We start from the raw sequence: 140,802 nt of genomic DNA, 5'->3' as shown, positions 1-140,802 counted from the left end.
AGACTAGGGAAAACACAGGGCTTAAATACAGGGACAGGTAACGAGACACAGGTGGTTAACAAGAGGGTAACAGGTGAAAACAAATCAAGGGCAGGGTCTGGAAACAAGGGGGCAAGACCGGGAAGGAATCAAAGCAAAAGCACATGGCGGACTGGGAGGGGCCAATTGTGACACCATGGACCAAAGACGTCTCTTGCTCTCTCGTCATGGCTTATCAGCGATAGCTTAGCAAAACATGGATCATTCTACAGAAATAAATAACCGAAATAAATAAATAAATAAATAATAAAAAAGTAAAATATGTATACACTCTCACCAGCGACTTTATTAGGTGCATCTGTTCAGTTGCTTGTTGAAACAAATAGCTAATCAGCCAATCACACGGCTGCAACTCAGTGCATTTAGGCCTGTAGAGGTGGTCAAGACAACTTGCTGAAGTGCAGAACGAGCATCAGAACGGGGAAGAAAGGGGATTTAAGTGGCTTTGAACGTGGCGCGGTTGTTGGTGCCAGACGGGCTGGTCTGAGTATTTCAGAAACTACTGATCTACTGGGATTTTCACACACAACCATCTCCAGGGTTTACAGAGAACGGTCAGAAAAAGAGGAAACATCCAGTGAGCGGTCAGTTGTGTGGACGAAAATGCCTTGTTGATGTGAGAGGTCAGAGGAGAATGGGCAGACTGGTTCCAGATGATAGAAAGACAACAGTAACTCAAATAACCAACCAGAATCTCTGAGGAATTTTTCCAACACCTTGTTGAAAGTATGACATGAAGAATTAAGGCAGTTCTGAAGGCAAAAGGGGGTCCAACCTTTTACTAGCAAGGTGTACCTAATAAAGTGGCCGGTGAGTGTATATATATATATATATATATATATATATATATATATATATATATATGTGTGTGTGTGTGTGTGTGTATGTATGTATTCAGACCGTAGATAGGCATGAACTGAAGTAGTAATGATCTAAATATGTACAAAATTATGATTTGCAGGGTACTTTTTTATTGGGAGGTGTCTGTCCCAAACCCTAACTCCTACATTTACACTTGCTTGGATTTTCTACACAATATTTGATTTTTGGAGGTTTGAAAAGCTGGAACAGACCTATAGCACCAGTTGTGTCACATTAAAAAACAAATTTTCAATTGATAGTATAATGTTATACATAACGTATACATAACGTTGCTGTGCCATGTGTACCTGAGAAGCGCTGTGTCCGTTCAGCTCCTGGACTGCTTTATTTTTGCTCACACCTCTCACTTTGGAGCTTTAACGTTCCAACTAAAAGGATCCAAAAACAGAAAAACTTCAGTTCCTGTGCTGATAAATGGTGGATATAATGAGAAGTTCCACTGCAGTTCTGTGAGTTACTCAGTACTTTTTTTTATCATTTTTGAGCTGATATGTTTCAGAGACTTCTACTCTATGTGTACTATGTGTTTTGGTACTGCTTCAGCATCAGCATTCAAACGTTCCTAAAGATCAGTGAGGATTTGTTCCATGTATTTCATACACCTGATAGAAAATGAAAACCAATTATGTCTTATGCCAAACATTATTGAATCATTTAAAGGTAGGTAAAGCAGCTTAAACTCATACTCAAGGAAAAGTATTGATACCTGGGTAAACTAATAACTTAAGTAAAAGTAAAAGTGTCTTCCAGCAGAAGTACAAGAGTATCAGACAAATACTTTTGTACTTGTACTCAAGTGGAGGTCTAAAGGGAGGAACTTCTACTTTTGCTGGATTAATATTTTACCTTGGGTATCTCTACTTCAACTCAAGTACATGAAATTTGTACTTTGTCCAGCACTGGTACCTAAATGTGAATGGCAAACATGTAACTGAGTAAAAAAAGTAGATTCCTTTACTCACGACTATCAAAAGTATGATGATTTGAAAATATTCCTGACAACACAAATCCATCAGTAATTCTACGTTATTAATGTAGTACCTCATGTGTTGATGTTAACAAATGCATCACTTAATATTAGTTAATAAACACAGACTGTTAAGTGTTTGCTGCATTTGACTTGATCCGTCAAGAGCAGATCAAGTGGAGTGAACAAACAGATCTGGTAACTTGCACATTCTCCACTTCCAGAACATTCCCGCTCAGAAGTGTGTCCGTGCCTATGGGTCCCGTTTATAAATAGGAGAGACATGAACGGGTCACTGAGTGGTTGAAGGGGTCTGCAGCGCGTCTGGCTCCAGGCCGCCAGCCGATCCTATACTCAGCTGTTTACTCACAGCTTGGGATCTTCCTGTGAACCTTCCCCCGCCCAAGGCTCCACTCACTGAGGGTCTCATACCATAGTTCCTCTTGCCCTCTGGACCCGCTTGGCCACACCGGAGCCATTTACATGCATCATTCACTCCCTGCTCCACTGCTAAGCCTCAGTTGGACATTTCAGGAGTCTTAATGAATAGTCTGTCATCACATCCCTCTGAAACTTCTGTACTGATTTGCAGTTTGTTTCATGACTGTCAGCACCTGCATGAGCTTATACATGCATTCATCTTTAACTTCTTACCCATCATGTTCTCACAAACAGCATCCCCTACATTTCCACTAGATTCCACATTTACACTAGATTCTTCTCAGTGGTTCTTCCTCATGTTCTTAGAGTCTTTTTCCTTTAATTCCTGTTTAATCACAGGGGTTCTTCCTCATGTTTTTAGGGAGTTTCTTCTTTGGAGTCTTGGTTCCTCTCAGTGGTTCTTCTTCATGTTCTAATGGGATTTCTCTTTGGAGTCTTGATTCTTTTAATTGGTTATTCCTCATGTTCTTATGGAGTTTCTACTTTAGAGTCTTGGTTCCTTTCATCTTTTTTGAAAGATGGTTTGGGACCACGTCTGCTTTAAAAATCATAATATAAATAATGTTGAACTTTCATAATTCAGCATGGCCAAGTCCTCTGAGGGGCACAAGCAGGATTTCATTATCTATGGCACAAAATTCTGCCCACAAAAACACATTTGGTGTGAACATTACTTGTGTTTTCCTTTGATTGTGCGCTTAGAAATGCTTGACGTTCACTTTAGATGATAGAAAAAGTCTTTTCTCAAAAACTGCAGCATATCTGGATAAGCTAGATCACCCGCCTAGTATTCTATTCAGGAATCAGGCGATGCCCTTTGACTGCCATAAAACCTTGACAAACACAAACAGAAAGCACCAATAAAGAAAATAAACAGTGCTAAAGTCCTTAGAGGGCAAACACTGATATTGCTTCTGAACAATAGAAGGTCTAGGTTTACTACATTGCGCCACAGTAAAGCCAATGCATTGTCCACGTAACCAGGTGAGTTATCTTCTGCCATTGTGACTCTATGAATGGAAATAGCCGGGACACCCAATCCAGGTCACGTCCAATGCGTAGAGTGCAAAGGGTCAGTGATAACATCTCCTGAGTGCTAAGGACCAAACAGCCGGCAGACAATAGGTTAACCCTCAAAGGTTGAGGTCCAGCAACTCTGACGGGACAGGTTTAGACTTAGTGCGCATTTTTGCACGTCTTCGCGTGACACTGTTGACTTACAGACAATGGATTCTCTTGTGTCTGGGTGGTCGACAGTTAAGGCAATGCTGGACACTTAGAGTAATTATCTGAATAAACAGACACAATTGGTGTGCTTGGAGGGTAGTAGATGGAAGAGTGTCTACTTCAGAGGAATTCTTTAACAAATCACCAGTAAGAGAGCGAGAGTGAGTAATACCTCAGCTTCCTGAACCTTCCTGCCAAATGGAGTGAAAATAAGTGAACACATCCTCTGCAGTGAACACACTCCTACATATTTAAATGCACAATCATTGTTTATTTACTGAATTTAACATATTAAGGGGGAAATGAAACGAAATGCTCTGACCTGTGTAAAAGATATGGCACGTTTTAGATATATACTCAGTACAGTCGTCTCTTGTAGAGGCTAACTTACTTTTTTACTTACCTACTGTTAACTTACTTCCATTTATATCATATTTCATATCACTGCTGTCAGAAGAAAACCTCATATCTCCATTTTTGTCGTTTTTCACTTTATGGTATAATTTGAAAATGCCTGTTGTCCTTTATATTGGATGCAAATTTCATGAGGAACGGACCAAAGGAGATGAACCAAAATGGCTTGGAAAATATCTGGTTCCATTGACTTACATTAAAAGTAGAGAACATTTTTTCCTTCTCCTGTAAAGTTATCATTCTGGAGATACGAGGTTTTGATCTGACAACAGTGACATATAGATGTAACCCAAACTGAAATCTTAGTAGTTAAGAACATCTTTGTCTTATCCTGTTTAGTTAACTAGTTAGCTATTTAGTGGCAATTTTCTGCAAATTGTTGTGCATAAGTTATGTTTAATTGCTAAATTTAACAAGTTGGAAAAAAATCTACATAAAATATAAAATGTGCCATACCTTTCTCACAGGCCATGTTTTATTGTCCAGTATGTTAAATACAGCAAAAACACAGTAATCACGCATTAACATGTGCAGAGCTGTGTCCTCTGTACACATTTTCATTTAGAAAACCAATAAAACGAGTCATTTGAGAAAGTGCTGTGCCCCATACCACTACATAGTGATAGCATTCAAGTCTAGTCTTGGTCTCCTTCTTACTCCAAGACTTCCTTTATTTGTGAGTTTTCCATGAGAGCGCATCCATGTAAAGACCATTTTAAAACTTAAGCAGCTACCATGCACTGTGGATGTCAAATTTCGGTCTTTAAATGTAGGTTTATTTTGTGCCGTTCGCCTCTAAAAGCAAGTACAACCTACACAAACCTGCACTCTCACCATGTTTCACTCACTAATGACTGGTGTATAAAAGAGAAGCAGGAACCATCTGGTTTACTGCTGAGTTGCGTGGTTTCTGGTATAAAACAAGATTGCATAAGCCTCATATGTGAAGTCAATATATTGCATTCAGTGAGAGACTATATGGAGTAAGCTGGTTAAAGTTGGCACAATGCTAATCTTCAACTTTAATCCAACCCTAAAACCTAAGCTTAACCCTGATCCCTAAACGTTGCCCCAAAACCTAAACTTGGACCTAATGCAACTTCTTTTTAAACTTGAGGTGTTACACCAACATCACTAATACCAATATATTAAAGGGCTGCATTTTTCTGTTTACCTCAGAGGTTCACTTATGAGGTTTATGTGGGTTTATATACCAAAGCAGTCATAATTCATTGTTACGTGACTATTTTCTAACCTCACTTTTTCACTCAGAATTAAACAGGCTGTTTTTTGTTACTGTGTTTTTTTTGACTGATGTATGTAAATGAGCCCTGTCCTGATTGGCTGATCAAGTATGGCCTCATTCAGAAAGCAGTCCAGACTAAAACACTCCTTATAACTGCAGCGTGAGTGGGCAGCGCTAAAGAGCTGTTGGTCGAATAGGTAGATATATGTAAATGTTTTTTGTGACATCACAAAAACAAGGAATTCAAAACTGGCAGTTTTTCCACATATGGGCTGTACGGACTAAGGAGTAAACCTGTTCGTCTTGATACTTTACCAGAGTTTACATACTACAGCTCTTTGATTTAAAAAAGTAAGGACAGGTCAGTTTTCCGTGATAACAGCTCTTTAACAGCAAATATCAACACCTACATGACTGAAATGAAATCTGCTTTGGCTGCCAGGAGGTAAACAGATCAGTGGTTTCCTCATTCAATATTAAATCAATGGATATGTTTGATTTATCCTCACCCACTCCTGGATTTCCTTACTCAGTCTCAAAGCACTCAAGTCTCGATCTTGACTCAGTCTGGCCTCCAGTGGTCTCAACACTACTTTACAACTTCATATCTGTCAATAATGTCTGCGCCCAGGTCTCTTGACCTTTCTGGGGTCAAATGCATCCCCTTAACCTCTTCTCTAGAGTCTTAATCCTGCCATTATTGTGTTTGTGGTAGCAGTGATGTGTGAAAGAGTGAAACAGAGAAATTGTGAAGGGAGGTGTTTCCCACTGTTGAGCAACAGGCTCTTGGTGATGGACAATGTTCAGAGTAGAGCTGCTGATTTGTTGATTTCACTGTTCTGGCCTTGTTTTTCAGTAATATCAATGCACTTGACCCCACTTGAAATTATGTATTGCTGTCAGTAAGACTCTCTCCCTTAGGGCTCCTAATTTACCATTATTGCTGTAAATGCATTAGGTGTTAAAGGAGAACTCCACCAATTTTTCAAAATTCCGGACTATTTTGGGTGTTGAGGCATGAATAGTCCTTCTGAGTGGTTCGATATGAAGTGGTTCATTTAGAGAAATTCACCAACTCTGCGTTCTTTACAGTGGTGGTGATAGAAAACCAGGTATTGCCATGTCTACAATTAAAAAAAAAAACACCAATTAACCTACACATGTCATCTGAGATTTAATATGTAATTTGGTGAGGGTAAAATTGTTGAAAATCTCCAAAAATAATAATAATAATAATAATAAAAAAACTTTTTAGATCACAATCTGATCACAAAAGTATCATAAAACAATATCATAAAACAGACAGCATATTCATAACCATTTCATGTAATAACTTTCAGTGAGGGAGCTTTTATAGACCTTAAAGTCTTGAGATGTCTGGTTCCTATCGCCAGCACTGTGAACAGTTTGACTCTGTAAGGTTCTTTAGAATTAAGCCTTTCACACCAAACCACTCTGAATGACTTGGGTACACCTTAGTCATGTAATGATGCGGACACTTTAAAAAAAATCGGTGGAATTCCCCTTTAAAATGCATATCGGTCACTGGAGGGGTGACGTCTTTGTGCAGGTGTACTGATGTGTTCATGAAGAATTACCATGTGAATATTAAGGTGCACAAGAGAGCATTTAATGTTGGGACGTGCACAGCTTTGGGTTTTAGACCCTGTGTTTAACACCACAGAGACGGAATGAGTTAAGAATTACTTTGAATAATCATGATGAAACGAAAACATCGGGGTATAGTCTAGTCCCTAAGAACAGTTGCAGTTAATTGAGGCTGACATCACTGACCCCTGTGTTATTGCTCTCTTAAGGGTTTGTAGAACAGACAATCTGAGAGTAGCGCATAATGTCAAATCCCCCACGGACGAAGGCCAAATCAGCTACAGCTGCGTGCAGGACGACAGGGTCACAGATAGAGGGCTAGAGTTCAGCATCGTGATGGGGTCTCATTCAAACTGCACTGAACTGTCATTACACACACAAACACATATTCTCTCTAAAAGGATGTGTAATTGTGTTGATCTAAAGGGGAATTCCACCAATATTTTTAAAAATTCTGCATAATTCAATCTGTAAAATTGAGATAAAAGAATTCAAAGTGGTTTGATGTGAAATGTTCATTGCTGAGAAACTAAACAGCCCTTTTTTCCTTTACAGTGGTGGGGATAGGAACCAGGCATCACACTGTCAACTCTGCAAATGGCATTTTATTTACTATCCAAAATGACCAGTGAATCTACACATTGGAGTACACACACACACACACACACACACACAAAATCTTTTTGTTTTAGTGTCCAAAACTATTGGAAAACAATGTCTCAGACATCAGGCAATGCATTCATAGTCAATTTGAGCTATAATTTACAGGACGTAGCTGTTAAAGACTCCTCAGACGTCTGGTTCCCATCACCACCATTGTGAACAATTTACAGTGAGATTTAATTATGCAGAAATTTTAAAAAATGGTGGAATTCCCCTTTAACACGTTATATATTAAAACTGCACTCATGGAAGTACTTGCTTCGAAATAGCTTTTGGCTTGAATGTAGGGTTCTAGGGTTGTCAATTGTTTCCTTAACTGGACACAGACTTGTCCAGTCATAAAAGTGTCTATTTAAAGGGGAATTATAAGGGATTTTTCAAACATTCTCTATCATTCACTCATCATTCACTCATTCACATAATATTCAGAAAACAGCATCATTCAGAGTGGTTTGGTATGAAATGCTCCATTCTAGAGAAACTTACTGAGTCAGAAGTGCTCACAGTGATGGTGATAGGAACCAGGCGTCTGAAGAGTTTAATGCCTCTAAAAGCTCCTTCACAGAAAGTTATATGAATACACTGCCTGATCCATGACTTGACGTGTTTTATGATAGTTCTGGGAAGTAGTTTAGCCTAAAACATGTGTTTAATACAGTCATGGTGGACAGCATGCAGGGCATTATGAGGCAAAATGGTAAACAAATAAAATGTATTTGTTTAAATAAATCACAATTTTACCATCATTACTATTACACATAAAACTCAGAAGACATGCGTAGTTCACTGCCTGATTTGGATTGGAAATAAATTGGCTATATTTGTATTGTAGACATGGTTCCCATCACCACCACTGTAAAGAAATCATAGCCGGACATTTCTTTACAACTAATTCACATCAAAACTCTCTGAATTACTTTGTTTACTCTGCAACCACAGATTTTTGCAGAAAGTTTCTCATTAAACTTTATTCATTTTGCATATATTATTAAATCAGTAGGATATGAATGATTGTGTAATTACTTACACAAGCATATATATCACTGTTTTCGGAAGAAAAACTTGTATCTCCGAAATGGTAACTTTACAGAAGAAGGAAAAAACCTACTCTACTTTTAATGTAAGTCAATGGAACCAGACTTTTTTCCAAGTCATTTTGGGCTGTTTCTTGAAGTCCATTCATCATGAAATTTATATACAGTGTAAAGGACAACAGGCAATTTTAAATTATGTCCAAAACTGAAAAACGGCAGAAATGGAGATGCAAGGTTTTCTTCCAACTGTAGCAATTTATAAGCTGTAACTAATATACTGTGTGGATTGAAACATGCATGAGTTCATAAGTCCAGTTTACTGTAGCCACAAAGTGAGCTCTCACAAAGATTTTCTCAAATGAGTTCTTGTGCATCCTGTAGACTCGAGCTAAAATGTTCATGTATATGCAAGTAACTACAGTAATACATTGATCTAGCAGTTTCCCCGCGGAAGGGAACGTTTTCATATAGAACTGTGTGGACTGTGGAGGCCTTGTTGCATAAGGATGCTGAACATACACTCGCTGTACAGCAAGACTGAAACCAGCCGGCTGTACAGGGACGCTCATTGACTGCACTGTGAGCTTTTCGCTGCTCTCCAGCAGGACTCTCAGAGGAAATCTGGGATTCCTGTTGGTTTGGAAGAGCAAACAGGCCTTTAACCACCAGGAGCTGGCAGTAGGCCTGAAGCACCACTGTCAATGCACATAGTGGTCCTTTCACTGCAAGGCCTGCACACCACAACCTCTCCACCCACCAAAACCCAGCACCACTCAGGTGGTTTAGGTGGGACATGTAGTATATATATGTATATTGTATGTATGTATAAATATAGTGTTTCTGGACTGTTTAATGAATTCAGCCTAAATATCACCATATTAAAGGTGGATACAGTCATTTTATGCATTTTTGTGATCATTTTGATGCTAATTTTAATGATTTTATTTTCAGTTAAAGTACAAATCCCTTCACTTTGTTCAGAAATAAAGAAACAGAACAACAACAATTACTTTATGCCTTTAAAAATGGTACCAGGATGTACACATTCACGTATGCCACAATGTCCCGTTAAACAGGATCTAAAATTCTCAACTATTTTACTACACAATTACAATCTATTGTCAAAAACTTGCTTGTTCTACACTTTTCGTGACCTCTGCATCTTGACTTTGACCCACTTTTATACTGGAGCTGTATAAAGTACAAGACTTCAGACTTGATTTTGACTTGACTACAACATTGTCTTGTGTTTATTTGCTACTTTATGAAGTCCAGCTATGTAATTGGATCACTTACACTGCAGAAAATTCACTGTAGCAAGGGTGTAAATCTAATTTGGAAAATCAGTGTTTCATTATTTGCAGCATATATACAGTGAAACGGGAGCTTTCCTCAGAGAGGTTTTTCGAGCTTCCACATTGCTAAGTGGGACAATGCTTGCATATTTCTAGCTTCGAGCTTGGATCAGTATTCTTGGTCAGAGTGCTGGAACCACACAATCCCATTTGAAATCACTGAAGCCAAAAGCTCTGTGTTGAGCAGCTGACTTGGTTTCTTTACTTCCTCTGGACTGCACTCTCATCTGCAGGTGATTCCTCATCTTTTCCAGAGAGGTAAATGAGCTCTGCATGTGCTTGGCCAGGCTGCTCAGCTCCATTCAGCTCCATTCCCCTCTGCATTAATAATGTGCTATCATTAGGGGCTCTAGACGCAGCCATCAATCCGTTCCCTCCTGCAGATGTCCAGCAGGACCCCCTCCTCACTGACCTCACTGCTGATGAATTAGTAATGATGCCCGACTGCTCAGAGATTAGCCTGAGACAGAGCGAGAGAGAGAGAGAGAGAGAGAGAGAGGCCTCAAACATTTAATAGAAGAAATGAGACAAGGTACATGTCAAATAAACAAATTGATGGATTAACTTAATTTAAACTTGATTATTTATGCTACACACTTCTGTTCCATTCCAGTTTTATCTGCATATTTTCTCTAACCCTCCTTTTTTGCCTTTTTTTATTAAAAATATCTGCTGCCCTCATTGTGTTAAAATTTCTCTATGAATGGAACAAAATAAACGCTCCAAAATGAAAAAAAAAATCTTCTATTGGCTTCTTTACAAAGTTTTCCTTAAAAAGTTTTTTTCCCTCAATGTTTTCTCCTTTTCTTTGAAAGTTACCATTTTGGAGATACAAGGTTTTGTCATGTCACACGTTCAGTTTGTAAGTCAAACTTTGCTTCATTTTTTTGTGCGTGGACATTGACGTCAATGCCTCAACTTTCTATCACTATCAAAGTGCATTTGAAAATTTGCTGGTCAAAATGTGACACCTTTACATCAAGATACAGAGGCTGCTGCACAGCTGTCAGAGTAATTATGGAAGAATCTAGAATATTTTCAAAGGAGCTTTGATAGAAAATTGACCAAAATAATGTTCATGACCATAATTTAAAAATAATCCAAGGGAACTGCTTGATTTAAATTAAAATACATTGCGACAAAAGCTTGTAATCTCTACTGTGGTAGATTACATCTCTAATTATGCGTAGCATGATTAAATCAAGTCCATCCAGAAGTTTATTTTATTTGAGTGTATATGCACTACAGCCTCTCTCTCTCTCTCTCTCTCTCTCCCTCTCTCTTTCCCTCTCTCTCTCACTCTCTCTCTCTTTCCCTCTCTCTCTCTCTCTCTCTCTCCCTCTCTCTCTCCTTCCCTCTCTCTCTCTCTCTCCCTTTCTCTTTCCCCCTCTCTCTCTCTCTCGCACTAATCTCCAATTTTGTCTTTAAATTGACTTCATTGGAACACATTTTTGTCAGTCTGGGGGATTACTCAGAGAACTTTTCTTTAAGACTACTTTCTTTTTCATTTTTCATAATTAGGCGGTGCTACTAGTTACAAACACCAAGTAAAAATAAGGAATATCCCAAACAACACAGCTCAGAAAGGTATAGCAAGCTGGATAACATCCAGAATGCCTCGCGTTTGGAAGCAGTAGATAAATCTTGTTGGTCAATTAGCTATTCATTTTTGTTTGATGTCAAAATTACTGTGCATAAATAATAAATATTATGAGGTTTTTCATATGACAAGATCATTCATATGACAACATTTCACATTTCTGAATGGTAGTGTACACAAAGCCCTTACGTTTTGGAAAGGTCTGTGTTTGAGTTCTGTACAATAATTAACTGTGTATATCAGGGTGTGGCCTGTACACCAAAGCTGGCCATCAGGAACATTTGATTTGGCCCATCAGAAAGTGGCCTTATCCCTCCCAGCCCTTACCCAATGACAAAACAAGCGTCATTTTATGCTTTTTTTTTAAATCAAATAATTATCATTCAGTGCACTTCAGATGCTTCAGTGCACTTCAGATGTCCTGAAGGAAACAGGCTTAACGTTCATTATAGAAAAACTATGAATAAATATCACGTACTAATAACTGTCTTGGCTTTATGGCCCTCAGCTCATGACATATGTTACACTTTGACCCTCCAAGACAAAAAGATTTCATACCCCTGGTATATACATCATGGGCGTAAACATTATGCCTAAAATGATGTCACCAAAACAGCTGTGAACTCTACAGTGTTTCTGAAGGTGTCTTTTGGAATCAGGTGCCAAGATGTTTGCAGTAGGTCCCACTATGGATCAGAATTGTTGTTTCAGCACATTCTCCAGATTCTTGATTGGACTGAGGCCAGAACAACACCTTGAACACTGTGTGCAGTACAGTAGGGTGCATTATTCTGTGTAAAGGCTACTGCCATGAGGGAATACTCTTGCCATGAAGTGGCATGCCTGGTTGGCAATAATTTTAAGGTTGGTGGCACATGTTAAATTGATGGGCCAGATCTGGGTTTTCCATCAGGAGATTGCCCAGAGCATCACACTCCCTCCACCAGCTTATCTGCTTCATACAGTGCATCCTGGTGCCATCACTTCCACAGGTAAATGGCACACGTACCCAGCCGTCCACATGCTGTAAAAGGAAATGAGACTCGTTGAATCAGGCAACCTTTTTCCATTGTTACAAGGTCCGGTTCTGATGCTTGTATGCCCATTGTTGGCATGGACAGGAGTTAGCAAGTGCACTTTAATTGGTCTGACTCGGCATTGTGGGTTAGGATGCATTCCAGCCGTACACCAAAATTTTGGTGACACTTTATTTTGAGTAGTCACAGACTCTCAGTAACATGTGAAAGAACATATTAGTGGGTTAAATTAGGTTTTGGGTTGTGGTTAAGGTTAAGGTTAGGATTAGGGCCAGGGTGAGGGTTAGGTGTTGGGTAAGGATGGTAATGTTAGATTTTGCATAATGGAAATAACATAATAACAACACATCTACATAATGTAAGTAATGTATCAACAGAACATCTACACGATATTTACTTCAGTGTATTCAGATGCTTCACTACTGCTACTTCACTGATATGCTGTTGATGAGTTACTGATGATCTGTTAAGAGTTTATTAACCATCTACAATGGATGACTCCAAATAAAGTGTTACCAAAATTTCTGTAAGCTGTGCCAACGTAGCCCTTCTATTGCTTTTAGACCAGATGGGATTTGTTGCCTCTGTGCATTAATAAGTCTTGGACACCCAACACACTGTGACTGCTTTGTGGTTTGTCCATCCTCAGACCACTGTCGGTAGGTTATCTCCATTGTTGAAGGGGGCAACCCAAAGGTCTTGCTATTTTGGAAATGCCCATAACATTATGCCACTTGTGAAGACTCAGGTCCTCATGCCTGCACTTATTGTTCATATATCCCAGACACTGACATGCACTGTTGTTACAAGATAGTCAGTGTTATTCCCTTCATCTTTGAGTGCTCATGATATTTTGGATCAAAGGTGTATGATTTTTGTGTGGTGTGAAGTAAAACATTCCTGCACAGGTTGCCTGTTGTAGCTGGATCTGGAAGGTGTCCAGCATTTGCGAGGAATAAATTATATCAGTTCTGGGAAGTGGCTGTAGTGCAAACAAACAGAAATGTGCTAATGGCTGGATTTTTTCACACCCAGCAAACTTCTCTTGTGCGTGGTGCAGGAGCGAGCTTTGATTAACAGTCGGTGGTCTTTTAGTGCCAAGCCCACATTAGCACAAGAGCAGTCTTGTGTTAAAAGTAGTAGACCACAGAAAACTCTGCGCTGTAACCGAATAGCAATTACAACAGGGCTGTATCAAAGTGTCATGTGTCAGGATGCATTGTCTGTCTGCACCGTCAAAAGAACAGTCTGTCCCGTAACGTGTAAAAGTATGATTTGAGGGGAGAGTAAAAGATAACAGAGAGGATATGGTGTTTGTCTGAGACGTGATGTTATGAAGACGCATTGTGAGAGGAAAGGCAGAGGGGCTGGCGATGGAGGCCGAAGCGAGCCAAAGTTTTGGGCTTTGATCTCGGCTCATCACGGCCCATTCCACCAGCCCCCATCTGGACTCACTTTTCCCAGGTCTGTTTTGCATCTCCCTCTCTCTTATTTATAGCCCCAAGAGCGGTTGTAAAACAAGTCTTTCTCAAACGCTGTTCCTGCCTGCAGTGACGGAGGGCAAGCATGCTTTCTGCCTGCCATTCAGCAGAGTTTCAGCGCAGTTTACAGCGCTGTTTTTGAACACTGCCACAAACACAATCATAAACCTGAAAGTTTCACAGCTACAAACGCTGCAGTTGTCACAAACAACGCAGAGCAACAAGACTTAGTCCTTTGATATGTAGAACGAAAACAGATGAGAGGAGCACCGTGCCAGATACATACCGAGAATGATCTAATAGAATCTGTAATAAAATGTGTTCTTTCAAATGTACACAATTTTCCATTTACCTTAATTGTAGCCAGTCTGCCAAGACATGTTTGCGATAAAAATTGAAACAAGTATGAAATTTCATCTCCTATACAATGTTAAACATATTTTATGTTAGAGTTTTTATCACAAAGGGTCAATAAATATAACAACAAAAAGATGGAATTAAATAATTCATTTAAAAAAATGGATAAAAATGGATATAAAAAAATGGCCAAACCCCTAAATTCCCTGTTTATGACATCCTAAGGCTCGTTATTCATTTATCACTTTGACTACAAAGCTAGTTAGTCTTAACTTTTGTCCACTTTTATTGATAACAGTTCATCATAAGAGAGCTCATTTGAGTTTACATAAGATATTTCAAGGCAAGGGTGTGTTGATGTAGGTTTGCAGCTTCACTCTTAAAGAAGCGGGTTCTTCAAGGGTTCTTTAGTAAGGATAATGGTTCTATATAGAACCATGAACACTGAAAGAACTCCATAAATTGCCCGGACCCACTGGCAGGCCCAAGGTTTTATTACTATAACTTCTATAACCTAAGAATAGCCTAGCCAGTTTACATTGAAGTTCCTTACTGAATAATAAGCCTTGGTATGTGTAACATTAGTGGGCGATGAGGAGGCGGATGCATGTGTGGAGACAAGCAAGATTTATTATGGGCAAATCCAAACTCAGGGTCAACACAGTCCAGGGTCATAGAGCCAACACGGATTAAACGGGGTAAAGACATGACGAAAAATGAACACAGGGAAAAACAAACACCAAACAATCCAAACACTACAAACAGCACAAACAATGCAAAGGCCAACAAACAACTAGGGAAAAACACAGGGCTTAAATACAACAGGGATAATGAGGATTCACAAGACACAGGTGGTAAACAAAGGTGGTTACAATCAGGGGCAGAGTCTGAAAACAAGGGGGCCAGACTGGGTAGATAAACAAAAGCACATGGACAAGTAAACAAAAGCACATGGAAGACTGAAACCAAAACATGGATAACTGGCCAACGGTCCATCCATCCATCCATTTTCTAAGCCGCTTCTCCCTCAGGGTCGCGGGGGGGTGCTGGAGCCAGTCATCGGGCAGAAGGCAGGATACACCCTGGTCAGGTCGCCAGTCCATCGCAGGGCAGACAGACACAGACAGTCACACCCAGGGGCATTTTAGCATATCCAATTGGCCTGACTGCATGTCTTTGGACTGTGGGAGGAAACTGGAGAACCTGGAGGAAACCCACGCAGACACGGGGAGAACATGCACACTCCACACAGAGAGGACCCCAGTCACCCGGCTGGGGAATCGAATCCAGGCCCTCCTCGCTGTGAGGCGACAGTGTGTAATAAGCCCTGAGCTTTTAAGAGGTTAGATGGTTCTTTGCATGGTTCTTTAGATTGCTGGAGAACATGCTGTGTAGTGTTCTATATACAACCTTTTTGATTAGGGCTTTTTATAGCACCAAAACTGGTTCTTCTATTATTACAAGCCTGACATGGTAACAGTACCAGAACCCTTTTTAGTGCTATACAGAACCATTTTCAAAAAGGTTCTATGTGATACATTCTCAGAAGAACCATTACATCATACAAATGGTTATTTGGGTATTCATGATTCTCGATAGAACCACTGTTTTATTCTAAATAACCCTCTAAGGACCACATTTGTTCAATAGTACTAACTGGCTACATTAGCCTCATAGCTCGAAAACTAGAGAATCAAACTTCAGACCAAACATGTTTTGCTTGATTAAATTTAGAGTGAGGATACTGGATTATACCAATTTTCCCTGAACTATTGCTTTGAAGAAGAATTTTGCCAACTTTTTTAAATTTCATAATTATAAATACGTAAGATGTAAACTGTTTGATGGGAACTTTTGCAGTGGTGGTGGTAGGAAAGAGATGTGTGAAGAGTTTCCCTTACAGAAAATTATTACACAACACGGTCATTACTACTCTGCCTGATCCAAGAGATATTTTACGATACAATTGAGAAACTATAAGCCCCATAAGTCCCAATGTTTTTTCATTACATACAGTGTCAAGTCAAGTCAAATCAAGTCAAGAGGCTTTTATTGTCATTCCATCTATGTACAAGTACACAGTGGAGTGAAATTACGTTCCTCCAGGAACAAGATGGTGCAACAAGGAACAAACTGTACAAAGTGCGAACGTGCAGACACAGTGGGCAAACAAAAAATTAAGCTAGAAACAATAAATACGATAAATTAAACAGACATTAGACACAGTAAACAGACAGGACAGTGCAGCACCGACACAGCACTCATTTCTGGACATGAGGCAGTGGAATAAGGTGCAGAGATATTAACATGCTGTGATCTGTGAGTTACGCAGTTTGTTGTAGAGCAGTCAAAAAGTGTTGTAGGTTTCAGTTTATTACTATTTTAACATCATCGTTGCACATAAACACTCTAAACCACCACGTGTTCACTGGTGGTTTTGGATCGTAAATTAAAATGGCTATATATGTGTTGTAGACATTGAGACCCCTGGTTCCCATCACCACCACTGTAAACAAATCTGAGATGATAAGTTTCTCTAAAAAGGTACATTTTACATTAAAACACTCTGAAAGACTTTGCTAACCTCTCAATGACTGAATTACTCAGAAATTAAAATAAAATTGGTGGAATTTCCCTTTAAGGTCAATCTTTAAACTCAGACAGTTATATACTAATGGGATACAGCTTGCTTGTATTTGCTCGAAACGGAGAAATAGAGAAGAATATAAATGTTGAAGCCATAGATTTGATTGATATTGCATGTGCACAGTATTACCAGCCTCTGCCCTACTAATGCACTAACAATGTTCTGCACGGTCTATTAAGCAGAAATATGCTCCAATGGAGACTTTATAATCATTCATAATATATGAGAGAGTGCAAAGGGCACATACATAAATGAAACAAGCATACACATAATGAATTTGGCGGTCCCTCTCTCCGGAGCCTGGCCTTTATGTTTGACCAATGTCCTGTAACCGTTTCCCCATTCATTTATTTTTGTTTCCTCCCCTGGCTGCAGACAAAGGGCAGGCGGCCCTCCCCTGGCCTCCACAGCCTTTCTGGGGGGGGGGGCTGTTTTCAGTGCAAACAGAAGCACATACAGGTGGAGTTATCTTTGTCTGAAGCCCTGCTCTGTCCCCTCTAACCCCCAACAATCAGGCAAGGCCTGGTGGTCAGCATGGGAGCCATGAAAGACTGACCTACAATAAATATCCCCCTTTAGCTCTGCAGCCAATGCAGTTCCTCCTTGTTATTGCCACTGATAGGAAAGCAACATCACGGTGGGAGGTGCAGGCAATCCGGAGGGTGGCACTGACTTCAAAGGGCAGATAAACACAGCTTTGTTATTATTATTATTAGAATGAAAAAATATTGTACATTCAATAAAACACAAGATATTTCCACTGGGTAACAGCATGTGGTGATTTATTGCTTTTTCAGATATTAAATATATTGCATGCTTTGAAGGCACTTTTTCACAACACCTCCCTTGGATCTGCAAGAAAACTTTACGGCTCTTAGAGATTTTACAACACGAGGATGCATCTCAAACACATGTAACATATTGTTACTGTTGTGACAAAACCTTGTAGGTACAAAATTATGAAAAATGTAAAGGTAAATCATTCATAACTTTATTGCAAGTTAAAGGGCCCATATCTCCTTGTAGTTTTCCCTTGTCGTCCAGTTATATTTTTGTGTACCAAAAATTATTCATGTTTTTTTTTCAACTTACTGTGCCTTTAACTGCTGTAGGCTGAATGTGTGGGGCTAAACTGCTGTAGCATGAATAGGTGGGGCTAAACTGCTGAAGGCTGAATGGGCGGGGCTAAACTGTTATTGACTTATTGGGTAGGGCTAAACTGTTATAGGCTGAATGGGTGGAGTTGAACTGCTGTAGGTTGTGTGGGTGGGGCTAAACTGCTGTAGACCGAATGGGTGGGGTTAAACTGCTGTAGTATGAATAGATAGGGCTAAACTGCTATGGCTGTGTGGGTGGGGTTAAACTGCTGTAGTATGAATAGATAGGGCTAAACTGCTGTAGGCTGAATGGGTGGGGCTAAACTGTTGTAGGCTGAATGGGTGGGGCTAAACTGCTGTAGGCTGAATAGGCTTATATGCAAATAAGTTGGTTTTCATCACATCACTAAAACAGTGAATTGAAAATGGGCTGCTTAGTTTCCACATATGGACTGAATGGACTGGAGAGTGAAAAATACGCTTTGAATGTTTAACACTGTTTACATCTATTTACAACATTTCAATTTCAAAAAGTGAGGAGATCAAATACAAACATCTGGAGTAAAGTTGAATAATCTTATCCTTACAACAATCAACAACATGGGAATTAGATATATTGACTATATTTAAGATATTTTTACTTGCCAAAACATTTTTTACTTTGCAAATGATGTAAAAAATATTTAAAAAGAAAAAAAAAAGTTTTTGCTATGAGAGCAATGAGCAGTATACAGCACAAATATATAAAGTAAGATGCCCACTTAGTGAAATAGAATACTTTAAAAATGTTTCAAGCTTTTATTGCACACATTTTGTATCTGGGTTTTGTTTCCTACTGCCATCAAAAACAAAGACCGTTAACTGCAGTACTATCAAACAAAGGCATCAGCCGTGCCTCAGAAGCCCTCAGCTTGACCTTGTAGTGACCGCAGCATTGTCGGTTAGGCTTTTGAAGTTGAATAACCATTATGAAGGAAGAGAAAAAGAGCAGCAGCCACTCAGGTCACATAAAATATAAGCAAGTGTCTCAAGTCGGAGCCAGTTGGACGGACCTCACTGAACTATTGAGGAAATGTATTAACCGCCACAGCGGGAGAGAGACAGAGAGAGAGAGAGAGAGAGAAAGGTTACTGACCTCCCCAGCAGCACCTGACTTGGACTTGAGTCAGGTTGTGTCCTGGCTGAGGCATTCAGGCAGTGCTTAATGTGGAGGCAATTAGATTATTAGTGCACCAGATGGCGGTTACATAGCTAGATAGCTATTCAGTGATAAGCTTTGTAAGCCCCATGAGGACTAGCTCTCCCCTTCTCTCTTCCTCTCCAGTAACCCAATCTCAGTGCCACTACAAGGCCATGGTTTTTGGCTCTCTTGATTGTTATAGACAACATGTCATTTGTTTTTGTCAGTGTCTCCTGCCAGTGTCAGTCTATATTGACTCCAATCAATGCCCATTTTTTCGAATATTTGTGGAGACAGATTACTTACAGCTTTTAGATGGATTATAACTAACTACTGCATTAATAATACAGCCTAATACACTGTAGAATTTACTATGCTAATAGTATAGTGTAAAACTGTAGAGTATACTGTACTAATAGGACAGTATAACACAATACTACAGTGGAAACCTTCAGAGAAGGCCTGATGATTTCTGGGAACTACAAATGCATGTTTAGTACATAGAATCATCAGAATGTTTGTTGTATTTAAATCCTTAAATTCAAAGTATTACGGTAACACTCTGATTTCATTATTAGGTTTTGGTTGGGAAAAAGAATAAATTATTGAACCATTTCAAGATCTCATCGGTTAGGCCTTCAAGGAGCTGAACTGAAGCCTAATGCATTATATTAACCACCAAACTAATTAGGAAGTGACTTAATTTCACATATTTGATAAATAGATGTAACCAATATAATAATAATAATAATGATAATGTCTATTATAATATACAATGTGAACAAATAGTAATTGTATACCACTGTACATCAATAGCATAGTGTAACACCATAGAGTATACTATTCTAATAGTAAAGTATAAAACAGAATACTATATTAATGTTAATAGTATGGTATGCTTTATAGTATTATACTAGTATAACACTGTACAGTATACCATACTAATTGCATAGTATAACACCGTAGAGTATACCTTACTAATAGTATGGTACATAGTAATATATATATAGTAAATAGTAATAACACTACAGTGAAATATTCTAACAGTACAGTATATCATACTAATAAGTTTAAAAAATAGTGTCTTTCTGATTTATTGTAATAGATCATAGAATATAATTTTAAAATCCTATTTAGATGAATACTTTGCTATTTTATGTGAACTTTACACTTGAAAACAAACATCTGCCTACACCTACTGTAGAGCATCCTGTAAACTGGACTATAGAAATGATAATGTAGAAACATCGACTCCTGAAGAAAAGAGAATTGTAACTAAATTAAATTGAACTCATTCCTGATAATGGTTGATGCATATGATCTAAACATGTTAGAGTAACTCCCAGAAATACAGGAGGTCATTCTATTTGCATCACGCTCATTGGCTGTGTGTGTGTGTGTGTGTTGAACCTTCTCCACCGCTTTGCCTTTCACGCAAAGGGATCACACACGAAGGTGCGTGCTTTTTCAATTACCCCCGCTCAGTAACACTTCAGAGTCTGTGAGCTTTAAATAGTGACTAAAGGACACTTTAAACAACGACACATGTTCGCATGAACTGTCAACATTACATTTATTATATTTATGACAGAGCTCTTGTTACAAAGGAGATGACAACTGGTAAAAAAATACATATATGACTGAAGTAGCATGGTGTGTGGCACGGCATGAACACATTCCCTTTTTCACAAGGCAGGAACAGAGCGTCTTTCTCAGCTTTATATAGTGCATCTTATGGATCATGGACAATAAATACTGTACAATAATAAATCTAATAACAGACATGACATGCCAGACACTTTACATTACATAAGAAAACGCTTTAAGAATGCAGCATTTGTGTAATTCTTCCCTTTACAATAATGACACAAATTATTATTTTTTTTAAAAAATGTCTGTAAATTGTACATTACAGATATTATTCAATATATGATAGTATATACAGAGATATATCCACTTATTTCTCTTAAATAAAGTGCCTTTCTTTCAGAAGTTTCTTAAAAGTGACACACAATCTTATCAAATATTCCTGAAAGACCATGAAGACGTAAACTTTTCACCAAACGATCTGTAGTGGAGAGCGAGATACGAGTCCGTCCGTCTCATTGTCCATGGATCCTCACTCTTCAGCGCTCTTTTCTCCTCCCAGCCTGATGATTAGATCTGAAGGCTCACGTCCAACATTCTAGAGAATCCATGCGTTCTAGCTTTAGTTGTTTCAGCACGTTTGGTACTGCTGGCAATGGTAGCGTAATACAGAGTCTTTATTGTAATATAAAGCAATGAAAACCTGCTCTAGTCTACATTCTCTATCCAAGTCTTGTGCTAAAATGAAACAGGAGTGTAAGGCTGGCACTGCTTCAAAGAAAGCCCCCACACTCAGGCCAAAGTCAGTACCCAGTGGAGTAGATAGTGGGCTTTGCCCCCTTTACGCTGGCCGCACCCACGCCTCCTGGCCAGGGCACATACCGCACAGCTCCTGGATTCCAGGGTGCTGAAACGAGAGGCAAACATGCCATAACAGAGTGCAGAGGGTGCTCACGAAGAGAGATTAAAGCTCTTTCACAGCTGCACTGTATGAGATTGTGTAGGGCTGGAATGCACCGTTAACTCACAGAAGATGCACTCGTGGCTTAAAGGAATACTTCGCCCAAGCGTGCTAATTTGCCTAGTGGTAAATGTCAGCTAGTAGCCTCCAACTGACTTATCCATGTTCTGCCTACAAATGCCTTATATCATAGCAACTGTTGCTAGGTTGGACAAGCTATGCAGAACACTGATAAAAGCAGCATTCAAACTGTAGAGAAACTGGAGCGCACAAATAACTACATTTAAGTGTTGCACATTACAAATTATCTTCATATTGTATGTGTGTGAAAGGTCATCACACTGTTAGGGTAGAGATGTTTTTACCGTTGTGCAAGGTTGCTAGTGGTGGCAAATCTATCATTGTTATTTCTGACCTGCCTAGTACAGACTGGTCACAAGTAGGGGTGGGCAATATAACCAAAATAATGTCACAATACTTCAAGACATTTTCTCACAACTTGCATCACGATATTACTTTTTTCTGAGGTTTGCTATGTTAAAACAACAAACAGCTATGAATACAATGATTTTTATTTGTCTAAATCCTATCAAACAGGACTAATTATGCTCCTTTTGTAATTAAACAGACAGTGGTTTAGTGTCAAATAAGCACTAATAGTATGTTTAAAAATGTACTGTGACTAAAGGCTGCACTATGTCAGTTTTGGGGATTTGGAGACCTCTCTGGTAGAGATGTGTAATTACACGCAACATGTGGAAGAACATTTTATGATGTAGGTTTTACTTCAGACCCCTTCCCGGAGTGGATGAATTTGATTGTGAGCATGTTGAAAGAGAATTCAAGGAGAACTATAAGTGAATATCATCCTATGACTATCATCATATCTTCATTAGAATAATGCTGATTTAGGATCAACACTGAGCCAGGGCTTCTTTTTGAGCTTGTGTATGCGATTTAATTCGTAGAGACATGTGCTGTTGATGGTTTTTTGAAAAAAATCTACACATAGCACCAAAAAGGTTTTATTGTGATGATATCAAGCGTGTAACAATAGAAGAACCCTTTTGGGTGCTACATAAATCCCTTTTCAAAAAGGTTCTGTATCGAACCATATCCAACATATCTCCATCAATCTGAAGAACCCTTTCATGATGCAAAGAACGCTTTAATCATGCAAAAGGTTCTTTGAGTGTTCATGATTCTATATAGAACCATTTCCTTCACTAAAGAACCCTTGAAGAACCATCATTTTTAAGTGTGTACAATGTCAGCTTGGTAGTGCAGCTACGTTATGTACAGTTTAAACAAGCACACTACAATTTCTAATTGGGTTGGGTTGAATGGGATTTTGGCTAATGTTCTGTAAAGCTTGTCCAACCTAACAACAGTTCCTACAAAAGACAAAGAGTTGTGTGTAGAGCCTGGATTAAATTAGCATGATATCACTGGCATAATGCTCATTGATGGCTATAATATTTTGTGCACTGCTGGTAACATTAGCATTTCTGACTGCACAATTTTTTGACTCATCACAGAAACCATTTACCAATGATGCGCTGAGTCTGTAAGGCTGTCAGACATCTCTACAGACAGAATATTACTAGAGACTAAATCTGAATAAAACACACTGTCTATCTTAGACAGCGTATGTGCTGGAAGAAAAAAACCAGCTGTTCCAGTGTAGCCCAGATAGGACATTCTGCACTGTAAGATTTTTGGGGTGGGGCAACACTGTGTCTGAATTCACTCATTAAGATGTCACTTCACCAAAGGTGGATGTTTTTACTGCGGTATGGAATAGGCCTCTGTCAACACGGCTTTGTGCGGCAAATCCCCGGCATTCTGTTTCAACATCTCACAAAGAGACAGATCATGATAAACGCCCAGTCTGAAAGGAGAAGGTTTAGCTGTAAAAACAACATCCCATACAAGTAGGCTTTGATTGGAGCTCACTGATCAGCAAGGGCCTGCAAAGCACGCTTTGTTTATATAGATGTAAAAAAGTTGCTCCACAAGAGCCCCTCCCACCTTAAGACAAAGCCCCCATCCATCAGCTAGGCAAAGACACCCTCCACTGAATGGTCAAAATCACTGTCTCAGACTGCGGTTAGCACAAAAAGTTGTCAAATCAATCCAATGTGTCCTTAAAGGGGAATTTCACAGCTTTATCTCAAAAAATGAGATGTAACTCATTCATAGTGGTCTGACGTGAAATGATTTATTGTAAAGAACTAGCTGAGTTCGATTTCTTTACAATGTCTACAAGACAAATATAGCCATTATAGTGCCTGCTGTCCAAAATGACCAGTTTTTCAGTGAAATGTTGATAAATGTTGGTGAAATAGTGGTGCATTTGAAAAAGACTGTTTATCTTGCTTTATAACGCCCCACATATACCTCTCCATCTTTTTAACAAGAGCATCAGGCTGTATATTTGTTAGTATTTCACATAATAACTTTCCAAGATGTAACTTTTAGAGGCACTATACACTTCAAATGATGTCTGGTTCCTCTCACCACCCCGTAAACAACACTGCCTTGGTAAGTTTCTCTAGAGCATCACATTTCACATCAATCCATTCTGAATGACTTTGTTTACATCTTTATGAAAAAAATAAAAATCTGTTAAATTCCCCTCGAAAGGAAAAATAACAATTAAGTTTTGAGAATTGAGTTTATGCTTCTCTCAAGTCGTTGCGCTTTGATGGACATAAGACATTGTCTGATAACCTAATTATGTTCCAGTGTCATCTTCCCTAAAAGCATATCAAAAATCGAATCACTCAGTCTAAATATCTCAGCCTATGACACCACATGTGAATGCATCTGGGGTAACAATATACAGGCTCCAAAGAGTGGAACTATTCCATGAAATATGTTGAAGCCGATGCGCACGCGGCTCTGGGGCTCGTGTTTGATTTGTTTGGATTGATCTCGCCTGGGCTGGAGGGGGGCCAGGACCGAGCTCTGAGTCTAAGACAACAAACGAGCATTCTGCTTGGATTCACTGCAAGTTTAGCAGCTTGAGTGGAATTCCTTTCATGACACATCTGAGTCTTTCAGCACACAGTAGAGAAAAAAAGAGCCATACGAATCCAATAAATGCAGTGAACTTATTCCAGAGGATGCCGTGTTTGAACCCCCACAGAGCCTTTTAGCATGATTCTGAACCGGGGTGTATAGAGAAGAGTCTGCAGACAGTCGTTACATCACTTTCTTCCCTCTCAGTGTGCTGGAGCAACTTAATCCGATGTTATTTAGTATAGCTGTATATAAACAGTAGGTTCTCTGATCAGGCATCCAGGTGTGAGTTCATCTCCATAAACCCACATTCAGTTATGGACAGCTTTACAAAAAGTGGGACAGTTTGAGATCATGTGGCTTTGCGCTAATTCCACTCATGTCCTTTCAGTTTGGCTGCACACGGTCCTCATCCCTTTGACTTTTCATGCAACGAAGTTCCATCAAATACTGAATTTCTGTCACTCCATTATTCCTATAGCTCCATATTCAGATGTAGCCGGACTTGACCTCCATAAAAGTGGCCCAGTCTGTAAGTAGACACTTATGCTGCAACAAAATTTCTATAGCTCCATATGCAGTTGCTACCAGCCCAGTCAAAGTAGACAGCCTTATTTCCATAAAACCAACTGTAAAACACTCCAAGATCAATCCCACCCTTCGCTTCCATTATAGATACTGCAGCTTAGTGTGGCTTTCAATACTCTCTGGCCTCCTCCAGCTCATTCATATAGACATCCTCCTGAGGGTTTTCCGCACACTGCAGACCGTTGTTAGGAGGTCGAACAGAATGGAAGCGGCTCCAGTCCCCCTTGCACAGAATCCAAGGCAAAACGTCCACCTTATAGTGCAGCTCTGGCGAGAACTCTGTGCTGATGAGGTTGGGCGCTCCGGCCCCTTTGCCCCGCGTGATGAGCTTCATGTGGTCGTCATAGCAACAGTGCTGAGCGGCCAGAGTAGTGCTGTCAAAGGACAGCATGGAGCGCACGCAGAACTTGGCCGACGGCTTGTAGATGTCCAGGCGCTCTTTGGGGCCACTGGCATCTCGCCACCGGTAGGTCTTGCGAAGTTTCTCATCAAAAATGTTGACGGCGCTGTACACCACCTCAGAGGGGTAGACGCAAGGGCAGCTGGGTAATTCGGTCAGGACCTGGTGGAGGTACTTCTGTAGGAAGTCATTCTTACAGTTCAGCCACTTCTCACAGCTGTCCATATCTGTGGAGAGGAAACAGAAACAGAACCAATACTGATACCAATACTGAAGCCATATTTTTAAAAACTCAATATTTAAAGATATGTTTTGAATGCCATAAAGAAAAAAGTGCTTAAGCCTTTACTTTATTAGCACCCTGGGTTTGTCAAAAACACTTGTGGCTATAATGTATAATATATAATAATGCATAATTTCTGCTGGCTTGCATATGATATTTTCCACAATGTGTTACCATCAAGCTGAAAATGATGGGCTGGGATTAATACTACACAGCTCTACACATGGACTTGTAACAAGGCTACTTACATCCAGGTAGATATACAGTAAATAATTTGAATATTACTAAATTCAAAACAAAACTGGGTTTTTAAATAAGGTTAACTTCAGTCTTCTTTAGTGAGTTTTACTTCGTACACACACTTGTGTGACTGCAAACTTCCCCATATTTTTAAGACTGAGCGATTTGTGAGTTTTCACTTTGTTTGATCGAGGAAAAAGTTCTGGGACCTCTCTTTGTCATGCTGTGGCTGGCTGTATGCTCTGTATTTGTTTACCTGCATCTCTCATCCAGAGACCATATCATTTGACCAGCGCATGACGGCATAGTAAGACCTTGTGAAAGAAAAGCTGCTCTGGTCTCAAAATCTCTGGCACAACTGCAGCTTGTCTGACTAAAATGCAGTCATGGTATTTCAAAGGTTCTCTGGGCCAACAAAGAAAAGGGCCATCCAGATTGTTACCAACATAAAGTTGAAAAGCTAAGGTCTCTCCTGGTACAGGGGGCTATATTAGTGCCCTTGGCATGTGAAACTTGCAAATCTATGAAGACACCATTAACACAAAGACATCTACACATTTTGGAGTAACATGCTGCCTTCTAGATGACGTCTTTCTCAGGGATGTCCATGCTTATTTCTACACAACACGAACCACATTCTGTAGGCGTTACAAAAGAATGACGTGTAATCAGAGAGTGTGGGAGTTAGACTGGCCTGCCTGCCAACCATATCTGTCCCATTGAAAACGTGGCACATTACAAAGTTCAGTACAGTTATAAAGCTGAAATTTGCATTATGGAATAATGGCAATAAATTATACTATGAAAACTAAATAAATTGGAGTTTTCAGCTCCCAAATGATTATTGCATGTTGTAAGGTAATGTAAATATGTTGCAGACATGATCCATTTCCTTTTACTTTTCGGCAGGCATAAAATACCAAATTTGACCAAAAAACTAAAATTCATATGGTAAAACATCAATTTCAAGTAATACAAATACATTAAATCACTGCTTTCTGTTTTTATTAGTTTTATTAGCAATTCACATGCTGTCCAAACATTTTGGAACTGAGGTTTGTAAAACATCTTTGCTCATCTTTTGGTTGTATTTTACAACATGTTCAACGAAGTGTCTTCCTTGGTATTAGATTAAGTTTTTCCTAAATAACCATTTGACAGATTTCACTTTCAATCTATTGCTTACAAGCACATATTGAAACTCTTTTGGCTCAAAGATGAAAGATTTGACTTCATACCCAAAAGAGAACTTTCACTACAACAGTCACAACTATTTATGAATGATGTTGTCTTCCTCAAAATAAATCTGTTTCGTCTTAAACAAACTTAGGAGGCCTCATAATGTAATGGGCAGTGCACAAGAGGTACGTTCCTCAGATATCAGTCATTGTTAAATCCAACTCTTTCTACACTGTAACGGACATATCCTCTCTTTAATGTGGCAGTAAGGAAAATGAGCTGAAGTGAAACAGACAGCTCTGAACATCAGCAGATTTCATCCCCCACTGAGGAATAAGATCTATGCCATACTGGAATATATCCATTAGAAACATTTAGCTTCTGATGTGAATTATAACAAAAGAATGAGTTTTTAAGTGCTTTACACTGTATCTTGTTATGTTTTCATTCTGCATTCATTATTATTATGGCTGAATAATAAGACCTATCAGTTTCACTGTTCTGTGCCAGACTTGAGAGCCACCCCCCAAAAAAAAAAATTCCAAAGCAAATAGTACAATTTTAGGGCCCCAGAAACACTCTCTGTGGAGCAATCCTGAAAATGTTAAAAGTGGGCTTTTAGGTCCACTCAAACTGGACCTCTGCTTTCTTCCTGACTGTAGCCCCAGAGGGGTCATTTATATAAGGACAAGGACCATTTCAGCTGCAGAGGAAACATGCTTTAAACTGGACACGGACTAAATAGAAGATAATAAAATCAATAAATATGTAAAGAGAGAAGCAGTAAAGCTGTAAGTGCAGGCAGCTCTGTGGGTGGGAATTAATGGAGCACAATCTCATAAGTTCAAATTATTATAAATAGGCCCTATTTGGGGGAAAAACTGTTTGGATACTCCAAAAACACAGTGCAATATGTAAACTAATACAACCAGTAAAAGATTAATGAACTTCTCAAGCGCAATTCATGTTTATATTGCATAGAGTTATTCTGAATACTAGAAATGCCACCTGTCTGATACCTAGTACTGGTATGGAGTTGATAACAGGGATAAGTAGTAGTGCTGAAACATTTGGTTAACCTTCTGACAGGCCAGTTTTTAAACATAGTAATCACTGTGTGGCCACTTCATCACGAGAAGGAGCAAATATTAAAGGGGTCAATTCAAGGAAACTCTGATTTTGTGTTTTAACAGGACTGCATAATGTACCAATTTTCTGAGTAGAATATATATATATATATATATATATATATATATATATATATATATATATATATATATATATATATATATATAATGATTGAAATTATTTGAAAATCCTTGCTGCTCTTTACATTGTGTGTAAATTTCATGATGAATGGACCAAAAGAAATGGCCCACAATTACTTTGAAAAAAAAGTCTGGTTCCATTGAGTTACATTAAAATCTAAGTATGTTTTTCCCTTCTGTTCTGACAGCAGTAGTATATACGTTATGTAACCATGTTGCCACATTGTCCACTGAGAAAAAACATTCCTCAAGTAAAATAAGGCAAGTCTCAATCACCACTCATGTTACATGTTAGGGTTAGCTCAATAGCTCATCTGAAGAGGCAGCGTCCTTTAACAGCTACTCATCCAAGATGAAAAACTACCAATTTGTCATGGCTATTATTGAACAAAAAATATGTTTTACAATTTTGACCTCCATTGTTATCATCAAAAAAGTATTTTTGGCTGCTTTTCCCCTGTTTATTGTTGATTTTGCAGTTAACCACATGCCCGTTCATAAACTCTTATGGATACTCAAGTATCAAAATTTGTCACAATGCACATTCCTAGTAAATAACAAGAGAAAATGCTCGGTCAGAGAAAAAAAAGGACAAAAAAGGACAAATCCTATCCACATCTGTAAGAAACCTAGCCTGAAATTACAGAATACATACAGTAGGCAATAACAACAGTAACAGTAGTAGTAGTAGTGGCGTAATATTAACGTAAAACCAACAAGTAGCTAGCCAAGTACTATACTAGAATTACAATTTATTGTAAATTGTCTAATTTTGCACACATTTGCACTGTATGTGATGTCAAAATGGCATACAGTGTTGAATCCGCTTAACCAACCTGTATCAAAAGCATCTGTGTCATTCATCTCATGTGGGATGAGCTCTGTTACTGCATTCAGGTCATCTGAAGAGGAAGAAAAACAGCAGTTAGCATCATTCAATCAAAGTCTCTGCTGTATAGTAGCTTAGTAACTCTTCTCATATGTGCTTCAGCTTGGTTTCCCCTCCCTGCTTGCTTCTGCAACAAATGGAAACATGGGCGGTGAAGGTTTAATGTGTACAGGGACCGTCTATTACACACTATGCATGCTAAGTGAACTACATCTGCAATTTGAGGACAAATCAGCATCAATTCCCCATGACAGCTGCAGCAAACTACAGAGCGGTCTGTATCTCTGCCTAAATCAGCCGAGTTACACTAAATGGACTGTAACTTTACAGCGTGTGTTTCGGTAAGTCAGCTGGTCTGTGAGTGGACAGACTGTGTATGTATGTGAGTGTGGGGGGTGTCTAGACTGACCCATGTGTGTAAGGGCTGTACTGAAAGCCCTCATTGATCTGTCTTACACAGGTCTATGCATTGAAAGGGTGATTTTATGCCATGTACACGACACGCTAAGAGCAGCCGAACGGCTTTTTTCTTAACACAGGAGTTTGCGCTACTTATGCTTGCTTATACAAATGAATCACTTTGCTATTAGGAATTATTCCGATTCTGAATAATTCTCAATAACTCCCGAGCTAACACTTCTTCAGCTGCTGGAAAGACTGCTTGCTTGACGATATTATAAAATGTCTTAGCGCAGCAAAGTTACCTGAAATACACAGGTAAATTCGTTACATTCACAAGCAGCCTTCATAGACTCCACAGCACGTTTCCTTCTTATATCGCAGCTGTTGTTATCTCTGTTTTATCACTTTCAACATGAACTTTGGTAAACATTAATATGCTTTTTTGGTCAAAATTGTATGGATCAGAATCTCTGAAATTCTGAAAATGTGAAAAACATGGATTCGTAAGGCCTCAGCATACTTCTTGCAGAGACAACGCTCACCCAGCTTCAGCAAACAATATGGCATAATTGCGGAGTAAACGAGGCTTCGTTCGCTGTGTCGTGCACATGGCAGTTGGGCGAACTCCTTGGACGAAGACAGTACATGACAGAGCCTCTAACTGGTCGGTAAAAAAGAGGCATGCCATGAAACAAAGATGGAGAACATTGAGGAGCTTCGGCTTTGGCAGACACACGAATATTTCACTGTGAAACTCGCATGTGTTAAATAAACTACGAATAGCTCCTAAACGTAAGTCTACTATTCGGTAGTACTAACTAGTACTAAGCACCAAAACATACAGGTTATGTTATATTTAGGTTCACAAGAGGACGAGGCTGAACTTTCCCGTTTTCAAATTTTCCCGTTCCACCTTAAATGGTGGCGGTATTCTGAACTATCTAGAACTGTGAAAGAATCGTTTTCCAGCAGTCATGAAACATGATAAAATGTCATAGCGACCTGGAAGATCCTCGACAGGCAACACGAAGGTGCTTTTGGCTTCACACAATCCTTGAGAATTTGGTTTCGTAAGAAGCTGAGGCCTTTACAGTGTGATCCTAAAGGACGCTGTAGAAGTGTTTTTGTGTTTTAAGGGCAGGTGAGATGTAGCTCAGGTAAAAAGCCTCATCGGACTGGCCTGACCATGAGTGTGACAAGTCTGCGCAACCTAAACGAAAACCTGGATGCGGTTTGAGCCGAATGAAAGACGGAATGTATTTTAACAGAAATTATTCGGGTGACTATTAAGTTCTAGTGTTTATTACAAACATTACCCTCGTAGCTTCAGGTTTAAACCACAGACACAGGACAATTGTCTTGAACTACATCTGAGATGGAAAAACTGAGTACAATAGATTTTTCAGCAAACTATTTCTTGGATATAGTGGGGGATTTTCTGGTCGATTCACTTCACTGTGGAAAACTGACTTCTCTTGATGTCACCTAAGGTTCAGTACTGCTATTCAGGATGAGTTTGTTTTGCCTCCCCATTACTGCTGGTCTGCCACTGAGCCTGAGTCTCACCTGGACACCTCTGTTGTTCACATGTGCGTGACTCTGTAGCAGTGCAGGCATAGCCACATGAGCGGATTCTCTTCTGGTTGCCATTACCACAGGAGACGCTGCATGGAGACCAGTCACTCCATTCCTCCTCTTCATATTCTGATGGTTTGAGATAAACAACACAGAATATTAGACGCACTGTGTCTCACGCTGTGTATGACAGGGACAGAGTTTCTTCACAGTCTGGTAGGAGTAGGGATGGGTGATATGACGATATGATATCAGTATCGTGCTAAATTACATCACTCTAGCATTTCTGAGCTTACTGAATGCTGAAAACAACATGTTTCATCCCAAGTGGTATAGCCACTGAAAGTTTTCCTGTTTGGTGTTGGGCTATCTGGGGTAATTCTGGGAAATTTCTCTTGTACTAATCTTACAGCCAAATCTCCTATAAATTACTGGACATCACAAAAAAAAAATATTCCAGCTCTAATGGGGCTTATAAGAGTATAACTGGCCCGATTTAATTTGAAGTACTGTTATATGCAAATGTGTATAGCTTATACATAGTTACATAGGTAACACTTTACTGTAGTGTACTGTTCATAAGGCTACATGACACCTACATAAGCTTGTCACAACAACTGGACACCCTACATAAATATTTGCAGGTACATATACCAATAGGCATCATTCGCTATAAAGGTTACGTTTGCCAATTTTCATCAAAGTTAGCTAAAGTAGCCTTTATGACAGATGACGCCTGTTGGAATAAGCATTTATAAATAGTTATGTATGGTTACGTCTGTTGCCATTTCAAGCTTATGTAGTTGTCATGTAGTCTTATGAGCAACACCCTACAGTAAAGTGTTACTTTAGTTATAATATAGTTCAAAAGTATGTGACCACACAGGAAATTTGGGCTTTTTCACTTCAAACTTGACACACAAGTTTTCGAAGGTTTCAAAATTTAGTACAAAGAAAAATTGCGACAAGTTCAATGAAGAAGGAATTTTGAATTTTCTGCACTATTTGTAAGCTACTCTTTAAATTGGGAGCCCTTGCAAAAGCAGGACACACCACATTACTCTTTTATGTAATTAACATTTCATTATAAATAAGATTCCTGTAATGAAATGTTGATGATATAATTTACATGTTGATAATTTCATTTATAAATGTCGATAATATAATTTAGTACACACTCACGCACACACACACACACACACACACACACACACACACACACACACACACACACACACACACACACACACACACAGTGGACTAAAATGTGAAGGCAAGAGCAGGTTACTTACATTTTTAAGTTAAAACGCTGTAGTAGTGTAGTAGAACCACTATGCAATGAAGGCAAGACCATGTAAGAAATGCCTTTAGCTCTGCTGAAGATGGGAGGGAAAACATGTCCAGAAAGAACACCTGAGCTGAACAGAACTCATTCCAAGCTGTGTTTTTCTCTCACTGCCTTTTCTCCCACTCTTTAAACCCTGTACCTGCTAGGGTTTGAACCACGAGCACTGTTTGAAGTCTCACTTCACGAGGCAGTAAAAAACAGCTATAAAGAGCTCCTCTCGGCTCCGCTTCCAAAGCAGAGCTAATGATGCGCAACTAAATTAATATTGCATATTTCTCTCCAAAATATAATCTCGGTAATGAACAGGATGCGGGCTCTCCTGGCAGACCGGGCTTTTTTGTTGCAATAAATATGTCAGTGGCAGAGACAGAGGCGAGCGGCCGGCCAAGACAAACACTTTGGTGGGAAAGCAAGACTTAATAGCTTAGCTTTCTGTCCAACAGTATACTCTCTTCACGTCCATGGTAAAGAAATTAAGGCTTCAAAAGGACTCCATGGTGGGAGTGATGGAGAGAGCGAGAGAAAAGCTTATGCTGATCATGGGTACTCGCATTTTGGATATCATGCTGCTTGCTGGTTGTAGGTTAATTAGGCTGGAGACACAGGACCCTAGCCATGCCAAAGGAAATACAACGAGGTGTCCATGACATGCCTGGCATGGTCAGTTTTTTCTGCTTACTCTAATCCTGGAATGTTTGGATGCACTCTCCATGGAAAAAAGCTCTTCTAAACTGGACTGAAAAACAAGCAATCTGAGAATTCTCATCAGCAAACAGTAACTGCGCTGCCTCTTCAACACAGAGGGGAAAAGCAGCTAGGTCTGGCTACTCTTCTTCTTTAATAACAATTTCTCAATGCTGTCATTATTTTTTGATAAGTAAAGTATACAGTCTAACAAAGTTGAACATTTCTGGATTTTTGTTTATTTTTGTATCGTAAGCCTCATTTTATAAACATATGGCTCTTGTCGGAAAAAAAACCTTTTATCTCCAAAATGGTAACTTTACAGGAGATGGAAGAAACATGCTTTACTTTTAATGTAAGTCAATGGAACCAGACGTCTTTCCAAGTAATTTGGGGTCGTTTCATTTTGTCCATTCATCATGAAATTTACAACACACTGTTAAGGACATACAGGTACTTTCAAATTCTATCAAAAACTGAAAAATGACAGACATGGAGATACGAGGTTTTGTTCCGACAACAGCGATACATAACATAGGAATAGGAACGTCCTTCACAAGTTAGCTGTTACTCTGATCAAACAAATCAATGATAAGCATTTCAACTGTGGTGTGAATCATATTCAGAATGTGTGCGCATTGCTCTGAAACTATTACAGTGCATCCAACATTAAAGGCAGCATGGAACTTCTTTAACACAGTGATAGGAAACACGACAGCACATAGTCGTGACAGCACATAGGCTCATCACAGGTTATTAGATATCACCGGGTCTCAATTTTTTCAGGTGATCACAATTTTTCCACAGCTGCTATATGAAATGTTTACATTGCAACAAATATTGTAAATTGCATGCATTTTCATCAGTTATGTTGGTGCAAGTGAATGCAAACAAAAGAAAGCAAAAATGCATGCATTGAAATGTCACGGATCTTATGAAAGCAAAAATTGTTAATATTTTACCTTTAGGGGCAGTAGTGAGTAGTGTTTTTTGAAGGGCCTATATATCTTTCCCTCCACAATCACTCTGCTGAACTCCACACCTCACTGATAACACTACCACTCATACTGCACACAGCGGACTATGAACACTGCCTCTCTTACTACACTCACCAATCAGAGCTGTTGTTTTATTTTATTCATCATTATTACCACTGCACAAATTTAACATTCTACTGCCATGTAAATAACACATCGCAACAATTATTCAATACAGTGTACATCTCCAACATGCTCATGTATATATCTACACACCTATAATCTATTTTTTTGCATATCTATAATAGTAATTTATTCTATATACTGTAATGTTGCACTATGCCTATTTATTGCACACTTGCACAGTCTCTTTTTGCACTATTTGCTACTATTTGCACTTCTGGTAGATGCTAACTGCATTTCGTTGCCATGTACTTGTACTGAGTAATGACAATAAAGTTGAATCTATCTATCTATAATCTATATCTATATAATGGGAAATTAATATTCTCAGACTTTTTTGAGAGTTAGGTGTGATTTTTGAGAGTTAAATATTGTTAAAGTTTCAAAATGTACCCTTCACTTCCCACTCAATACACTGTTTTTTTTTAAATGACCCTTATTAGTCCCACAACGGGGAAATTTCACCTCTGCATTTCACCCATCTGCGCAGTGAAACACCACATACACACTAGTAAGCAGTGAGCAGTGAGCACACTTGCCCGGAGTGGTGGGCAGTCCTATCCGCAGCGCCTGGGGAGAAGTTGAGGGTTAGGTGTCTTGCTCAAGGACAACTCAGTCATGATCGAACCGGCAACCTTCTGGTCACAGGGCCGACTCCCTAACCTCCAGCCCATGACTGACTTGTGACTTCACGAAAACCAAGACATTTACATCTATCTATCCATTACGGCTGCAGCAGTTAGGTCCTCTCACTCATACTGAAGAAGGTCAGAAGGAATGTCTGAAGCCCAAACTGCTTTTTAAATGGGGCACAATACAGAGTAGCCAATCAGAACAGAGGGCATTTACACAGATCAATCCTAAAGGAACAGTAAGAAAACATGTTTACTTCTAAGAGATGAAGAGAGGCTGGAAATAAGTCCTGTAAAAATGAATTACATTTTTTGCACATAACATCACACGAATGTTAAAAGTGGAATTGAGGGGTAAACAAACCACAAAACGTCATTGATGCGAAGCACCAGCATGTAGAACCCCGTTCATATTTTTTGCTTTGTTTGTTTGGTTCATTTGTTTTTTGCCAGTGGACAAAAAGTGAAAGTTAATGGTAAAAATGTAAATGTTAAAAAGAACATTTAGAGAAGTTTAATATAGAAATCTATTTTTCCAATAAATAAATAAAAGACCTACAAACAGCACTGAGGTCAAAGAAAAGTGTGGGCACCAGCAATGCTGCCATATCTGATCCACACGTACCACTGCAACACACACTAACATGCCACTACTACAACAGCACTGAGAATGATCCACCAACTAAATAATACCTGCTCTGTGGGGGTCCTGAGGGGGTCCTATTGCGCACCACTGAAGAACAGGGTAAAAGGGGGATAACAAAGTATGCAGAGAAACAGATGGACTACAGTCTGTAACTGTTGAACTACAAAGTGCAGCTATACAGTAAGTGGAGCTGATAAACTATGAACGTAGATACAATGAGGTTGATGGTTCTACACGCAATCACATTCATGCAATCATATTCTAAAATGCTGATGTGTATCCTCATGCGGAGAAGCTCTGGGAGAAATCTGAGGTTTTAACAGTAAATTTAGGACCAAGCTGAGTTCTGTAAATCGCCTTGATGTAACCTATAAAGCAGGACTGGGAACTAAATTCAGCCCTGGACTTTGATCTAGACCAGCCCACTACAACCACAGTGACCTCCACCCAGCATGACCCACCCCCTCCTCCCACACTGAGAATAGAGTGTACAGATACATGCACTCCATGATTTGCCTGGCACGCGCTGTTTGTCCCGGGTGGTCTCTGTTCATTGTATAGAGTGCTTTATTGAGAAATTAATGTATTTCTCTCTCTTTCCCACTCTCTCAGCAGCCCACTGGGAATTCTCCATGGAGTGCCAGTAGCTCCCCTCCTTGTGGACAATCTTGTTAAAGTAAGTGAGTGAGCGAGTGAGTGAGTTACAGCCAGGTCCAATTAGTGCTTCATATCTAAAAAATAAAATACACCAAAAATGTAGAATACGGGCCCCTTATTAACACCTTTAGAGGGCAGCGGTGTGTAATGTTTGTTTATTTGAGCTGTCTGTTGTCAATTGAGAGCTACTATATATCGATAGTTAATCAGCCAATTTGGCTAGTCTGGGCTTTCATTTCAAAGCTGCATGCAATGCATAAAAAACAACAATTACATCTGTAATAGCATTTAATTATATGGTAATTAAACATCAGCTAAAATTTAATCGTGACTGGCCTAATTCCACATGCTCATCCATTTTCCTTTGAAAATGCATGTGTACCATCTCCTCTGGGGGAAGATTTTAATGCATTAAAAGGGACAAAAACAAACACTCTGAACATATCCTCTGTAAATGTAAGACAGGGTTAACTAAATACTGGTATCTCTAGACGAAATGCCAGAAAGAGTCCATGTCCTGCCCTCTACCAGGCCACCATGCTGCTCATGGCCGGGTCGGGTTTCTGCGGCTGGCCGTAATTACAGGAAAGCGTTACATTACTAAATGTCTATAGATTATGTGTAGCCCACATCGTTAATAATGTGGCTCATTTACCCACTTCTGTTTCACATTCAGGCTTGTTTGTACACAGCAGAGTCCTTTACGCTAAGTACACTCATTAGATTCAGTTAGATTCAGAGGTGACAGGGGAGGCAGGATTAACTCTACAGCTATGATTTCTGAAACTTCAGTTACAACCACAGTGAGCACACTGCACAGTAAACGGGTCTCTTCTGGGTGGGTTTGCAGTTGACCACACCAGTTCATTAGTCTCCCTCTAAGGACGTTTGGAGAACATGGTGTTTAGGCCAGGGAAACAGAGCCGTAAGACCTTGCGGTACTCTGCACCGATCACATCAGGGTGGTACGGCTCAAATGAGAGAAGTTAACCTTTGATGAAACTGCAGATGGAACTGATACGACTATAAATGCTGCTTTTGACGCAACACAGTGTAAGCTAAGCTTTCTGGTAAGGAACACTATAATTCTGACGGTTTACCAAGGGCTTCACTGAGCCCCAGTTTCAGCTGTACACAAAAAAGTACATTATCATATTCTTTAACAGTCCTTTAAAGCGCTCTAAATACACCGTCCTTCAAAGTTCGAGGAAGTCAAGATTTTTGTTTTCAAATTAAAATGACTATGTTTATTTTCTTGGTGTGTAATAACATTTTGCAATATAATAAAGACCAAATATTTTTGGCAGTATATTTGTAACCTTGGGAATAATGTCAAACCCCACTCAGTCAAACCTTTCAGGTGTTTAAACCACTTATTGACCAAAACGGTTCCTTATGCGCTTTTTGATTTTTATCTCATTTTTATCATGTCCAGTTTCACCGGTTAGCAAGCTCCCCACCCATGCTGTCCAGCCGGGAGGGTAAAGGCTAACGCATCTTCTGAGACTTTTGAAGCACCATCGCATCTTTGCAAACAGCTGCTAAAACCAGATGATATGTCATTGGACAGCTCAACATGCTTGGAGGAGAACACTACAGATGGCAGTATACTTTAAATGAAAATTATGTTTCAAGGCAAACAAATGTCTTTTTGGACAAATGATGCTGTGGCTGGAGTTTGTTCAGGGCTGTGTTTACTTGCTGAACACAACTCTTAATTACTGCATCATTTGTTTTTTAAACCTCCCTGACTGGGATTAGCCCACTGCACAAAGCAAGCTTCTAGCAGGGCCGAGACATACTAGACAGGAGTTACTCTTTATAAACTATGTACTGCCAGTTTAACTGTCAGTTCTGTTATGTCAGCTAAAAGACACCCAAGTTGGTTAGCATTGTATGGAACAATGGGGCGATAGGTAGCGCCATCCTCACCCAGACAGAGCGGGGCCAATTAGGGTGGCATCTTCAAGGATCAGACTTGCGGACTGAACTCTTACACATTTGTGCCACTATGTGCTCTTAATAACAGTTTGGAAATAAACCTGTCAGTTCATTATTTAGGAAAACCTGCTCTTCACATTAAGGAAGACACCGTGATGAAGATGAAGTGTTAGCGTATACCCAATGTTAGCAATTTTCTTTCTTCACTGAGATAAATTCAAATTTCAAAATACAGAAAAGGTACATTTTGGAGGATCGGCTGATAGAATCGTTCTGTTTGTTTTCAGAACGGTTTGCAAAAGAAGCTCGGGAGCAAATCATGGCACCAGTAAACATCTACTTGAGAAAAAAGAATCAAAGGGTTTTGTTTGTTGTGGGGTTTTTTTTGTTTGGTTTGTTTCAGGAATTTTCTTTCTTTTCACGATATATGTTGATGGTAGTGGACTTTACACATACAAGCAATACAAGAAATATCAATGCTATATTATGATTAACACCAGCTTTATTAGAGAAATAAACACTATACATCAGCTATCCTTCTTATTAGGCTAAACTCACCATTATTATCCAAAATTGTCAATTAGAGACAGAAGTGAAAATAGAGACCACAAAGCCTAATTTTGTGCCACAAATTCCTCAGCGAGCTCAAAGTGTCCGGGCCAGGGCAGCGGCAAGCTAGGAAGATGAAAAGAAGCGCAGAGGCCATCTCTGGCCAATCTGCCGTCTGACCGAACACAAATATTAGTTGTTAAGCCGGTGGAGAGGCCCCGCACTGCTATTAGCAAGCGACACAGCTTCTAAATGCGGCGCTTTCCCAGCAATAATGTCAACTTCAAAGAAGATACAAAGGCCTGATGCTTGAGTGCCCACTGTTCGTAATGGAGGCCAGACTGAGCCTCATACAGTCTCCCCCACTGTCACAGACAGACTGTGCTTTTAAATGGTTTGGAGATGTAAATCTTGTACAAGTTTGGAGATTTAAATATTGTACAAGCCTGAAGATGTAAATCTTGTCAAATCTTTAAACGCTGCATTCTAAAATCCAGCTTTAAAACATTTATATCTCCTCAGTGTCTTGGTAAAAAACACTCGTATGCACAATAGGCAAGAAAGAGACTTTGATGCATGTCACCACCAACAGCTTAAATAATGTAAGCAATATATCAGGACACACCACATTTAGGCTCTATTTTCTATTTACTACTGATAGGCATCAGAAGAAAGTCTGAGAGACTGGCGACAGCAATGGCATGTTTATATAGCGGTTCTTGAGTGCAACCTCGAATCATAAATCATGTCAGGACTATAGAGGAGCCCGGGGCCTACGTTGCTGTTTCAATCTAAAGGAGGAAATTGGTTTAACAAAAACAGCTCAATGCATACAAACTCCAGCTTTAGAAGCACAAACATAAACGGCTGCTATTTCTGATAGCGAGACGGAGCGAAAAAACAAAGTCACAAAAGTCAAGCTTCCTGTTGCTTTTCTGATGGGAAGAGCAAATATGTTACATTTTTGCTGCATCCTCGCGCTCAGGCAGAAAGAGATCTTGCTTTCCTGCCAGAGGGACGTACGAGCGTCTGCTCCGAGTTTAAATGAAGAAATCTTTGGCTGGTTAGATCAGCAAAATGACCAGATTATCTTACACAAAAAGCAAAGCATGTGAGATTGAGTGCTGTCGTTTGTCCCGTTAAGGTACCAACCAAATTACTTCAATACTTTGTCATCAAATTTCAATACCTAGTCATTCTTCGCATTCGTAAACCAATAGACATGCTCGTTCCAAAATCTGGACTTTTGAGTGTCAGGCCAGCATGTTATTAAGCCTGGATTAGTCTGCAGCCAGTAAAAATCATCAATTTCCAGCGCTCATATGCTTTTCTGTTTAAAGCCATGCTCGCCTTTGGTTTGTAATTGAGGTATCAAAAAAGTATCGTTCAGTATTGAAAATTAGGTATCTGGATTGGTATAGATATCAAAATTATATTAACAATTTCCACCTCTACTTATTAGGATGATTATCTAATTTGTGTCTACTCTTTAAATTTACTCGATTCAAACACTGTAAAAACTCAAAAATTTGAGTTAAGTCAACTTAAATGATTTGAGGAAACTGATTACCTCAAATGTTTTAAATTCAATTTAAACTCAATAACTCACTTACACTTAAGTACATTGAGAAAATTTTGCTAACCCTGTTTTGTTGACATTAAAATGATTATTTGGGACTTAAGTTTCAGCAGTTCTAACACAATAAAGTTGAGTAATTGTTCATTTAATTTTATTGTTTTGACAAGTTCATATTGTATTGCAGAGATATGATCGCAGACAATGGCAACAATGTCTTGTCCGACTTAATATCACTGCAAACGACCTCGCTAAACGCTGACAGTACAGTCCAGAGTACAGATAGAGTCTCTATGGTATTTAACCATGGCAGAATCACATTCAACAGAGAGGAACGCAGTAATTAACAATCAATATTGATATTTTATCAGTACTGACTGGCATAAATCACAAAAGTTTATAAATTTGGTCGACACAAGGGAAGTTAGTCTGGGGAGAATGACAATACACAGACGGTGAAGAGACACTGTCACGATTGGCTCCTACCACGCCTCCATGTGCTTTTTGTTTACTTTTGATCTTCCACATGTGTTTGTTTTGTTCAGTCCTGCCCCCTTGTTTTCTTGACTCCACCTCCAATTCGTTTCACCTGTTTCCCACCTGTTCCTCGTCATCACTGTGATTATTTAAGCCCTGTGTTTGCCCCTAGTTTTCCTTGGTCTTTGTTTGATCATGCTGTTTGATGTTTGTTTGATGGCTGTATGTATTATTGGGTTGTTTCATTCTTGTTTATGAAGCGTTACAGACGTTACAACCCAAGTTACAGCCCCCACGTTACAGATGCCCAATATGTAGATATATGGTACTAAGAGCCAATAGGAATGATGTGATTTTTACTCAAGAAGCCTGCACTGACCACACATTTATCAAGTAAAGCTGAGAGTCTAAACTAAAGTACAATAAGTTTATTCAACTCAAAGATCCCGTTTGATGGGATCTTGGAGTCTGAAATCATCAAAATAAAGTTATGAAAAAAGTCCAAATCATTTAAATGTAAACATTCATACCACATTAAGCCACACTAATTTTCTCCCATTATTGGCCTGTTTGTATAAGTTTAATAAAAATAGTGAAAAAAAAAAGAAATAAAGTTACCTTAACTCAAAATGTGCTGAAAAACATTCTTACACAAAATAAGTTATTATCTCAACAATTCAGTTTTGAGTTCATTTGATTTTTTTCCGATTAAGTTACTCCAAATTTCTGTAGTATTTAAGTTGTGTTTACTTCATTCTTTCATTAAGATGTACAGTGAGTTTTACAATGAATGGTTCAACATTCATAAATTACATCAACACTGTTTTGTCTTTAGCTAAAAATAGCTGTGTAAATGTAATACATATTGCTTATATGGACTGATGTACTGAGTTGAATCAAGTAAATTCAAGGCACTGTTTTTTCAGTGCATGCTCATTTTCAGCACGGCAGGTGGCCAAACACCAGAGAAATGCCTGCTTAAACCGGAGACGATATATATGCTTGTATTTCCAGGCATGGAATGGGTCATTTTACCACTGTTGGTAAATTTAAGTGTAAAACCTAGTCTGTTTTATTGAACAATATCAGGAAAGTTGAAATGCCACTGACAAAACGATTAAATCTGAGCTTTTCTAAAATAAATCACTGGCAACAAATCTAGAGACAAGAATTATTACCAAAATAAAGTTACATTTATATATTAAAATCATTTGAATATAGGAAGGCAAATATTTTATTGCATTTCTAGAGTTTGACCAAAAACAAAAAAAAAGCACCAATTGTTGTTTCACATAAAGATAATGTTTCACAATCATTGAAATCTAAATGTAAAATTCAAAAAGAAAAATTATAATCTTTTTTTTTTCTGGCTAATTTATGAACAGAATGACAAATACATGAACTTTCTGGGCTTTATTCTTATTTTGAGCTCATTTTCATGATTTCGGATTTAGTAAAAAATAAAACCCATATTCTACAAAATCACAACTTTGCATTTTCTCACATTTTAAGCGTCCAACTTGATTCCATCCATCTCCATTCCCAACACCATCATCAAGTACGTCAAGCCAAAAAGTTAAAAATCAAAGTAGAAGTAAAATCGAAGCTGTCTTACCGTAATTCTCGAATGAGTCCCAGCCTTTCCAGCGCCTGCCCCAGTCCACTCCAACACCACTAAGAAGGGAATCTTCCCCGTCATAGTTGAGGTCCTCCCCATTCTCCTCTAGACTGGCCTGGCCTGGGCTTTCCTCACTGGAGTCATGGTACTCCCAGAAGAGCGGCCAGAAGAGCTTTTTGTGGTCCAACCATTGCTCAGAGCTCAAAGACCAGTCGTTCCTACCCTCTTTAGCCAGGTCCATCTCAACCTCCATCTGGGGGTCATCTACGACTTCAATGGTGACCTGAAAGGGGGCAAAAGAGTGAATACTGACTTTTTGAGGTCACTGTAAGTCAAATACATTAAGAATGAGCTCAGAGGGGTATTCTCTAGTGATGCTGACTGTCAAAATGGCCTAAAATCAATCTCTTAGGAATGTTCACAGCCTAAATGGAGGCTAGAAGAGGGATGTACATACACTTTTGAAGGCACAGTTGACGCTGAGGATACTGTGGGTTACGAAAGAGAGCTGAGCAGTACTTTTTGATGAAGCTGATCTGCATACAGCTCATAAAATACATGAAAAGGCCCCCACTGTCCCCTCCAGAGGATGTTTTCATGGTGACAGGTTTATGTTCAGCATGCCCTGGCTTGCTGCTGGGTGATAAAGAACTTCCAGCTATCCTCTCCTCAGCAGGCCTAGACAATGGACTGGCTGTTTATATTCCTTGCAACGTAACAATCTGATGGCTGTAGCAGCTGTTTATAAAGACGATGTGCTGTTTAGCAGGGTGATTAAGCTACTGTAGCCACGCCGATTACATCAGCCAGCCTTGTCCTCCTCTGCCCCGGACTCCAGACTGTGAGAGCAAAGCTTAGAGCTGAAGATCTGATATTCTGCCAGAACCTACACTACAGTTTGTCTGACAAACATTACAGGTCGCAAGAGCTTTTAAATCTTGTGAGATCACACAGTTCCTGCTGAAGAAATCAATCAGTGCAGGCAATCAGCAAAATAAACCCCGTTTTAAAAAATGAACATGGGAGAAAATGACCAAACATCTGAAGCACCTTTTAGCCAAGTTCACTTTGGATCCTCAGGGATGGCTGTGGGAGCTGAACTCCATCAACCTTGGCTTTGCTTCAACTTAAATGGAGAGCCTTTTACCCTCGGAACTCGGAGAATAAGTAAAGAATACTATACTGGACGGCAAGGGAAGAGCGCTATCTATCATATTTTCGACTCCCTGGCCCTCTCATAACATTATTATAAGTATGCACTATGATAAAAAAGGCCTAAATCCTCCCACACTTACTGACTTAAATGAAAGACACATAAAAAAAAGCAAAAACAGCTTTGTCTGGTATGTATGAGGATGGACCGTTCCCACTTGGACGACTACAACTTTTTCCCTGTTATAAAAGTAAATTTGGATACCAGGGTTCTCTTGTGTATTTTTTTCCCAGAAGCCTAACTTAATTTCCTCTAAAGTCCTCATGCACACATAAACTTCATAAGAGTACTAAAAATAAAAAATAAAAAAAATGTAAAAACCCCGTCTTTACCTCCCTTTAAAGATCGGGATTGGCTTGTGCTGTAAACATTAAAAAGAGGTTGTTAAAACAATACGCCGGCCTTTCACCTTTTGAGATATTCCTGTTTTTGTTCCCTCTTTCATAAACTCTGGTGTTCGAGCAGCACGGCTGAACTGCGGTCCTTCAGTGTAAAGGTTTCGCCTGGGGTAATTCAAGAGGCCTCTTTGCTTAAGAACAGCTGTGACATAGCCAATAAGTGCACAGAAATCCCACTCCCTTCTGCAATCATAGTGACACACTTTGCAATAACAGTATGAAACAATGAGTGCATAGGTTAATTACAGCCACTGTAAAGCGCTGCCAAGTAAAATTAATCCATTTCTTCAGCTTACTACCAGTTGATTTAGTGCGCACAGAGGTGGGAAATCTACAGCGCTGGGCACTGTCACACAGCTATACATATTTGTTATAACATATATGTGCCTCTCAACGTCAACAGTGGTATTTAGACAGGAACGAAAGCCAAGATATACAGACCAACTACAAAGTACGGCCCCAAAGCCCAAGCCGCAAAAAATGATTGATCTAGCGCAATTACTCATGCGATTCAAAGTTTCAGCCATCCAGTAAACAGTCTACAAGCTTATTTAAACAGTATTTGTGTACAGTTAAAGAACCAGAACACCTAGTTTAAGTTATTACAGTAAAAGCAACACTAAAGCCCAACAATACTAACACTCCTCACACCGAGACGTCTAGGCCTGGTCTTTTTCTAAGTCTTTGACGGACTTTTAACATTTGCCATTGGTTTACAACGCGGATCTTTCCTTCTCCGTCTGATCTGAGCGTCTCTGTTTAATCTCATAATCTCATTTCTTTCATTCTTAAAAGCATGTTTAGCATTATTCTTCTAAACAGTGCGCATAGGTTCCTTTTGAGCCGTGGTTCTTCTCAGTAGTTCTTCCTCAAGCTCTTAGGGACTTTTTCCTTCCACTACACACTTAAAGAAGATGGCTTTAAGGGTTCTTTAGTAAAGGGAGTGGTTCCAATTACAACCATGAGATCTAAATAGAACCCTTTCATGCTGAAACGGGTCTTTGCATGATGAAATGGTTCTCCAGCTTGATGGAGAATGTGTTGTATATGGTTTAATATAGAACCCTTTTGAAAAGGGTTCTATGTAGCACCAAAAAAGAGAACTCTTTTGGTGCTATATAGAAACGGTTATATATAAAACAATATACAACACATTCTCCATCAATCTGAAGAAACATTTCATCATGCATATATTCTATACAGACCTCATGGTTCTAAATAGAACCATTGCTTGTACTAACGAACCCTTGAGTGGCATCTTTTTTAAGTGTGTAGTAAATTTTGGGCCCAATACTGAGTTTAAGAAGCTAACATTAAGCTGACAGCCAAAAATTACAGTCAAAATTAAAGACAGTGCACTAATTTTAGTTCAAAAGTTCTTTTATATGGTAATATTGATAAACCCATGGGACCTCATTATCAGTCGGCCACGCATTTTCTAGAAAACCGCTTTGAGACATTTCGTGCTATAAAAAATGTTGACATGAACTGAATTGTGTTCTGAATATTTCCATACCTGAATATTTGGATTTTGAGAGCCCAGGTCAGCATTGGCGAGGTCAGGAAAGTTCTTCAGGTCTAAAATGAACGGCTCCTCTTCCTCAGGTGCAGGTTTGGGCAGGACTCCCTCTGAGCGGAGCTGTGACCATCTCCGCCTGTGGCGACGTGAAGGTGAGCGAGTCTTTAGCTGGTTCTGCTGCTGGAGCTCCGCCAGCGTCCGCTTCACATCGACAGAACCAGCCTGGCCTCCAGTCTAAAGAAACGGATAAAGGGAAAAATATAATGTCATGTTACGTAATAAGCATCACAATATTTAGTTTTTATGAAGTTCTCCAACAACCTGACATGGACGAAGTATAAAAACATCAGATCCAAGTTTTAAAAAATAGTGAAGAACAACTATGACTTCTTTTCTTTTTTTATTCAACATCTAATTAGCTATTTAACAGCATGCAGCTTATGCAGTTACTGGTTGTTGTTTGCAGTCTGTCTGTAATTGGTCTATATCTGTCTATTTATTGGACACATGATTGGGGACCCCTCAGAACCTTCTAGTTCTTCAGGAGAATGTCTGTAATTATAGTTCATTTTTATTTAATTGAATCATTGGGCTTGAACCAGGATGCATCATGCTACATTTCAACTCAATACTGGAAGTACTGTAGGTTGTGGAACACCCAACAAAAAATTATCCAATCAGCAATTTTTCATAGTTTCTACATACATACAACCAAGCAAGCTCTCTCAGGGGTTGCACATTCAGGAGTTAAGTTAGATTAACTACCCACCTATTTAGGATGTCAGAGGAATTAAATAATCTCAAATTGATTTACAGACTGTAGGTCTTCTGGATACATCCAAGATTCATCACTGCGATTATGAGTTGTAGTCTAACCAGGTTTTGTCAGTTGTTAGAAATGGAAAACAGTGGTGGCAGCTCTAAGCCAGCACTCTTTTCTGAAAAACTGCAACACAGAGGGTAAAATACATCATTGCTGCCAAAAGAAAACCTCATATCTGCATTTTTGTCGTTTTTCAGTTTTTATAATTTGAAAATACCTGTCGCTCTTTACGTTGTGTGTAAATTTCATGATGAATGGTCCAAAAGAAATGGCCAAAATTTACTTAGTAAAAAAGTCTGGCTCAATTGACTTACATTAAAAGTAAAGTATGTTTTTGCCTTCTGTAGTTACCATTTTGGAGATATGAGGTTTTCTTCTGAAAGCAATGCCCACTACAAGCTTCAAATAAAAGATATGGGATATTTTTCAAAAGCTTCAATCACGTTCGACTGCACTTAAGGTGTATTCTGACATAATGCACCATGATGCGAGCCTTCTCAACTGTATTGAGTCTTTGCCACAGTTTCCTTTGCCTTCATTAGGAGTCTGAACCTGAATCTGTTGAAAGCTGCTTTGTCCCAATGTGTACTGTAAATAGCACTGTACGATTGAGTTTAGTTGGTTCTGTTGACCCAGCCGTCTTATATTTTATCAAAAGAATCTAATTCAACTACACATTGTGACGGCCAAATTACTCACCTATAAAGTTTTCCGAAGGACAAAATATGGGTAAAATATTTCCTAAAGCAATTATACCATGCATGTGAAGGAGGTTAGAAGATCAGTCATACTCCAACACCATATCAAATGTATACAGCTGTGACCCTGCACACTTACGAAAAAACAGCCTGGGTTTCAAATAAACCCATCTGGAGTGAAATGTCTACCACATGACAGCATATCAGGTGGATTTTGCAGAGGGATTAGGGGAATTATGTCAATAATCTTTTCACTGTATGGTGCTCGCTTCATGGACTCTGAACTGGTTTCAGAGCTACAGTATATGAAAAAAAGTAATGTCCTTTTATTGATAATGCTTACAAGTTTAAATTCATAGTGGTTTACAGCACAGTTTACATTCAAGCTGTTAAAATGCAAGCATGCTTCAGTATCCTCAAACTATCTATTGCACAACCCATTTGACATTGCAGAACTATCTGATAAAAGGTGGAGGCTGTTGTTCTTAGGCCTCCATCCTACATAAGTTACTTATCAAACACAAACCTTGGCACTCCACTGGGTTCCCACTAGCAACCAAACAAAACAAAGCGGGCAGAGAAACATCACAGGCATGAACAACATGACGGCTTTCGGCCGGGCCACTCCGCTCTGTCTCCTTCGCCCACAGCCAGAAGCGCCTCCGTCTCCTGACAGCTGGTTGACATTAAGTGCGATGCTGGGTCGAACTGATGGAGAAGCGCTGTGAATTCCTGGAGAAAGGCCCAGGATGGTGCATGCAGGTAAATTATTACACATTAAGGGATATGTATCTCTTTCATCTGGTTTACTTTAATATGGAGACTTGAAGTCTGGGCTAGAAGAGCCGCCTCCTGTTGTCTCATATCCAGAACAGCGCTCTCTATGAGCTTTGGAATTAATTTGGAAATGACCGTTCAGGCAGCTCCTGTCTCATCACTAAGCTCCATGAAGTTCTGGTGATACTGATGGTCCAGAGACTGGTCACACTGTTTTAAAAGGCAGCTTCAGATAATCTCATAATGCTGAAGTGTGCTTTACAAACATACTAATAATTTCAATGCCCCGCTGAACAGGGGTTTCGCTCATGAAGCACATTTTACGCCTGAGCCGCTATTCTCACTTCCACTTGACGAGCACAGACTCTCTGGAAAAGTGACCCAGTTTTCACACAGGCCAATCAATTTGGTCAGTGATACAGATTTTACAGAGCTAAAGGTTTTATAACAAATAATATTGGCCAGTATAATATTGTATGGACAAAAACTGAAACAGTTCTGGGCCTTTTTTAATGCCAGAGCAAGTATTTTAAGTATACACACTGGGGTCCAAATACTGAGACCACTGAAAACACATTCCTTTAGAATTTAATACAAGGTTTTTTATACAAATGATATTACATTTCATTTTAAACGAATGTTTACATGAATTTCAGAATTTCTTAGTATTTAGTAGGTCCCCCTTCTGCTTATGCTGGCATGGGTGTGCAAAAGCCTCTAATCAGTAGATCAAATCCACCTAAGAGTCACCTGAATGTGTTTCAGTAGAAGGAATAAGACTTAAAAAATTGCTTGACCTTTTTGTCCTAAGGCCTCAACATAGTCAGTTTCACAAATGTGCATCAATGTCAATAGTGACCAGTAAATAGCACAGAATTTCACATATTTCTTCATTTTAATGATCGTATCTTTTCTTTGTTCAACTTTTTTCAAGACTCTAAAACATTAAACAGGTTTAAATGAAACAGATATTAGATCTTAATGTGCTTTTAGACTTCTGGACTCCACTGTGTGTAAGTATATGTAACAATACAACAACAACATGTGACTTACTGGACTGGACAACACATGCTTTGGTTAATTCGGGGGTCAGAAGTGATAACTCGTGCACCAATGTGGATGGAATGGCACAGCATGGAGTGTGACATTCAAAAGCCACCATTGCAGCGCTACTTTCAAGCCCATTTCGTTCTAAAAACTTGAGTTACCACCTCCTCGAATTTACTTTCCTCACAAATGCAAGTGTAAAAAGTGATTTTCCTGTGTCCGTTTTCTCAGTGTGATTTCGTGGATGTTTATAACTGTTTATATCACCTCAAATATGAATAGGTAACTTCTCCCAATTACGACCTGAATACAACTAGGTTAATATTTTTTTCATATATATTTTTTTCATATATAAAAATACAGTGCTTGATTTATGGTTGATTTATTGGTCAACCGATATATCAGTCAGGCCTAACTAAGAGTGTCTTTAGCCTGACTATCATTATGAACCACATGCATGCTTTAAGAGCACCAGATGAGACCCAGTCAGGCCAGGCCTCTACATCCTGATTTCCTCAAAACTTCAAAGGACTCACAGAGGCCCTGTCTATAAGCCACCAAAGACATCAAAGAGCTGCCATACAACAGGATCAGCGAGAGACCCAGAGCCACATACACACCAACAATGACTAGGTCAGTCCTCCAGCCTCATCAATTCCCACTTTTTATCATACCGAAACCTGCTGTATAGTATTTTTTAAAGCCCTTAAACTGTAAGGACACAGATCCACTCACTGCCAGATTCACACATCACAACCACATTCAGTCCCTTGCATATTAGTTTAAAAGGCAAGTTCATGTGTGGAATGTGTTGTTGTCAAGCTGTCCCGATCCCAAGATATTCAATGCATAATCTGATCCTACATTGTGATCAGATCTGGCGTGTGTGTAAACGCAATTCAGCCAGCTTGGCAACATTCACTGTCTAATGTCACCCACAGCTTTCAGTATTGTTCCCGACTGTTATTCAAATGTGGGATCACAAAGGCAAAAGCCACACATCAACTGTGAAAGGCAGTACGCAGCTCTCGGTCTATGCAGCATGTTTTTGTTTTGACCGTGTTTCATTTGTGGCCACTTAGCAAAAATAGATAACTTGCCATGTTTTCTTTCTCTCTAACTTACAACGCCTTAAATGCATCGGGACTGTAAACAAAACTGCATGGACTGCCTGTGCCACACCTGCGCACCAGCAGCCTATCAGCCTAATTTAAAATTTGAATATCATATGGGCAGTGCTGGCTTTACCTAATAAGCAGCATAAGCAGCTTTTTTTTTGGACCCACAGCCATCAGACGCCCCCATAGCAACTTCTGGGATATCACTGTTGTCTAAGATGCTTGAGTGAGGGGAAACTTGTCTCAGAAAAGAATGTATGAATGTAATAAAAACAAAAAAAAAAGAAAAGAAGAGGTAAAAAGGTTTGAAGACAAAGGTAAGATTTTGTTAATGTTATGTCATTTCTTTTGGAACAAACACAGATACAGTTAACTCGCAGATATGGTTCCTGTGTTAATTCAGGTTTGTTCAGGTTTAGATACTCAGACTGTGGTTAATCCAGGTTTAGATACTCAGACTGTGGTTAATCCAACTTTAGATACTCAGACTGTGATTAATCCATCTTTAAATACTCAGACTGTGATTAATCCAAGTTTAGATTATCAGACAGTGATTAGTCCAGGTTTAGATAATCAGACTGTGATTAGTCCAGGTTTTGATACTCAGGCTGTGATTAATCCAGGTTTAGATACTCAGGCTGTGATTAATCCAAGTTTAGATTATCAGACAGTGATTAGTCCAGGTTTAGATAATCAGACTGTGATTAGTCCAGGTTTAGATACTCAGCCTGTGATTAATCCAGGTTTAGATACTCAGGCTGTGATTAATCCAAGTTTAGATTATCAGACAGTGATTAGGCCAGGTTTAGATTATCAGACTGTGATTAATCCAGGTTTAGATACTCAGGCTGTGATTAATCCAAGTTTAGATACTCAGACTGTGATTAACCCAGGTTTAGATACTCAGGCTGTGATCAGTCCAGGTTTAGATACTCAGGCTGTGATTAATCCAGGTTTAGATACTCAGGCTGTGATTAATCCATCTTTAGATACTCAGACTGTGATTAGTCCAGGTTTAGATGATCAGACTGTGATTAACCCAGGTTTAGATACTCAGGCTGTGATTAGTCCAGGTTTAGATACTCAGGCTGTGGTTAGTCCAGGTTTAGATACTCAGGCTGTGATTAGTCCAGGTTTAGATACTCAGACTGTGATTAATCCATCTTTAGATGATCAGACTGTGATTAGTCCAGGTTTAGATGATCAGACTGTGATTAGTCCAGGTTTAGATACTCAGATTGTGATTCATCCAAGTTTGATACTCAATGAAAGTAAGTTACCTTCCCAGAAAAGTAAATACAAAAACATATCCTAACTCCCCAACATAAACAAGACAAACCCCCCAAAAAACAGTCTGCACCCCCTACAGCTTACAGATCAGCAAGCAAGATGAGAGGCCCCCCAAAAATTTCTGCTCAGTGTCCCCAGAAAGGCAAAACAGGTTCTGTGCATGGGGAAGTGAGATCTGATTAATATGTGGCTGCAAAGGACAAGTGTAAACATGCTGGATGATCCGATCACAAAGATCAGATCACAGTCATCAGGTATTAATGCCAAGTGTAAACAGGACCTTGCTGCTACAGCAGTTGCATTCCTGCCTGGGCAAGGAATCAGTTCCCCAGCCATACTTCATACTTGAGCCTCCATGAGTCAATACTATTTGTTCCCCCCAAATACTGCAATACTACTTTGTATCCCACCCTATTAATTACAGGATAATAATCCTTATAAGAGTGAACAGAAAGCATAGAGCTGAAAAGGTTAACTGCTGTTGTTGCTATGACCGTCGTATCTGAGAGAATGAAACAATAGGGTGCAATAATGCATACGGAGACCCTCAGTGTCTGTCCCTCTCAGTATTTCTCCCTAAAACTCTCAGGCACCTTGCAGAGTTAAAAGACCACGTTAGTGCTATCCACTACAACCACATCTGTGCTGCTCCTGTTCTTCCTCGTGCACATCTGGAGCCCCAATTTGATTGTCTCTCTCGTCTTCTGGCGGAGCAGCAGAACTGAGGGGTGGGGGGGTGGGGGGCAAGGGGCAAGAAGCTGCCTGATCAAAGCCTTCCTCTACTGATCATGTGTAGCCTGCCTTGTCTCACTTCTTTGACTCCGTCTCTCCCACACGCAAAGCAGATGTCTTCTGCTCCAGACGATAAAGCTCACCCCGCCGCTCTCTATTGAATTTCACCATCTCCTGGGAAGAGACGGAGGCACCTTCGGCAGTGCTCTTCAAACGAGTACTGACCTCACAGCGAGCCAGAAACACTTTTTTACATTGGATAAAAAAATCTTTATGTGAACTTAATTTAGTTATGCCACACGTTTACTCAAAAGAGTAGAGTCAGAGTATCAGAAAAGAGTCAGCATATATGGATGCAAATGCAATTAATGCTGATATATGTTCAGCTTGTGAGAACAACTGGTTCTACAAAAAACTGGTCTCACTTTATTTGATAGTCCACTATAGTCCCCTATAGATTATCTACAGATGTTCAAATTTTTAACAAACTATCTGGTGAAACTCAGTCGATTCTAAACAGTCGTGGGGCTATTGTTAGGATTTGGAGCAGGGTTAGGGCTCGGAGCAGGCTTGGGTTTAGGTTTTGGGTGGAGGTTTAGGTTAGGGTTAGAGTTAGGATTAGAGCCAGATTTGGGACCATCTGCTAAAAAACCCACATTCTATACTTTTCTTGATTTTTTTCTTTCTTTAATTTGGTGAACATTAGTGTCATGTAACAAAAACAGTCCTAATTAATTTTTACACGACTGCTTTCCAACTTTCCAACTGTTTAATTAAACAGGCTGTTTTTATTTTGCCTTTAAGACCGATATATATATAAGTGACCTGTGCTCTGATTGGCTGTCTCCTGTAAAAACCTGGGCTGAAACACTCGTTATAACTTCAGTGTGAATGGGTGGGCCTAAACTGCTGCAATTTGAATAAACAAATATATTTAAATGTGTTGATTTTTTTGACATCTCAATGACACTGAATTCTACTTGTTTTTATGTTGCACCTTCATGCCGAAGCAAATTCCTAGTCTGTGAATCCTGTTCATTGACAATGGCAATAAAACTTCTTCTGATTCTGATTAAAAACGGGCTTAAATTCCATATTAGTTTGGTATGTTTTTAAACTTTGACAGTGTTTGCATGCTACAAAGCTATGGAAAGGCAGTTTTCACTGATATAGGCCCATTAAGAGGGTCTTTAGGGAACCAAAAGCGGCTCTTCTTTTTGGCACTTCTCCTTTTTTTCGGATTTCCAAGCTGGAGGTCTGCTATTCGATCTCAACAGTGAAATCAGGGAGAAATGTTTCATCTTGACATGAAAGCGAAGCCTGAGGAAGCTCTCATTAGTTAGTGTCTCGACTGTCCTGCGAAATGAGATTTCCCTGAAAACGTCCAGTCACTGCAAAGCTATGAGCTGTACTCTTTTACAGGTGCGTGTAAATGGAGGAAGAGGATCTATTACATGACGTCTGCGCCGCAGTAAGTCTGCAGTAAGAGAAATGAGGTACTTGAGAAAGCCTTCCAGGGATCTCTCATACCTTCTACCTCAGTCATGCTATAATCAAACCTCGGAGAAAAGTCGGTGCCAAGATAAGCTACTTGCTCAACATAGCACCGTTTGGATTAGTCTCTTCCTCCACATCAATGGGAATGACTGGGCCTCCGAGGTTCGGGGGAGGAAAAGGACGGCTTTGCTTTTATATGAGTAACACAAGTTAATAATGGAAAACAAACTACAGAGAGGACGTTCCTGTGGTGTGCAGCACCCCACAACAACTGACTCTAATTCAAAGTCCCTCAAGCTGGAATTCCTATCCATTCACATGTAGAGGAGGAGGAGTGGCAGAAAGGGAAAAAGAGGCAAAACGCGGCCACGCCTGATCCCGGTGTCACTGCAGGGATGGACGCCTGCCCAAAGCTCTTCTCAAACACGACCCTTATAATGTTTTTCTTGTTTTCTCCCCCTTTCTTTTCTCCCCAGGTCCTGCATACCAGCATGTTGCGATCTGATTTGGTTGGCATGTCCCGATAGCATCAGTGTACCATGTCTCACAAACACTCATTGTGCTTTCTCCTCAGTGGGCTCAGGCGCAGGGGCCCGAGAGAACAAACACAGCAGCAATTTGCCAAACATAATAGCATAAAACCTGTGGCTAGACTGTGTGCTGGGTTCCGCCAGACTTAACGTGATGAAGTCCATTGGCTGCTTATGGAAAACATATCAGCTTTAAGTGTTCATCTATACATTCCTTTCAATTAAAGAGGAATTTTACTTATGTTTCAAAATGTCTGCATAATTAAATAGCTATGATCTAAACAACGTCATTCAGATTAGTTTAATGTGAAACTTACTGAGTCAGAAAAGTCACAGTGATGGTAATAGGAACCAGACATCTGAAGAGTTCAATGTCTCTAAAAGCTCCCTCACAGAGTTATGAGTGCTTATGAAATGGTTATGAACACCCTGCAGGCTCATATGTATTTTTCAGAATACATTCATGGCTAAGAGATACATGCTGGGTATACAAAGACAAAGAGAAATGTATTTTTTCAGATTTATCACTATCAACATGTCACGATTGGCCCCTCCCAGTCCTGTCCATGTGTTCGTGTTGTGTTTCGGTTTAGCCCGTGTGGTCTTTGTTTTGGTTTTGTAGTCCAGCCCCCTTGTTTAGTGACTCCGCCCCTGATTGTTTCCACCTGTGTCTTGCGATCCCTTGTTGGCCCTGTTATATTTAAGCCATGTGTTTGCCCTTTGTCTTGACTGGTCTTTGCCCGAACTGTCTGAATTGGTGGATGTATTGTATTCACGTGGTGTTTGGTGTTTGATTCAGTGTTCATTTCGTCATGTCTGTTCCTCCTGCTCTCCGTGGTGGATGTTTGACCCTGGACCATTGCGACTATGACCCTGGATTTGCCCTTAATAAACGTCGCTTACCTCAGCACATGCGTTCGCCTCCTCGCTCCCAACCGTTACACAACAATGTATGCAAAAACTTTTAGACATGCACAGGTTCACTGCTGGTTTCAGGTAGCAAATAAAAATAAACATATTAAAACCACCCCAGTGCTTATTACCATCGCTGTAGAGACACCTGAGTTATGAAGTTTCTCTGCGAGGAACCACTTTTCATCAAACCACTCTAAAACCTTTTTTTACATCTCAATGAATGAAAAAATGATGTAGAAATTCTGAAAGATTGGTGGAGTTTCCCTGCGTGATCTGTCATCTACATAAAATTAGTTTGGGAAAAGCAGTGTATTAAAAAAAAGACCTAAGTGTATTGTAGAGGTTAACTTTTTATTTTAACAGTTTTTAACAGTCACAAAAAACAAGGTCAAATTAAAGGGGGATTCCACCAACTTTTCAAAATTCCAATTCATATTCTATATAATGCAGTGGTTGAGTGGGACGTCAGTGGATTGTCAACAAAGTCAGTCAGAATAGTTAGGTGTGAAGGGGTTCATTGTAGGGAAACTCAGACTCGGGAACCAGGGGTCACAATGTCTACGAAACAAATATAGCCATTTTATTTGCTATCCAAACGACCAGTGATCCTACAGGCTTCCTACAATCCTACAGCTGCTGGTAAAAAAAATAAGTTGCAAATCTGAAAAAAATCTGGCTATTTTGCCTTATAATGCCCTGCTTGTACATCTCTGCCACATATTTTGTTTTTAAATGTAGCCATTTTAAGCTTAAACACACAAAAAATCATAAAACAGTGTAATCAGGCAGTGTACCCTGTACTCTTAACCATTTAATACAATAATCTTCAGAGATGGAGCTTTTAGGGGCATTAAACTCTTCAGAGGTCTGATTCCTATCACCTTCACTGTGAACAATTCTGACACTCCAAGTTTCTCTACAATAAAGCAATTTAAATCAAACCACTCAGAATGTCTTTGTTTACATCTCAACCATTTAATTATACAGAATTCTCCTTTAAGGAAACCCTTTAAGAAGAGCAATTAAGAGGTTTAATGCAACGCACTTGGCCTAACTTAGGTTTATCCCTTAAGTATTCGACTTAAGATAAATATTTAAGACGTCTTATGTGCACACATACATATGGTTGGCGGCTGAGTGCTGTGAAGCCCTCACAAAGCATAACCTCCTGTTGTCGAGACAGAGACCAAATGGGATGTATTAAAATGGAAAACTGAGCAGCGAGCTCATAATTCAATGAAATGGATGGATCTGATTATTCGCCTCCAAAAAAATAGGAAAAAGATATTTTTTTCATAGGCCTAAGGATTAATCACTGTGTCAGAAGTCCTTATTCCTTGCAGAGTTGTTATGCAGTTAAACACCTTAGTGTGCAGGACGTGAAACCGAAGGAAAGGACGTCCAGATGAATATGCGCCACAAAAGTCAAATCTGACTGGTTTCATATGCTACAGCAGACAAGCTTCAAAAGCTTTTGACTTCTTTCACCAAACGAAGGCCTCAAGAATCAAATTCCCAGAGGAAATTGCTGTTGACACACAGTAACTGCATTAATTCACTTACTGTTTACATCGGGACACACTGGGTCCAGTACATTCTTTGAAAAGAAAAGGCTTTTAATTTAACTAAGCCATGCAGGAGAAAGTTTTCCTCTGTTAAGGTAGGGTCTCTAAATCCCTTTAGGTCGTATTATTATTTTGCTATAACACGGAGATTCGGCTGATTAAATTATATTTCTCTGGCGTACCACAATCCTCTAACCTTGCAGTTATGGCTGTATGTCACTCTATTTGAAAACAATTATAAGTTCATCTGACATGGAATAACATAAAGCCAAATTTCTCAACCCTTGCTGAGCCTCGAGGAACTTTTCAGGAGTCAAAAAGTCCATTAAACATACAAAAAAAAACATCATATAGTACTGTGCAAAAGTTGGAGACCACTCTTCATTTACACTACTTGCATTGACACACATCAAATAAACAAACGTTACTCACCGCCGCCCTCCGGAGGCGTCATTAGCAAACATCAGATAAACAAACGTAAGTGCCGTCAAGCTCTAAAGTTATAACTTGCTGTTTGGTTTTTGTAAGATCATTGACGTGTCTGATCTACTGTCCAACTCAAACCAGATCAATGTAAAGCACAGTTGCTTCAGTTTCTTTCCTCTGGTAATGTAGGGTATCTAAATCCCCCAAAAGTGGGTCTTTTAGGTCATGTTCTCATTTCGCTATAGCACAGAGATTATTTCTCTGGCGTACCGCAGTCCTCTAACCTTGCAGTTATGGCTGTATGTCACTCGATTTCGTAACATTTATATGACATGGAATAATATAAAGACAAATTTCTCAACCCTCGCTGAGCATCGAGGAACTTTTCAGGAGTTGAAAGGCCCATTAAACATACAAACAACGCTTCATATAGTGCTGTGCAAAAGAAGAGACCACTCGTCATTTACTTGATTTCCAGTCAAAACAGCCTTTAAGCCTTTCAGCAGGAGGAAAAAGTAGAAAATACCCACAAGCCTCCAAAAACGAGGTATAATATCGCTGCTGTCGGAATAAAACCTCGAATCTCCATTTTTGATATTTTTCAATCTTTAACAAAATTTGAAAATACCTGCTGCCCTTTCCATTGTACGTAAATTTTAGAATGAAGGACCAAACGAAATGACCCCAAAAAAAAAAAAAACATGGAAAAAACGTCTGGTTCCACTGACTTCCATTAAAAGTACAGTATGCTTTTCCTTCTCCTGTAGAGTTGCGATTCTGGAGATATGAGGTTTTATTCTGACAGCAGTGAGACTCTTCTCCTTTATCACAGATCCCATTCTTTTCTAAGAGACTCGCTTTCAGTTTTTCAAAGAAGCCTGCAGGGATTTTTCAGGAAGTTCAGTCTTCGAACTTAGTTTTCTGCTTCTCACCAAGTCAGGGGCGTCAAACTCAACCACTAAAGGGGTCATATTAAAATCTCAAGAAATCTGTGGGCCAGAGAAAAAAAAAATGTTTTTATTTCGTCTTTAATTCATGTTCTGCTGTAACCTAAACGGCTTGTTATTTCAAAATACATGAGAACTTAAGCAGTTAAATATAGGCACCAGTAGTAAATACCTTGAAATATTATATGAATCCTTAAAATATTCAAAATTTAAATGTCTCCAGGAGCTCAGTCTTCTAAACCTACCTATTTGCTTGAGCTAGACCCCTGGCATCCTTTCTTCACTGCCAGTTAATTAATGCATGGGCCCAGTTTCTGAGCTGATGTTAAGGTGTTTATGTTGGTTGGACTGCAGCCGAAATGAAGCTGGTGTGTTCGGTGATACGACTGGTCTGGAATTGCATAGAACTGTGTAGAACTGAGGTGTAACCTTTGTCCCATATATTATTGTTGGGGCAGGAGAGTCAGAGCGCAGTGCATGCTGGGGAATGTAGTGTGGGGGATTGTGAAACAGGCGAATATTAAAAGAAAATACTTTCGTGGACCGGGTAGGAATGTGCCCTGATTGGCAAATGGGATCTAAGCAACCCCAAACCCATTCAGTGATGTTGAGGCCTGGACTCTGGGGTGGTCAGTCCATTATTCAGCCTCTTTGTTTGATGGGTCTGTCTCCTTTCTCATTGAGGCTTCTTGACAGCTACACATCCTTTCAGACCCATTGTGCTGAGTTGTCTTCTCACAGTGGAAGTTTTTTTTTTTACATTTATCTTAAATTTAATCTCCTGAAAAGAGAATAATTTTTATTTAATGGTGGTTTTGACTGGAAGTTACATAAATGAAGGGTGTTCTCTGACTTTCGTAACGGTGCTGCTGGCTCCTGGCTTGTCTGCATGTCTGTAGAGCGGTCAGAACTCAAACATTTCATTACAGCTGAAAAGGTTGAAGCCAGTGATCTACACTTCAGTCATTATATTCATTACTGTAGTGAAGCTGGTGAGCTCTTATGTGTTCCCGTGGTTTTACTGAAATTTAAGCGACCATTCCAGCATTAAATCCTGGATATAGCATCCACACAGCATGTACAAAAGCTTGCACCATATACTTTGAAACACAGCTTATGGTTTACAGTTTCAGCTTAACCTCAATTAGGGCACTGGATATTTGAGAGCTTTCCAACCCACAGTCATCCAACACAACAGTAAAGAACAGCAACATGAACTTCTGAACAGGCTCAAGAATTTGGCACCCTCGGCAAAATGCAGCACCACAATGGTGGTGTCCGCTCGGTTCTAAGAGTTCGATGATTATTTGGTTCATCTATTATATCATGAGAGCTGCTCTACCTTTATTGCAACTCAGGTTTGTTTCTCAACCTCACTTCTTACCATAGACCCCAGAAGGTCCCACTAAACATAGGTAAGGAAGGCCTTCACCTATCACGAAATTTGAGCTGATGATTTCCTGCCGTATGAATAATTTCTATAAACAATTTAATTCTTTTTTCTGCTCATTGTCTGCAATTAATGAACCCTAGTCACCGCTGCCCTCTAAAGTCATCGTTAACAAACATAAAAAAAACAAACGTTACTCACTGTTGCCCTCTAAAGGCGTTAATAACAAACATCGCTCAGCACCGCCCTCTAAAGGCGTTAATAACAAACATCGCTCAGCACCGCCCTCTAAAGACGTTAATAACAAACATCCCTCAGCACCGCCCTCTAAAGGCGTTAATAACAAACATCGCTCAGCACCGCCCTCTAAAGGCGTTAATAACAAACATCGCTCAGCACCGCCCTCTAAAGGCGTTAATAACAAACATCACTCAGCATCACCCTCTAAAGGCGTTAATAACAAACATCGCTCAGCACCGCCCTCTAAAGACGTTAATAACAAACATCCCTCAGCACCGCCCTCTAAAGGCGTTAATAACAAACATCACTCAGCATCGCCCTCTAAAGGCGTTAATAACAAACATCACTCAGCATCACCCTCTAAAGGCGTTAATAACAAACATCGCTCAGCACCGCCCTCTAAAGTCGTTAATAACAAACATCCCTCAGCACCGCCCTCTAAAGGCGTTAATGACAAACATCACTCAGCGCCGCCCTCTAAAGGCGTTAATAACAAACATCACTCAGCGCCGCCCTCTAAAGGCGTTAATAACAAACATCGCTCAGCACCGCCCTCTAAAGGCGTTAATAACAAACATCGCTCAGCACCGCCTTCTAAAGGCGTTAATAACAAACATCGCTCAGCATCGCCCTCTAAAGGAGTTAATAACAAACATCCCTCAGCACCGCCCTCTAAAGGCGTTAATAACAAACATCGCTCAGCATCGCCCTCTAAAGGCGTTAATAACAAACATCGCTCAGCACCGCCCTCTAAAGGCGTTAATAACAAACATCGCTCAGCACCGCCCTCTAAAGGCGTTAATAACAAACATCCCTCAGCACCGCCCTCTAAAGGCGTTAATAACAAACATCGCTCAGCATCGCCCTCTAAAGGCGTTAATAACAAACATCCCTCAGCACCGCCCTCTAAAGGCGTTAATAACAAACATCACTCAGCATCGCCCTCTAAAGGCGTTAATAACAAACATCACTCAGCATCACCCTCTAAAGGCGTTAATAACAAACATCCCTCAGCACCGCCCTCTAAAGGCGTTAATAACAAACATCGCTCAGCATCGCCCTCTAAAGGCGTTAATAACAAACATCCCTCAGCACCGCCCTCTAAAGGCGTTAATAACAAACATCCCTCAGCACCGCCCTCTAAAGGCGTTAATAACAAACATCCCTCAGCACCGCCCTCTAAAGGCGTTAATAACAAACATCACTCAGCACCGCCTTCTAAAGGCGTTAATAACAAACATCCCTCAGCACCGCCCTCTAAAGGCGTTAATAACAAACATCCCTCAGCACCGCCCTCTAAAGGCGTTAATAACAAACATCGCTCAGCACCGCCCTCTAAAGGCGTTAATAACAAACATCACTCAGCACCGCCTTCTAAAGGCGTTAATAACAAACATCGCTCAGCACCGCCCTCTAAAGGCATTAATAACAAACATCACTCAGCACCGCCCTCTAAAGGCGTTAATAACAAACATCCCTCAGCACCGCCCTCTAAAGGCGTTAATAACAAACATCGCTCAGCACCGCCCTCTAAAGACGTTAATAACAAACATCACTCAGCATCGCCCTCTAAAGGCGTTAATAACAAACATCACTCAGCATCGCCCTCTAAAGGCGTTAATAACAAACATCGCTCAGCACCGCCCTCTAAAGGCGTTAATAACAAACATCCCTCAGCACCGCCCTCTAAAGGCGTTAATAACAAACATCGCTCAGCACCGCCCTCTAAAGGCGTTAATAACAAACATCGCTCAGCACCGCCTTCTAAAGGCGTTAATAACAAACATCCCTCAGCACCGCCTTCTAAAGGCGTTAATGACAAACATCACTCAGCGCCGCCCTCTAAAGGCGTTAATAACAAACATCACTCAGCGCCGCCCTCTAAAGGCGTTAATAACAAACATCGCTCAGCACCGCCCTCTAAAGGCGTTAATAACAAACATCGCTCAGCACCGCCTTCTAAAGGCGTTAATAACAAACATCGCTCAGCATCGCCCTCTAAAGGAGTTAATAACAAACATCCCTCAGCACCGCCCTCTAAAGGCGTTAATAACAAACATCGCTCAGCATCGCCCTCTAAAGGCGTTAATAACAAACATCGCTCAGCACCGCCCTCTAAAGGCGTTAATAACAAACATCGCTCACCACTGCCCTCTAAAGGCGTCATTAACAAACATCAAATAAACAAACATTACTCACCGCTGCCCTCTAAAGGTGTCATTAACAAACATCAAATAAACAAACGTCGCTCACCGCCGCCCTCTAAAGGCGTCATTAACAAACATCAAATAAACAAACGTTACTCACCGCCGCCCTCTAAAGGTGTCATTAACAAACATCAAATAAACAAACGTTACTCACCGCTGCTCTCTAAAGGTGTCATTAACAAACATCAAATAAACAAACGTCGCTCACCGCCGCCCTCTAAAGGCGTCATTAACAAACATCAAATAAACAAACATTACTCACCACTGCCCTCTAAAGGCGTCATTAACAAACATCAAATAAACAAACGTCGCTCACCGCCGCCCTCTAAAGGCGTCATTAACAAACATCAAATAAACAAGCATTACTCACCGCCGCCCTCTAAAGGCGTCATTAACAAACATCAAATAAACAAACGTCGCTCACCGCCGCCCTCTAAAGGCGTCATTAACAAACATCAAATAAACAAACGTCGCTCACCGCCGCCCTCTAAAGGCGTCATTAACAAACATCAAATAAACAAACGTTACTCACCGCTGCCCTCTAAAGGCCTCATTAACAAACATCAAATAAACAAACATTACTCACCGCTGCCCTCTAAAGGTGTCATTAACAAACATCAAATAAACAAACATTACTCACCGCTGCCCTCTAAAGGTGTCATTAATAAACATCAAATAAACAAACATTACTCACCACTGCCCTCTAAAGGTGTCATTAACAAACATCAAATAAACAAACGTCGCTCACCGCTGCCCTCTAAAGGCGTCATTAACAAACATCAAATAAACAAACGTTACTCACCACTGCCCTCTAAAGGTGTCATTAACAAACATCAAATAAACAAACGTTGCTCACCGCTGCCCTCTAAAGGCCTCATTAACAAACATCAAATAAACAAACATTACTCACCGCTGCCCTCTAAAGGTGTCATTAATAAACATCAAATAAACAAACATTACTCACCACTGCCCTCTAAAGGTGTCATTAACAAACATCAAATAAACAAACATCGCTCACCGCTGCCCTCTAAAGGTGTCATTATCAAACATCAAATAAACAAACATTACTCACCACTGCCCTCTAAAGGCGTCATTAACAAACATCAAATAAACAAACGTCGCTCACCGCCGCCCTCTAAAGGCGTCATTAACAAACATCAAATAAACAAGCATTACTCACCGCCGCCCTCTAAAGGCGTCATTAACAAACATCAAATAAACAAACGTCGCTCACCGCCGCCCTCTAAAGGCGTCATTAACAAACATCAAATAAACAAACGTCGCTCACCGCCGCCCTCTAAAGGCGTCATTAACAAACATCAAATAAACAAACGTTACTCACCGCTGCCCTCTAAAGGCCTCATTAACAAACATCAAATAAACAAACATTACTCACCGCTGCCCTCTAAAGGTGTCATTAACAAACATCAAATAAACAAACATTACTCACCGCTGCCCTCTAAAGGTGTCATTAATAAACATCAAATAAACAAACATTACTCACCACTGCCCTCTAAAGGTGTCATTAACAAACATCAAATAAACAAACGTCGCTCACCGCTGCCCTCTAAAGGCGTCATTAACAAACATCAAATAAACAAACGTTACTCACCACTGCCCTCTAAAGGTGTCATTAACAAACATCAAATAAACAAACGTTGCTCACCGCTGCCCTCTAAAGGCCTCATTAACAAACATCAAATAAACAAACATTACTCACCGCTGCCCTCTAAAGGTGTCATTAATAAACATCAAATAAACAAACATTACTCACCACTGCCCTCTAAAGGTGTCATTAACAAACATCAAATAAACAAACATCGCTCACCGCTGCCCTCTAAAGGTGTCATTATCAAACATCAAATAAACAAACGTCGCTTACCGCTGCCCTCTAAAGGCGTCATTAATAAACATCAAATATACAAACATTACTCACCGCTGCCCTCTAAAGGTGTCATTAACAAACATCAAATAAACAAACATCACTCACCGCCGCCCTCTAAAGGCGTCATTAACAAACATCAAATAAACAAACGTTACTCACCGCTGCCCTCTAAAGGCGTCATTAACAAACATCAAATAAACAAACATTACTCACCGCCGCCCTCTAAAGGTGTCATTAACACACATCAAATAAACAAACATTACTCACCACTGCCCTCTAAAGGTGCTATTAACAAACATCAAATATACAAACATTACACACCACTGCCCTCTAAAGGTGTCATTAATAAACATCAAATAAACTAGCGTTACTCACCGCTGCCCTCTAAAGGTGTCATTAACAAACATCAAATAAACAAACATCACTCACCGCCGCCCTCTAAAGGCGTCATTAATAAACATCAAATAAACAAACGTTACTCACCGCTGCCCTCTAAAGGTGTCATTAACACACATCAAATAAACAAACGTTACTCACCGCCGCCCTCTAAAGGCGTCATTAACACACATCAAATAAACAAACGTCGCTCACCACCGCCCTCTAAAGGCGTCATTAACACACATCAAATAAACAAACGTCGCTCACCACCGCCCTCTAAAGGCGTCATTAACACACATCAAATAAACAAACGTCGCTCACCGCCGCCCTCTAAAGGTGTCATTAACACACATCAAATAAACAAACGTTACTCACCGCCGCCCTCTAAAGGTGTCATTAACAAACATCAAATAAACAAACATCACTCACCGCCGCCCTCTAAAGGTGTCATTAACAAACATCAAATAAACAAACATTACTCACCGCTGCCCTCTAAAAGCGTCATTAATAAACATCAAATAAACAAACGTTACTCACCGCTGCCCTCTAAAGGTGTCATTAACACACATCAAATAAACAAACGTTACTCACCGCTGCCCTCTAAAGGTGCCATTAACAAACATCAAATAAACAAACGTTACTCACCGCCGCCCTCTAAAGGCGTCATTAACAAACATCAAATAAACAAACGTTACTCACCGCTGCCTTCTAAAGGTGTCATTAACAAACATCAAATAAACAAACGTCGCTCACCACCGCCCTCTAAAGGTGTCATTAACAAACATCAAATAAACAAACATTACTCACCGCTGCCCTCTAAAGGCGTCATTAACACACATCAAATAAACAAACGTTACTCACCGCTGCCTTCTAAAGGTGTCATTAACAAACATCAAATAAACAAACGTCGCTCACCACCGCCCTCTAAAGGTGTCATTAACACACATCAAATAAACAAACGTTACTCACCGCTGCCCTCTAAAGGTGCCATTAACAAACATCAAATAAACAAACGTTACTCACCGCCGCCCTCTAAAGGCGTCATTAACAAACATCAAATAAACAAACGTTACTCACCGCTGCCCTCTAAAGGCGTCATTAACAAACATCAAATAAACAAACGTTACTCACCGCCGCCCTCTAAAGGCGTCATTAACAAACATCAAATAAACAAACGTTACTCACCGCCGCCCTCTAAAGGCGTCATTAATAAACATCAAATAAACAAACGTTACTCACCGCTGCCCTCTAAAGGTGTCATTAACAAACATCAAATAAACAAACGTCGCTCACCGCTGCCCTCTAAAGGTGTCATTAACACACATCAAATAAACAAACGTTACTCACCGCTGCCCTCTAAAGGTGTCATTAACACACATCAAATAAACAAACGTTACTCACCGCTGCCCTCTAAAGGTGTCATTAACACACATCAAATAAACAAACGTTACTCACCGCTGCCCTCTAAAGGTGTCATTAACAAACATCAAATAAACAAACGTTACTCACCGCTGCTCTCTAAAGGTGTCATTAACAAACATCAAATAAACAAACATTACTCACCGCTGCCCTCTAAAGGTGTCATTAATAAACATCAAATAAACAAACGTTACTCACCGCTGCCCTCTAAAGGTGTCATTAACACACATCAAATAAACAAACATTACTCACCGCTGCCCTCTAAAGGCGTCATTAATAAACATCAAATAAACAAACATTACACACCACTGCCCTCTAAAGGTGTCATTAATAAACATCAAATAAACAAACGTTACTTACCGCTGCCCTCTAAAGGTGTCATTAACACACATCAAATAAACAAACGTTACTCACCGCTGCCCTCTAAAGGTGTCATTAACACACATCAAATAAACAAACGTTACTCACCGCTGCCCTCTAAAGGCGTCATTAACAAACATCAAATAAACAAACGTTACTCACCGCTGCCCTCTAAAGGTGTCATTAACAAACATCAAATAAACAAACGTCGCTTACCGCTGCCCTTTAAAAGGTGTCATTAATAAACATCAAATAAACAAACATTACTCACCACTGCCCTCTAAAGGTGTCATTAATAAACATCAAATAAACAAACATTACTCACCACTGCCCTCTAAAGGTGCCATTAACAAACATCAAATAAACAAACGTTACTCACCGCCGCCCTCTAAAGGCGTCATTAACAAACATCAAATAAACAAACATTACTCACCACTGCCCTCTAAAGGTGTCATTAATAAACATCAAATAAACAAACATTACTCACCACTGCCCTCTAAAGGTGCCATTAACAAACATCAAATAAACAAACGTTACTCACCGCCGCCCTCTAAAGGCGTCATTAACAAACATCAAATAAACAAACATTACACACCACTGCCCTCTAAAGGTGTCATTAACAAACATCAAATAAACAAACGTTACTCACCGCTGCTCTCTAAAGGTGTCATTAACACACATCAAATAAACAAACGTTACTCACCGCTGCCCTCTAAAGGTGTCATTAACACACATCAAATAAACAAACGTTACTCACCGCTGCCCTCTAAAGGCGTCATTAACAAACATCAAATAAACAAACGTTACTCACCGCTGCCCTCTAAAGGTGTCATTAACAAACATCAAATAAACAAACGTCGCTTACCGCTGCCCTTTAAAAGGTGTCATTAATAAACATCAAATAAACAAACATTACTCACCACTGCCCTCTAAAGGTGTCATTAATAAACATCAAATAAACAAACATTACTCACCACTGCCCTCTAAAGGTGCCATTAACAAACATCAAATAAACAAACATTACTCACCACTGCCCTCTAAAGGTGCCATTAACAAACATCAAATAAACAAACGTTACTCACCGCCGCCCTCTAAAGGCGTCATTAACAAACATCAAATAAACAAACATTTACTCACTGCCTTGCTCTAAAGGCATCATTGACAAATATCAAATACACAACCGTTACTCACTGTCGCCCTCTAAAGGTGTTATAGCACCAGTCTAATGTTATCACTTGTGCTGTTTTGTTTTTGTGAGACCCACAAAATCTGATCTACTATCTAAATGAAACTAGATCACTGTAAAGCACAGTAGCTTCAGTTTCTTTAGGTCCTCAGGCAGGGCTTAAATATGACATGGGTTGTTTTTAGCGGGCTATGTGGCTAGTAAAAGTCTGCCTGGAGTGAAAATGCATTTCCTCCCTGTGGTAACACTCCATAAAGCTGGTGCTGCAAATATAGGGCAAAGAATCATGCCACTGCACTTTAAGCTGAACCAGCTTGCTGATTTCTTTGTATTTGTTTGCTGTAGCTGATCTCTCAATTTAGGCCACACATTCTCTGAAAGCAACGGCTCCTCTGATCTCCTCAGTACTGTATGAATTTTGTGCACATGTATGTATTTTTCAAACCTTTGGCCATTATCAAGCATCTTAAAGGGGAATTCCTCCGATGTTTCAAACCTGCATAATTCAGTCATTGAGACATCAACCAAGTCATTAAGAGTGGTTTGGTGTGAAATGGAGCATTATATAGAAACTTACCATCTTAGGTTTCCTTACAGTGGTGCTGATAGGAACCAGGTGTTGCAATGACTACACCACAAATATAGCCATTTGATTTACTATTTAAAACCACCAGTAAATCTATATGTGCCTTCTTGGTTTTTAAGTGTAATACTGGTCCAAAAGTAAGTTTTCTGTTGGAACTGTTTGGCCTGTGTGTATTGCTCCATCACAAATGGATTAAAAAAAAATACCTTAAACCAAAATCTTATCTCAGAACTAGTAAACGCCTCGGGCATCAGGCAATTTATTCATAACCATTTTATGTAATAACTTTCTGAGAAAGAGAGATTTTAGAGCCATTAAACTCTTCAGATGTCTGGTTCCCATCACCACCGCTGTGAACAACGCTGGAGCATTTCGCATCAAACCACTGTGAAGGACTTTGTTTGTCTCTTCACTATTTAATTATGCAGGAATTAGGAATAATTGGTGGAACTCCCCTTCAACAAATGTGGAGGAAACTGTTACGTGGTCAGATCTACCACTCAACCACCTGGCCAACAAGAGAGACAAAGAAAAATGAAACAATAGATATTCTTATATGCATATTTCAAAATGTAAATAGAATATACTGGAACATATTATTATTGTCAGACCAAAACCTTGTATCTCTAAAAATGGTTCACAAGAGGAGGATAAAATGTTACTATGGTAACATGGTTACTTATGGTCAATTATTAAGTAATTTTGGGCCATTTTTGGCGCATTCATTATCAAATGTTCACAGACGGATAGTAGTGGGATATCTCCACATATGGAAAACATAATATTTTAAGCATATTGTTGCTGTCAGACCTTTTTTTTACTTCAGCTGAAGCTGCAGTTTTTAACTGATGTAAAAAAAAAAGAAGGGAAAATGGAGATACATGGTCTGACAGCAACAATGTGTTTAAAATATTATGTTTTCCATATGTGGAGATATCCCGCTACTATTCCTGTGTGATGTCTCCAACTGCATTTGGTCCAAATGCAGCCAAAGACAGCACACAGCACGACTGGGATTCAAAGCCTCAACTTCTGCTTATCTAAACAGCCTTTCCAAGTGCACACATTATGGGACAGTTACTATAGAGTACATCACCGATTAGCCTTTGACACCATTCCAATCATCAATCACCCTTTATCAGGGAACTAGTGGGGCGGACTGACCTCTAACCAGCGCGCCACTCTTCCACTTGCCACTACAAACATCTACACTTCGGGGTTTCAGACACCTGCTTCAGTATGAGAGGAGCTCTGGCTTGACTTAAAACTGGACCAGTGCTTGGCCACTTAAACCTCCGAACTCTTTCCTGCTTGACAGAAAATCCAGCTGATGTTAACACTAACCTGCTACAGTCACTACTGGGACAAGGCACAGTTATGTATAACTAGATGTACAGGGACTGATCCCCAGGGTGATTATAATATGTCTGCAAAACCATAACTCACCATTTAGACTAAATAAAGTGCACATAAATCAAACAGGGCTGGCTTCCCGATTCACATTAAGGCTAATCTGGGTATGGGAAGCTGGCCTTCAGTTATTATTCACCCATTCCCAGGTCACAACAGGTCTATGTGTAGTAGAAAAGTATGATGGAAAGCCATTGGGCTGGTTTCTTAGACATGGATTAGACTTAGTCTTGGATTACATTAGAATGCGGATAGAGTTGGATTCCAGGATATAGATTATGCCCAATCCCGGAGTAAACTTAAGTGTGGGACATTCTCTTTAGTCTATATTTAGACTTAAAGTAGGTCAGGATTAAAGCTAGAATTGCCTTACACTGCAATGCGAACAAGATCAGTTTCCTAGACTCAGACTTAAACCTAGACTGAAAAAGAATTTTCAGTGGTGATTCATCACTGGCACTGCTGTTCAGTCCCAGACTAGTTTTAATCCATGTCTGGGATGCTGGACCATGATATTTCACCATTAAAACTCCCATATAGTCTAGTTTAGATAGGCTTTATATGGGTCAATGTACAGTATAAAAGTTTTAAATATTAAAATAGTGGAAAGCCATAGGACTGGGTACCTGGACATGGATTAAACCTAGTTTTAGATTACACTGCAGCACAAATAGGTCAGTTCTTGGACAAAGATTAAAATTAATCTTGGACTAAATTTAAGCTCAAAGGAAAGTTTCCACTGGAAATTCTTTTTAGTCTAAACGGAGGCTTAATCTGATTCTGGGAATCATGCTAAAGGCATAACAGGTCTATGTACAGTACCAATGTGGCTGAAAAGAACTTTCAATTGTGATTCATCAATAGCACTGTAGTTTAGTCCAAGACTAGTCTTAATCCATGTCTGGGAAACTGGGCCATAGTGTTTCAGCATTAAAAATCCAATTTATCCTAGGTTTAGGCTTGATCTGGGTCTAGGAAAACGGACCAAGTCTAACTGATATCAGCTCCGGCTCAGATGGGACCAAAGCTGATCTCAGAAGAAGAAGAAATAACTGCCCATGAAGTTCACATCACAGCACCTCACCAGCCCCAGCGAGAGAGCTGTGCTCACGTACCCGCAGGGCGGCGCTGCTCCCGGGCTTGGCTTCCCCAGCTTTAGGCGTGAGGGCGGGGAAAGCCTGGACTGACAGGAGAACAAGGGTCAGGAAGGCAGTCCAGTGCAAAAGTGTCCCCCGAGTCCGCATAGCTTTCCAAAGAACGAGCAAAAGGAAGAAGAAGAAGAAACACCTATTGAGGTTTAGAAAGGCTGTCTAGGACACTGGCCACAGGTCCGGACTGCACTCTGTCCAGCCTCAGAGAAAAACAACATTCATCCAAAGTCTGTGAAATCCAACAGAAGCTCCGGTTATGCCCTCGTTGCCATCATGTCTCACGAGAACCTCCTCATACTCGTAAGTCTTCGAGCCCCTGAGCATTAGGTGCCACTGGCTCTGCACTGAATCCTGCCCTGATAAAAGTTCTCTTGCCCCTGGTGGTCCATGTGGGGGTCTTCACACTCCTAGAGCTCCCCTTCCTCCCCTCCTTGCCGGGTAATTCCTCGACACCTCCTGCTACGAGCAGCACCAACGCTTGAGGAGAAACTCTGCACCACTTCCAGCATCTGCCCCACCGTTCTACCCCCCAGCGCTCGTTCACGACTACAAGCGCCCCCCATCCCGCATGTACTCTCGTGAAGAAACGCACTCACCCGGTCCCCGCCCCCTCCGCTCCTCATTGGTCGGCTCGGGAGCGTAATGTGCGAGGAGGAGGGACCTATTGGGCACCAGCCGTGCGCGCCCCCGAGAGAAGCCCAGATGAATGAAGGCGAGTTCAAGGCAGCGCAGTGACCACAACAGAGTCTGTATTTCACCAGTTATAAAAAAATAATGGTTTTGTTTGTTTCTCATTTAATTTCACGAATATAAGTAGTTTAAAAAGTTTATTTTAGCAAAAACTTTCACCATTTATGAAAATGTCTTTAAAATAATTTCTCATAGAATTTCACAAATATAGGTACGATATTTCTTTTTAGCATTTTTCTCATTTTTTTTGTTTATGTTTCCCATATAATTTCACAAGTATAAGTAAAGTTTATTTTGGCATTTTTTATATTTCTTATATGATTCATATATAATATAATTTCAGATATAAGTAGTAAAAAGTGTTATTTCTCAAAAAAAGCAGCACTGAGTAAGTCTTATTAGTCTGATTAGTCTTACTTAAATCGCCGAAACGTCATTAATCGATAATCAAAATAGTCAAAACTGCTCAGCCCTTTTGCTTCCAATACTAAATGAGTCATTTCATGCGTAGATTTCTCAAACATCTGAAACCAAATTACAAATAACATTCTGAGAAAGGTTTGCATCATCAATAAATAATGAAAAGACAACAGTTCTTGTTATTGGCCTCATATAGCCAGTAGGACAACATACAGCCAGTGTGATTCACTTTAATTCATAAATAAAGTGCAGACAGCTGCAAACTGTAATGCTGGAATAAGAATCCAAGACAAAATACACTTTAGTGCTTGTATTTTAATGTCCTCCAAGGAGTGAAACAGTTTAATACGAAGCCCACAGTGTACTTTGATCCAAAAAGGAGGTCTATCATATGGTATGCAGTCTTTGTATGAATTCCAAGTTGTTAAACACAAGACATGTTCTTACAATGCAAGTGACTTGGTTTAGATTTACACTGAAACTGCCCTGCTGTCCTCAGACCTGGTCCATAGTACTACAAAAACTGAGAAATACCCTCAGCGGTTATCCTAGGAAGTACACATATGTAAGAAAGAAAAATAGAATAAAATAAAATGGATTTCAGTGGTTAGGCCACCTCATTTTCCCATCTTCTCATATACTGTGATCCTTAGGGAAAAAAATTCTCATGTAATCTGGTGTATAATTCAATATAACTGCAGCTATATACTATTTTTAAACTGTCTTTATTTTACAATCCATCCTTTTTTGATTTAAAAAGGACAAATCAGAAAACAAAATGCCATGTGAAACATTTTATAACCAACAAACGCAATGCAAAGATTAATGACCAACAACAGTAATAAAGATCTGGAATGAAAAGCCATAAAAGCCACAAACCGTGTTCGTTCGATCACCTTTTATCGTAAACTAGCAGCTTCAGAGGCGCCGTACGTGCATTTGAGGGATGACAGAATGATAGAAAAATACTCATCAGTAGTATCTGCATGAGAGCATGCACACTGTAGACAAGCGTGCACGAGTGAGGCCTTCTGGAGCTGCCTTAGATAAACGGAGTGCAGTTTTCCAAGAATAAAGACAAGAACACATTCATAATAAATAAATATGTACACTGAGAAACTGGAGTGTAAGAGAAAGCACATATAAAGCAGGTGTTAAGACTCCTGACATGGCCTGAAGACTTCAAAAAATACTAAATAACAAAAGAAAAACGTGATAACGCTTGTGGTCAGAGCATATAAAAGTGGGAATAAATAAGTAAAAAAAAAAAAAAACTGAAACGACTATAAACCCGCTTGACGACATGGATATTAATTATGACATTGAAGCTTATATATGCATCACTTAAGACTCTGCTAGGAAGATTATTTAAAAATGGGGAAAACTGGTTCTTTTAAAGGGGCATTCTAACCTAAAACTAGTATTTAACGTTTATGAAGTTATGAAGTACTCTGCAACACCGTGCCGCTCCCCTCATCGGATCACCAGGATTCACAGCTTTGCATCTTTTTGTGTTGTCATCCATCAGTGTTCTCTCACTACAATACCCTGCATGCAAAGCCACTGGGAATCCACCCCTTACTCTAATAAGAAATCCACTGACGTATAGGCTAACACATATAAACGGGATATTCAGCTTTCTAGAAGTAACGTTCGCCATCTGGCTTCTTTCTGTATTAGCAAAGGTAGTAGAACCCACCCCAAAGCGCTTGTACTTTTTCCAAAAGTTCTCCCTTCCTTCAAGACATATCATCAGAAGGGGGTGAATAAGCATGTTTACAACAAATATAGAGATGGTCAAGTTTTTAATTTTGGCCAGACTGCCCCTTTAACATCTGTGAATAGAAACATACACACAGGGCTTTCCTACGGACAGATGTTCAAGCCTCTGGAAACAGTTTCCTGCACTGGAACTTGATGGATGTTAGCTTATTCCAGTATGCGCATATTTTTCTTACAGATGAAAATTTGATAGATGTGCATGACCACAGATTTTCCAGATATGAATACTGACTGTCTGATTGATATTGCAGTGGGGGGAAGAGAAAAAAAACAAAAAAACTGGCCGTTAAGTTCAAGTAAGAAACACGTAGAAGGCGAAGCTCTGGTGATTTTGGTGTGTGATTTAGTCAACATAGCAAAGGTACTACAAAGCAATTGGGAGAAACAAGAGTTGCTTTCCTAAGCCAGCATCTCTGGGACTGATAATTTGTTCCCCACTGGTCTGGTCCCACTTACTGAAAAAGATGCTTTCTGCGTGCAGGAGAAAAAAAAAAAAAAGGTTTGAGGGCTGCAGTTACATATGGCTTTAGCAAGAACATAAGCAGTCCAAAGCCTCTTGTGGTCGACAGAGAGGAATTGAAGCGTTTCTTTTCCCCGCAATAAATGTCACAATCAGTTAAGCACACATCTCAAATCTTAGGACAAAATGACAGACAAGAAACAACAAAGATGACAGGAAAAAAAAAAAGAACACATTTTCCAATTTAAAGCATCAGTGTTATTAGGAACTCCATATGCTTTATAAAAAAAAAATCATCATGATAAAAAAATAAGAATGGCATTTGTTAAGTGGTTCAGTGACTCTTCTCGGAGAGCTCCGGACGAGCAGTGCACTTTTGGTTTGGACTGGTAGACTCTCAGTCTTCACACTCCTCATATGTGGTCTCATCAAAGGGCCGGTCGAGAGTGGGCAGGATTCTGTGTCGGGAATATTTCAGCTGCAGCAAGTCGCCCACTTCACTGATCGCACTCAGAGCCTGCGAACAACACAGACAACACCATGCTGTCAGAATCACACGGGCAGCTTGTAACATACTGGTCTGGTGAGACTACAGCTGCATACAGAAGTTTGAATGCCTCTGGCCAAGTTAGTACAGAGAACACATTAATATGACATTTTTCTTTTCTGCAAATTTTAGTGCACTAACCTCTAATTATTTGCTAAGCTTAATATACTGAAAAATATCTAAAATAAAATATAAAAGAATGAAATGTGCCATAACTTTTACACAGATCACATTTTACCCCCCACTATTATATTAAAATCAACATAAACAATAATCCTGCATTAAAATGTGCAGAAGTTGTTCCGTGTAAAGGATGTGTTAACAGAACATGCACTTTGACCAGGGTGCTCTAACATTTGCACACAATACAGAGTACAGTTTAATTTCACCACATTTGTCCAGAATTACTGTCGCTTTGCTGTACCATTGTCTGCAATTACCAGGACTGTCAACCAACTAAAATAATTCATCAGAACTAACAGCATTATTTTGTGGTGTCACGATGAATCGCATTTGCCTTATTTGATCAAATTTGACCCTTAACAAAGATTCTTCCATTATAAAAGCAGAGAACAAAATAACCTTCAAAAGATAATTACTAATTTCAATAATAAATATTCAACAGAAATGATGCCAACATTACTGAATCTAATTATTCTTTTTAATTAAATGTGAATATTTGTACTTGTTTTATTTATCCAAATTTGACCCTACAAATACAGATTTTTGTTCCATTTAAAAAGTGAGTTTCCAATTTTTATCGCTAATGTCCAGTGAGAGCAACAGTGGCTGCATGTTCTAACCAAGGAGTGTGTATATCATCTATATATTCTACATAGAGTCAGTGGTTCAACTCTTTTGTGATTGGAGCTTCTCACTCTCATGCATAGAGCTTGTGGGTTCTAGATATGGTGGCGTCTCTCAAGGAGAACTGTAGCTCCACTTTTCTGATGCTTTTGTTCGTTTGCTGCTGGTTGATTTAGCCAAAGATCTTTCACAAACGCTGTAAAGCATAGTCTGCTGAGCGTGCACTGGAACGATGGGGCTAGAACCACTGATTCTACCACAGCAACAAACCATGTGCTGCTGCTGGGCCTCAACCTGCACTACTGCAGATAGTTTCAAGGGTCAAACTAGAAAATGTGATGAAAATATTAAAAGTTGCATTAAAAATGATTGTTGACTTTGACAGTTACACAAACTTTGGTTTCCCCTTTTTTTATCAGATCTTTGAACATATTTGCTGAGTAAAAAAAAAAAAATCATAAATTATTTTGCTAAGTAAATATGACATATGATACATAACTGCAGCAGACACCAGATTTCCAAGTCAGTTTCATGTCTCCTAAATCCACTAGGGGCACTAAGCATATCATTCGGTTTCCTCACACAAGGATATATTTTTGCCTAATAGTGTCATTCGCTTTATGAAGTAAACATCACCTTGTTTAGAAGCTGCTGGAAACCTGTTTCTCCTATAAATGATTAAAATCCTATTCAATTCTTCACAAACATTTTCTTAGCCGCTTATCTTTATGGGTCATGGGGGGACCCGGAGCCTATCCCAGCGGTCATTAGGTGGAAGGCAGGAAAACCCAGCACAGGTCGCCAGTCCATGACGGGGCCCCATTAAATTCTAATAAAAACCAAAATAAATTGCAATGGTATTTTCCCTTCCTTTGGAAGTGGTTAGTAATCGGCGTGAAACAGTCTAGCAGCAGAAGATTTAAACATTCAAATAAATGTTTTCTGCATTTGAGTGTGAATTTGAATTGATCGATTGTGATGCACTACAAAAAACATAGGGGGCAGCAAACCTTCTATTGTGTCCTTACGTAAAAAGAAATCACTCGAAGCAAAACTCTGATTAACTGACTATAGAAAAAAAATTTCACTTGCAGGGCAGTGACGAGGAATGAAGAGGGTTTCTTTTCTCTCGAGCAACGAGAGCACACGCCACAGCTACCTCTCATAACAGAGTTCAAGCCCCAGTCCATCAATCCTCTGAAGTTTAGTGTCTCTAACTTGATACTCCCCTCTTTGTTTGAATGCAATTACTGATAAAGGAATGCGAGGCTGCATCTTCAAAGTGTCCCATGCCATAAATTAATTGACAATGTCAGCTCTCTTTGGCAGCCTGCAGTTGAGGGGTTTACATAAGAAGTGCCTGCCACAGGGGTCTGCTCTGGCAGGAGATCAAAGAGCATCTTAATCTGCCTCCCCAAGGACTCTTGATTTAACCATGCTGAAAAGCACTCCGGCCGTCACCCCCACCCCTCCAACCCCCTCCCCTCTAAGAAAACAGGCCCAACTTTGATGTGACCGGTTATCGCATCCACGCATTTTTCAGCCGTTTCTGCGAGATGTTCCCCACGTATCTGCTCGCTAGCCGAACGGAGACGCTATGAAGGCCCGACATCGGAAACTTATTTAACCAGGATATCAATTACAGTCTCTCTCTCTCTCTCTCTGATGTCACTCCCAGTCTTTCATGTGTGTTTTATTGCTGTCAGCTAATGATCCTGTCAGCATTATTTATGGGTTTGTCACATTTCTCCCATCAAACACATTTTCATGTAAAAGCTCTGCAGCGGGTGAGACTTTTTGCAGCTTTCTGGTCTTTTTGTAGATGAGAGGCTTTCCTCGGTGAGCTTCCTCCCCTCTCTTCCTCCTCCTCAGGCCTACAGATGAGCCTTGTGCTGCTGTCACCTGACCTGGGTACAGACTTGGACAGCATTGGCTCAAAAAGCATCCAATACTCTGCTGCCTTTGCTACACCACTAACACAATTGCTATGCTAGACTCCAACCAATTTCAATGCACTGCAACTAAAACACAGTGGGCGATATAGCTTCACTGTTCACAACTAATGGTCTAAACACTGAAGCCCTGATCTGATCCATCAGGCCAGCCTGGCGCATTTGTAAAATTTTTGCATGGCTGGTTTGAAAAGCATGCAGGATGAGTGTTCTTTGTGTTAGAGAGTTTATAGCACTTACCTGATCTAGCATTTCTTTGGTGTGTGCTGCAGACACACAGAAGCGTGCCCTGGACTCGATGATAGGAGTAGCAGGGAAGCCCACTACCACCACACCTATATTCCTCTTCAACATCTCTCGACCAAAAGCCCTGGACACAACAAAGAATAACATCTAAAAAAAATGCACATTTCCCTATTATACATTTTGTAGAACCCATATAAATGTATAGAGACCCCAAAAGGATGGGGGGGGGCTTCTATAATCGATAAAAAAATAAAAAACTCCTGCCCGCAAAATGACCTGAGATTTCTTAATGATTTCTCAAGGTAATTTTCTCAAGAAATATAGGGAAAACTTAAGCACATTTACATTCACTTTGAAGATGCCGTTTCAGTGCTCGCCAACAAACATCCTGATTTCACATCAGAGCACAATTGGAAATTAAAATTAAAATGCAACAGACTGTTTGGGAGGAAGGTTTACAGAAACATATACAAGGTATTGTTTATAGAGCAGCTACAGCTTTCTGGACAACTTCATGGCCACAGGTGGATGCATACGAAGTGTTTGGAGAATAACCTGTGTGTAAAAGAAGACATCCAGAAATGTATCCTGAAATAATTCATTTGGGGTAATTAATAATCTCAGGTCATTTCACAGGCAGGAGGTTTTTTTTTTTTTTTTTTTTTTAAATATGTCTTTTCTCTATTTTTTATTACTATTATTCAGCTAGTAATTCTAAGCCTTATAATTCAGTAACAACTCTGAATTATTTAGTAGCAGAACTGTATAAAAGTCAGAGAAGACTATTTATTTTATTTCCTTCCCAAATGTCCATTAAGTAGATTTTACTTTTTTGCTAAGCAGAAAATTACTCAACAAAAATCCTCAACAACCACACACAATATTACATTTTTTTAGTATTCAGTTTTATTATGTGTCTAGTATTTGCCTTTATTGCTGTTTTCATTCTTTTCAGCAGACTGGAAAACTTTCAGTTTTTCAAAGAAATCTGCGGTGATACTTTTCCACAGCTCCAAAGTTCAGTCTTAGAAGCTGGTTTTGCATTTTCTTCTTCTCACCATCCAAATAATCCCAAACACATTCAGCGATATTAAGGTCTGGACTCTAGGGTGGTCAGTCCATTGTTCAAGCTGGTTCAGCTTCAGTTTCCTTTTCTCAGTGAGGTTTTCCTTGATCGCTAAACATCCTTTCTGACCCACAGCGCTGAGTCGTCTTCTCACAGGGAAAGGATGGACAGAAACACCTGTGGATGTTTTCAGATCTGAACCTGCATGCTTTTCTCCTCTCTCTATTTAAGTGACATTTATCTGATAGAAACAGCTTTAGTGGTCTACCAGGTTTTGCATGATTGTTAAGAGTCCCGTTTCCTCTGTATCCTTTAAAGACTCCATTTTTGGTAACTTATTTTCCTTTATTATTTTTTTTACTTTATTATTTCTTATGCAAACGGATCATCTTATTTCAAACCTGCTCTGAAACAAAGTTCTTGTATTTAATGCTGGATTTGACTGGAAATGAAGGAAATGAAGGGTGGTCGCTCACTTTTACACTACACAGCTATGTGCAGGCTCTTAAGGTTTAAGGTCCTAAACATTTTTTAAACACTAATAACGGTGGACACAGTGAATTGGAGTCAGCCATTCTGGGCTGAAATCATGTGTTCATGCATTTGCTCCCAGCAGAGTCGTGATGCAGGCTGAAAGGTGGAAGCTCACCCAATCTTGGCAGGCATATAGACCATCAGGGGAACCACAGGTGAATCGTTGTTGCCATAGATGATAAAGCCCATCTCCCGTAGCCTCCTGCGGAAATAGACTGTGTTTTCCGCCAGCTGCTGGATGCGCTCTGTGCCTGGAACAGACACACATACACAAAAAGACATTTCAAACACTGACGCTTTCAGAGAGGGGGGGGGGAACAAAGCCTTTCACTTGGCGTTAATCTGCTTTTTCCACAGGCCTTTCATGCGATCAAACAATTAAACTTACCAATCCACAAGACCCATTACTGGAGTTAACAGGGAAGCTGACCACCTGAGCTATAAACTTTATCATCGGACTGGAGCAAGAGCCGAGCCGCGGCTCCGCATGCAGTCCGTCCCGAACTGTTAAAAGGAGAAATATTTTATACCTGCTGATTTTATTCAGCTTTTTAAATTTCCCCTGTGATGTCATCGAACCGCATGCCCTTTGCACAAAGAGGGATAAGATGTTTACTATTCATGTTTCCAGTGTGAGGTTTTATCACACATCATCAAGCTCCATCTAAGCCCTCATGCCTCCGCCAAAGAGATGCTAATCGTCTGGCTAAACAAAACCTGGCGCTGTATGTAACAGAGGTGCTCTGAAGTGGCTGCGTCAGAAAAACTCCACAGCGAGATCGGACGCAGAGAGATTAGCCTAATGAGAAATGTGCTGTAAACAAACAGGCCTTCGCAAAACGACATGCTCAGAGAAAGTAAATTCAAAGGCTTTCTCTTGAGAGGGGCGTGCGTTCCCCCAAGAAGGCCCACAATGCAATCAGACCCTTCAGACGTTTCAGCCAAGTGATCTGCTCAAAAGCGCTTTCTGAAAACTTCAGTTTTCACTTCTCAAACGTTCCACGCATGCCAAGCAACAGCAGTGAGGAATTTCCTGTTCTGTGCTAACGTTCCACCCTGGTGTCACCTATGGATGTTCTGTACGCTGGAGCTTGGCCAGTGACAATGATCAAAAATCTGGGTGTGTCGTCTCAGTGTGAAGTGGGTGAGGATGATCAGCCAACTTAATCCTTCACAGCCACAGTCTTACAGAGCTTAGAGGGTAAAAGCAAACTCCTCAGGAGAACGTCTGCCAGTTAATTTGTGCAATCTTGCTGAAAGACAGCTGCGCTAGCATATTAAAGAAATAAGCCATGAGAGCTACACTTTTTTGTATCTAAAGAGTGATGTTAGGTGACAGTTAAACCCCCACCAGTGGTGAAATTATTGTAACACAGAATTATCAAGTGTCTTACTGCTTTCCTACAATGTCAAAAACATATAGGGTATAATAAAATCCAATAGAATATACAGCCATACATTTTAATAAATTGTGTTCAATAAAAAATTATTTAGATCGAAGATAATTTCATTAACAACCGTTGTAGGGTTTTTAATAGCACTATTAGAATATTGTGCTATGGGTATGATATTGATGGTCTTCATGACAAATAACCTACAGCCTGGGTATGAAAACAAGTCCTAATAAATACATTTCTTAAAGAGAATGTTGGAGAATGTTTTTTGGTTTTTCTTTTACAAGAATTGCTTCTAAGAACATTATAGACTTTTTTGGGTTTGTCTTTTGTGAATCTGGCTCTGGATATGTTGATGAACCTGAACCACAATAGTGACCATTCGGTATTACCACAAATTTTAAAGGAGTTCTCATTGGTATTACCCTAAGTTCTAAGGGCGTTCTCGTAAACGCTATAGAAACCCAGAAAGAGCACGTCTACAGAGAAGAGCTTTGATTGGCTGTGTTAAGCTAGCCGCCTTTCAATAATGAACAGTTAAACTAGTTGTGTATAAAATGTGAGTGGACAGCTATTAAACACAGAGATAGCTGGAAAAAAGGACTTTTCTCATGCTAGATATACAAGATGGTTCAAAGTGTGCACATTCTAATAAAAATATAGTGATTTTAAATGTAATGTTTTAAAATAACTGGCAACATGGGAAGTGGAGGTGCTGAGGGGGCTGTAGCATCCCCAGATTCCAGTATTATTTAACCTCAACTGCAAAAATATATATATTTTTTATTTAATGTTTTATACTGATAAAGATATGATTACAATAGTACATTATTCACTAATGGCCATTGAAAACACGTCCTTTGGCAAGCTTTGCCCGAGTTCTCTTTGAATTCTCTTTCAACACACTCACAATTATTATATTCATGCACTCAGTGAAGGGGTCTGAAGCACCACCAACACTACAAAATGATCTTCAGGGCGTTGTGTTCGATTACATATTTCCATCAGAAAGGTCACCAGATCCACAAAACTTACACTGAGCAGCTTTAAACCTGAAAAATTAAACTAACGCTTAAATGTTTTGAATTCATTTCTCATAAATGCTAAAGAAGCCCAGAAAGAGAACCAAGTCCCCTTTAAAGCACTGAGGTCAGATGCAGCTGGTTCCCTTTCAGGTTCACTTCAACAGAAGTTGGTTCATTTAAAAAGAATGAAAGTGAACATGTGAAAACACCTGTACACTTTACAGGCTGCAATTCCTGGGCCTTATTAGTCCTCGATAGCCCTTAACAAATGTCAGCACGTCCACAGAGAAGAGCTTTGATCAGCTGTGTAAAATGTCCGGGATGTAAAATGTTCAGGATAGCGACTCAAGAAAAAGGAGACTGTAGAAGACAGCACTGAAAATCGAATCCAGTATCGACCTTAGAATCAGAAATCATATCGGACCTGTATCGTTACACCTCGACAGCTTGGAAAAGACAACGCAAAAGGATTTAGCCAGAAAAGATCAGTAACAGCCACGCACACACACCAAAATCAAACAGGTCCGCCAGAGCCAGCTGTGCAGCCACACGTTGGCCCTGACTGCAGCGCTCAGTCTCAATTAGGACTGTTACATCAAATATTCTCAGCAGTGAAAACGTACCATCTGGTGGCCCGCGGGCAGGTTTAGCTTTACAGAACGGGGCGCTTTTCTGAAACAGGAGTCAGAAAGCAGTAAACGGAGGAATGGAGCGAGGGAGTAAAGGATAGGCCTGCAGTGTGACAGAGCAGCGGACGTGTGCGTGTGTGGGTTTATCTCTGATGAGCGCTTGTGAAAGGAGACTTGACTGGCTGTGAAATCTGAGTCCTCCAACGATCCCTCTCCATGTAAATTGGCTACTGACAGATAAAGCAGGCTCCACATGTCATGACTGGGTCACCCACTTTGTGGTAAGGAAATGGAGCCTGACCGTTCGTGTAACATTAAACACCTCGTTTCACAGCGAGCGCGCCTTATTCCTCTCTCCGTGAGCACGGGCTGCTGTGCCCTCGCCCTGCACCCTTACAAGGCACTGTGGGAAAATACAACCAGAGACATTTTGAGAGCATTCTGAACATCATCCCGATTGGACCTGAAAGATCAGGATCTGAGCTGATAAAGGAATTCTGGAATAGATTTCATCAGCTGTATTAATCCCAATACATTTCCAATCCTTATATTAGAAAACGTATTGTCTTTCCATACTGTGACGTATTTGTGAATGAAAAGCGGAATCAGGGAGGGTCTCTGAGTGAGCCAAGCTTTTTCCCCTCGATGACAGGCAGGGGTTAAATGATGGGTGGGGGGGGTTAAACATGATATTATCTGTTAATATTATTCTTCCCTTCCCACTCGTGCCATGGTGATGAAATCAAAACACAGAAGACATTTTAGAGGCAGGGAAAAGTCTCTACGTTTTGATTACATTTCTTGGGAAAACTAGAATTTTCTCTTTAAAATGTTGTAATATGATGGACTGAGCTTGATATGACATTAACTAACAAAGGTCCGTGAAAAGGTCCATTTTTATTTCAGGTTGACTTTTAAAGCCATTATCTATATCGGCAGTCTGATCGTGGCTCAGATCATTTGCCTAAAGTTGGTCTAGAACATGAGACAGCAAAGTGTGTATCAGCAAGTTGAGGTGTCAGTTGAATGTTTATGTTGTCATCTTTCATCAATGTACACATTTTGGACACAAAAAGGACATTTCTCATGCTAGATCAAATTTTAAAGATTATATTCCAGACAGTTTTCAAAGATGTGGTCTAAATAACAGAAGATGGTTCAAAGTGTGCACATTCTACTAAAATATAGGGACTATAATGTAATAGTTTAAAATAACTGACAAGGATATGAGAAGTGGGCCTGCTGTGGGGGCTGTAGCATCCCCTGTTGTTTTGATGTTTTGAATTCATATCAATTTGTTTTTTCAACCATTACGCCTCTCGCTTATAGAACTTATTCCTTATATTTTGTTACTTTATTAGTTGTGCATTCACTCTAGAACCTTCTGCTGTGGTTTTGCTGGAAAAAAGACAGAACCTTGTCCTGAAAAAAAGGTCTGAATCTTCAGCAGGTAGCTTGACTATGATGGGGGCACAATCTGTTTCTGCATACTGCATTAGATTAAGTGACCCTTATTAGCCCAACATCGGGGAAATTTCACCTCCGCAATCTAACCTGTCCGTGTTGTGAAACCACATACACACACTAGGGGGCTGTGAGCACACTTGCCCTGAGCAGTGTGCAGCCCTATCTGCAGCACCCTGGGAGTCAGTCATGTCCTTTTGGCTCAGGGGATCGAACTGGCGACCTTCCGGTCACAAGGCTGGTTCCCTAACTTCTAGCCCATGACTGCCAACATATCAGCAATCTGATCGTCGCTCAGCTAATTTGCCTAAAGTTTGTCTAGAACAAGAGACAGCAGAGGGAGAAGTGTGTGTATCAGCAAGTTGAGGCATCAGCTGAATGCCTATATTGTCCTCTTTTATCAATGTACATATTATCAAGTGAATTCAATTATAAAAAAGTACAATTTTGCACTACATCATTGTGTACACCACATATATGCTGCTTAAAATTTCAGCATTACCAACTCAAAATAATGTCCTGTGTTCCTGGTTTTTGGCAGCTGAGCATAGAGTACCTAAACTGGACTGATTGCCAAGTCAAAACCTGCACAGTGCAGCTGTATCACCAGCAAAAACCCAAATATCGGATTAGAACGTGGCACTGATGGATGCTGAATGTTAGAGGACTAAGACTGAGACATCTCTACCCCATTTAACTGTACATCTGCAGCACCCAACAGCACTAAGCCCTGAATTCGTGAATCCCTTTTGTCAGGCTCACAGTGAAGTCGATCAGCAGAGTCAACCTGCCGCTCTTATCACACCCTGAAAGATAAGAGTAAACAGCGGCTCTTACTGCTGACAACGATTATGGCCTCTGTGGGGTTCAGCTCCTACGAGAGCCCTTGATGAACAGCAGCTCTTCCACAGAGAAGAGCGCTGATCAACTACGGAAAAGTGCACAACTGCAACAGAAAGGAGCATCTGAAAGCAATAACGCTGGAGAGGAACTCAAACTGCCGGACTTCAAGCCCTTCAGTCAGCGAGCAGATCCTCCAGGAGGTGGGGGAGGGGGTGCTGCGGGGTTGGAGGTGCACTGGGGTGGAGAAGGGCTCTCCAAAGTAAATCTTTCTGGGGTACCCTTTCAACAGCTAGTTTCACAATGCACGACCCCCCACCCCCACCCCCACCCCCCACCCCAACCCCCCATAACTCCTTCCAGACACTGTGACTGGAGGATTTGAAGCGAGAGAAGGACCGAGAGAGGCTGAAAGAGCTTCCAGATGTGGGGGGCCATTTCCCCCCCCCAAAAAAGCCAGTTCCTCCTCACTTCCTTTTCATCTGAAGGGGAGAGATAAGTACAAACACCCATGTGGAGTTCAGGGCTATGGAGGTATAAACCCCCCCCCACCACCACCAGCCCCTGTCCACATGGCCCTCTCAAAAACAGGGCACCACGAGGCTCTGCAGCACCTTCAAGGCTCAAATCCATCATCCTTCTGTTCATCTGTGCTGCTTCTGCTGACCGCTAGGTTCACATGCAGCTGTCCAGCTCCTGATCTGATCTTCATCTCAGCAGATGAGAGCTGACTGACTGGACCGGTACGTGGACCAGAGCCGAACCAATATACTGGTTGGCTAATAACTTGGGTCACTGGTGACTATCTATGGTTTTGTTTGTATCAAAAATAATGTTTACCGTGTGGATTCGACTTCAAGGCCTTCAATGACAGGACTAAATGGTTGTGCCATAGTGCAAGTCCAATATGGACAGCAGTACAGGCTGAACATGAACACAAAACGGTTAAAATAAGAAAAACTAGACAGAAAAAAAAGGTAAAAATGCATCCAAACCTAAACTTTAACACGAGGATGTTCTATTCCTACATTTCTTTTTCAAAATAATGAATGAAAAACACAAGAAAGTAGAAGTTAATTAATGGAAAGTTAATCATTTTATGCTCCACAAATTCTCTGAATTTGAGTTACGGAAGCGTAACTACTGAGAACTGATGATCATATCTAACTAAAAACGACTGGAACATAAAATGAAAAATCCAAAACGTAAAATTAAAATGATAAAATAGTGCCAGCCAATATCATTGGTCATCAAAATTTTTAGCTCATTAAAAACTGCATCAATAACAGCCACAAAATTTTATAGCAATCAACCACAGATTGAAGCATCTCACAGCCTTACAATGCAACACATCATGAAGATTAACAGGCTTGGACAAGGTATCAGATATGATCACCATCATTAAACCATGACTGAAAATGTTAATGTAACTTTAAATCTAATGTGGTTTGCTTTTCACAATTTTGTTCATCCATTTATCATGTAAATGTTCACACTATGTAAATGTAAACAGCTGGCTTTCACAAAATAATGCACAAAACACAAAAAAAATAAATAATTTTCCAATGAAAAATATTTATATATTTATTATGAACACTGCAAGCTTGAGTACCTGGACCTACCACATCTCTCAAATTACTACTAATCCAACATCAGTCCAACTGCAGCTGGGTTTCTAGTGAATACCAGATTATTTTGACTTCTTTCCATGTAAACATGATAAGAACTGGTGATCTGAACATCTCATTCTTCTCAAAAGTGAAGCACTGGGAGTAAACCTAAAACACGTGTTAACTCACTTCAGATAAAGATGAATGTCTAATGTTTGTCAAGACCACCTGTGCACACACAAGGCAATTAGGCTCAACAAGTAGCTTAGATACACTCTCCTCTCTGAGCCTTCATACCACCACCCAACAAAGACAGAAAAATGTTAAGACGGTCCTGGTCAACTAACAAAATAACTAACTAGTCAACTGCATAACTAGTAAATTAACTTTCCTGTTAGAAAAAACAGCATCGATGGTCACCAGCAAAACCAGCAAACCGTAATGTAATAAAACAATGTACTTTTAATGTAAGTCAATGGAACCAGACATTGTTCCAAGTCATTTTAGGCCATTTCTTTTGGTCCTGTCATCATGAAAGGCAACATGCATTTTGAAATTTGTTCCAACAGCAGTGACATGTTTTGTGATGCTGGTCAGCAGATATGGAAGCTGACATTCAGTTTACCAGCAAAAGCCAGCATATGCTGCATTTTGGATACTGGTATGCTGGTCAACCAGCAAGCCCATGCTGCGCGGCCAGCTAAACCAACACCAAACCAACACTAGACCAGCATAAACCAGCTAAAACCACCAAAGAATTCATGCAGGTCTATGCTGTTTTTCCTCTATAATAAATGGTGAAGACAAACTAAAGCCCAAGGATTGCTTCTGCACTCATGACTACAGATGGATACATTAATAAAATAAAGAAATGGACAAAGAACTGGACATCACTGGACGAACAGGTGAACATAAAGCGTCAGTTCCCTGGACACATACTGCCTTCTCCACTGAGAGCCTGAGAGAGGCTCCATCTGAATCTGGGAAAGCAGCCCAAAAAGTGCGGAGCAGCTGTCGGCCACTTAATCCTGACCTCATATGTTAGCAAACAAGAATCAAACCCACACCAAATACTAGGGAATTTGCTTTGATGACGAAATCAAACAGTGCCCGAGTGACCAAAAATTACACAAGTTCTACGAAGCTTTGAGCCTTGCGTCCAAAACAAACTCAACGCCTGCGTAACAACTGGGTTAACAGTGCACACAGAGACGTGAAACCACATCTGCAGCTGATGTCAAATTGACTTGCAGGATTTTAGACCTCTTTGAAATAGCCCAACGTTAGCCAAACATGACTGGAACATGGCTGGGTGAGGAGAGGCAATAGCAACTCCTAAAAACGGTGCATATAGCAGAGTTCATGTTTGATGTCTGTGCAAGCTTGACATGGACCTTACTGCAAAAACAGCTAAAAAAGGTCTACAATTAAAATTTTAGCTAGTTAACACAGGAAGAGGAGGTTTGGCAAAAGATCTAATTTACACAATTTAGCACAGTTGATCAGCCAAGGTGTGTTTTAGTTTTACACAGAAACTGCGAGGCTAATGTAGTTAATAGGGATGCATGACAATATTAAAATCATATCAGTATCGGCAGATATTATCGATAAATGCTAATTAGATTTTTCTATTATAATAATCGGGTAACACTTCACTATAAGGCGCTCATAAGGCTACATGACACCTATATTGTTATAGCAATAAATACGTCATAAAGCAACGCCTGTAATAAAATCAATGTCTTCTGACATGCAGTCGAATGCAAAAGTTTGGGCACTCCAGTCAAATTATGCCTTGTTGATTTTCTGAAAACAAGTTAATACATCCACCACAGAAAGCACACTCCTGCACATTTTAACGCACAGTTAATAATTATTTGCTGAATTTATCAGTTTTCTTGGAAAAAAATAAAGCATGCTATATGGCAAAGGTTATAACACATTTTATATGTCATGTTTCATTTTTTCCAATATGTTAAACACAGCAGATAAATAGAAATGGTGCACTAAAATTTGCACAACTACATACTGCAAAAAATATGAAGCGTGTTCTCCATAGAGGACATGTTAAATTATTCTCACAATCAATAAAATGTCATTTCACTGAGGGTGTACATACTTTACTGTCAACTTCACATTAAAAGTAGCCTTTATAACAGATAATGTCTAATGGAAGAAGTGCTAATAGTGCTTACGTGGGTTGTGCACATGTTGGTGTCATGTAACCTTAAGTGATACTTTTTTAATCCCACAAACGGGGAAATTCCACCTCCGCATTTAACCCATCCGTGAAGTGAAAAACCACACACACACACACACACACACACACACACACACACACACACACACACACACACACACACACTAGGGGGCAGTGAGCACACTTGCCCGGAGCGGTGGGCAGCCCTATGCATGGCGCCTGGGGAGCAATTGGGGGTTAGCTGTCTTGCTCAAAGACACCTCAGTCATGGACTGTCGGCACTACGGATTGAACCGGCAACCTTCCGGTCACAGGGCCAGTTCCCTAACCTCCAGCCCACGACTGCCCTAAAGTACAGCGTTAGCAAACATCAGACATCGACAGAACATCATAATTCCAATATTGGCAAGTACTTAGTGGCTAATAAGAAACTGCCATTTAGCACTGTTGAGCAAGCAGCATGCCTTAATCATCACACACATGCCCCAAACTGAAAAGTAATCTCAAACAGAATTCCTTATGTAGCATCTGACACTGAATGTAAGGAAAACGAACAAAGTACAGACAAAATTCAGCCTTCAAGATGTCTGCTACTGCTGGTTTCAGTTATACAATCTACTTTCATTTTATAGATAACAGTGGATCATTCAGGGTCAACTCCAGTGTAAAACTAAAGAAGCAAACTTCAGGCACCAAACATTGCTGATCAACTACATTTAAGTATGCAATTGCGTAAATAAAATTTCTGGTCAGTCCATCGCTTCAGTGATCGTTACATGTCTATTTGCAGGATGAGGCTGGCTGGTATGAATGGACTGGGGCTGAATAAGCCTGGGACTCAGCCCTGGACAGAAGCTGAAGAGGTGCATGTTCCCAAGAGGACCCACAGGATATCTACCTCACTGACCTCTGCCTGATTAGTTTTCTTTGTGAAACCACCTCCCCGCCCCACACACACACACAATTGTTCTTCATGTCTCTCGCATAATCTGTCACAGATGCTCCACAATGAGTTAATCTGTAATGATGTCATTAGTTAATCTGCAACCTGTTATTACTCTGTTCTCTGAACCGCTATACTGTCTCACTGTTCCTTTATACTCAGAAGAGAGGCCCCTGGAAATGAAAGCAAATGTGCTTAGAAAATTACAGCAATAATATCATTAGTCATACTGACACTGCACAGAAAAGTGCTGAAGAACCTATGTTGAATCTGGCAGGAATTTTCGCACTAAATAAGACAAAATACATCTAAACAAGTGAACATTTGCACATTTTTGGCTAACATCATGACAGATCAACAAGATTCTCTCAAAGGTAGCAGAGCTACATCTTTTCGGAACACATAAATCAGCCCATGTGGAAAAATACAATGCCATTTTTTGTTGCAGATACAAAAAAAAAAAAAAAAAAACACCACACAACATTAACCTGCGTCTACATTTTTAGAGCTGATCCCAATTTCAATTTCTTTACAGCTAAATGGGCTGATTGTCAATATTTTTGCCTAGCATTAGCACATTTCCAGTACTTACTATGAGTGAAAACCTCATTACAAATATCATGATATATGAATCGTTCCTGCTCCAATGGGCTAATGTGAGTCGTTGAGAAGTGTTCAGCCAGACACGTTCACAATAATTACCATTTCGCTGAGCACCAGCTGCTGGGTAACAACTTGCTTTAACGCTACAGCTAAGCATTCCTAATTTTCTACATTGGAACATACAAAAACAGATGTGTTAGATCATTTCTATTAGATAACATTTGACCCGCAGCCCCTTTCCGAAGTGGAGAGTAACCACAGGCCTACGTCAATTTATGAACCTGTCATCAAACCTAAGCAACCTTTGCGGCCAGCGGCTGTAATGGAACAACTAAACTGGAATTAGTCAGAACCAAACAAACAGAAAACAACTCAACAAACAATTCAGTACAATTCAGTCAGACGTTTCACAAACAACATTCAGTCTAATCTAGCAAACACTGAAAAAGCGGAGCTGAACCTGATATTGTTTTAAGACTTTAAAGGAATTAAGGAATGAATTGCCAATTTTAAAGCATATTTGATCAAATGTTTGGGGTTTCTTTGTTTCTTTATTGGGCAGAAGTGATCTAAAAAAGCAACAGAACACTTTAGGTTGTGTGGTACTACAAATAGCATCATATCTGTGATTTGATTCATGATAACACATTTACCATTGCATTCTATTGCTTAATTATTTGGGCTAAAGTTGCAATTTTAATTCTTAAATGAAAAAGGGCCTATTTGAATAACATATGGCTCTTTTATAACATCAATTATGGTATAAAACTCCAACAGATCAGACAAAAAAACAATATAATAAATTGGCTGATCATGCAGAAATATTTTTGGCCACACACTTTTACATATATTTCTCCAGTCTCCTCCTGAGGTGGAACAACATATGCCAAATGGAATATCAGGAGTACCTGCTTTCGTTCCCTCTAGAAGAGGCCCTCTAGCCTTCTAGGCCAGCTAACATTTCTGGAAATATCTCAAGCAAAAGCAGCTGGTTCTTCCCTCTGTCCATCACACTAGCTTCTCAAAGTCAGTTAATCAGCAGGTGACGGAGGAGACCACACCTCAAGGATTCACCAAGACCCTCTCAGAAGAACCTGCTCGGAAACATGTGGAACAAAAGGCCTTTGTGGACCCTGCAGGAGCTTGAGGGAGATGGGCAAAGCCCTTCACCTGGCCCAGTTTTCACTCATATCAGTCACACTGAACACTACCTGGGCCTGACAAGCCAGCAGGGCCTGTTTGGGTGTAGCTGCCTGCCATGATTGAGTGGCAGACGAGAAGAGAAGCCTTTTGGAGGGTCCAAGCAAAGGGCCAGATCACCCTAGCTGTGTGGGTAATTGTTAACACATTTCTCAAGTTTAAACTTTGAGCTAAATATTTTACCTGGACGGCGTCTGTACAGCTGTACAAGTCATCAGTCTTATTTCATGAGTGGTGGGAAATTGCACAAAGAAAAATTTTTTTTCCCCCGTCTCACTCCCTTCCTCTTCAAAGCAAATCCTTGAGAGAGAGAAATACTCATTTCTCATTCTGGTCCAAGCCGAGACGCAGCATCTTGAGCAAATAAACTGGAGGGCTGTATTTTTATTGTAAAATAAAGCAGTCAATAAAGCTATCAAAGGAATAGTAAACTTCAACAGTGCATGTGTTTTAGTTATCGTCACTGTAAAAAAATAAAACAAAATAAATAAGAGAAAAGATAAAAAGATTACCAGGGTTTATGAGACCTAGGAATCCTTTTTCTGAACAACAGGTCACCAAAAGAGGAATGTTTAGCAACTGGATTCATTTCACACACTGAGGCTGCAGATAGGAACTGATACGTGATGTGGAAGCAGGCGTGACAAAGGCCCCTCTGTGAGAGTGCAGCAGTGTGGAAACACCAGGACTTCAGGTAAACAGGTTTAAATCAGTGGACTCCACAACACTGACATTCAAGATTATGCAATAAACTTCAGAGCTTCTTTCTTTGACTCCTCAGCTTTAACAATACAGCTATTATTTTTTATTTGCGATAGCACGCACCTTTCACTATGTAAGAAAACCAAATTCATGCCTGCACACCCCTTCCAAGATCTAGGATTAACTGCTCTTATTCTTTCCTTTGTCACTGGTGCCCCCTTGTGGCAAAAAAATACAAAACTGCAAAATCTGTCACCACCTCGGAGACCACTTCAGCACCAGGCATATGTGAGTATGTGAACATACACCTATCAGACATAATATTATGACCACCTCCTTGTTTCTATGCTTACTGCCCATTTTATCAGCTCCACTTACTATATAGGTGCACCTTATAGCTCAACAATTACAGACTGTGGTCCATCTGTTTCTCTGCATACTTTGTTAACCCCCTTTTACCCTGTTCTTAAGTGGTCCCTCACAGGATCCTATGGACCCTCACAGAGCAGGTACTACTTGGGTGGTGGATCATTCTCAGCACTGCAGTAACACTGACGTGGTGGTGGTGTGTTAGTGTGTGTTCTGCTGGTATGAGTGGATCAGACACAGCAGTGCTGCTGGAGTTTTTAAACACTGTGTCCACTCACTGTCCACTCTATTAGACAATCCTACCTTGTCAGTCCACCTGTCACAGACAGTAGCTCATCTGCTGCTGCACAGTCTGTGTTGGTCATCCTCTAGACCTTCATCAGTGGTCACGGGACGCTCCCCATAGGACACTGTTGGCTGGATATTTTTGGTTGGTGGACTATTCTCAGTCCAGCAGTGACACGGAGGTGTTTAAAAACTCCAGCACTGCTGTGCCTGATCCACTCGCATTAGCGCAACACACAATAACACACCATCACATCAGTGTTACTGCAGTGCTGAGAATGATCCACCATCCAATTAGTACCTGCTCTGGGAGGGTCCATGGTGGTACTGACCACTGAAGAACAGGGTAAAAGGGGGCTAACAAAGTATCAGAGAAACATGGACTACAGTCTGTAACTGTAGAGCTACAAAGTGCAGCTATACAGTAAGTGGAGATGATAAAATGGACAATGAGCGCAGAAACAAGGAGGTGGTCACAGTGTTATGCCTGATCGGTGTACATAGTGCCAATGTGTGCATCCAAATACATACAAAGAACTTCTCTTCCTGTCTACTTTCCCTGCTTTTGCCTGAATTGCGGCTACGGCCTCACTAAATGAGCCGACTAAGATGTGGAGAACCAGACAAAGCCAAGGCAAAATCAAGGAAAGCAAGTTTTAGTCAACTATTCAGACGCAGCGCATGACTCTTACCTATAGTGGTTCCATCCTCTCCCATAATGCACTTCATAGAAGTGATAATTTGCTCCACAACTGGAGGAGACATGGAGGTGGCATACACCGCACTGTGAGAATGAGAGCGCAGGTAGTCTATCAACTCCTACAGGGAAACAAGGATTATAAGAAACATAAGAAACAATAATTCTCATCAGAAATGTATAAGAATTACACTGAACAGCGCCTCAAACAAAAATAAACAACAAAAACTTTTTCAAAACAAAATTCAGTAACTTTCAACTCAATCAAAATGTAGTCGATCAGCCAAGATATGTTTACTTCTTTAGTTTGAGTGGAACTACAAGACCAGTGTAGCTAAAATTTATACCCCACCAATTAGCACTGTGACAGTCATCTACTACAACAGACTAGGGCTATTCCAATCATAACATTTTAGCTGATTAATTCAATAACTGCAATTAACGACCCAATGAACGTCTTGCTTCCTAGCTATGTTCACTCAAACAAATGCTTACAAGTACACAAAATCATGTGCAGAGTCAAACAAATCTACCAAAGCTTTCCTTGAGAGTGAAAAGCAAAACCACAAGCAAAAATATATATAAAAATCATTTTTCTACCATTACTTACATAGCTAATAATTAAACAATCATAACTATTGTTGCCCTCTAAATGTTAGAGCACCAACTTAGAACCTTTTTGTGTCTCTTATTTATTATTATTAAATTGACACTCACTCAATTCACATTCTGCTTGATGCAATATAATACGATTGTGAAATCTAAGGACTGTGGGATATGATTGCAGTTATGACTGCAATTATGATCATCTCAAATAATTGTCAACCCTTGTTTGGTGCTAATGTTCTTTACTCGGTGGTCTGAAAGACCCACCACATTATTGTTTTCTTCATAGAAAATGAGAAAATGATTTTTTTTTCTTTTGGTAAACACTGAAAATGGGTACCACAGACATCAACACTACACAAGGGTTAATAATTATGAAAAGGCCTATAATAGATAAGTACGGTCAAAGTCCAGGCTCTACTGTTGTTTTAGCTATGCAGTGCACTGAATAAGCCAAAGGTCTCAAACTGGGTTCCCTACAGGCCACAGCCCTTCAGAGTTCAACAATGGGACCCAATAAACACACCTGATGAACTCATCAGCTAATCTGCTATACCTTTACAGGCTGAATTCAGAGTGTTGGAAGACAGAAAACGCTCACCTCTTCAGAACTGTGGCCTCTTCAGAGTTGACAGCCCGGTTTAAACAGCATATCATACAGTGTCAGAAACATAAGCCAGTGTACCGGAGGTTACATAATTACTGAATATAGTGTGAGATATTTAATTAATTCAGGTAAACAGTTTGCTCAATGGTGGGGTATATGCTTTAATTACTTTAATTAGCCTTGTAATAAAACCAAAGCAAACGTCGGCTGGTCTTGGCTGGTCGACCATAATTACAGCAAAAGGAAATTGTATAAATTTAATTTCCCCCTCAACTCTTTATATTTTAAGATATGAATGTATTGTTATAGTGCAACTGATAAAACAGCAGTGGATTCCACACCTTCTTCCCTCCAATGTAACCCCCAGCCGCTCCAAAGCTCTTAGTGAAAGTGCCCATCATGATGTCCACATCTGTGGGGTCCAGGCCGAAGTAATCCACCACTCCTCGACCTCTGCCCCCCAGAGCGCCGATACTGTGGGCCTCGTCCAGGTACAGGTAGGCCTTGTACTTCTTCTTCAGGGCTATGACTTCAGGCAGGCGGATGATTGAGCCCTCCATGCTGAGGAAAGAAAGGATTACTCACACGGGTGTACATTTCTCTTTAAAGTTAACAGTTCTGTTTGATTCACAGCACTACTTTACAACAAGACCATCCTTATAAAGAGTTTATGAATGGTTTAAATTTAGGTTATTAAGTAGCCCATAAACACCTTATAAAATATTAACAAGCAGTTACAACATAAATTAAAAGAGCAGCAGTGACTTTTTCATGTCTGATGAAGCTGCAGACAAGGACTGCATTTTAGCTGCTATTGCGATATGGGTTTCCACATTAGAGGCCTACTGAGGGCTTCTCTGCTCTGCCTTCAACTACAAGCTTAAAAACGCTTTAAATATTAGGATTGTTCTCACACCCATTATTGTGTTCGGAGTATAGTAACGGCTACTGTCACAACAAACAGATTTTATACCTAAAAACATTGATTTGTTCTTATGTTCCTATATAAAACAGAAATATATATTTATTTGTTTTGGAACAATTGCAGAAAAATCTGTTGAGGTAACGGAGGCTGTTTTCAGACTTTCAGTCCAAAAATATGTGCTTGTAGTTCTGATGTAATTATGCCAACATAATACTGCTTTTGTAATTCTGTACTTTGCCATTCGCTACACAGATACTTTAGAAAACTCTTCAGTGCATCACTAAACTCCAATTTCATCACAATTTAAATCGATAATTTTTATATGATTCCAAATCCTTAAAAAAAATACTCTGAATACATAAAATATGACTAGAGAAACTTACTAAAAACAGTACAACAAACTTTTTTGTTCTTTTTCTTTAAACCCAGTTTTTCCCCAAATTTCCAATTCTTTCCCACTTGCTATGCCTCCTAATCAGGTGCTACAGCATGTGTGAGAAGTTAAGGTGAAAACAGAGTTTTGTCAAGCACATTTGATTAATTCCAGTGGTAGAGCGCAACAAACGAACAGGTGCAAATTACCGTTATGGAACATGCACTGTGGTCCAATTACAGAGTATGAAGCGAGGACTCACCTGTAGATTCCCTCCACCAAAATGAGGATTTTCTTCCAGGGCCGGTGTGTTCTGGGCTGGCCATGCACTATAGCATCTCTGAGCAGCTTCTCCAGGCTCTGCATATCTGACACAAGAGGAACAGAGAAGAATTAGCCAGTGTTTTATGCATCACACTCTCATTCACCCAGAGAAAATCATACTCTGAAATATTCAAAGATGTGGAAAACAGTAACATATTTCCATAAATTATAGAGGGTACACTTTGCTGACCAAAACAAAACTGCCCTAAATGCTTAATAAATGTAAGAATAGAAAACAATGTTAAATAAAAAAGTAAAAAAGAGCTTGATTTAGTACTTAAACACTGTTAAAGTTTCAAAGAATTTATAGAAATTAAGACGAAAAACAACTAGTTTCAAATTCACTGTTTTTCTGATGTCACAACAACCAATTTACATACACCCTCCTATTCAGCCTCCAGCAGTTTAGGTGTGCCTATTCACACTGGAGTTAAGGAGTGTTACAATTCAGACTGCGTTTTAGTGAATAAGGTATAATATAGGACAGCCAATAAGAATAGAGGTCATTTACATTTATCAGTTATTACCTGCTTACACCAAATACATATAGAAAGCTTGGAAAAAGTCTCACGTTAAAATTGATTGAGTGATTTGGGTACATAAACATCACAGAAAAACTAAAACACAAGAAAACTGCAGGGCACAGGTTTTATTAGAGCTGCTGTTGTTGGAAACCAGCACAGCCCCTGCTAAACCATTAAGATTCTGCCTATGTTCTTCACTTTCACCTCAGAGGAACCTTAAGTAGACTGAATTGCTACAACTCTAACAACTTCAGGGTCAATAAGCTGAAACACCACAATGAACACAAGGCTGCAGTGCTGGTACTTTAGAAGTCGTGACGGACAGAAATCCATTAAGGCACAGGGAACACAGTTTATTACACAGTCCCCTCGAGTTTTTCATCAATTTAGAAATCCATTTAAAACGGGCTACCATTATCTGTTTAAATTGACAGTTTTAAAGTTGCATTTAGAATAATGTGCCTAAATAATGATCGCAGGGATGACCTTTGAAGCAACAAAATTCATATTCACGGCCTACAGCCAGACGTTCAGAGACCAAAAAAAAAAAAAAAAAAAAGGCAATGAGATTCTGACAGTGGTGTAAATGCTGAAGTGCAGGGCTGGGAATGTGCTTTCAAACTCAGGCACTCAATCAGTGAGTGCATTTATACATACTCAATAATCCCATCATAATTTTAATCATAATCCTAATTATGCAGTTAGCTGATTATTCAAAGGATCATGTACACAGCATAACCTTACTTCTTAGATTGCAGAAAGGTCTAGAATTCAGATAAAGAAATCAGATAAAGAGACTGTAGTAACCAAATTTCTCAGTGCATGTAAACTCTTACTCTGATTACTTTCAGATTTCTCAGTCTGTGCACGTGTGAAAACGTATGGAAGTACCATAAATAAGCAAGCAGCGTTGCCGTGAGACACAGCGAAACACTTTTGGAGCAATGCTGAAACCAAATACACGCTTGATAAAATTGAGGATTTAAATATTCTTCATTTTCTAGATCAGAGGTCACTAAGGTTACGTTTACACAGCAGGTAAAAGTGGCTCGAATCTGATTTTCTCACCAAATACATTTTTTCTGGTTTGGCTGTTTACATTATCTTTTAAATGTGACCTGTATGCGACATCAGTCTGAACAGACCAGCTTCTAAACTGACCCGTATGCGCAAAAAAACAGAGCTTTCGGTTTCATCTTCACCAGCATCACAGAAGCCATCATGAAGTTCCCACGGTGGACAGCTGGGCTCATCACCCAGAATGTATTTGAGTTCACTGTAAAAAGGGCACATTGTTCGGTCACGGCCACGTCTTTGGTTCATGTCCTCTGATTCTTTAAACTGTTCTCTGGTGCTGCAGCCTCTGTCTCCTCCAGCCACTTCATTTGAACCCTCTTCAAACACGGAGCGGCTGTGATGAGTCTCTTCTCTTTTTTTTTTTTTTTGGTACAGAAACATCTGCCTAAATGTTTATGAGTCTCAGCAGCATGAAATGCTGACGAATGTCGAGTTGGACTGACGTAAAAGTCGCATGAATTCCGATCTGGCTGGTCCGACTGAGTCGCACTGCCTCGATTACGTATCGGATTTCAGATTTGCAACTCAAATCGGAATTAAAAAGTTCATATTCAATGCGTTTTTTGCTGTTCACACTGCCACACATCTGTGTCACACATGAGGAAAAAGATTGAATTTGGGCCACTGTTACCTAATAGGCAGACTGCGGTCCGAGTCTGGACCCAGATGCTGCCCTGTGCAGACCTGGACTGATAAACTGTAGAGTTATTTAATTTCAGCAGCGTGGTCCTATTACAAATCGGCATAGCTTTTCTAGCCTTTACGGCAGCTTTAACGGCCCAGGAGACTCACAGACCAATCGCATGTGTTGTAAATGTCACACGTGACGCTACTCAGACAATCACATCCGTGTGTTATGATGAGCACTGCGACTCGATTGAGTGACACACACACACACACTGTCTTCTCAGACTGCTGTCTTGTGATGGATGAGGCAAGAAACAGCAGTCAGAGAAGAAAGTGAGTCAGAGGGAGGTTATTTCACATGGCATGCTCTAAAAGAAGGAACCTGACAATAAATATTGTTGAAAGATCGCTGAAATGTACTTTACTTAATTTGACATTCAATTCTTCACTACATAAGATGTTGATATACCTACTAGGCTACTTCAGTAAACAGCATATGGCACCAAATCATGATGCAAGTTCTACATTATGATGTTCTGGATCTTTGCTTGAGGAAATTTTCTAGAACTGGACCTTATTGATTTTTAATTAAAGGCCCCTGCTCTAGATGATGTACGTTCGTATTTTCACGTAAAGTGGCGCGATTTTTAAAAAAAACCAACTCATGGCGTGAAGTTTGAGTTTTACATTAAGTTTACATCACTTCTTCTATGAGTTTATTGACTGCTTGCAATCTGACTACTGTCCGACTATATACCTGGAGTTTCCCCATTCTCTGATGACTCAAGTGCATGTAAACGTGTTGATTGGATTACTGACAAAATCAGATTTTCTGTGCTTTTTGGGTTGTAGACACACTCAGTAATCCTTCTGATTTGATCCAAAGTCCAGTCACAGGTAAGGCTTAATAATGTAGCGAGTCAGAGTGGAAGGGGTCAATTCTGAAACAAAGACCTGGCTGAAACCCTTTAAATAACAGTGTCCACACTACTTTGTGCTCTACAGAAGGTGGACGTGTTTTTATGTAGAACTACAGGCTTGTGTACGTTGGAGCTTGCCCAAAGCAACTGCCTTTACCCTACTGTGTCAACAGACAACAGCAGAGGTGGAAAAGGCCGGTGCAGGTCTGAGTTAAGCACATGTGTGTGAGTGAGTGAATAATAGTGGGAAGCAGTGCTGAAAAAGCTAAATGTTCCCTGTGGAGGAAAAAAGGTCATTTTTGTTGACCTTGACTATTTGCCAGCTTAAATCATTGTTTAAAAAATAAATACCGAAAAGTGAAGGTACATTCAGTACAATAGGTAGAGGATAATTCTGCCACTACAGTATATGTTCTTCTTTTAAAGTAATATATAATGTCCTGGACAAGATTCAGGTTTCCAAGACCTTCCATGTAGTTTACATGCCACTAAAGACGTTGCTATAATTTCTAGTACTTGTTAGCTACATTAGCACTTTAGTTCCAGCACAAAGGAAGGTAAACTTGGCTGATTAAATACATTAGGAAAGGAAAATGTACAGAGAAAGTATAACAGGGCTGCAAAGATTAGTTTGTTTATTAACATGAATAATCATTTAATCTGCTTAAATATGGACTGTAAACTTGAAGAGCTGTAACAATTAAATATCTGATGAAACCAAAATGAGGTCCTGTTTAGCAAGTGCTGATTTACCACCACAGAGGGGGAGGAAAAAAAAAAAAATATATATATATTTTTTTTTATTATATATCTAATCAGCAATTAAAGCACACTTACACTTAAGTCTCATTTGTTAAAAATAAAGCCTAAATTAGTGAAACATTAAAAATCACTACACTCATAGTTTTTGATAGCATTTTTAATGTGGCCTTTTTGTGGCCTGGTCTGTTTTTGGTTTACTGCAACCTATCAAACCTCAACAAACAAAAACTATAATGATGCATACTGTGCATCATGAAAATGTCTTTATGTATCGCTATACTGTATTTTAGCCATATCGCCCACCCCTCATTTAAGCCCATTCATAATTTTTAGCAACAGCAAAAAGCAATAGCTAAAAATAAGTGATGGTAATAAATGCCTAGATTAACATTGGAGCTCTTCAGGCTGCAGCATCGTTTAACTGGTTTAGTGTAATTTTTACATTCAAGTCGTGCGTGAGCAGGTGTCCAGATGAGCGGATGGTATCTTTTTCACGTAGAAAAAAAAAAAAGTGTGTTGAACATTTTTGTAGAACCAGTTATACATAGTTACCCAACACATCGCTGTTGTTGGAAGAAAAGCTTGTATCTCCAAAATGGAAACTTTACAGGAGAGGGAAAAAACATTCTTTACTTTTAATGTAAGTCGATGGAACCAGACTTTTTTCCCCCAAGCAATTTTGGGCCATTTCTTTTGGTCAATTCTTCATGGAAGTTACATACAATGCAAAGGACAACAGGCATTTTCAAACCATGTCAAAAATTGAAAAACCTTTAATAGTTTTTTGAAGTAGCTGCTAAATTGTTTACCAGAAACTGATACAGATTAGAGTATTCCACTAACTACCATTAGTAGAGCAACACGGTGAGCTTCAGTGATGTTTGTAAGGGGAACGTTAGCACATTCTGACAAATCAATCAGAGTGAACTATGCGACTGAGGGAAGAGTACAGTTTGTCAGAACACCACCGTGAAGGGAGAGCTACTGTTTACTGACCGTTCAGCTGTTTCAGAGTCCACACCAGCATGTTTTCTTTCCCAGTTGTTGAAGGGAATGTTGTGCGTCCATGGAAAGCTAAGGTCAGTCTTGTATTTGCATATGTTGTGTGTGACTTCTGTACCCTTCATTTTAAGAAAATGCTCCCAGACTAAAAAACAAACCTTACTTTTAATGTAAGTCAGTGAAACCAGAACCCCCCCAGCCACCCCACCCCCAAGTGATTTTGGGTCATTTCTTTTGATCCATTCATCTCCATCTGACACACAATGTAAAGGGAAACTTTTCAAATTTTGAAATTAAAAAATAAAAACAGAAAAAAAAGTTTTTTTTTTCCTGACACTGAATTATTTATCTGAGAGTACAGCAGGAAGGAAGAATGATAGAGTCTCTGTTTTTTCCTGCTACTGTGCATCATACAATGCTCCCAAGCCTCTGCATGGTCATACAACACAGCAGAGTAATTCAGAGAGGGCAGCACTTTATTCTGAGTCCACTGTGTGACTTTTAGATGCTCACTTAGTTTTTAACTAAAATTCAGTGAAATATCTAATAATTTACTAAATGATTAACTGTACTGTAAAGGCAAATGTAATCAATTCTATTTAATCTATTACAAACCCTAAGCTTAGCTTCAACACAAAACCTAAACCTAATCCTGAACCCAACTTTAATTAACGCTGTTGGCAGTCAACTGAGTTTCACCAGATAGTCTATAAACAGTATCAGAATCTGTAGATAAACTACAAGACACTCGAAATAAACTGTACTCTGAGGATGTTCAAGTAGACCTTCATCCTACCAGTTTTGAAATGAGCAGAAATCTTTCAAAAATACTCAACCAAGTAGATTTACTCAAGTATTTTTATCCCTGCATTTAAGTGTAAACTGTGTACATGTGAATTTTCACAGATGATTCACAAAATGAACATAACCATAATTGAATTTGTGTTCTCAAATCCTCAATTCCTTCCACTGATACTGCAAAACTCAGGTGCTTCTGAAAATGTACTATGTTAAAGTTTGCATATTATTATTACAGCATTTAATATTATAAAAGCACAATATTTCAGACATTAGAGTGGCACAGTGGATTTTTGACTGATCCATTCAGACTGGTTTCTTAGTAACACTAAACCAAAGCTGTACTTTATTTTGTCCTGATCTCAAGCACCTGACCCTGCTCTGGGGCCAGTATAAACAAACCAAGCTACAACCAGAGGAAATGGTGGAAATGGCTCAAATGGTTGAAACTTGTACTCACTATTGTGCTTGAAGACCCGGATGGTGGAGCCGGAAAGTCGAGCTCCCAAAACCAGAGAGGCGTGATTCAGCTCATCACTCAGAATCAGGCAGCCCTGCATCCAGCAAACATAATGTCAGATCAAAGGGTCAGCACGGCTGAGGTAACACAGTAGATAACACAGATTAACTGATTAACTGATGAACAGCCATGAGGTTATAATACTATTACTACTAGTACTCAACATTTTAGTCACTATTTTTTATTCATTTTTTATTAAACGTCCAAATTAAATCATCAGTTAATCAATCGATAGTTTGCAAAATTATAACTGACATGCCTCTCGGTCAATGCGAATCCTTTCTGAACATTTTTTCTCTGCAAAAGAAGAACTCTTGCAGTGAGAGTGCCAGTAAACTAGTCTGATTTTTTAGACTAAAAACGGTGGACTGGTGTTACTGAGGAACAACGCCTGATCATCTGGATGGTCGAGCTGTTTTCATTTAACTCCTGAAGCTAAAAAAGTTTTAGATTAAACTCTGTGGCAGACCAAACTCACTTTGTGTCAAAATTATTATCAAAGAGACTAATACGGAATCTAAGGTCAGCTAAGCATTGTCCGAGTTACTGTATTTACTAAAGATCATTTTAATATGATGTCTAATATAAATAAAAGCAATATGATGACATTTCATCATTAACATGATATATTTTGGTACAGCGAAAAACAATATGCTTCTCTGAGTCATGGATACCACCCGTACTTAAAGAACACTGAGCACCTGCATGTTTTATAACAATTTATTGATTTAATGGAAGTTTTTAATGTGGCAGCACTGGTGTGCCTGTCATGCTATTTCACCCACCCCAGTCTAATGATAAACCACATTACAGAAAAGGTGGAGTTCACTTGGCTAAACGGGACTGTACAGCACTCACACTTGTGATTAAAACATTGTGTGTAGAGGTAAACACTACTGCACTCATACACACGCCATTCTTTGTGTTGTTCAATTAATGACTGCTGAAAGAAGTCGCTTAAAAGACGATGGGCCTGGCTCCAGTGTTAGCTTTAGCATTAGCATTCACCTGCAAGGGGCTGCTTCTGTTGCTAAATATCCTTAATGGCCATGAAAACCTGTTGCTTTAACATTGACTGACTAAAAAAAAAAGATTTGACTGTTTTAATTAATGTACAACTGGTTCACAGAATCTGTTTTCTGTTCACCAACTTGGCCAACATTCATATGTTCTCAAACCGGTTAGTGGCTAAAACTCGATTCACTCTGGCTGTCCTTTTAGTTTAGTCTCCCAGCAGTTCTGCGTATACACTCACCAGCCACTTTATTAGGTTCAATTGCTTGTTAACACAAATAGCTAATCAGCCAATCACACGGCTGCAACTCAGTGCATTTTGGCATGTAGAGGTGGTCAAGACAACTTGCTGAAGTGCAGACCGAGCATCAGAACGGGGGAAGAAAGGGGATTTAAGGGACTTTGAACGTGGCGTGGTTGTTGGTGCCAGACGGGCTGGTCTGAGTATTTCAGAAACTGCTGATCTACTGGGATTTTCACGAACAACCATCTCTAGGGTTTACAGAGAACGGTCCGAAAAAGAGGAAATATCCAGTGAGCGGCAGTTGTGTGGATGAAAATGCCTTGTTGATGTGAGAGGTCAGAGGAGAATGGGCAGACTGGTTCCAGACGATAGAAAGGCAACAGGAACTCAAATAACCAACCAAAATCTCTGAGGAACGTTTCCAACACCTTGTTGAAAGTCTGCCGCGAAGAAGACAGTTCTGAAGGCAAAAGGGGGTCCAACCTTTTTCCAGCAAGGTGTACCTAATAAAGTGGCCGGTGAGTGTATATGAAGCGCCGCTCTCACAGACTGGTGATGCTGTTGCATGACAGGACAGAGACCTGCTACTTGACTTCACTCACTAAAAGAAAAACAATGAACTTGAAGTTAAAAAATAGACAAAAAATAAGGATTTAGCTTCTGTAAGTCAGCAGTGCTGCTTCAAAATGAAAATTTTAGGGTCTTTTATACTGTAGTTTGGTACCCTTGACCTGCACCAAAGTAGAAAACGATACGTTGATGTATAATTGATGTATACATTGATAGATACTTTGATGTATCTATGTTCTGGTGTGCTTAGTGTTCACGCTGACACAAAAAATGTAAAAGAAAATCAAATGCAGCGTAAAGTCTCAACTGACTGGGCAGATCCTATGACGTACAATAACTTTGATAATGTCCACTGAATTTATGAGTCAGGCTGTTCTCAGTTCGGTCTGGGCTCGTTGGTTTTGTCCGTCTTTTGAAATTTGACATGAGATAATAATCTCATGACTAAGTCATGAGATTGCCTGTGCTCCCTTGTTTTTTGCACAAAGCAAAGCAGGGTGAAATCCCTGTAACAGCCTTGAAGTGTCCACTCAAATGTGTCTGTCAGGTATTCGCTAATGACATCCCACATGCCTCAGCCTTTAAAATGGCAACTGTCCATTCTATAATCACAGATTCAGAGTTTACGAATGCAGAGAGGAGATGACGGTTCATTCTGTCTATGTCTATCATGCTGTTTGGACATCTTTGTTTAGTATTGCGTTCATACTTCAAAGCAACCGTTAAGAGTTTGTTCTGAAGGAAACCAAGACTGAACCCCTCAGGAGGACTGCTTATCTGATGTGCACCAGAGTTTGGAAGACAACATTCACCTTCAGGTTTCATTTTCATCAAACCCTTCCTGCCAAATCTGAAGGCACCCTTAGTTCTATTTTTTGAACTGAAGCGACTTTCTGTCCCTTGTGATTGCTGTTGATGTTAAGCTGCACAAAAGAGGAACGGAAATGTTTGTGTGTAGTGCTACCACGTTTGAACTACCGAAAGAAGGGAAGTTGTGAAACCTCTCTGATGAGGTAACAACTGTTAGAGTGGCCTGTTGAGATTTCATGCCTTAGCTGGGGGAGGGGGTTGTCAAACTGAGTTCCAGGCAGGCCACAGCCTACACAGATTAGGGTCTTCCTTCCTCTAACACTCTTACGCTGACTTATGAAGGCCCTCCAGCACTAGAAAACAGTTACTATTTGAACTAAAACTATAATAACTATAATAACTTAATAACAAATGTGCACGGTGGTTCCTGAGTGACCCAGCGTGTAAGCATTGCCACTATATTGTAATTTTTATCAAAGGACACATCTTCTAACTCATGAATTCAGCTATTTCTGACAAACATGAGCCTACCATGCCCAACGCCAAGCATCGGCTAGAGGGTATAAAGCCCCCAGCACTGGGCTGTGGAGCAGTGGAACTGTATTCTCTGAAGTAATGGAGCTCCTAACTCACCTAATGGAGCTACTAACTCAACCCAGAGGCACTGGGTTGAGTTAGTAGCTCCATTAGTTGAGTTAGGAGCTCCATTAGTGATCCAGAACTAATCATCCAACATCAGTACCTGACCTCACTAAAACTTTTGCAGGTGAACGCAATCAAATCCTCACAGCAATGTTCCAACATCTAGTATAAAGCCTTCCCAGAAGAGTAGAGGCTGTTACTGCAGCAAACGGGTACAAACTGTCTATTAATACCCTTTATTTCAGAAGAAATGATGGACGAACAGGTGTCTAAAAACATTTAGACATGTACTGTAAATCCCTTTTCCTCTCTTTATCACAGGGGGGTGATACTCTTTAGTGTATGCAAGTCCAGTTGTGTGAGTTCCTTGTTCAAGCACACCTAATAAACCTGATCAGGAACTCAAACACATAAAATGAAATAGCTGTGGGATCTTATGGAACATGCGCTAACAGGTTAGGGAAGGATCCACCCACTCAAAGCTGTGCCAGTCTGTTTAATTAGTCTGAAGTGTTGCAGAATGACTTGTGAAAATAAGAGACATATACAGGGAGTGGTCTGGAGTCAAAACAAAGGGAATTCAGATAGCAGCCATGGGAAAAATAGCAAGTGAGTGAGAGGTTTTAGCATCACGGAATGCGTCTTCATACAGTACCTTGCCAGCTAGCGCTGGAATGTTCATGGAATTGGTTGCAAAACCCATGCCAAAAGCCATGGCTGACTCCACGCCCAGAAACCTGGCTACCAGCTTCTCCAGCTCCTCATGCCCGTCCAGGTTACCTAAGCAAACAGACAGAGCAGTCAGCTAACACAAACCCCAAGACACCTTACTGCAATATAAACATTTGCTAGAGTGCGCCTGCGTGTGTGTACATATTATTTTGTGCTGTCCAAGAACAGCTGCCACACAGAGCCTAATCTTAATGCCTTAAAAAGACATCGCTTCTGTGGACTCAACCCTCACCCTAATATTTCACATTAGGACTCCTTTTAAAACACAAATATAAACGTGTCTGAGGCTTAATTCCTGCTAGGGTGCTTCTATTAGTGATGCAAAGGGATGTAAGGTGGTGATTATCTTTCATAACTTAGAGCTGATTTTATCTATTAAAGAAATGTTCAATAAAGTTTCTGCACAACTTTGTCCAAAATAAAATTCTTGGGCAATAATCATAATTAAAAGGTTTTTACGAAGCTTTAAAAATAAATGTTACATGTGTCAAAAACGGTGAAAACAGCTATAAATAATTGAGAAAGCTATAAAACTTTGTGTGGAAGCAAACACAGAGAAAGCATTTGAGAACAGGGTGTGAGGCCGAATCTTTGTCAAATACAAGAACACAATTAAAGGTTACTTCATTTGGCCATGAAACTGAACCTGAAATCTGGCGCTCTGTCATACAACAAACACTGTATACAGGTTTTTTTTTAAAGCCCTCCCCGAGTGTGTTCAACCAGTGCAGCTCAACAGCTGGGTTTCTCTCATCTATGTTAGGTACAATAACTATGATTTCATATACATACATATATACATACACACACACACACATACACACATATACACATATATATATATATATATATATATATATATATATATATATATATATATATATATATATATATATATATATATATACATACATACACACACATACATAAATTATGGTGGAAATAAGTATTTTGTCACCCAAAAACAAGCAAGATTCCTGGCTCTAACAGACCTGTAACTTCTTTAAGAAGCCCCTCTGTCCTCCACTTGTTACCTGTATTAATGGCACCTGTTTGACCTCGTTATCTGTATAAAAGACACCTGTCCACAGCCTCAAACAGTCAGACTCCAAACTTAACCATGGCCAAGACCAAAGAGCTGTCGAAGGACACTAGGAAGAAAATTGTAGACCTGCACCAGGCTGGGAAGAGTGACTCTACGATAGGCAAGCAGGTTGGTGTGAATAAATCAACTGTGGGAGCAATTGTAAGAAAATGGGAGACATACAAGACCATTGATAATCTCCCTCGATCTGGAGTAAAAAGCATTTCAAGGTCCTGGAGTGGCCTAGCCAGTCTCCAGACCTCAACCCCATAGAAAATTTGTGGAGGGAGTTGAAAGTCCGTGTTGCCCAGCGACAGCCCCAAAACATCACTGCTCTACAGGAGATCTGCAGGAGGAATGGGCCAAAATACCAGCTACAGTGTGCAAACCTGGTGAAGACTCACAGGAAACGTTTGACCTCCGTCATTGCCAACAAAGGTTATGTTACAAAGTATTGAGTTGAACTTTTGTTATTGACCAAATACTTGTTTTCCACCATAATTTACAAATAAGTTCTTTAAAAATCCAACAATGTGATTTCCTGGATTTTTTCCCTCATTTTGTCTCTCATAGTTGAAGTGAACCTATGATCAAAAATTACAGACCTCTCTCATCTTTCTAAGTAGGAGAACTTGCACAATCAGTGGCTGAATAAATACTTTTTGCCCCACTGTGTGTGTTTGTGTGTGTGGGTGTGTGTATGTATGTATGTATGTATGTATGTATGCGTATGTATATGTATATGTATATATTATTTATAAATTCTATATGTGCCCTAGATTTTCACCCCCTTTCCACCTGTGTAAATGTGATGTGACAAACGTGATTTGATTTGACTTTCATTTAAAAAAAATCTTACATAGTGCAGTTTTAGGGACACAAAGTATTTCTTGAGACGGTAAACCTTTAAATATGCTATAAATGTAAAAGTAAAAAACTGCTGGGAGATCTGACATTTACACCCCTAATGTCCACCACACATTGCTAGTTAGTACGTACCCATCTCCTGCCTGGTGCTGCCCACTCCAGCTCCATATTTCAGAGTGACTTCTGCCACTGCATCAGCACACGAGCCCTTGTTCTCAGAAAAGCCGAGGTAATTATACGAGCCCATGTTGATCACGTCTTTCACCACCCTGCCTGTGTGGCTGTGGGAGAAAAAGCCCAGCATTAGGCAATCATGCATGAAAGTCACATTTCCACAACCAGCCCAACCTTGCGCTTCCAGATACTAAAGTAAACACTGCCTGTGACATTTACAGCGCGCATGAAGCAAAAGGCATTGTAAACACAGATCTGAGAGAAACCCAGAGAGCAGCGCTGCTGCCTTTTGATTTACGCTGCCTCTTGTCGTGGAGGTTAAAACAAGGAAACCTTTTATGGAAGCTGATAGTGTACTCCATTCAGCCTCGGCTCCAACCTGCAGGCCATGTCTACTCACCTAAAGGTCCAGTTGTAGTCATAAGACACTCGCTCAACCAGGTCCACTTTGTCCGCAGGCACGCTGCATATGGGTCTGTTCCAGTTGTCCCGAATCCTCATGTATAAATTCCGAGTGTAGAAATTCTCAAAGTCTTGATAAAGTGGGACAAAATCCTGGAAGAAAGGAAAAAAGTAATAATGTTTTCACTCATTTAACAGCAGTTCTACTGTTGGTGCTTGTTATTGGTGGGTCAAACATGCAAGGAAAAAAAATTATTAAAACAAAAGGTACTATATAAATCTCTTAAATGGCTCTCAGTTTTTCCACATAAATGAAAAGCAACCTCTGATCCTTTTAAATACTTAACCATACAGCAAAAACAGTGCGATATCCTTCCCCTGATACAGTTCCTTTTTCCTCTCCTTCCTCTGGCAATGATTTACCAACTCCAAAAAGAGTTCTAGATAAACGTTTCTTCTACAGTGTACAGACATTACAGTAAAGAATGAAATGACAGGATTTGTTATTTCCTTTGCAACATAAAAAAGGAGATTAAGGTGAAACTCTGCTGTTTTTTAAAATTCTATGCCTAAATAAATGATCAAGACAGAAATAAATAAATAAATAAAGAGTTATTCAGAGCAGTTTGACATGAAATGTTCTTATCTAAGGAAACTTAGTGAGACAGTGGTGGTGATAGGAACCAGACGTTTGGTGGCCATAGGAACCAGATGTTTAATTACAAATGCATTGTCTGATACCAGAGATATTGTTTTACAATACTTTTCAAAAGGTTTTGTCCTGAAGTCTTCACTTTTTTCAAAGAAAACATTCATGGCTCAGAGATATATATAAGCTGTTCTAAGGCAAAATAGTGCCCAAATAAAGCTTATTTTTCAGATTTATCAAAAAACAGAAAAATAAATAAATAAATAAAATCGATTCACTTGTCATTCTGCACAACCAATAAAACGGCTGTATTTGTGTATCGAGCCCCTGGTTACCATCACCACCACTATAAGTAAACAGACTCGCATCAAACCACTCTGACAGACTTTGTTTACATCTAAACCCCTGAATTATGCAGAAATAAGTTCAGCAAAATTGGTGAAATTCTCCTTTAAGTGAAGACGTATTACTTTTTACACATGGAATATAAATACTCCTTTAAAAAAAGATCATGTTTACCTTCTGCTCCTCCCTTTCTCTGGCAATATGGCATTTTTCAATCTTCCTCGCCCTGAGGAAGTCCCTCAGGTAGCCAAAGATGGTGAGTATGCCGTAGCCCATGTACGTGAGCACAGCCACCAACATGGGTGTCTCTTCAAACGACTCAATGAAAGGCCTGCTATATAACCCTCCATTGCACGAACCGTGGTGAACCTGTAGGTCAGAAAGGTACAGTGTTTTTGGCTGTTTATCCAGACCACTGACGTAAACAAGACACTCGGCATTTTTTAACGTGTGCTTTTCAAAAAGTGTTATCAAAAATACAACAGTAAGGTAAAAACAAGCCAGCTGCTTCTCGACGGTGGTTCAAAAGTCCATATAGTGGCAACACGGCCTAGATTCATGTAAAACTTCACAGATTAAGCTGGGTGTGAGCTTTACACGAATCCATACTGTAATACATCCAAGCTCTTTGTGTTCACACTTCATTAAGCCAACTTTACAGGAAACACAAGAAAACCACACAGGTCTTCCCGTTCAAATTAGGCCAGTAATGTAAAACCACATGTCTCAGAGTCACATGTGACTAGTCACGCCTCTAACAAATACCAGACTAGCAAAGAGAAGCCTGTGTGAACTGCAGTCAGCTCCAAATGATTTACAAGGCAAACAGACCCTCAGCTTGAGCGTGCTTGAGGAAAAACTGGAGGTTGGAGAAAGCTCACAAACTCACACGGAGGCTACAAGCAGCCGTTCATAACAGAAACATGATACATGACAACAAACACGGGCCCATGGCAAGTCCTCCGAGGCTGGATGGTAACAAAGTGTAAGAAACAATGGTGCACTCACAATGAAAAATCTGGGTTATAAGTGATCACGACAGGTTTTGTACAGCATGGCTGATCCTATTTAACGTTACTGTACACTGACAAACTGCATGTTTCATTACAAAGAGCGCTGTTTCACTGGATTAACGCAGTGCAGTGGGTGATGCATCACTGTATTCATAGTTTTTAATAGTAAATGTGGCATCACTGGTTCTTTCTTGTCCAGTCCAACCCATCAAACTAAATATCATGATGAGAACCTTAAAGAAGTATCGTGATATTAGATTTTTTGCGAAATCGTCCTACCTCTGTGGTTGAAATCAGTACAACGCCGCCGAGCTCTTTTGCTCTGATTGGTTTAAAACTTTGCATAGCTAATATCTGGGATGAACGTATGACAGTACCAAAGCTTCATACTTTTATCAACATTCAGATTTGGACTTTTCTATTGTTTTGTTCAAATCAGAAGCTTCGCCTGACCAAAATACTCATTTTATTATGATTTTTTTTGTCATATAGTATCAACTGGGGGAAAAGGCCAGATTTGTGCTCAGGCAATCTCAGTGTGCATATAAACTAAGGTTGAATTTTCACACATGGATATTAATGGGATAATCACTCAACTTTCTGGGCCTAGCAGGAGCTGATAAGAACAGTCAAGGTTATACTTCAAACCTGCTTTCCTGCCAGGCTGGACAAACACGTTTGAGATCAGGGGATAACCACGGCATGGGAGTAAAAATGACCGCAGAGGTAAACAAACCTCCCAAGTCCACGTCTTCGGCTGAACTTTCTGGCCTGGAGTCCAGCTTATCAGCATGGAGGTTAGCAACCGCCAACTTAACTACATTACTCACATTACATTAGAGCCCAGCCCTGCTTCCCGCATGTCTGCTCACACCCCGAGCTCAGATTCAACCCTGACCAGACACACTTGACTCCCCTGGGTGAGGAGCAGGTGAGCAGGTGAGCAGGTGAGCCCAACAGGCAGGTACTGCGCTGTACTTCTGCCGTTGTAGACGTCCATGGTCACAAGCAGGGGTCACAGCAAAACGAGGCTGAGGCTAAAGTTGGCTTCCCGTTCCACCTTAAGCGGTACAGCAGTTACGTTCTGGCATTTAAGGTGGAACGGTAGAATTCGAAGAAGAAGCCAGGCAGAAGCCACGCACTACACGAGCAGACGAGTTAACGGAGATGCGTTTACCTTCTCGTCGCGCTGTTTATGTATCTTCTTCTGCGGGTGGTGGTGGTTCTTCACGAAGCCGTTCCTTCCCTCCTTCAGCCCGTTTGCTGCACCATGACACGGACCGCCGTTCTCTTCCCGACTCGCTGAGCTCTCCGTCATGCTTGTCTCCGACACAAAAGCGTGGAGTTACATACATGAAGGGTCTGATGAAGGTAGGAGGCGAGGACGTGCGATACGGCGGGGGTAACCGGGCAATAACACGACCTACCCTCCCAGCAAAACAGCCCAACAACCAGGACGACGAGGAACCTGAAATTCCACCCGCTGCATACCGGAAATCAACGCCCATGACAACCAGAAGCAGCCAATCGGAGCGTTTAGTTTTGCATAGCGGGCGTACGCAGGCTGTCATTGCAGTCTGAGCCAATGACTGTGTCTATATTTGCATACGGGGCGTGGCTACAGTACCGTATTCGCCCAAGCTTGAGGAAGTCTAACCAAAATTGAGTTTGGAACTTTTTCAGTTTCCCGCATTGTGCTTGATTATATGATTTAATGTGTATATTATATACTAATATATCCACAACTTTGTTACCAAAAAAAAAAATAAACAGCTTAAATCGTTATGTAATAACAACGACTGTTGTTAACGGGCGTAGGCACGTCACGTTGGTTGCCACGGGGGCGTTGATAAATCCGGGATATGGAAACAACAGGCTGAATAAATAAACCAGGACAGTTTAGTGTATAAACTTTGGCGATCTTCATACAGCAGGCTGTGATGAGGAAAAGAGAGGAAAAGACAATCATAAAACGAAAAAAAAAAACGGACCCTGGATAAGCGCGATAAGCTCTCCCAGGTTAGCGAGTGAAGGCTCGGCCAATGGTAGCCCTTTATTTTGCATAGAGGGCGCGGCCAAAGTGGCATTCCATTCCGGACCAGTGACAGAGCTGCGTTTAAATGTTGGGCGTGGCTTCTGTGTCAATCCGGCCTCAGTGACGGAGGCGCCGCGATGAACTCAAGTAACCCCCAGCTAGAAATGTGTGGCGCTTCCTCTCCTGACTGCCACAAAGTCTGAACCCTAGTTGAAGAAATCTACAGATTAAAGACTCATCTTTAGGCAGGTTGGGAAGCCACGAGTTCTAGAAAGAAGTACACTCTTGAAAAAGATGGTCCTTCAAGGGTTTTAAGTATAGAGAATGGTTCTATTAAGCACTATGGGTTCTATATAGAACACTTTCATCCTTATATACATACACCCCTTTAAAAAGTGTATAGAAAGTAGAAACAGCAATACTGGATACCAGATTCATTACATTCTTGTTCCTTTAAGTTTTGGTGAGGTGTTGGGCCACCAGCAGCTGCCAGAACCGCCTCAGTGTCCTTGCTACAAGTCTCTGGAACTGCCCTGAAAGGAGACAGCATTCTTCCCAACGAAATTCCCTCAGTTGTGTTTTGATAATGGTGGTGAACTGGGTTCTGCAAAGGCCATAACATGATGATGTATAACATTTACATAATATTCATACTCAAAAAACCCAAATCATTTTCATAATCAAACCATTCAATGAGTACAGTTCCCTCTCAACGTCTAAACGTTTCATCTATCTATCTATCTATCTATCTATCTATCTATCTATCTATCTATCTATCTATCTATCTATCTATCTATCTATCTATCTATCTATCTATCTGTCTGTCTGTCTGTCTGTCTGTCTGTATGTATGTATGTATGTCTCCCTATCTGTCTGTCTATCTCTCTGTCTATTTATCTATCTGTCTGTATGTCTGTATGTATGTCTATCTATCTATCTATCTATCTATCTATCTATCTATCTATCTATCTATCTATCTATCTATCTATCTATCTATCCATCTGCCTGTCTGTATGTATGTCTCTCTATCTGTCTGTCTATCTATCTGTCTATTTATCTATCTGTCTATCTGTCTGCCTGCCTGTCTATCTATCTATCTATCTATCTATCTATCTATCTACCTATCTATCTATCTATCTATCTATCTATCTATCTATCTATCTATCTATCTATCTATCTATCTATCTATCTATCTATCTATCCATCTGCCTGTCTGTATGTATGTCTCTCTATCTGTCTGTCTATCTATCTGTCTATTTATCTATCTGTCTATCTGTCTGCCTGCCTGTCTATCTATCTATCTATCTATCTATCTATCTATCTATCTATCTATCTATCTATCTATCTATCTGTCTGTCTGTCTGTCTGTCTGTCTGTCTGTCTGTCTGTCTGTCTGTATGTATGTATGTATGTCTCCCTATCTGTCTGTCTATCTCTCTGTCTATTTATCTATCTGTCTGTATGTCTGTATGTATGTCTATCTATCTATCTATCTATCTATCTATCTATCTATCTATCTATCTATCTATCTATCTATCTATCTATCTATCTATCTATCTATCTATCTATCTATCTATCCATCTGCCTGTCTGTATGTATGTCTCTCTATCTGTCTGTCTATCTATCTGTCTATTTATCTATCTGTCTATCTGTCTGCCTGCCTGTCTATCTATCTATCTATCTATCTATCTATCTATCTATCTATCTATCTATCTATCTATCTATCTATCTATCTATCTATCTATCTATCTATCTGTCTGTCTGTATGTATGTCTCTCTATCTGTCTGTCTATCTATCTGTCTATTTATCTATCTGTCTATCTGTCTGCCTGCCTGTCTATCTATCTATCTATCTATCTATCTATCTATCTATCTATCTATCTATCTATCTATCTATCTATCTATCTATCTATCTATCTATCTATCTGTCTGTCTGTATGTATGTCTCTCTATCTGTCTGTCTATCTATCTGTCTATTTATCTATCTGTCTATCTGTCTGCCTGCCTGTCTGTATGTATGTCTTTCTATCTATCTATCTATCTATCTATCTATCTATCTATCTATCTATCTATCTATCTATCTGTCTGTCTGTCTGTCTGTCTGTCTGTCTATCTATCTATCTATCTATCTGTCTGTCTGTCTGTCTATCTATCTCTCTATCTATCTATCTGTCTGTCTGTCTATCTATTTATCTGTCTGTCTGTCTGTCTGTCTGACTGTCTCTCTGTCTGTCTGTCTGTCTATCTCTCTATCTCTATCTTTGTCCAAGGCCTGCACTGCACATAATATCATCTTTCAGTTTGCTGGAGCAGGAAAACACTGACCCATGCAGTTCATGGGGACTCCACTCATGGGCACTTTAGCTAGAAAGCATGGACCTACAATATCCTATCAGACTAAGAACAAAACGTTTCCAGGTTATTAGGCCAAGTATGTTACAGTAACCTGCTTCTGTTTATCTGTAGCCTGCAGGGGGGAAATGACACACTTTGCCATGTTTGCACAGCATGGCAGGAAACTGATCCTGCTTGTTTTTGTTTATTTAATTTGATAAAACACGAATATCAATATGGTCCATATTAAAATGCATAAGTTCTGAGCAGATTTGTTCGATTGTTCAGATGAAAAAAAAAAGATTTATGATGCTTAAAAAATGACAGACTGAAAATGTGTGATATAATGTAACATCCTAAACGTAATATAAGATTCTACAAAAATATCAGGAATCATTTCTTAATAGGGATCAAAATGTTTATGTGATTTGAAAGTCCAAACACTGGGAACAAAAATGTATGTCAAACTCTATAAAGCAAGGCAGAAAGCATAACCACTGATTAAAAATAATACTAGTAATAATAGTAGTACTAGACAGTGGCCTGCAAGCTGAAGTGAGCACTGAGAGCCTGGTGGTGGCCCTCTAACATCATTATCTGCACAGAATCCTTATCTGAAGCAGAAACAGTCCATCTGTAAGCTGTGCTTTCCACTCCTAACACCCCGTGTTCGCTTCTGAGAGGCTTGCTGACCCCTCAACAAAACACACAATCCACAATTAAGCCCCTGTGCATGGACGTAGCTCTAAATTACCAGGCCCAACCCCACCTCCATCCCTTGAGGCTAGTCCCTGTTTTAACATAATGGGCTCATTGTCAGTGTGAACTTGCTGGAGAAAGGCCTAGGATGAGAAATAACACATTCTCCTGCTGCCAAGGCAAGATAAGACAGTGTTTAACTTTGCATGTATTAAACGATGCCTGTCATTATTTTTCTATTTGTGCATTAAATGGTTTCTATTCCAGGCTGCTGCCCCTGCTGAAAAGACATTAGGCCTCATGTACGACTGTAATGCACAGGATGCACATTTGAAGACTTGATCCACAGCTGAATTACCAGGATGTTTTGCCTGGATTGTGGATTTGAGTCTTCAGTACAGCTCCATGGTACTGGATATTGGCTGTTTAAGTGAGGATGGTGAGCTTCGACTGTTATTTGATATATCTGGCTTTACAGAGCGCTGGATCAGATAAGGCCACTTTTTGCTTCAGAGAATCCTGTAATACTTTTACTCCTTTTCAGTAAAACTAAATTTCTAGTAAAATGATACATCAGCATAGAACAAGAATAACTATTAGATTATAGTAGAGTATTGTTATTATTAATTGTTAAAATAATAGTAAGAAAACCAATAAGTGTGTTTACATGCACTCAATAATCCGATCATAATCGGATTTCTGCAGTTTTCTGATTATTCAAATACATTTAGCTCAGGAATCGTATTTCTAAGTGCATGTGACCTCTTACACTGATTTCTTTCGGATTTCTCAGTCTGTACGTTTGCAAAACAGACAGCGTTACCGGAAATAAGCAAGCAGCATTTCTGCGAGACACAGCAAAACACCTTTGGAGTGACGATGAAACCAAAAATATGCTTGATGAAATGAAGGATTTAAATACTCTTCATCTTCTAGATGATGTATGTTCATATTCTCAAGTAAAGTGACTCGATTTAAAATAATAAAATTAATGGCATGAAGTTTTTAATTACGTCAACGTCACGTCTTTTTCTGTGAGTTTACTGGCTGGTTGTAAAGCAGAACCTCATTACTGTCTGGCTCATGTAGACCCCATTATCTGATTACTCAAGTGTATGTAAACGCATTGATCAGATTTCTGACAATATCAGATTTTCTGCAGTTATCGGATTATTAAGTGTGTGTAAACACACTCATTATTTATTTAATTATATACATATATATACACACACACACACACACACACACACACACACACACACACACATATCTATAGAGTCAGCTTCCCCTGACTGTTATTCTACTACTATTATTATTCATGTCCTCGAATGCTCCCTGCAACCCTGAGTTAAACATACTGGATCAGTGCAAGTTTGGGAATGTACAACAACAGCCAGAGGTGATCTGTTTCTGACTGAAGGCATCATGAATTCTGATAAGTACAAACAAATTTTAGCACATTATGCAATTCCCTCTGGAAAATATTATAATGGCTAGACATTCTGTCACGTATCTCTCCAGCCAGGACTCTCAGGACTCCAAGTCCCAGAACCCTCTAGGTGAACACGTGACATCAAGGTCACCAGGTTCCACCTAGCAGAGATCAGCTTCCCCTGACTATTAAGGTTCTTCACCTCTTTTATGTGTCATATGACTAGATCCAGTTAGTTTACAAGCCTGGGCTTTAGGCTAGGTTAGTTGCGAGGTATTCCTTCTTCCTTAGAGCAACTGAGGGTTCTTGTCCATGTTCTGATCTCCTCTTTGTGTATCTGACCTATTGTTTGTATCTTTGACTCTCCCTCTTTTGTTCCCTTTTTGGACTGGTTGCCTGGATTTATCTTTGTCATGTTTGTACATTGTTGGCTTGTTTTGGGACAGCAAGATAACTTGCTGCTTTGCCTTTCTAGAGTTCTATCTGAGAGTTTTCTTAGTCTTCCAGGTCTTGCCTTGAGGTCCACCGTTGCCCTTAACTGCCTTTGTTAATGACATTTCGAAGAGTGAAATCCACGAGATGTAAGTGCTTTGATATGTTTTTATATTCTTCTCCTGATATAGCCACCAATTAGGTTCATTTTCAGATGCTCAGCCAGACGTTTACAGGAGTCTATGATTATTGAGGGCTAGCACAATGTTAGAAGAGTCAGAGGATTTATGACGCTCTGGAATTATCAACCCATCCAGTCCTAACAAGTAAATTAAAGCCTTATGAGCTGATGAAGTTCTGGGATTTTACAGCTAGAAGGGTGTCCAACACATCACATATGCTACAATTATTGTTTTATTTTTATGTTAATGAAACATAAAGAAACTATATTAACTTTTATTAACTTATTTTTAAAATGAATTGGTCTTTCTTTTTCCTGTGTTTATCAAACACAGAAGCCTCTGGTGTTCTCAGAGCAATGGACTGGCCAGTGCCTGACCTTAGCATCACTGAATGCATTTGGGATTCGTTGCAGAAAATACACCCAACTGCTAAGAATGAACCTTGAAGGTGTTATAATAACAATGATAATAAGAAGAAATAAAATTAAATAAAGTAACAAACTGAATAAATAAATAAACACAATGTGCAAATGTAGACTTTTCATAACATGTTACCTAATGAAACATTTTAGACTGTATTAATAGTTTAAAATATGCTGTACAGTAATAACCCTGTACAAATCAAATTCACACTTGTGTCTTTAAGACAATCATATCTAATGCATAATGAGGATTTTTTCATTTGCATACAAGCAGCCATTGAAGTCCTACAACATCTAAAACTGCCTGTGCAAAGAAATGATTTTCTGTCTTTTCAGCAGCTTTTCATCTGTGTGTGTGCCTCCAGTGTTCCATGCCGACCAGCGTTTTAACATCACAGCCAAGGATCTTTTGCCAAAACTGTGAAAACAAGCCCTTTATCTTTTTACTCCTTCTTCATCGCTAAGCAGCTCTGTGTTTCATTAAAAGGAGAAACAAAAAAAGGGGGGGGGGGTGAAGCGGTTGCCCCCGGTGATCAGTGGCTCTCCCCCCTTTTTTTCTCTCCCTCTTCATCTTCTGGTGCATTGACTTTTCACACTGATCCAGGACTCGGGCTTATATAAGCGTTTGGGTGGAATGTCACTCAAGGAGATTGGTGTCAGGACTGATAAGCTCCAAAGTGATCGGAGCCTGAGATCTCGCCACCTAATTATGGAGCCTCTCGCCCGACGTGCATCTGGAAGGCAGTGATAAGAGGCGTGGAGCTGATGGGAGTAAAGCGGGTCTCAGGAGGGGGGCTGAGGAGGCTGCCGGGCGAGCGGGCGGGCGAGCCAGGGATACACAGCTCTCTCCCACTCTCTCTCTTACCCCTCTCTCTCTCTTTCTTTCTCTCTCTCTCTCTAACTGTTTCTTTCTCCCCTCTTTTTTTCTTTCCCTCTATATTTCTCTTTCTCTCTTTCTCTCCTTTCTCTGTCTCTTTTCTCTCCCTTTCTCTCCCTCTTTTTTCTTTCTTATTGTCTCTCTCTCTCTAGCGGTCTCTTACCTTGGTCTCTCTCTCTCTTTCTCCTCTCATTCTTTCTTACTCCTCCTCTATATTTCTCTTTCTCTTTAACTTGGTCTCCTTTCTCAGTCTCTTTTCTCACCCTTTCTCTCTCTCTCTCTCTCTCTCTTCTTTCTTACTCTCTCTGTCTCTCTCTTGCTGTCTAACTCTCCTTTCTAGTCTTTCTCTCCCTTTCATTTGTCTGCCTGTCTATCTATCTATCTATCTATCTATCTATCTATCTATCTATCTATCTATCTATCTATCTATCTATCTATCTATCTATCTAGTAGAGAATTCAGAAGCCTCAGAAAAGATTTTTGTTTATTTTTTACTATCTCTCTAAGAGAGTGGTGAAGTGACTCACCAGAGAGTATAAAATAGTGTCCTGAGCCAACACTATGTAAGTATGTATTTGGGTGGATGTGCACTGCAGATAAGGAGGGTGTGATAGTGTGCTTGCTGTTTTGTGCTTGAACTACATGCTGCCCTGTTAAATCTTCTCAGCACTCATATCCAGACAGCAGCACAGTTCAGATATTTAGTGTCAGAATTCAGCCATATGGATCCTTTCCTAGCCCTGTGTCAGTCCGGCTTTAGTCAGGCGCATTTAGTGTGATGTGATGGACGAGTCCGGCCTTAATTGCATTTGAGAGTTACAACAATCACGGTGGAGAGTTATGATGCTCTAACAAGTGAATAAATTACTGCTCGTTCAAGCACTGCTGATGGAGGACAAAGGGCTCGTAACAATATCTACACAACCACCATAGCTGTCCCACCGTTCACTTTCAGTTCATACCTGTACATGTATCCACAGGCAGAGGAGTACACAATCAGGATCAGAATCAGAACCAGAATCAGCATTAGTATCAGAATGAGAATCATAATCAGAACCAAAACCAGAGTCAGAATCCATGTTAACATCAGAATCAGGATCAGAACCTCTAACCAGTCCGTATCAGAACTTTTATCAGAACCAGAATCAGAATCATTAACAGATTTAGAATCTTAATCAGAACTAGAATTAGAATTCGTTTCAGAGCTAGAAATAGAACCAGTACCAGTATCAGAATTATAGTCAAAATCAGAATCGGGATCAGAATTAGACTCATAACCAGAATCAGTATCAGAACTGCTATCAGAACCAGAACTTGTATCATCATCAGAGTCATAATCAGAACCAGAATTAGAATCTGTATTGGTATCTTGTATCAGCATCGGCATCAGTATTAGAACCAGAATCCGTATTAACATCAGAATCAGAATCAAAATCATAACCAAAAATGAATCAGAATCAGTATCAGAGCCAGAATCAGAAACTAAACCAGAATCAGGATCAGTGTCAGACTTAGGCCCAATCCCATTTCACCCCTCGCCCCTACCACTTAGCCCTTAGCCCTCCGTTTTGCGCATTCATGTCTAGAGGTAGGGTGTCCGAATTTTTGAGATAGAGGGGTGGGGCAAAGTGTCAGGGCTACAGAAAAAAAAGAAAAGCTGGCAAGATGACCGAAGAATTTTCTCCCTCAAAAATTATAGTAACCACTGTAATGTCTCAGTATGTATGATGGTTGTATTCTTCATAACAAGCACAAAAAAATCACTAATAGTATGCTAATGTCTTAGTAGCTAGCTAGCTAACTTTCCAGTTCCACCTTAAATAGTCCAGCAGTTCTGACGCCTGAAGCACTAGAATGTAACTGCTGCACCATTTAAAGTGGATCGGGAAAATTTGAACAAGAAGCTGGAGAATATCTGATTTCAGCTTCATATCACCAAAGATGATGGGTGATAATAAATAATTGCCCCCTCTTTGATGGCATATGATGCCATAAATGTAACTAAAACCCAGCAGCAAGTTCGCTGAACTTTTTCCTTCTCTGCTATCACTGAAAACGGCCTGGGTTGCCTACAGACCACTGCTAGTAGCTGTAAATGAAGCAATGTTAAATTCGAGGGTCCTATTTCATAGGGCCAGATTTCAACCAGTACCCCTTGTAGGAACCAACTCAGTTCCAAGGGTTTAGGCTGACACTGAAAAACGAGGGATAGGGGTAAAAAGAAGAAATGGGATTGGGCCTTAGACTCATAATAAGAATCAGTATCAGAACCAGATTCAGCATCAACATTAGAGTCAGATCCAGAATCAGTATCAGAATTAGAATTCTAATCAGGCAAAGGTGAAGAACACAAGTACATACATTAGTAACATGGGAAATAAATTAAGATGTTCGGTTTGTTCTTACACCCTTAAACGTGAACTAAGGGAGCTGAAAATATGTTGCCATTAATTCTTATTGCTTTTTATGTTGCGCTATCAAAGTCCATACGTGCTGAGGCTATCTGATCGGGCTGCGTATCAAAGTGTGTGTGATTAAATGTAGTTCAGGGATTCTAAGCAGTGATCGTTGTAATTTTTGAGTGCGGGAGGAGGTGGCGCTGTGCTGTGGTTCACTCTGTTGCAGTGAGTGATGTGTGATCGGAATGATGAGAATTCTATACACACACTTCTCCTCTTATCACACCACCGGATTACTCCTCCTCCGGCACGTGACGCGCCGCAAGAGCTCCTCCATTTCAAGCTCAGCTTTGAAAAGCCATTAAACATGGAGGATTCCCTCCATGTGTTAGCGCAGTCTGCCTGTGAGTCGGTGAAGAACTGGTTTGCCACTTTAAGGCTTATACATTACACATAGAGCTCCTTTAGGCTCTTCTTTAAAGTTAAAGTTTGCCACTGTGCACCATTTTTCCTTTGCCTGAAATGTATCAGCCAAGACATGCTTGGTGTCTGATCTTTAGCTATGAGGCTAATGTAGCACAGAAGTAACTGAAGCTAATAAATAACTCATCTATTAGCGTTGTGCAAATTGCATACCTGAAGTGAACCCTAAAAAACTTGCTTATGATGTTTCTGACTATGTATGGCTCACTGTGATCTCTAAAAAGGAACAGGAGTACACCATACAGCCAAAAACAGTAGGGGCAGCAGGTGCAATGGCTGAATTTTGTGCATACTTCTCAGTCACAATGGTAATTGAAGGAGAAACACTGTTCAGCTTAACTCAGAAGTGAAAACTCTCAGAACGCTACAGCTTTGCAGGTTTCTCCTTCGTCTTGTAATCTAAGTAAGGGTCTATGGAAGCGACCTGCTCATTTTCCAGGCCGCTGCAAACAAGATCAGATGCTAACTCATGCAAACGACTGACAGACTTGCTGTGCTGGATGTTTTCATTTTGACTGGAATCAGTGGACTGCCTGGACTTACTTCTTCAGAAACAGCTCCACGTCACATGCAGCATCAGATCTGTTTGTTTCTCTGCCAGGTGAAAGAAGGCATTTTATAATTGACTGCTGACAGGATTCCGACCTAAATGAAACAAAAAGAAAGCAGCTTATCATCAGCAATCTTGAATTTGATGTGTGGTGTTACAACCCCATTTCCAGAAGAGTTGGGACGTTCTGTAGAGTGGAAATAAATATAGGACACAATGATGTGCAAATCATGTTAACCATATTTTTAAAGGAAAATAGTGCCATTTTGAATTATTTTGAATTTGATGCCAACAACACACGGGCGGCATGGTGGGTAGCGCTGTCGCCTCATGGCAAGGAGGGCCTGGGTTCAATTCCCTGGCTGGGTGAACGGGGTCCTCTCTGTGTGGCGTTTGTATGTTCTCCCCGTGTCTGCGTGGGTTTCCTCCGGGTTCTCCAGTTTCCTCCCACAGTCCAAAGACATGCAGTCAGGCCAACTGGACATGTTAAATTGCCCCTAGATGTGATTGTGTATGTCTGTCTGTCTGCCCTGCGATGGACTGGCGACCTGTCCAGGGTGTATCCTGCCTTCTGCCCTATGACCGCTGGGATGGGCTCCAGCACCCCCCGCGACCCTGAGGGAGAAGCGGCTTAGAAAATGTGTGTGTGCCAACAACACGTTCCAAAATAGTTGGAAAAGGTTTACCCCTGTGTTTCATCACCTCTTCTTTTAACAACACTCTGTAAGTGTTTGGGAACTGAGGAGTTCCCAAACTACACTGCTGTAGTTTTGAAAGTGAGATTTTTCCCATTCTTGTCTGATATAGGATCTCAGCTGCTCAACAGTTTGGGGGCTCATTTGTCATTTTTCATTTCATAAACCTCCAAATGTTTTCCGTGGTGACAGGCCACTGAAAACGCTGCTGTAATACATGAAGAATGTGGTTTGGCATTGTCTTGCTAAAATAAGCAAGGAATTCCCTGAAAAAGACGTTGTCTGGATGTGCACGTCACCCATGCCCATGCACAAATGCCCTATACCATCATAAATACTGGCTTTTGAACTATGCACTGCTAATAAGCTGATTGGTCTTTAGCTCGGAGGGCACAGTGTCCATGATCTCCAAAAGGAATTTCAAATGTTGATTCATCGGACCAGATGACACTTTTCCACTTCACCTCAGTCCACTTTAAATGAGTCTGGGCCCAGAGAAGGTGGCAGCATTTCAGGATCCCATTTATATCTGGTTTCTTCTTTGCATTTTAGAGGTTTAACTTGCATTTGTGAATGCAGCGACTGTTTCTATAGACAGTGGTTTTCAGATGTGTTGCTGAGCCCATGCAGGAATTTCCTCTACAGAATCATGTCTGTTTTTAATGCAGTGCTGTCTGAGGGCCCAAAGATCACAGCCAGCAAATACTGGTTTTTGGTCTTGTCCCTTCTCTGAATCGTTTAATGACATTTTGTACTAAAGATGATGAAAGGCAAACATTCTTTGCTATTTTACGTTGAGAAACATTACTCTTGAATTGTTGCATTTGTTTTCTTGGTCTTTCACAGTGGTGAACCCCACCCCATCTTTACTTCTGAAAGACTCAGACTCTCTGCGATGCTTTTTTATACCCAATCATGTTATTGACCTGTTGCCAATCAACCACCAGGTGTTTTTTTTAGCATTACACAACTTTACCAGGCTTACCAGCCGTCCCAACTTTTTTGGAATATGTTGTTGGCATCAAATTCAAAATGGGCATATGTTTTTCAAAAAGCTATAAAATTTCTCAGTTTCAACCTTTGATTTGTTGTCTTCATACTATTTCCAATTAAATATAGAGTTCAAATTATTTGCACATCATTGCATTTTGTTTTTATTTACATTTTGCACTTTTTTGGAAATAGGGTTGTACATTTGATGCATACTTAAACCACTTTTCACAGAAAATCAGGCTCAAAGGGCAAGCTGTACCACTCAATTGAGATTTGTTTCTGTTGAGATTGGACCTGCATGCTCAGGAAATGAAAAATGCTGAAATGAACAAGATGGAATATGATTATAGTCCAAATCAATTAAATCATGTTATTATTTATTATTAACACTTAACAAGGAAAGATCAGATGGATTTACACACATCTGACACAATGTTCTCTCATAAAATCTTTCAGTAAGCATCTCAAAGCAAATTTAGGGTGGCCTGTTTTGTCATTGAGGCCTGTGGGAGCACCTGCTGAAGCAGTGCTATATGCCTCCCAACCTACAGGTGGCACTGGTGGACTACAGGACTCAGAGAAGGACCAATGAGAGCAGTATGGTTTATTCCACATAGATTATGTACTCTCACTCTCTCAGGAGTAATAATATGAAATAATACATTCAGATATTTTCAGTCATTTGCTGCAAAATTTATTTCAAGTCAATCTGTAATTGAATTTGGACAAAATCGTTCCACCTTTACTTTCTGTAGAAAACGTTTTTGAAACAATCCACTGCAGAAAACAGAAAAGGGTGTATGAGTAGGGCAAAATGTACTGGTATTGATTAAGTAATTAATTCAGCAATAGAAAACCTTTAAAATCTAACAGCATAACATCAGCATGTGCTGTAATTGCAGTGATGTGTTGTAATAAGATGAATATTCTTTTGTACAACCCCAATTCCAATGAAGTTGGGACGTTGTGTAAAACATAAAAACAAAATACAATGATTTGCAAATCCTTTTCACCCTATATTCAATTGAATACACTACAAAGACAAGATATTTAATGTTCAAACTGATAAACTTTATTGTTTTTTGCAAATATTCACTCATTTTGCATTTGATGCCTGCAACACGTTCCAAAGAAGTTGGGACAGGGGCGTATTTACCACTGTGTTACATCACCTTTCCTTTTAACAACACTCAATAAGCGTTTGGGAACTGAGGACACTAATTGTTGAAGCTTTGTAGGTGGAATTCTTTCCCATTCTTGCTTGATGTACAACTTCAGTTGATCAACAGTCCGGGGTCTCCGTTGTCGTATTTTAAGCTTCATAATGCGCCACACATTTTCAAAGGGAGACGGGTCTGGACTGCAGGCAGGCCAGTCTAGTACCCGCACTCTTTTACTATGAAGCCACGCTGTTGTAACACGTGCAGAATGTGTCTTGGCGTTGTCTTGCTGAAATAAGCAGGATGTCCCTGAAAAAGACGTTGCTTGGATGGCAGCACTAACACACCCCCACACCATCAGAGATGCTGGCTTTTGAACTTTGCGCTGATACAATCCGGACAGTCCTTTTCCTCTTTGGCCCAGAGGACACATCGTCCATGATTTCCAAAAACAATTTGAAACGTGGACTCGTCAGACCACAGGACACTTTTCCACTCTGCGTCAGTCCATCTCAGATGAGCTCGGGCCCAGAGAAGCCAGCGGCGTTTCTGGGTGCTGTTGATATATGACTTTCACTTTGCATGGCAGAGTTTTAACTTGCACTTGTAGATGGAGCGACGAACTGAGTTCACTGACAGTGGTTTTCTGAAGTGTTCCTGAGCCCATGTGGGAACATCCGTTACAGAATGATGTTGGTTTTAATGCAGTGCCGCCTGAGGGATCGCAGGTCGCGGCCATTCAATGTTGGTTTTCTGCCTTGCTGCTTACTTACAGAGATTTCTCCAGATTCTCTGAATCTTTTGATGATATTATGGACTGTAGATGATGAAATCCCTAAATTCCTTGCAGTTGCACATTGAGAAACGTTGTTCTTAGCTGTTGGACTATTTGCTCACACAGTTGTTCACAAAGTGGTGAACCTCGCCCCGTCCTTGCTTGGTTGAAAAGGATTTGCAAATCATCGTATTCTGTTTTTATTTATGTTTTATACAACGTCCCAACTTCATTAGAATTGGGGTTATACAATAAATCAGTTGAGTTAGTATAAACAGGGCTAAAAGAATCTTGTATGTATAATTGTGCCTGATTACCTATAACTAAAGCCCAGCATTGAAGCAAACATTTTTCCAAGTAATTTTGGGCCATTCGTTTTGGTCTGTTCTTCATGAAATTTACACACAGTTTAAAGAACAACAGGTATTTTCAAATTTTGTCAAAAACTGAAAAACCGCAAAAATGGAGGTTTTCTTCTGACAACAGCGATATTCCTGTAATACTTCTATAGATCTTAAGCCTAGTCTTCTATTTATTTATTTATTTGTTGAATTTCTGTTTGCGCTCGAGGAAAAACACGACATGTATTTGAGTCATTTTCAAACAAATGTAAAACAGGATGAATACAGTACTAGTGGTATTAGCCGGACAATGCTGGACTTCATGGGGTTGAAAGAATGTGAAATATTCCAGAAAAGAACTACTTAAACAAATAATACTTGCTGTGTAGACTATTGCACAAATATGAAGTAGCTCTGTATGGATGTGCTCGTCTCAGTTTGTCTAACCTGTGTACAATAATGGGGCCTGAGAACAATTTCAACGCGCTCGTCTGGCTACTCAGCAGATAGAGTTGCCATGGAAGCCGGAGTGATTGAAAAAGAAAAATTACAGGCTGCCAAGAGGCTACAGAGAGGGGGGGGGGGGGGGTTTGAATAGCAGTTTTCACAATACAAAGATTCAGTAAAACAAAAACTAAAGCATTTTTACTTTCTGACATTCCATTTCGTCAGTGTGTCTCAGGAGCTGCGTGTAGTAAACATAACATTCAACACCATTAAGATCTCCTTAAGATACCCTGGCCCAGTAAAACTATCCTGGGGCCTCAAAACCTTCAAGACCGAAAATAATTGGCTAACCTAGGACACAGGACCATGACTAGGATCAAAATTTTGATGAGGTCCATTTAGCAGAAAAGTGAGCTGCACAAGGAATAAACTAACAATATGAATAGTACACTAACTGATCATTTCTACTTGTTTTCTTTTTCCACAATTTGTTACCTTTTTTGGATTGACCCTTAATTGTCCCACAATGGGGAAATCTCGCAGTTGGGGGTTAGATGCCTTGCTTAAGGGCACCTCAGTCACGTACTGTCAGCTCAGGGGATCGAGCCAGTGACCTTCCGGTTGCAAGGCTGGTACTCTAACCTCCAGCCCATGACTGTCCCCCAAACAAAGCCACAGACGCCCCTGGGTGGGCACGAACCACCGACCTTTCGGTTAAGAGCCTGACGCGCTAAATGACTGGGCCACAGAGACAACCGCACACATTCAAAACTATTATGTACCTTTTCCTTTTAATTGTTCATCTCTCGTCCTTCAACTCTTACCTAAATCGCTTCTACGGTTCCTTCAGCTGATTTGTTTCATTTTATTTAGTTCATTATTTCATTATTTATTTACCTGTTTATTTTATCTTTATTGTATTATCTGATTTCATGTACCTCTTCTCTCTGCTTGTCTCTTTTTTCTCAGTTCTCACTCATTACTGAAAAAAGCATGCATTAAAATAATTATTAAACAGCTGCTTTGGTTAATTACCCCTATAAAAGCTCACATTTATATCATAACTGTGGTGTATGTTAGCCTATATGTGCGTTGCACACCTCCACATCTCAAGTCACAGGCATGGTCACACAGTCACTTATCTCATAGAGGGATAAGCATAGCAGGCAGTTAAGACTATGGCCACAGCTGGACAGAGGTAACCTCAGAACCAGCCCTTCTTGTGTAGCCTTGGTGCTGTTTCCAGGTTGAATCTCAGAGTTATCCTCATGCACAGCCCTGTTAACAACTAACAGACGTTAATATCAATTAGAGTCTCACACAGTCTGCACTCTTAAGTCATCACCCCAACTCCCTGCTGCTAAATCAGGGATTTACACTATATGTCCAAAGGTTTGTAGACGCCTGCTCACCAGGGTTTCTTCTGAACTCAAGGATATTAATTGTGAGTTTGTCCTGCTTTGCTGCAGTAAGAGCCTTCCCTCTTCTGGGAAAGCTTTACACGAGGTACTGGAACATCACTGTGAAGATTTGATTGCATTCAGAAACAAGAGCATCAGTGAGGTCAAGTACTGATGTTGGTTGATCAGTTCTGGATCGCTCCAACTCATCCCAAAGGTATTAGATCAATGCAGTACGGCAGGGGGGCTTTATACCCCTTTACCTTGCAAGCTGCTCCAGAGCATCCCATTCTATTGGTTGTTCACTTTTGTATGGAGGTTATACATGCTGTGTCAGCTGAAGTGACTAATGATTTCATGCCATTTATTTATTGCTGGGGCCTTTTAGTCTGTTTAAGCTTAAAACATTACTAGTAATGCAGTCTGTAGCAGAGAGACCGATCAGTGCTGTCCGCTGATGGAGGCTTGCATGATCACTGTACACAGAAGGGCCAAAAGTGAGGGCAGAGAATCCAGTGTCTGAAGCCAGCGAGCCGAGCAGCTCTTTACACTTCACACTTCATGCCTCAATGCTGACCGTAGCATCCGCATAGGCTACCGGTAAACAAAGTAGGGCATCATTCGGCCCCCAAAAAAGCAGAGCCCTTCTGCCACTGCCATGGCAACGGGGGCAGGCCAATTAAAAACAATGTCGGTGCAAATAACATAATGGCCTGTAATCAACACACCGGGAAGCCGGTGGTTCTGCCTGCTGAAAGCGCTCATCACCATAACAACGGCAGCTGGTTCTCTCTCTCTGCCGCTTCTGAGGGTTCGGCTCACCTCATCTGGGCTGCCTTTACGACCGGAGGAGAGGAGAGATAAAGAGAGAGAGGGAGGGAGAGAAAGAGAGAAATAGGGACAGGGAGGATGAGAGAGACTGGGTTAGAGACAGAAAGACAGGGAGATGGAGGGAAAGGAGTAGAGAGGGAAAGTGAGAGGAAGAAGGACAGAGATGAGAGAGAGCGAGAGAGAGAGAGAGAGAGAGAGAGAGAGGAACAAACAGAAAACGAAGGGGGAGATGAAAAGACAGGGAGAGAGAATGAAAGGCAGAAAGAGGGATAAAGAAAGAAGGAGGAGTAAGAGAACTGTTAAGGAGAGAGAGGAAGAGAGTGAAAGGAAGAGGGAGTAAAAGCGAGAGAGCGGGGAAAGAAACAAAAAAGAGAAGAAGAGGGGCAGAGAGAGAAAGAGAGGCAATGAGAGAGAGGCAGAGAAAGAAAGAGGGGGAGAGAATTTTAGGAAGAGAGGACAAAGAACAGAAAGTAAGAGAGAGAGACAAAGTAGAGGAGGTTGAGAGAGGGGAAAAGGAGAAGAGAGTTTTAGAGAAAGTAAAGAGAAACTGAGAGCGAGAAGGGAGGAAAAGAATAGGAATGTGTGTGTGTGTCTATGTGTGTGTGAGAGAGAGAGAAAGAGAGAGAGAAAGAGAGAGAGAGAGAGAGAGAGAGAGAGAGAGAGAGAGAGAGATTTACTCGTGACCTGAAGTCTGCTCTATTGTGACAGAATGAAGCTCACAACAAAGCCGGTGATAATGCGAGGGCTCCTCTAATCATAAACAGTGCAGGGATGAAAAGGCAAGGCCAGAGTTTGTGGGTCTGAAAAACTGAGGTTTTACTTTCTACTAGAACCCTGTGTGTCCACTCTGAGGAGCACAGCCTCTCATAAATGATTCCTCACTCAGACTGACTTGAAGTCATAAATTTAGGGCTGATGTTCTTGAATATTTTTAAAGTAAACACAAAATATAAATATTCTTCATTTTATTTCTCTTTTGATTTCTCCATGCATCAGTTGCTATGTTTACAGGCAAAGAGTTTTGCCAGTCCGGTTGAATATGTTCCGATTATAGATTAAGACTGAGGTGTTTATGTGCTCACTCTACTCAACAATCTGATGGAAAATCTCAGTTTACATGCTCACTACCAGTGTGTCCCAATTCAGGGGCTGTGTCCTTCGGAGGCTGCATTTGAAGGCCGATTGCGTCACAGTGGCGAGACTAGGCTGTCCCAGTTCGAAGGCCTTTCCATATGCGGCTGAGAAATGTTCTTTTCCATGACAATGAAAGATCCAATGGGTGCATCCTTTGCCAGCCAGCACATCCCAAGGTTCATTGTGTGCCAGTGAGGATTCGACGGCGGCATCAACAGAGAAGCAAACGGCGGCTGAAGAATACACTTTTAAATAAAAGTTAAGTACATACAGTATAAATATAAGGAGTTTAAACTGAAGCAAAAGGCTGTTTAATTTTAAGGGATACAGAGAGGATGGAAAATGTAAAAAGTTGTTAGGGCTGAATTTGGTTCACATAAATATATAACATGCAAGAAAAATGTAAAGACCCTTTAACAAGGACCTTTAAGAGATTTTAGAATAAGAAACAGCCCCAACTTTTTAGATTTTTAATAGCCCATGCAATGTCAAAGCTATAGCCTAATGAAAAAATAAAATATCCCCCAAATGTTATTGATTACAGACATTGGTGTCTGAAGTTTTGCTTCCTTAGTTTTGCACTGGCTACTGTTTAGGCTAATATAGCTAACACAAGCCTTCACTCATACAGTGTCAGAAAACATAAGTACTTAACAGCTTCATAGAGTTTGGACAGATGTGATATGACTTTGACATGCAGCTTTATAAGTGATGGAGTTCATGCTTCCTTTATTTGTTAACTGCACTAGCCTCACAGCTAAAGATGCTAAAGAAGCAAACTGCAGACACAAAACACATCTTGTCTGGTTACACTTGGGGTAAAAGAGAAAATATGTACGTTCCTGCAGAACCTGTGCCTTAATGATCTGTAGAACATTTTAAGAGACTTTTATTGAGTTAATGATTCTTATTAGTCCCGCAACAGGGAAATTTCACCTCTGCATTTAACCCAGCTGTGCAGTGCAACACCCACATACACACTACAGGGCAATGAGCACACCTGCCCAGAGCGGCGGGCAGCCCTATCCATGGTGCCCAGGGAGCAGATGGGGATTAGGTGCCTTGCTCAATGGCACTTCAGTCAAACTAACTGGGGATCAAACCGGTTGGTTCACTAACCTCCAGCCAATGACTGCCTCTGTGAGGGGGTATGCATTTGCCGTAAATATTATGTTTGGTCCGCATTTTTTATTTTCTTTCCTGCTGAAAAATAAAACTCAGAAATCATTACATGTTTTTCTTGGCACCTGATGGTGTCCAGTGGTCAGTAACGGTGTCCTGCGCTTTCACGAAGGGTTGATATCACAGTGTAAAGGATTCTAATGGTTTATCAGGCATTCTGAGACTGATTCCAAATACATTTGATGGTCTGCTAACGGGATCTATTAGTGTCCTACAGAAAACTACAGCTCCCTGTTCTTCTCCCAAATACAAATGTCTTGATGCGTTCTAAAGCATGAGACAACATTGTTTTTCCAAAGACAGGAGGACATAGAGACATACGGCTGCAGGCGAAATTATGTTCGGGTAAGCTACACCCAGTAATAATGAAAGGAACTGTGCTTTGTGGAGTGTAGTGGGGTTGGTGTGGGGGATGGGGGGGGCAGTGCATCTTCAGCAGCGCAGGCCTGTTTCCATACGCCTGTGTCCTGCATCTCAATGTGACTGCAGCAGCAATTATTGGTAATGGCAGTGATTACAACAATGACATAGCAAATGCAATTTTGCCCTAATTTGCAAAGCTAATGTTCCTTAATTAGTTGCTGAAATGAGGCCTTTGGAAGGCTTTTGAAGGTAAAAGTACAATCTGTGTCTCAAGAACGCATCATCTATACCTCTCATACTCACTCAGAACATTATCATAAGGCATAAACATGCAGAACACACAGACGGCGAGGACAGACAGAACTCATTGTTAGAGACTTTTAAAGGACCCATGTCGTGCATTTTCCTTTTAAATATATGTACTGAGTTTTTGACATGACCGTCTTTGATATTACTACATTAATTAGAGCCATATCAAAAGCCAGAGTAGATGTCACGTGGCTTTAAATGTACACAGAGAAAGGCAGTCAGTCCTTTAGATAAACACACACATGCTGATGGTCTGTCACCTCTGCTAACATAACTAGCTTAGTCATTTATTTGTCTCATATCTTTCGGCTCAAAATAGCAAGTCTGTGAAAATGTAATGAACTGATGCTAAATGTGACAAGTTACGTTGAAAGTTTTATTTCATTAAATGTATATGAGTAATGTATGAAAAAGACCTTTAGGGTGACTTTCATCAACACTCTCACTTCGTTCTGTATAGTAGCCTAGTGGCAGCACTTTGTACAGTATCAGAGTTGGTTAATGAGGAGCCTGGCCTCTTCCTATTTCCCCCATTATTTCAAAAACAGGACTGCAGCAGAGGGCGCCCGTCCGTGAGTCCTCAGTGAATGGGAGTAAATGGAGCCCAGCGGCTAAAAATTAAAAGTTAAAATAGCTTCTAATCACTTGCGCAGAACGTTTCTTTCATTTTAGAAAGTAGAAGGATGTATTTCACTAGAAAGCAAAGAAAACTTGCCAATATATTTCCTTTTTTCTACAGCAAACGCAGGCAGCACGGTTGCATGTTGGGTAGCGCTGTCGCATCACAGCAAGGAGGATCTGGGTTCAAGTCCCCAGCTGGGCGGCCACGGTCTTCTCTGTGTGGAGTCTCCCTGTATCTGCGTGGGTTTCCTCTGTGTTCTCCGGTTTCCTCCCACAGTCCAAAGACATGCGGTCAGGCTGTTTGGACATGCTGAATTGCCCCTTGGTGTGAATATGTCTGTCTGCCCTGTGATGGACTGGCGACCTGTCTAGGGTGTATCCTGCCTTTCGCCCAATAACAGCTGGGATAGGCTCCAACACCCCCTGCAACCCAGAAGTAGAAGCGGCTTTGAAGATATGTGTGTGTACAGCAAACGCTGGCTTTACTGCTACACAGTGCTGATTGGTTGGTGAGTGAAGAAGCCTGAAAGGCTCATTGGTCATCGTATATGAGGCATCGTTTTAAAGCTCTTAAAAATATAGCGGCAGTGTTAAAATGTTTTCTGCCATTCCATGTTCAGGAAATAAATGTATTCTTTTACATTAAACATGTTTAAACATTTATAAACTATGATTTTGCTCAAATGCTTCATCTTAACCCATTCATTTCGGACTCTAGTTTTTGAGAAACTCGGAAGACATTACGGAGTGGTAACTCCTCTCTACAAGCTCTCTTACTGGATCTGCTGTCTGCTATGCTATGCTGCGTGGCATGGCACAACGCATCCAGGCTTTTACCGTGTTGATACACTAGAATGACGAGAAGGCCTGGCTCACAGTCGACACTACAATTCATCCCAAAGGTGTTCAGTGGGGTTTGAGGTCAGGGCTCTGTCACTGGAGTTCCTCCACACCAAACTCACCAAACTATGACTTTATGGACCTTGCTTTGTGCACTGGGGACACAGTCATGCTGGAACAGGAAAGGGCCTTCCCCAAGCTATTCCCACAGAGTTGGAAGCATATCGCTGCTGTCGGAAGAAAACCTTGTATCTCCAAAATGGTAACTTTACAGGAGAAGGAAAAAAACGGCATTCATTTTTTTAATGTAAGTCAATGGAACCAGATTTTTTTCCAGTTAATTTTGGGCCGTTTCTTTTGCTCCATTTGTCAGGAAATTTATACACAATGTAAAGGACAACAGACATTTTCAAATTACGTCAAAAACTGAAAAATGTCAAAAATGGAGATACGAGGTTTTCTTCCGACAGCAGCGATTGACCCTTCACACTAACAAAGGGGCTGATCCCAATGTGGTTTTCCATGACAAGGGCCCTTTAAAATCTCTTCATGGAGGTGAACAGACGTGCTACTTTCAGTCAAAGTCTAATATTCAGTAAACTATTATTCATGCGGCAGCGTAGCCTGCCATATGAAAATGAGCAGTCAAGGTCTGGTCTACAGGCAGAGATAAAAAAAATGGATGGAGGTGCTGAAAAAATGCCTTGATGCAAATGGAGCACACTGTAATCTAACGTTACGCTCTTTCCTGCACGGTGATGGATCTGTGTAATTGACTTTCCAGTAAATTCCGCAGTGAAAGGAGCTAAGCCGCAGTGATGTGCGGTCTTGCTGGTGTGGAGCTAATTTAGGATGAAGATGCGAAGGAAGGGGAAGGTTTCGTGCTCATGAACCCGCTCCCGCCCCACCGCCCCTACCTGCCAATGCCGGGTAATGACAGAGTAATGGGAGTTGTGGGGGGGGTGGGGGGTGGCAACAGGGCAGAAACATGGAGCCAGCAGGAAGAGCAGATAAAATGGCAGCAATAAAAATTATATGACTACATACATCATCCTGACAGCATATAATTTTATCGAAGAGGGCAGGGCATTTCTGCCCGCTTGAAATGGATGTCCTACCGTGGCTCTGGCTGGAGTGAGAGTTTCCTGAAGGTGGCCAGAGAGAGGGAGAAACTGTTTAGATCCAAGTGATTAGTCCACATACGTAAATGATGTGTTACTCATTTAAGTGAACGAGAGACTAGAATATGCATGATGTTCAGCAAAGTGACCTTTTGACCTCAACAGAACTCTGATGTTTACTAGGTCTGCTGACCTTGTCCCTACAATTATTTGCCGGAAACTCCAACCATATAGGTGCACTTTGTGTATGATATTTAATGTTTTAATGTATGAAATTTATTCTTTGTTGTAAATATATGCTCATTTCAAATTTGATGCCTGAAACGTGTTCCAAAAAAGTTGGGACAGAAGCATGTTTACCATTGTGTTACATCATCCATCCTTTTAACAGCATTAAATAATCATTTAGAGACTGAAGACATCAATAGATCCAGTTTTAAAAAGCAAAAGTTTACCCTTCCCCTTCCCCTACCCTTCAGCGGCGCAACCACACAGGGTTGTCATTGTCTTTTTGCGCTTCATAATGTGCCACATGTTTTCAATGGGAGAGTGTCCCTCTGTGTATTTCTTTAGTTAATAGATTGCTTTTTGTCCATGTCCATGCTAAACTAATGCTGAAGTCACCTAACAATTTCCCAATTATCACCATACCATGTTTTCAGTGGGAGACAGGTCTGGACTGCAGACAGGCTGTGACACATACCGAATATGACTTGGCTTTGTCAGGTTGAAACAAACATGGACACTGGACATTCTCGAAAAAGATATTGCTCCAAAATGTGTATATATCTAAAATTTTGGGGATTTTTTTTTTGGTATTTTGGGTCAGTTATAATTACAATGGCAATTATGAAGTATTTACAAGAGACAGTCACAGAGGAGACCCTGGGCTACTCAAATGTCCCATTATTTGACATGTGCTAACAGAAATACAATATCTTTATGAATTTGACGATTTGTTTTATCAAAAATGTACTTAGCGCCTCTAAAATTCAGTAATTGTTTACTTATTGAAATAGAATCAATTTGTCTGGAGTGTCTGTGAGCTGAAAGGGCAAGAATTTTGATGGTGAGCCATTATATTGGTTATTAGGAATAAGAATAAACAACTGGCATACTGCAGCCATTTTTTATTGATTTTCTGTCCTCTTGAATTCACGCTGAATGCATAAAACTCTGACAACCAGCATGACGGCTTTATTTTTAATTATAAATCGAGTTGCATATTTAATATCAGTTATTTTTAAAACTCAAAATGAAGGTCAACTAAAAAATAGAGCTAAATATGATTAATTATGTAATAACATTTGTCACATTTATTGTTATTTATCTGTTAAAATGTGTTTTACAGCCTGTTTGTGTCATTTTGAGTAAAAAAAGGGAAAGTGTACTCAGTGTAGTGGATTGGGACAAGGCTATTTTTCTGAAGCTACTGTGTATTGACTGCTGTAACTGCTGAGAATGGTCCACTACCCAAATCTGGTCAGCAGTCAGTACCATTGATGGACAGGGTTGAAGGAGACAGACAGATTGAGCACAGTGGTGGACAGTAACTAAGTAAATGTAATTGGTTTCTGTACTTAAGTATTTTTTCGTGTATCTGTACTGAAGTTTTTCCATTCTGGGCGACTTTTTCCTTTCACTCCACTACATTTCAGAGTCTAATATCTGACTTTTTCCTCCGCTACATTTTGAGAAATCTGTCGTTCCTTTTGGTTTCTGTGTGTATAAAAACATTACGTTAAAACAAAAAAGTGCAAAGCCAGAGCACCAATCAGGGCACAGCGGTCACTTTATTCTGAGCTTGTTTTGACCTGTTGGTCATACCGACCCAGTGCAGCACACAGTTCAACGTCAGTGCAGCAGCATAAAAATTTGGGAGCACATACGTCACTTAAATGATGAACTAACCTAACTTTGTGTAAACAGACCATAATATAGAAATATGTCCACACATGCAGTCGAGACTGACACGGCTTTTTTCTGAATTTATACAAACACCATTTCATTTTATAGTAAATGAGTTTGGGCTAGTTTATTTTTATGAACAGAGGCCTACAGATCAACATAGTAAAGGAGCTCATCTGTGATCCTGAGTTTAAAGCCAGTTTTTATTCAACTTGTAACTAATTTACAAAGTAATCTTAAACTGAAACTTTGCTTGTGTGTAAAAAGTGATTTCAGAGCCACTCGGTTCTCCCTGATGGAAACTGTTTACCTTCAGTGTTTTGTGCTTATGATCATTTTAATAGACGTCAGCGTCACTAATTAATGACCTTCTATTAAAAGACTGGTTTACCAAGAGAGACGCTGGAGGACTTTCACCTGAAATGAGTTCATGAAGCCAGTCTGGTTATAAAAATGATAACAGGACATCAGAGCCAGAATTACTCTTTTAGTACTTTTACTTTATACTTAAGTACATTTGAAGGCAAATACTTTTGTACTTTTACTGGAGTAATATTTTACTTTGGGTATCTCTACTTTAACTCAAGTACATGATTTGTGTACTTCGTCCACCTCCGATTGAGCAGCAACAGATGGGCTGCAGTTACTAATTTTAAGCCTATAAGGTGTTTCTGATAAAATGGCCAATGAGTGTAGGTACATGGTATTTGTGTCCCTCTGTGTATTTCTTTAGTTAATGGATTCATGTTTGTCCATGTTGTTTTATTTAAGAACCTAAACCATAGCTGAAGTCAAATATTTCATCTAACAATTTCCCAATTATCACCCCATCCAGTAAACACAAAATAGAGGTAATTATCCCAGAGGCCATCCTTAATGGACTTCATTCTCATCATTGCTGTCCCAAAGTTAAAATACAGTCCCAGATTTTTACTTTGTATGCTTATGAATATTGGAAAACACATAATTACTGCTGTTCTTCAGGGACGAATATGATAATTACGCTTATTTCTACACCCTCCTCCTGATACCAGGATAAAGGTTCTGGGCGAGAGCTTGCTGTCTACTTATTGTGTGGGGCATCCTGGCGAGCATGGTTAAGATTGTGATATGCAGGGCAGGAATAATATAAACCACAGTATTCAAACTACTCTGTGGAAATACATCCTTCATGAACACTGCTTTGATTGCTTTAGTTTTGAGTTGCTCCTGTTGCAGTGCATTACAAGAAAGCTTATTTCTGGTCAAAATGCACTTAAAAGTATCCAAAGTATTTACTAAAGTATTTAGTACTAAAAGTAAAAGTACTAAAAGTATTTTTGTTTTGCTTTAAGTCCTGCCCCTTGTTTGGTGACTCCTCCCCTGATTGTTTTCACCTGACCCTTGTTATCCCTGTGTACTTAAGCCCTGTGTTTGCTTCTTGTGTTGGCCGGTCTTTGTTTGCTGTCTCGGTCTCTGTTTGTTGTTTGATTCTCTGTTTGCTGTGTTTATTCTGGTTTATGTCATGTCTGCCCCCCCGATCTATCTGTGTTGGCTCTATGACCCTGGACTGTCTTGACTATGGCCTTGGATTTGCCCTTAATAAATCTCGCTTATCTCAGCGTATGTGTCCGCCTCCTCGCTCCGCGTTACATTACTCTTTACACACCAACTTTGATAGTCCAGCTGTATTTTACATTAGACAAAGTGGAAAACAAAGAAAAATGTCACAGTAGTGATGGAAAATAGTCTTGCAAACATTTGGCTGACGCTCTTATCCAGAGCAACTTAGAATTTGATCATTTTTACACAAGTAGGCGAGGGTAGTGTTAGGAATCTTGCCCAAGGACTCTTATTGGTACAGGGTAGGGTGCTTACCCAGGTGGGGGATTGAACCCCAGTCCACAGCGTAGAAGGCAGAGGTGTTAACCACTACACTACACCAACCGACAACACAAACAAACAATACCAGTGCCAAAACATCACAATGCAAATGAAGTTGTCTTGGTTTTTGTAATTAAAATTATTGGTTGGAACCGACACTTGGAATCAGCTCTTTCAACTGCCATCATCAGGAATCGTGATTGAACTCTGCTAAGCTGCAAATTTGTCATAGTATGGTTCATCCTCCTAGGCACAACTCCACATACTCTCAGGACTGCCGCTGTTCTGTCTTGTATTTAATGTAAGTCGTTTGTATTCATTTATTGTACTGTATTGTCTGCACTGTGTCCTGAGTTGGTTCCAGAGGAATGTTGCTTCGTTTCACTGTATAGAGCTGAAAAGACAATAAAGCCCGACTTGACTTGACTTCACTTCACTCTAAGGCCCAATCCCATTTCTTCTTTTTACCCCTACCCCTGACCTTCAATTGTCACTCTGACCCCTTGGAACTGAGTTACAAGGGGTAGTGGTTGAAATCTTACCCTACAAAATGGGACAAGCCTCAAATAAAAAAAAACAAACAAACAAAAACCACCAATGAACATTACTTCATTAAAAGCTACCAGCACTGCTCTGTAGGTGACCCTGCCAGGCTTCAGTGACAGCAGAGGAGGGCAAAGTTCAGCTCCTCACTGCTGGGCTTTAGTTACATTTAGAGCATCATATGCCTTTAAAGAGGGGGGCAATTATTTATCATCACCCACCCCTAATTCTTTGCTGATACAAAGCTGATGTCAGATATTCACCAGCTTCTTGTTCGAAATAGTCTGGCAGTTCTGACGCCTGAAGCGCCAGAATGTAACTGCTGTACCATTTAAGGTGGAACGTGAAAGTTAGCTAGCTACTGAGACATTAGCATGCTATTAACGGTTTTGCTTGTTATGAAGAAAATGACCGTAATACATTGAAACAACATTAAACTAAGACAATACAATGGTTATTGTAATTTTTAAAGGCGAAAATACTACATTTGTGGGTTTCTTTGGTCGCTCGCACAGCCAACTTGCTGGTTTTTCTATTTCTCTCATAACGCTCTGTTTGGAGTGTTCCGCTGAAAAACCTCCGCTTGGAGGGCCCTGTAGAAATGGGATTCGGCCTAAGCCACACATTGGTCATTTGAGGCTCAACAGTATATCAAAAAAGTAAAGAAGTTCCCATACTGGATGTTCTAGTGAGTTCCACTGTGGTTCTGTAAGCTGCTCCGCACTTTTTTGAGCTGCTACTTTTGTATTAAAGTTGTATTTTATGAAGGTATTTCACTAAAGTAAGACACTTTGATGGAGTATGGGTTTAGACTGCTCTCACCACAGTGACTGGAGCTGGAAACCCAAAACCAAGACATTTCCAAGGGAATTCTTTCTTACATCTGAGTGGGTTCCTCATTAACTCCTGTAAACTTTCTTCTACACCAATTCATCAATTTCAACAATGAGAGTGAATATAAACTCCAAGCAGCCAGCTTCCCAGGTCTGTCTGAAGCAGCTCATTTGACAGGAAGGTTTCATTGCCTAGGTAACGCTGGCATCTTGTGTCCAACAGCACAATGGCCTTGTCAGGCTCTGTGCCTTGGGGAGCTTGTCAAAGCCAATCTTTCCCCAGTCCAGACACGGGGTGACCAGATTAAAGAGATGATACGCCATCTCTTCTGCCTTTCTCTGAAGGTCAGATCTGTTTAGCGTTATTGGCCAACCAACAAACATGGCAGCTGCTACAGAGTGGCCAACACATTGGCACCTCTACCAACAGGCTGGGCTGAATGTCAGTGCTGCTTTATGAAGTGGCTGCCACTGTGAGGGAAGTAAAACATGACAGATTAAGTAGTTGTCTTGTCTTTTGAGCCAAGCTGACTTGCCAAGAAGATAAAAATTCACATATAGTTCACGTCTGTTGCTGAGCAGGTTTTCTGTTTTCATGAAAACATCACAAAAAGGTTCCAAAAGATGTTTTATTCACATATGTACAGCTTTAATCATGAATTCTGTTCTAATAAATTACTGTAACTTAAAGAACTCACGTCGCCTTCAGAGCAACAGACCCAACGTTCTCCAGCGAACCCAGAATGTGCCCTACCTGCATGTGTTTGCTGGGCTTCTCTGCAATAATCTCGCCTATTTAAGCTGTTCTAGGATGTTCCCCCTGTTCATGTTGTTCTAGAATGATCTCCCCCCTCGG

The 140,802-nt window shown here is 40.1% G+C and overlaps 3 protein-coding genes across 3 annotated transcripts in view; all 3 read right to left on the bottom strand.

Annotated features, from left to right (window-relative positions):
* Positions 1-22,975: 22,975 nt before the first annotated feature.
* ism2a (isthmin 2a) lies at positions 22,976-71,219 on the bottom strand. The gene is made up of 6 exons (XM_017686668.2): positions 70,631-71,219; positions 46,087-46,323; positions 42,957-43,242; positions 31,663-31,800; positions 29,642-29,707; positions 22,976-26,062 (listed from the first exon to the last, which is right to left on the bottom strand). Exons 1-6 carry the CDS (start codon positions 70,757-70,759, stop codon positions 25,545-25,547), a joined length of 1,374 nt encoding a protein of 457 aa, XP_017542157.2. The 5' UTR covers positions 70,760-71,219; the 3' UTR covers positions 22,976-25,544.
* A 771-nt stretch (positions 71,220-71,990) lies between these two features.
* sptlc2a (serine palmitoyltransferase, long chain base subunit 2a) lies at positions 71,991-112,228 on the bottom strand. The gene is made up of 12 exons (XM_017686667.2): positions 111,920-112,228; positions 109,904-110,098; positions 108,734-108,888; positions 108,292-108,440; positions 106,132-106,256; positions 102,137-102,230; positions 95,905-96,010; positions 94,686-94,905; positions 93,127-93,253; positions 79,286-79,421; positions 77,565-77,694; positions 71,991-74,535 (listed from the first exon to the last, which is right to left on the bottom strand). Exons 1-12 carry the CDS (start codon positions 112,058-112,060, stop codon positions 74,416-74,418), a joined length of 1,698 nt encoding a protein of 565 aa, XP_017542156.2. The 5' UTR covers positions 112,061-112,228; the 3' UTR covers positions 71,991-74,415.
* Positions 112,229-140,557: 28,329 nt separating this feature from the next.
* alkbh1 (alkB homolog 1, histone H2A dioxygenase) overlaps positions 140,558-140,802 on the bottom strand; it is an 8,467-nt gene continuing 8,222 nt past the window's right edge. The window contains exon 6 of the mRNA XM_017725592.2: positions 140,558-140,802. This exon is cut by the window's right edge and continues 1,236 nt beyond it. The gene's annotated coding sequence lies outside the window, so the exon portion shown is untranslated.

The sequence above is a fragment of the Pygocentrus nattereri genome, chromosome 10 (assembly GCF_015220715.1).
Source record: "Pygocentrus nattereri isolate fPygNat1 chromosome 10, fPygNat1.pri, whole genome shotgun sequence".
NCBI classification, from domain to species: domain Eukaryota; kingdom Metazoa; phylum Chordata; class Actinopteri; order Characiformes; family Serrasalmidae; genus Pygocentrus; species Pygocentrus nattereri.
Note: the sequence above shows the minus strand (reverse complement) of the source record. Positions and strands in the feature narration are given on the sequence as shown.

What these genes read in the sequence shown, in the direction of transcription:
- ism2a (XM_017686668.2), bottom strand. Translation starts at nt 70,759, where the DNA reads ATGCGGACTCGGGGGACACTTTTGCACTGGACTGCCTTCCTGACCCTT. An exon ending in TGAACAACAGAGGTGTCCAG is followed by an intron (nt 29,708 to 31,662) that starts GTGAGACTCAGG and finishes CTTCCTCTTCAG; the next exon opens with ATGACCTGAATGCAGTAACA. An exon ending in CACAGATGCTTTTGATACAG is followed by an intron (nt 26,063 to 29,641) that starts GTTGGTTAAGCG and finishes TCCTCTCCACAG; the next exon opens with ATATGGACAGCTGTGAGAAG.
- sptlc2a (XM_017686667.2), bottom strand. Translation starts at nt 112,060, where the DNA reads ATGACGGAGAGCTCAGCGAGTCGGGAAGAGAACGGCGGTCCGTGTCAT. An exon ending in GAGAAAGGGAGGAGCAGAAG is followed by an intron (nt 108,889 to 109,903) that starts GTAAACATGATC and finishes CCTTTCTTCCAG; the next exon opens with GATTTTGTCCCACTTTATCA. An exon ending in CCAAAGAAATGCTAGATCAG is followed by an intron (nt 74,536 to 77,564) that starts GTAAGTGCTATA and finishes TGTTGTTCGCAG; the next exon opens with GCTCTGAGTGCGATCAGTGA.